General features: G+C 28.9%; 2 protein-coding genes and 1 long non-coding RNA gene across 3 annotated transcripts; 1 reads left to right on the top strand and 2 right to left on the bottom strand.

Annotated features, from left to right (window-relative positions):
* Nucleotides 1–615: 615 nt before the first annotated feature.
* Nucleotides 616–67553, bottom strand: LOC107437203 (nose resistant to fluoxetine protein 6). Its single transcript, XM_043048748.3, has 15 exons — nucleotides 67085–67553; nucleotides 61262–61521; nucleotides 41493–41607; nucleotides 21868–21955; nucleotides 21205–21314; nucleotides 20036–20218; nucleotides 16125–16218; nucleotides 14754–14846; nucleotides 12068–12233; nucleotides 10051–10130; nucleotides 8335–8457; nucleotides 5975–6095; nucleotides 4324–4510; nucleotides 2618–2760; nucleotides 616–970 (listed from the first exon to the last, which is right to left on the bottom strand). Exons 1-15 carry the CDS (start codon nucleotides 67383–67385, stop codon nucleotides 701–703), a joined length of 2334 nt encoding a protein of 777 aa, XP_042904682.1. The 5' UTR covers nucleotides 67386–67553; the 3' UTR covers nucleotides 616–700.
* Nucleotides 67554–83001: 15448 nt separating this feature from the next.
* Nucleotides 83002–133561, bottom strand: LOC107437201 (nose resistant to fluoxetine protein 6). Its single transcript, XM_016049122.3, has 15 exons — nucleotides 133267–133561; nucleotides 121895–122127; nucleotides 116365–116479; nucleotides 114844–114943; nucleotides 110431–110540; nucleotides 106256–106471; nucleotides 104396–104489; nucleotides 104186–104278; nucleotides 102573–102738; nucleotides 99305–99384; nucleotides 97980–98102; nucleotides 91490–91610; nucleotides 89059–89245; nucleotides 85652–85794; nucleotides 83002–83525 (listed from the first exon to the last, which is right to left on the bottom strand). The coding sequence occupies exons 1-15, from the start codon at nucleotides 133559–133561 to the stop codon at nucleotides 83289–83291; spliced, it is 2313 nt and encodes a 770-aa protein (XP_015904608.1). The 3' UTR covers nucleotides 83002–83288.
* On the top strand, nucleotides 87096–135792 carry LOC139425410 (uncharacterized). Its single transcript, XR_011636665.2, has 2 exons — nucleotides 87096–87222; nucleotides 133274–135792. It is a non-coding gene; the product is annotated as an uncharacterized LOC139425410 (long non-coding RNA).
* The last annotated feature ends 1094 nt before the right edge of the window (nucleotides 135793–136886 follow it).

Below are 136886 nucleotides of genomic sequence, written 5' to 3' on the forward strand. Positions count from 1 at the left end.
TTTTAATAAGATGTCTTATTGCAACTGTAGGTGAAAATCTAACTGATATGGTTCAAAATTTTCTTAAGGTTGTAGGAATTGTTTTTTTCTTCTTTCTTAAAATCTTTTTTTTTTAATATATATATAAGTTTGAAAGCGCCATTTATAATACAATGAACATTTTCATAAAGTTTCTTATTGGGATTGTTGGAGGAAATATAACTGCAATAGCTCAAAAATTGCTTAGGATGAAAGAAAAAGCTTCCCTCCTCTCTTAGATTTTAATAAACGTATCATGGATATCATTCATACTTATTAGAGGATGAGTATTAGGCGTTGCTCTTAACATTAATTACGATTTTGTAATGGCAGATATCCAAAACATGCTCTTGTTTAATGGAGATTCGTTTAAAAAAAAATCCAAGACACACCTTAATGGGAAGTTACTGTATGAAACTTTGACGTTAATTTTTAAAAATCTATTTTTTCATTGTTTCTTTTAGTTAAGATGTCCTAAAGAGAAATTTTTTTTCATCTTCTGAAATTAAACTGAATTGCTTTTGAAACCAAACATCATATATTAAGTACACAAGTTAGGAAATTTATGAACATGCATTGAAATATGTAACAAATCAGTTAATGATGTAAATTGTTTTTAATCGAAGGATGATACATGAATATGTACACTATATACAAAGAAATTGTTTGTTTCAATTTACTTTTAAGTCTTAAATATTTTTTCTTGTCTTCCATGAACTCTGATGGAGTTCCTAAAATATTCAAATTTTTCTTGACAGATATCAATATTATTGGATGGCAAACCTTCTTTGATTTTTGTGATAGGCTTTCCATTAGATTCAATGCTGCATTTTGGTTTCGAAGTGTAGTACCACATGTATTTTTCAAAGTAAAGAAATGGAGCAACGCATGTAACATAGCAAATACATGCTATGGCTACTGTGAAGACGATACAAGCTGTAGCATACATCGCCTGAAAGAGAATGGGGAAAGCAATATCAAGTTTCTTACATTATATTTGTGAAAAACAAGATGAATTATAACAGTCTTTAATAATTATTGTTGAAATATGTTGCTTTTCAATAAGGTGGATTGGAATGTGAGGATTTCTGAAAAGAATATACTTCCGTGGTTAATTGCATTGCTATCTTTATATCTCAATGCTATCCTAATTTTTATTTAGGTAGGAGTAATAAAGGAAAAGAGCTCTGCAATCAGAATTATACCCAAGAATGTGGTATTTAATTAGCTCTGTTTATTTATTCCAATCTATTTGGTTTCAAATTAATGTTTGAGCCAGAACATTTTTATAAAATGTTTTGGATTTACAATACCAAAAATATGTTATACCATATTGTGTTGATTATTTTTATTCTAATCATAGAATTTTGAAGAAGCCATAAGTTCCTTACTCTATTTTAGCCTACTTTTTAGTGTTAAATTTTTCCAATTTGAAAAAAAAAAAGTGTGAATAAAGTGGATGTCTTTAGCAGACGCTCTGTTGCTACCATGAGTTTTTTAACATGTGCTTTTGGAACCATGTCTTCCCTTTTTAAAGGATTCAGTTGCTTTGATTTCTTGAACGACTTAGCCAGCCATATCTCTAGACTTAAATCCGGTATTAAAATAATTCGTATTACTTTTGCAAATAATTAGCTGCTTTGAGTTTTCCTCTCCGCTTGTTATATGTGATAAGCTAGAAAAAGGGCAATTTAATGTCTAGTCTTTGCTTCCCATTTCAGTGTGTGACAACATCATTGGCAGCATGAAAAGTCGATACCCCCTATATCTTGATATATTCCAATTTTTGTAATGTTTCTTCGACATTTTTCTAATGAAATAGTGATGTGCCATTTTCTCTGAAAAAGAGCTTTCGTGTCAAGTGTGCGTGTGTATTTTGTTGTAAATCATGTTTCTATTTGAATGCATGCGAATCTCTGTGTCGCATTCAATTAAAACTTTTGTGCACAGTTCTTCTAAATTTCCATTTTATTTTTTAACTAACTCTTAAAACCAATAATTTAGCAATGCAATATAAATAATTTTAAAGTTTTAACATATAATTGAATCCTGATGTGGGTAATGACATTAATTAGAATCGAGAAAATTATACATTTTCCTTATAACAACATAATAGTATAATATTAAATTTAGCTATTTTATTTTTGCATTTATTACTTACGTACTTATTTATAAAAGCATTTAGTAATCGTTGCCGAATTATCCCACTGAATACGATCAATGTATTGTTCTTATAATTGAAAATTTTTCAAATTCTTATAATTGAATACTTAGATTCCGGCTTATCCCCACTATTGAAGTTCCTGTGGAAAATTTGCTTGTATTGATTTTTTAGTTTACATCATCTTTTGACTTATTTTTTAACGTAATTACTTGTTTTTGATTTCGAGAAATTTGTTTTAAAGAGGCGGCAGTTGTTCTGCTATTGGGTGCTCTAATGCGTCTTGGAAACAATTAACACAATTGAACTTTAAGTTCTGTTGCCACTCTCATGATTTTATTGCCAGGTGAAATTCTACTTTTAGTTTTGAGGACATTATTTTTCAATAAAACTTTAAACTTAAATATATGTTTGTTTTTATGAAAATGTACTACTTGCCTGATCTAAATGAGCCATGTACATTCTTTCTCTGAGTTGTCCTTCATGCAGAAATAAGATCAGAGGGTGCAGGAGGTATATCAGATTAGCTAATCTTTCAAAGGGAATGAACAATTTCCATGATAAAATACTGTTTACAAAACCTGTAAACAATATCAATTTTATGTAAAGCATAATTATACAAAAAACATGCACAGTATAGAAGAAAGAAAAAAAAAAAAAAACGGACCACCTTGAATAACTTTTGATCTAATTACACAAGCCTTTTTGAAAAATACAAGAGAAGTTATTGTTGATTTATATGTTATTTGATGTGCTGATTTTGAAAATGACCTTCATTTTCCCCAATCACATCAGGATTTTTTATAAAATCGATATTAATGTTTTTACTAAAATCCTATTTGGAAAGGAATTCTCTCAAATAATTTTGCATGTACTATCCGGTAACTGTTCTCTTCATTCATTTTGATCAATGTAAAATTTAATCTTGTGAAAGAAAATTGATTTTTGAGCTATCAACTGATTTTTTATAGGTTAAAATGAATGAAAAATACTGTTAATAGACAGCAGAAGTCACTTCTGGTCAAGAAAAAAATAATAAGTTCCTTGTGTTCAAACTTTTTACATCAGTTTTTAGAAGAAAATCACCAACATACCATTTCAATTTGTTTTTATTGAGATAACTTACGTAAAATTGACGATTAACCAAGAATAACAAATATTGTGTACGTGCATGTGAGAAATATGGTCCCAATGTGAGAAATATGGTCCCAATAGTTTAGTTTGGACCTTTTTATGTTACTTTTACATTATGCGTATTTCGCCATAATTTGAGAAATTTTTCAGAGATTTAAAAAATGTTTGCACACAATTATAAAATTTGTTTATCCAATAGTAATTCCATGCAAAAAATAATTCTTAGTAACTATTTTTATTTTCGTATTTTGTATCATTTTATTTATTAATAGTCATAAAATATTGAACTGTAAGATATACAAATTTTTACATCATTTTAAAGGATGCAGTTTTATGGATTATTTAAGGGATGTTAAGGATTATTTTAAAAGATGTAACTTTACAAATTTTCTACGAAGTCGGTGGAATAATTCTTTAGAAATCAAATTTTAACTATACGACTTCTTTAAAATTATTACGAATTATTCAATCGGCAATGTTTAAATTTTGTATTCTGATTTATAAAATTGTACCCTTTTAAATAATGTGGAAACTTGTATACCTTATGATTCAAAATACTTTCGACTGATATTAAATAAAATGACAAAATTACTAAATAATTATTGAAAATTATTTTCTATCTTTAGATAAACGAATTTTATAATGTGTGCCAAAAGTTTCCGATTCACTTAATTCTCAAGATATTGCGAAAGAAGCAAAAAGTAAAATAATATTAAGAGAACCAAACTTTGAATCTTTCTCTTGACCAAACTATTGGGACCATATTCCCCTGATTGCGGCATTGCCCCTTATTTAGGGGTTAGAAATTTGAATGCATAAAAAAAGTATGTTTATTCAGCGAAAGTACGCTTTTGTGTCTGATTTCGTAACTTAAAATATCGTCTGCTAGCATATTTGAGGTTATAACCTCCTCGAATCGTTTAAAACGGCTGTTCTCGTAGATTGTAAACGACTTTCGTATTCGATATTTTTTTAAACATGTATGCAAGTGAAAATATTAATAACTTTACCTCCATAACCATAAGCGCAAGCAAAAACGATCCAAGCAATTCCAACAGACCATACAACTCTATGTACAGCTGCATAGATGGCTGATAGAGTGATTTCCATAGGTTCTCCATGTCTGTATCCATAGAGACCGCACATGACAGCCAAATTGCAAATGATGGCACTGCACCAGCCGAAAACAACTAGTTTCTGTAATGTAGCGGAGAAAAAAATATTAGGCCGACTCAAGACTGTGTTCCGGTGTTTTAAACTTCATATAAAAAAATAATTATATCTTCAAACAAGTGCTTTTATAATTTAATTTTTAATACATGCTAATTATATAAAGTATTTTTAATAATCAATACGTTTAATATACTATTAGAATATTTATTTATTTTGAATTGGGTGCAACTATGAAAATTTTCGCGTTTGTATTTCTAAATAAAATTTTTATTTGACTATCTAAATCAAACCAATAGGACACGCCTCTAGCACATTTTGATGGCATGAAATTGGACATAGTCACAAAGTTCATGTGTTTTGTAGAATTTCAACTTTCTTGTTTTTCTGTGAAACTAGTGAACTGATTTTTAATTTAATCCTTTATTTTTCTAGCATACTTAATAAAAAAATTTTTTTCGCGAATTTTAAAAATTTGACTTGTAAGATTTAAAATTATGTATTATTTTTTTTTTAAATTGACTTTTAGTGCAATTTTGACTTTAAACATACATAAGAAACTCATTGATTAGAAATTTCAGAAAACCCGCGAGAAAAATTGTGCACCATAACACCACGGAAAAAAAGAAGAAAATTGATTAAATTGTTTTTAGATTGTCACTCAGTTGTTATTTTAACTTTTCAGTAATTATTTTTTCTTCATAAATAAGCGCAAACACTGAAATTGTATAATTTTATTTTAAAAAAAAGAAAGAAAAAGCGTAATATCTTTTTAATTGTAACGTATGAAAATTCGGCTTTCTACAAAATACATTGCATTGTATAAATACTTCTGTACTTGCCAAACGTTTTTAGAATGAAATGTATAAGAATTATTATATACTTTAGCATTATATGTAGTACGTAAGTATTTTATATAATGATTAATGTTTTTTAGTCAAAGTATGAAAAAATATCATGATAAGGCTGTTATTTAAAGGAAGTTCATTCCAGAAACATACAAATGCTTTTATTCAAAAAACTATCATAAGGAGACCTATTTGTTACCGGTTTTCTACAGAATGTAAAAAAGTGTAGAATCCCTAAGCCATATGGAAAATGTTTTATTAATTGCAACGCATTTTTTTCTTCACTTTTAGACGGTATTCGGCATTAAAGAGCAAATTCTATGCATAATTCATGTTTTTTTTGGAAATAACTAGACATTTTTCATTTCAATTCTCCACTTTTTTTCTGCATTCATGTCGTATTTTATTTATTATTCATCTTGTAATTTATTATCTTGGATTTTATTTTATTTTCGAATTCAGTTTTACTTTTTTCTGAAACTGCAAGAACTTCTTTATGAAGAATTGGTTAAATGAGAAATTTTTGCTATTAAATATGCTATATGTGAAATAAACTATTATATTTTTAGAAATTATAATGTGTTATATTATTTTAATAATTTATTTACATAACATTGCATTTAAAATGAAATGAAGCATTTACCTTTTTAAGCTGAACCTTTTCATATTTGTTGAAGAAAAATCCTAAAAGAATTCCTATGCAAAAGGAACCTACATGGTCATATGCTTGGATGAATAATTTTTCCCACACTGTTTTGATGTTACTGTAAAAATATTTATATTAAATACACATGTTTTATTTTTATTAAGAAAAAGAAATTGCTGGAAAATTTTTGTATGAATTGTATTGTTCAAGCTCACCCTTAAAAGTTTAATGTTCCCCTCCTCCGCAAGAGAGCGTTGTTATGTGATTGTTTCGATCGCGGGAATTTTTTATTTGCTGATTGTAAGTTGCGTTATCCACAAATTACGTTCGATATGTTTCGCAAGAAGGACCAAAATATGAGGTAGCAGCTTGTATAAAACAAATAATTTATAACGAAAAACATAATAAACACCGTAGTAGTTGGACGGACACGTATCTGTTACATATGGTGGGAGCAAGTCTGACTCATTTCTGCTAAAAAAAAAATAAGCTTAACAACGTCTCCTTACGAAGAAGGGAAACATTAAACTTTAAAGGGTGAGCTTGAACATATATAAAAAAGGTACAAAAAATAAATTGAAAATAAGTGTATTTAAGATGATTAGAAGATACAGGCTATTTATTATTGAATTTTAAAATCATCGATCTCTTTGAAGTAAGTTTCACAGCGTAAAAATTTCTGAATCAAATTACGATTAAAAGTACCGGTACTCAAGGTGCCTGTACTTTTTACAGTAGTATTTACAATAAAATTACTGAAATTAAATAAATACTAGGAGGCTCCGCCCCCTGCTCGCTAACGCTCGCCAACCCCCGAGAATTGCTACGCAATCCTATGTAGTTCACGCCGTGAACCATGGCTTGCTGCGCTCGCTCGCCAATGAACACAATGTTCTAGCACAAAGACATAATATATTATCATCAAAGACATAGTATTTTATCATCAAAGACATAGTATTTTATCATCAAAGACATAGTATTTTATCATCAAAGACATAGTATTGTACTTATGTATAAGAATTCTATCAATGTTCTTATTGGCTTTTAAAAAAAGTATATTAGCTATTTAGATTGTACATGGTGAAAAAATCAAAACATTAGCTAAATAAGAAACATATTAGCAAAATAAATTATCAAATATTGCTTCACTAATATTCTGCATTTTAAAGCGTGAAAATTCAATGCGTAAATAAACGCGAAATATAAAAAAAATTCAATGCATCCAATACAAACACTTAAACGTTTTTTAGACGTTTAGGTAGCTCCCAGTAGAAAAATATCAATTCAACAGCGGCCTGTTAAAGCATTCTCACTTCAATTAATTAATTAATTCCTAATTGAGTTTAAATTAAATATTGTCATGTTTTTAGTGCATGAATCTGAATTGAACAACGTGATAATGCTCACTCTGGTTATTGTTATCTGGTTGCTCACTACGTGCTCTTGCGCGCCGAATCCAATCAATTAAAATTGAAAACTGTTGCCAGCGCGAGAAAAGAAATATCATCGGTTTTATTGATACATACATACGTACGTATTAGCGTTTTATATAATAGAGATAATTGTAAAAATTAAGGTGTAAAATTTTACAGTAAATATGGATTTTATGGTAAAAGGGATTTTATGAATGCTGCATTCAAGGTGCCAGTACTTTTTTACCGTAATTTGATCCGGAATTTTTTATAGTCTTCTTGTGAATATTCAAAAATTGTGTTTGAAGCAGAATTGTATTTGTTCCTAAAATCGCAGATTCAATTAGGACGCCTCGAAAGTTTTATAGATTCATTCCGGCTTTAGAATTTGTTTTTAGCGCTGTAAGTAAGAAACATTTATAGAGACACTTTATAAGACAATCTAGTCTTTCAAAGCTACGAATTACCTTTCGCCGAGAAAATGACTTACATACATTCCTTTGCAGCTCGGAAGTTCTGACTTACGTTGCCACAACAATACAATCTTCTTCATTATTGACCACGTATACAACCAGCATCCCTTCTCTAGAGTTGAAAAACTCATATCACTTCAATAACGGAATTTTATTTCACTAAAAGGTAGCTGACTTATAAGATGACAACACATTTTGAATACACTGTAAAAAGTTCCGCATCAAATTACGGTTGAAAGGACTACCGTAAAATATTACACCGTAATTTTTACAATAATATTTAATTAATTACAGTAATTCAGTGATTTTACAGTAAATATTACTGCTACTCAGTATTACAGTAAATATTTCTGTAAAAATTACGCTATATCAGATATTTTGTTCCGTAAGATTTTACCGTAATTTGAACCGGACTTTTTTACGGTGTAGAGCATCTTATACTAATAGTATGTTATTAAAAATGAAATTTTACATGAAACTCAGGAAGTAGAAGGCTGGTGCTGGAGGAAATTCATTCATGAGTGTGACTATGGCAATGGCAGCACCGCTTCCCAAAATTAGCATCACATTTACGAAGATTCCAATAGGAGTCGATCTAATTAAAAATAAATTAAAATGTAGTAATTGTTTAAATTTATAAACAAATATAAACGTCAAATTTTAGAAACAAAATTTTAATTGTTTTAATTTTTAGTCTTTCAGGAAAAAACTTTAGAAAGGCGACTTATGATAAAGGCAAAGAACGAAGATTTCCTGTTGTTATAAAATTAGTCTAAACAGAAGAAGAATATAACGACATAAAAATTGAAATGATCATAATGTACAACTACTTTCATTTTAAAATATAGTCTGATAATAATTTATAGTTCATAAATATTGTTTTTATATGGTTAATTCACGTATCATATGATAAATATTTCGTTAACATATCATCAGATACTATCAATGAAATAATATTATTCGCATTCTTTTTAGTTCATTTTATGATAAAATCAATATAAATATTAAAAGTTGTGTGACTTAAGTCACAATATTTTAAATTATGCATCAAACTTTAATCATTAAAAAATATTAAGAACATTCTAAACAAAGCTAGTCACATTTTACGACATGAATTTATGGCACAAATGGGTGCAGTAAATTGAATAAAAGATAAAAGATTTTATTTCCGCTTATAGAAAGGAACTTTTAAAAACTTACAGAAATTTTAATAACTTAAAAATTATATGTTTTGTTTTTTGTACATCTTATGGTAAAATCAATATAAATATTAAAAGTTGCGGAACTTGAGTCACAATATTTTAAATTCTATATCAAACTTTAATCATTAAAAATTAGAAAGAATTAACCTTCTAAACAAAGGTAGCTATATCAAAAACTATTTTATGGCTCTAATAGGTGCAATAAATTAAATAAAAGTTCTTATTTTTGCTCTTTATTTTTCATCGAAGCAATTTTTGTAAAATTAACACTTAAATATGGTTTTATAATAAGTGATAAAATGTATTAAATATGGTTAAATTTAGTAATTTTATCTTGAAGAATTAGAGTATGGCAGAGGCATATTAGAGTTTAGCATTCAAATTTATTTGGCTAAATTTACTTTTAAGTTTATATTTTTTACTAAATGTGTGGTAATAAAAACCGTAATTTTCAAGACAAGAATTTCCGGTAAATCATTACCGTATGAACAGAATAATTACCATATGAATGGTTTAAATATCATATATTTTGATCTTATTAACAGACATTATAATTTTTTTATTTCCCATAAAGGTCATAACTATAGTGATTTACCTAAAAATTTAAGTGATAAACAAAAATGTTATAAAAACCTGACAAATCATTTACGATGTTAATCAGAACAGAAATGGTATTAAAATAATCAGAGCCTAGTTCCCCCCCTCTATTTTGCCCGATTGATGAAAGGTAACGTCTTTGAGTTTTATCCAAGAGAAATTGATTTTTTGTGATTTTAATCTCATCTCAATCTAATCTCATTTTAATCATATCATGTGTTTACTAAAATCAGAGATATTTACTACAAACATTTCTTTTCCTATATTGCTTTGTAATTTCAATTTAAAAATTATTTATGATAGGCATAATATTTTAAGCTTCTTTCTGCATTTCGCATTATTTTTTAACATAAATTACAGCAAATTTATTTTTTGAAAGTAATACTTACTTGTTAAGAATTAAAAATATTACAGGAGCTACAATGAATAAGTGCATCATGCAACATATTAACCAGGTGTGCGGTAGACACTAAAATTAAAAGAAACTTCTTAACACATTCAAAATCAGCCTTATCAGTAATAATTATCTGGCAGAAGCATTTTTTCAAGACAATAAATTAATAATTCAAAACACATATTTGCTTTAATTAAATACACGCGTGTTACAAAATGAGTATGTAAAATTATTTAGATATGTTTAACATTTACCTTTCGCTGCATGTTTCAGCGCTTAAATTTTCTTTATGTCAATTTTTCTTAAAAATTTCATTTCATATTCTCTTTAAAATGTGCTTGACACACAATCTAAAAATTGATCTGGTGATTGGGTTTCATTCTTGAGAATTAAAAACTTTATGAGATATGAATCGAGGTAATATTTTAATTATAAATTATTTTCATTAAAAGATTAATTTAGAAATGGATCATCATTCTGTATTAGTTTTTTAATTGCAAACACAGAAAGATCAATTTAAAAATGAATCTAATTCATTGATTCTTAAATTTGAGAATTGTAGAATCAATAAAAAACAATATATAAATTACTAAAAACAAGGATTCTTTTCTTTCAAAAAGGAAAGTGTTTATCAAAATCAAATTAAAAATTGATTCCTTCAGAATTGAGGGATCAATGAAAATCCATTTAGAAATAAATTAAAATGGTTTTTCTTAAAAAAAAATTGAGAAGTAATAAATCAATAGCTTGGTTTCTTATCAAATATAATAAAAAAAGCTTAGAATACGCGAGTTTTGCTCGTGATATTTCCACAAGAGCAAGCTTATATGTTGAAAAACATAGATAAATTACAAGATATTGACCCTCTAAAATTCATCCAATTAAGTCTTTTTCTCTGTCTCGGTATTTCGCACTGTCTTATTCATGAAAATTTTCATGAATTACAATTTAATGGTTGAAAAAAAAACCTCATAATTATACACTAAGAAAGAAAGTATTACGTTTAGATACTCGATATTAGATATCGGATTAAACATTAGATATATATAAAAAATTCAGATTAAGACGTGTTAATAATCTTAAATAATATATGGTGAAGTAAGCTTCATTACTTTTCCAAAGTTGAGTAAGTAAGCTAAAACTCATTTGAATGCTCGTTAATCTACTTGTAAAAATGGAACAGTTTTTCCTCTATTGTACAATGGGAAAACGTTGAGACATGGACAAATTCCCATCTATAGTCCGGGCTTCTCAATCTATTGATCACTTGTTAATGAACTGTTCTCAATTCCAGACAATCCGGGGCAATAACTTTAATAATATTGGCCAACATCAATGCTATGCTAACCTGACTTGTAGAAATATCATAAAAAAGATTATTAAACAAACTTTAGAGGATGTATTGGGGGACGGTCTTCAATGTTTCGGAACTTGTTCCTTCCAGCTTGGGTGTCTCATTTTTTTTTTACTACGTCTTTTATAAACTCTTCTTCTTTTACTTGCTCCAATTTTATTGATATTTACTTTTGTACTATTTAATTGGTTTTAAAGTACTGTTTTTAAATGTTTTACAATATTGTTCTTTTGTAAATTTTGCACGTTTATCTTTTAAATTGTTCTTTTAAATTATTCTTTTAATTGACACTTTTAATATTTTGCTGTTTTAAATGTTTATCACCTTACATGATTTTAGCTGCTCTACGCCCGTCATGTTCATGGGCTGTTGCCATGTCTGATGTGTATTTTATGTTTGAACTGTTTTCTGGATTTTTTTTTATTTTAATAAACATTTACCCGTATGCCCTAATTAAGGGCGGGTCGGGGTAAATTCTTCCATATAGTCCGGGCTTAATATCCACGTCTTTTTACTTATTTATTATTCTTTTTTAAGTTTGGAGGTAAATTTAACTGTTGCTTAAAGACAAATAGGGTTTAATTTTTTTTCTTCATGAAAATTAAAAATTCGTAATTATTGTTATTCCAATTTACAGTGAATAAGTAAACATGCGTACTGTTATATCTGATGAAAAGAAGTTGTTGATTGCTAGAATATTCATCCACCATCTTTGCTTGCAGTTTTCTATTACGGGAGCCACAACATCTCCCCATATGGGTCCATATCCCAACAAAGGTAAACACATAAGTAATCCGATCACTATCACCTGTGACAATGTAAATCTACAGGAGAAAAAAATTTCCATCAACATAATTTTTTTATAACTAATTTAATGTGTTTTCATTAAAATTTTATCTGATTAATATTAATTAGTTTTAATTTATAGTATTTTAATATTTTCTCGGACTAGTTTTACTGACATTGTACAGTTATTATTATTTTTCTTTTTATCTTGAAGACTAATATACCTTCGACTTATTGACTGATATACTGACTTTCATCATAAAAATTTGTTCAAATATTTTGAAAGGCCAAGATAAAAAGTTTCGGAAATTTTTTTATTTGCGATCTTATATTCTGTTGGACGTGGAAACATTTTTAAATTCGGTTCCATTTTGAAAAACATGTGTTTTGAAAAATGTATGCTTACATATATTACAACAACATGGATTTTGATTTATTGCTTCTTCCTAAGAATAATTGCACTAAAAGAGAAAGATCTATTATGACATATTTAATCTATCGACTTATCTGTTTAAACTGATCTACATTTTATTTCAGAATAAGTCACCAAAAATTTTACTATTTCGTTTTCCATAAACATTGCATTACAGTTGCATAAAACTTGCATTAAACACTTTTACTGATAACTTATACATTATGAATTTTATTTGTATGAAATAAAAATGTAATTTTCAGCACATGTTGGTAGCTTTTATTGCATTTATTGTTTTCTATTGAATAGTTGATGATGTAAGTTTAGTTTCAAAACATTCTTCTTTGATTCGTTGGCTTAGAATTATGCATTCTCATAAAAATCAGTCGTCACTGGCTAATTTGCTGTCTTTAATAAGATGTTAAATTAAGCCATGTTTCGGTTCATATTGAATTGCAGTATTATGTGATTAAGTTAAAAAAGGTTTAATTTACGATTACGGACTAAAGATTTTACAACACAGTCTAACTGTGGTCCACGATAAAACTGTTGGCACGGTATTAAGGCAACAGCATAACGTGCGATACTTTGGTTAAACGTGAAAAAGGGAAAAAAAGTTTGTTAAAAAATTCAGGCATATGATTAAATTTACAGTGTTTCTGATTGCATGGGAACTCTAAAAGCTTTTTAATTTTTGCTGAAGCACTTCAGTAATGGTAAAATTAATTATAAAATCTGGTTTTATTAAATGTGATAAAATTTGGTTATTTTATCATGATACCTTAATGCGTGGCATAAAAGCCATTTATTCGGTCAAGTTTACTTTTCAGTTTTTCATTTTTTACTAAATGTGTGATTTAAATTTCGGAAGGAACTATAATTTTAAAAGAAACTATAATTTTGAAAACCAGAATTTCAATCAATGAACAATTATCATATCAATGGAAAAATTATTGAATGAATGGTTTAAATACCGCATATTTTGGTTTTATTAACCGGAATAATGGTGTTTTTCACCAGAAATGTCATTACTATGCAGTACGGTATTTTACCAGAATTTTTTTTCTTTGTGTGCTTATCTTAGTATACAGACAAGAATGACTGAGACATTAATAAGGTACATGCTGTTGCACTTTTTTTTGTGGAGAAAGCTATGAGTTTCGCTTTAAGCATGAAAGCATTGTTAATCAAGCAAAACTTTCTTTTACACGTAAATAAACAAACTATTGTCTATTTATTATTGTTTACGCTTTGTTTTTTATTGTTCGTTAATATATATGTATATTTTAAAAAAATCAGCTATTATGATTTTTGTTATCGTATTTATATATCCTTATTATTTCTGGGAATTTCATGTCCTTCAATATTTTGTTGTTTATTTATTGTATTTCTAACCTTCAATTCATTTTAACTGAATTGGAACAGGAAATGCGGTTTCCATATTTCACTCTGAGTTACAGTCTTTATTTATTATTTTTTTAAATGACATTTTTATAGTATTTTTTTGGCTGAAATGTTCAAGTTTAATAACGTCGTATATAACAGTGGGTCACATAAACGAATTATTATATCTCATTAGGATTAAAATTGCATCGGAAGCCATGCCTGGAAAAACCATCGTCTATGGCTAGGAGAGCTTCCTAATTTTGTTATGTTCAGAAGCAAAAGAAGAAAGAGTTTATAATAAGGAAGCACCCCTAGCGGCATATGACGACATTTCCGGCATGGTTTCCTATACAGTTTTAATCCTGATTATGGCCTTAACTCCCCTAAAAGTTTGTCGCAACATTTATGCGACCTCGTGTTACATATAAAATTTCTAAACTTATACATTTCAATAAAAAAATAGACTAAATATGTCATTTAAAAAATGTGTAGTTTTAAAAGCAAACCTTACTTTAGATTTGTCAAGATAAAGTATTTGTATCGCACGCCCATCAGGCAACATCAAGTAATTGTATAATTGTAACAAATTTTTTTCCCCAGTGAAAAAAATTAGGAATTTAATGAGGAATTAAGTTTTGAAACTAAAATTACAAACTGTTTTTGAAAAGTATACAAATGTCTGCATAACGACGTATATTCCAGCTGATATTATTAATTTTATGTAAGATATATACCTTTGAGTGAAAGATACACGTTTTACCTGATATACCATTTCAAAATGAATTTCGGAATATTTATGTTGATATTACGGTTCTGGCTTTTCCACCATAATCTATAGGTAACTTGCAATCCTCTGTAAATATAAATTAGATTGATTTAGAAGATTATTTTAATTAATTGGTTTGTTAAATAAACGATGACAAGTCACATAAGCAAAACATTTAAAGGGGGAAAAACGGCTAGAAATGTACGATAATGTAATACACTGTTTAAAATTTTTAATAAAAATGACAGTATAAAGTACGTACCGGCGTTTTTTGTGCATCATCCGTAAAATCCATTGAGACCGTAAATATTATATCGTCATTTTTGCAGTAATATTTATTTAATTAGAATTATTTAGAGTGATTTAGAGGTTTTAAGATAATTATTTCTGTAAAAATGACGGCTTATTAGATTTTTTATTGTTCCGTAACATATTTCTGTAAAAATGGATTTTACGATAAAAAGTACCAGATAAAAGTACCCGTTCCCGGTACTTTTCCCTGTAATTTGATCCAAAATGTTTCAAAGTTAAGTACTTTACTTTTAAATAATTATGGCTAGAAAACTAAATTAATTAATATTAAATGAATATATTAATTATGTTTTTTATTTGAAAATTGATTAAAAACGGGAATTTTTTTTTCCACCACTTTTTTTTATTCTCCAAAATTTTAAAAATATTGAAAGTGAGACGACGTTGTTTCACTCCAGTATCAGTTTAGAGAAAGACTGTAGTTAATATATGGATATTTGATAGTTTAGCACGTCAATCTGTTTGGGTAATTAAATTTAATAATTATTCGCTGAAGTTTTTAATTTGCTCCAGGTGGCAAATATAAACTTATAGAAAAATTAGCATTAAGGAACGCTTTTATTTACTTCCCTGACTATAAATTAGGTGAAAAATATATTTCATGGACAAAAACAGAAAAAAAGTTATGTTTGTTCAAGTATTATATGTTTATATGTTTTTATTTCGTAAATTAAAATATAGTTCATTATTTACAATTCACAGTTAATTAATTAACAAGGCACGGTCTAACATGGAGATTGCATGTCAGTATATAGATCATATAGTCAAAATTTACTTAGTGTGCATTGTTAATGATTGTATCATACATTTCGTAACGCTAAAAGAAGACTTTTATTATATTGAACAAGTTAATTTGTTATTTATATATCTTTTCCCACACGTATATTTGAAAAATTTGAGTAGAATGTTGATTTTTATCAAAATTTTCTCTTACTGAAAAAACTTTTCAATTAAACTGACGAAAAATAATAATAAAAAAAAATAACACGCTTTAAATGTTGTAATGCTTATAGCATTTTAAGTATTTTTATCATATCTTTTTATAATACTTACGCAATAAAAAATAGGGAATCTACTCCAGCTGAGGCGTTTGCAAAGATTGTAAACCACCATTCTTCAAAGAACTTGAAAAATTGAAAAGCACTTCCTGGAATATGAAAATAATGTTTGATTTGTAGTATAATTTACATCAATCATGACTGCTCCAATCATTTTTTACAATATACTTTAGCATTAAAACAAACTCTAATCTAAATAGCCTTAAAGGATATAAAGGGAGATATTTTTTAAACATATTTTTTACAAAAATGTTATTTGGATTTTACCTAATATGAAATATTTTTATATTACTAACAATGAAATGTGAATCTTTTACATTTAAAGCTTTTTGGTTTACATATTCATGATTTCACGTGTTTTCAGAAAAAATTTTACTATCACACACTTATTTTGATAATTTGTGCAAAGATTTTTCAATTTGCTTTAAAAGTTCTAGAGATATGGCGAAATACGCAAAAAATAAAATTAACATTAGGGGGGACCAAACTTTGGATCGTCCTCCTGACCAAGTTATGGGGACCAAATTTCGGTTCCCAGATTGCAGCTACCCCCATTATTTTGTGGGTCGAAAATCTGAATCCGTTGAAAAAAAGGTATGTTTATTCAGAGAAAATACGTTTTTTGTGTCTGATTTCGTAGCTTAAATATTGTCTGCACTTATTAATTAATATTTATATCAAAAGCTATTAAGTGTAATTCGTTAAATTTTTTTTTTTTACTAACTGTTGTTTAATGAAGTACATCAAAATTCAGAGAAATATCATACCAATTAATATTAAACTAAATCGAACAAATGAATAATAAACTATAGTTAACTTTAAACAAAACATTTCGGTATTTTTATTTCTGGTATGTTATCAATTTTTTAAGAAAGCAAATTTTTGCTAACTGTGAAATATTTTAGAAGTGAAATTGAATTTACTGTTTTACTAAATTGCTTTAAAACATCATCTAAACGATTTTAATATAAATTTCTTTCTATTTTTGATTTTTAATTTCTCATATGAAACAGACAAAATGATTTATAACTTTTGTCAAATTATTCAGAAAAAATTTCCTCAAAAAAACTGTATTGGATGCAAATCATAAAAGAAAATTAATTCGTTTTCAATAAGTATTTCCATTAATTATTTTATAATTTTGCAAGTTTAAAAGAATTTGAAATATGATGGAACTAATTTAATAAATGCTGAAATTTTAATATAAAGTATATGAAATTTATGTAAGGAGATATTAGATTAAATTATAGATATCAACATCATTTGTCAACCCTTGAAATATATCAGACCCTTGAAAAAGTTCGAAATAAATGAGTTTGAAAAATAATGAGTGCATCATGAATCATTTGAATCTGGTTACTCTGAACTAAGTATTCGTTATTTTAAACTGATCTCTCAAAGTGACTGTACTACTCAAAACTTAATACTTATGATTTATTTGAGTTGAATTATTGGGGGATTTATTTCGTAGCTAATAATTAATACAAATGTTTTTGGTACTGCCATAGTTGGAAATTTTAAAGAAATAGTTCATTAGTTTTTGCAAGTTTAAACTTAATATTTAGAAATTTTAATTGATTTTAAATGCAATCGTTCATTTTATTATTCAAAATACTGGGTACTTTAAGTTCAAAATATCAGATTTATTGATGTTCGGAAACAATTTTATTAAAGCAAGGAAAATACGTTATAAATTTGTCAGAATTTAGGGATTGTGTAAGTAAACAACAGATGGGGCATGTAAACAACAGGATAAAAACTTAGCGCTCATCAATTACTGCATCTCAAATCGTAGATTAATATACTTTTTTATTTAACTAAAAAGTAATTCACTCTTTTATTAATATGTCGATTTGCTGATTCAATTGGGTGCTTGCACTTCAAGAAGAAGAAAAAGACCTCCTATACCCACGCTTCTGACCTATGACGTCAGCGCGCCAGCTAATCTTCATCAGCAAAATGACGTATTAAAGTTGAGCTAAGTTTCTTTACATAAGTTAGAATGTTAATTAACGATAAGTTAATTAAATACAGAGCCGTATCGCACATCGAATGAGTTGAAGTACAATTATTTCTCGTATACTTCCTTTACTTAACTTAGATTTATTATTTGATTTAGATTTTATTGTAAACATGATATATTTTTGTTTTGCGGAACTGGCAACTTCAACACATAATTAGTTTGTTTATGTTCAACATAGCTTCGTACCTGTCTTTGTGCTAAGTCTCTGTGTAAATCTTATTATATAAAACGCTAATGCGTACGTATGTATGTATGTATCAATAAAACCGATGATATTTCTTTTCTCGCGCTGGCAACAGTTTTCATTTTTAATTGATTGGATTCGGCGCGCAAGAGCACGTAGTGAGCAACCAGATAACAATAACCAGAGTGAGCATTATCAGGTTGTTCAATTCAGATTCATGCACTAAAAACATGACAATATTTAATTTAAACTCAATTAGGAATTAATTAATTAATTGAAGTGAGAATGCTTTAAAAGGCCGCTGTTGAATTGATATTTTTCTACTGGGAGCTACCTAAACGTCTAAAAAACGTTTAAGTGTTTGTATTGAATGCATTGAATTTTTTTATATTTCGCGTTTATTTATGCATTGAATTTTCACGCTTTAAAATGCAGAATATTAGTGAAGCAATATTTGATAATTTATTTTGCTAATATGTTTCTTATTTAGCTAATGTTTTGATTTTTTCACCATGTACAATCTAAATAGCTAATATACTTTTTTAAAAGCCAATAAGAACATTGGTAGAATTCATCTACATAAGTAGAATACTATGTCTTTGATGATAAAATACTATGTCTTTGATGATAATATATTATGTCTTTGTGCTAGAACATTGTGTTCATTGGCGAGCGAGCGCAGCGAGCCATGGTTCACGGCGTGAACCACATAGGATTGCGTAGCAATTCTCGGGGTTTGGCGAGCGTTAGCGAGCAGGGGGCGGAGCCTCCTAGTATCTAGTGAAAGAATTGAAATCTTTGAAAAAGAATCTTTGTGAAAGAATTTAGAATGAGTCACTTAAGAAAATTGATACTTGACGCGCTTGTCTTACTCGAAATAGAATGGAAAGAACGTTGTTAACTTAAACAAATGCCACGTTTCAACAAACAATTAGGATCGATATACCCACACTACGTCACTCGCTGGTTTCTCATTCTCTTCCATTTTTTTATTTATTTAATCGTTATTCAATCACCAATTATTTGCAGAATTGGTTGCAGTAGAGACTTTTGGCTCCATTGTCAATTAGTCTTTTTAATAAATTCGTCTATTTAATTATTTTTAGTGAATCGAAGAGTATTTTGATGTAATGTAAAAGTATCCATTGAATTTTAACCAACTGCTTGATAAAAATTCACGATAAATAAAAGTTTAACACATAGGCTAATTTTGACGGACTGATTTTACGCGTGATGTTATCTTTGTTAAATTGAGGAGAATTTAGATGCAATATAACAAATGCACGATAAAAATTGCAGGAAAAAATAAGTTTTACAAATGGGCTGATTTTACTTGTGGAGTTATTTGGTTAATGGAGGAGAATTTTGGTGCAATGAAAACAACAAATGCCTTTAAAAATAAGTTTAACGCATTGGCTAATTTTAGAGAACCGATTTTACGCTTGGAGCTATTTTTTGTTGAATAAGGAGAATTTTTCTGTAATGAAAATAACAAATACAATTTAAAAATTCCTGGAAAAAAATAAGTTTAGAGAGCAAATGTTATCGCGCGGAGTTATTTTTGGAGAATTGATAAGAATTTTGTTGTAATGCAAACGAAAAATATAAGATGAAAATTTACGGATAAAATGAGTTGGTAATATAGTTTAATTTTAGAATGCATATAAAATAAATTTGAAATGCCAAAATTGTTGCTTACGGTATTTGAAAAAATGGAAATCATTTGGAGTGGCATATGTCCACACGACAATGTAGAGGCAGGCAGACACAACTTTTATTCCTCTTATGCTGCTTATCATAGGCGTGTCACTCGGTTCTAAAGAGAATAATTTTCGAGTATTTTTTCCAACAGAAAATGCTAGGAAAAATTTTGCGAAAAAACCTAAAAAGCAAAATTTACTTGAGCAATATTTCAATGATTAATATGATCAGAAATAAATTAATAATATCATACATAAGGTAAAGCTAAGAGAGTTCAATAAGTAAAATGATACAAATTAATATCAATATTAGTTGTTTGATGAACTGCCCAACAATAATGAGCCACCTTTATTATTGACGGGCACTTATCTCATTTCGATTGTGTGAGATAATATATTTTCTTGCAACGTCAATAGCAGTTGTTGCATCATTATAAGAAAGCCACGATGACTAATTTATTACGTAATTTTCAACGTCACCTTCTTCGTCGTCATTTTAATTTATATTGTCCACGCAAATTTAATTCGGCTGTTAAAATATTATCACCACAAATGTAAAAATTTCATTCCTGGTCATCTTCTCCGTCTTTCTCAACCCAATTACAAACATTCTCTTCAAAAAATTTCCTTACAGAAAAACGCTTCAATCAGATAAAAATTTTTTATACGCTAAAAACTTCTTTCTTTAAACAAAGAACTGTCGTCTTCTGAGATTTTCTAAAATAAAGGATCAGCCGAAATCATACAACATATCGTTTCTCAAGTAGTATTAATTTGAGCGCCGTTAAACAGAGAATTCTCTGACCAATTCCCTTAAACTTTTCAGAATTATGGGTTACTCGCTGAATATTATGTAAGTTAGTTTAAAATCGAATACAGTTGCACATGAAGGTTTTGTTTCATATAAATCATTAAAATGTTATATAACTAAAATATTATATCATGCAAGCAGTAAGGAGCCACAAAGAGACTAGTTCGTGAGGATGACCAAGCTACTTGAGAAAGACGACTAGTTCAATTCACTTCCATAGCATTATTTTATTAACCAATAGCAACTGAACCAAAAAAAAAAATATATATATATACAAAAATAAAAAAAACTACTTTTTACTTATAATAAAATTTCATTTGTCTTAAATAAATAAAAAAAATGTCGCAAGATACATACTTTCATTTTGTAACATTGCATCGTTCATTGTTTCCCCTGTTCGAAAGCGGTGGAGAATTTCTAACGAAGTTCCAGCCATAACAAGAAGCACTAGGAAACCAATCGCACAACTATAAAAAAAAATTGAATATTAAGGTGGCACAAAAGCATCATTGAATATATATCTGATTTCAAAATATACTTTAGAAAAAAAAAGAGATGAAATAAAGAATTAAGAAACAAAAAATTTCATTAAAATTCTTATTGCTCAGTTCCCAAAGTAAGAAAATAACTGAACACCATAATAACTTTCAATTCAATGATCAGATTTTCATGTAGTAAGATAAAATCTCATTGGTTCGATGGCCTAACCTTAAATATACTGATTCTTAAGCTTTGTATACTGATAACCTTGAAAATGACTGCAGCATTGGGTGAAACTTTGAATCCAGCACACCCGCAATTTGCTAGATTCGCAAATCTTCAAAGAGCAACTGGATGAGACGTATTTGCAAAAGCTGGTGGATTCACTTTTATACCAAATCCAGTCGTTTATTGAGTCTAGAAGTGGAGTCAAATGGTATTAAATTATGTCATTTATAATTTTTCTCGGTAGGACTTATTTTTACTCCGGGAGCATATAAAAAATAAAATAAAATTGGCTTAATCCACATATATACTTACAGAACTGCAACTTGTTCCAGTTTTATTGGTCTTGGCTCGTCTGTTTCACATCGCAATGCAGTAGCTGAAAATCGAACCATAGCTGAAACTGAAAATTTATTATTATTATTATTATTGCTCAGTAGTGATATTAATAGAACAGATAAGGAAAATATTGTTATTAATCTAATAATTAACAGAGAAAATGTGCATGAATGGTAGGTTTCTTTAATAAATTAAACTAGTGGGCTGCGCCCTCTGATCGCTAACGCTCGCCAACCCCCCAAAATTGCTACGTAATTTTATATGGTTTGCTTCGCAAACCAAGTTCGCTTCGCTCGCTACTAACTTAGGTACATTGCAAATGCACAAAATTCTAAGAATTCAAAACAATCATTCAAATCCATATAACAACTTTTTTTTAAAAAAAAAATTACATCTTTTTAGTAAATACTAAGTCTTTAAAATAAATTTGAATTCAAATAAATGACATGTAATTCGTTAAACCTATTAGAAATGTGCTATAGCATAAAATCTTAAGATAAAATTTCTAAAACTGATATCTCTTTAAAAAGGTTAAAATTTTGGCTATAATTAAGTCTATTAAAATTGAAATAAGTGAATTGCAATGGAAAAACCTGCATAAACAAATAAATTCTAGTAAAACAAATAAATTCGTGATATAAATCAAAAATCGTCAAATAAATTCGTGAAAAAAAGCGCTTTCGACAAAATACTAAAATAGAGATCTATCGACAAAGACTACTCACTTCTGCCTAGCTTATGCTCTCTCTGGTTATTTCAGTTTCCGTTTTTAAAAGCGCTATATATCGCTATTATAGCCATCTCAGCTAGATTTGGCATGTGACATTTTTAGCTGCAATCATTAGTCGATTTTCTAGCTGTGCCATTCGGGGAGTTGTAATGAGGCTTTTTTTTGTTGCCGTGTAAGAGAAATGCATATATATATATATAGATGTGTATTATTATTTCCGAGTGTTGTATTGCAAAAAGCCCTTTGTTATGTGACATAGAAAACATTTTAAAGTAATTACTAAAATTGCAAACAATAACATTTAATTAATAATATAAAAAAGAGTACATTTCATTCTAGCATTATAAAATATAATAGAACACTTCAGGACGATATTAATTAGACAATTTATGTCTGAATAAAAACTGAAGATACTGACACCCAAGTCTCAAGGATTCTCCATTTTATAATTTGCTTGCTTATTTTGTCGCTCGTTATCTAGATATTTTTTATTTAACGATTAAGAGACTTCGACTCTCTAAATATTCAATCATAATATGTGTATTGGAGATTGAAAATGCATTTTTTTACGTTTTTATGTTTATAATAAATTGCAAAAGTTATTCAAAAGATTCAAAATTCATCTCATGGGGACTTAATAAACTAAAAAAAATGCCCTTTCCTTTTTTCCTGAATATCTCTTTACTACTACACTCTTACGAAGCATCTCTTATTTTGGACAAACACACAATCATTAAAAGTATAATGGTTTATCACTTAAACAGCAATAATATTATACAGCATTTATAATTTCAAAAATTTTCCCACATGTCCCAGAGACCTTAAAATGACTCCAAATCTTAAATTTTACTGTATTTTTTTAAAAATTTATTTATTTATATATATATATATATATATATACATATATATAACGCTACAAACTACTATGTCGTCTGATTCGCTCGAAAATAGTCATGAAAATCATTTTAAGGATTTGTAACAAGTTTCAATGGACAGCCAAATATGTGTCTTTGAAAACCATGCTAGCTCAAATGAAATGAAATACAAAAAGTACTTTTTCAGTTCAAAACAAAACTTAATTCATTCGATATTTAGAATTTCTTACACCAAAAATTATATAAAATATTTAATATTTAGTAATATTTCCGTGGTAGAACAAATTTAAGCGACATATTAGACTCAAAATAGTTACCAATTTTCATTTTAATAGATTTATTAGAAGTCGAGTAATCTTCCAAGACAAGGGAAAAGAATATGAATAGAGAAAAACTGGATTAAATCTTGAACTTTAAACTAAATACTTGAGTCTGCAGACAATTGTTGTCTACAACAATGAAGGTGAAATTTTTTTAGGGGGATTCAATAATTTTGCAGTAAATTTAAAAGTGTTTTGAGTATTGTCTCATATCTGGTATCAGAACGATTCAAATAGAAGTCATAACATGTATTTTTTTTTAATTAAAAGAAAATCTTTCTGTTTCTATTTACAATAAATTTTCAATAAATTCCATTTTCAATATACTTCATGATTAATTTTAATATTTTAAGATACGAATTTCAATTTGCAGGACTCATCTGTCTTACAGATAACATCTTAATATTTCTTACGCATGCGAAGGAAAAGATGAATGGATGGTATTTTTTTAAAATTTAAATGCTTAAGCGTACCCTTTTTCTACATTAGAATGCATCGCTGATATAATATGTTTACTACAGAGTTTTTATCTTGATTTCTAATTGAAAGGTCAAAACGCTAAGTCTTCTAAAATTTCAAGGATAATGTATTTATTTGCTGCTTTTAAATACGTTTTTGTTGTTATTCCGTTTCCATTTAGATATGAGATGGTTGCAAATGAATACAAAGCAAGTAAATGTTTAATTTGACATTGCATGGTAATAAATGATCTTCTTCATTTCCTCATAAAAGAGAACTTTGGTTTTATTTTTTGATTTTGGCCGTCTTTTATATTTTAGGAATTATGTGAGTTTTTAATAGTTGAGGTAAGTTTTTATTAAAAAAACAGTAAATGTAAACAAGCATAAACTTGAAAAAATTAAAATTTTTGGAAGAAGTTTAAAAACTTCATTATTAGTGTTTTTTTAAATTTTTTTTGTCGCAGATAGTAATATCATCTTTGGAGTGAGCCGAAAATGTCACAATCTCTGCAATGAGATTGTATGTTCCATTGTCAGTAATGAGATCGTTTGTCATAATCTTTTTAATGAGACTGTTTGTCACTATCTCTGTAATGAGATTGTTTGTCACAAACTCTGTATTGAGATTGTTGGTCACAATCTCTGTTATGAGATTGTTTGTCACAATCTCTGTTATGAGATTGTTTGTCACAATCTCTGTTAGGAGATTGTTTGTCACAATCTCTGAAATGAGATTGTTTGTCACAATCTCTGTTATGAGATTGTTTGTCACAAACTCTGTAACGTGAAAAAGTTGTATAGGATAAAAAAAATAATATTAAAGTTTTCAAAATCTTCCTTCATACCTTTTAATTTCAGAAAAAAATTATTTTATTTTTGTAAACGTCTTGTAATTGTTTTCCTTAAACAATATTATATCATATATCTACTAAACATACTTTCGTCGATTTCTTTTTTTTGTTGTAAAAAGATGTAGCAAGTGTAGAATTTATATAATGTGTAAAAAATGAGCAATAAAATTTTAAACTGCAATTAGGATCAATTAAAAGTTATATAAATAAAAAAAAAACAGTGCGTGCAGTCCCTCCGCACGGAAGAAGTTAAACTTCGTAACCTGCGACGTTAATTGTAGAAGAATCAGCAGTCGTAGAAGGATCACTAGTTCTATTCAACGACTCTTTTTCCTGCTTCGCTCTCTTCCGTGCTCTGTAATAACGGTAATATTGTGCATTTTTCCCTCGTGGACCTCTTGAACCAGTGGAAGTGCTTGTTGTTGCCTCATCGTTTCGCCATGGAAAATGTATTTGTATTAATAATGTATGCGAATGCGTCATAATGTAATTTCAAAAGAGAAAACCTAACAATCAATTGATATTCACAAGAGACGTACCTTGACGTAACCTTAAATCCGTCGCATTGTCCGTGGGATTGTTTTCACTCATTTTTTACAATTGGGTATAATATAGCCTGCGTCACCGGTTGTGTTGTTCCTACTAAATTTAACCCATGAACGGCATTTTCTGCGAGCCTAACTTCAAGCCACAAATAAACAAACGAAGTGTTCGATCGTTTAAACAGCTGCTCGCCAGATTTTATTGCATTATAAAGAAAAGTTATTGAAACTAAATACAACTAAATAAACAACAACAACTAAAACAAATAACAACAACTACTAATAACAATAACTAAATAAACAACAACTAAATTCCATTCGTTTAGCATTGCGTCATATGTTGTTCCTACTAAATCGAAGTAGTTGTGTTTTTTTCATATTATACCCAATTGTTATCCACTAAATTTGAAAATAAAAAAATACTACCCTATTAAATTATATGTGTATCAAATCAAACTAAAAAAATATTTATAGAAAAACAATACTTTTATGACTTTTATTATTTTTATGCTAGTGAGAACCAAAACAATATGGAAATGAATGAGGGAAAACTGGATCCTACCACGTGATTTCCCGGCCAATAAAAATGTAGCGTTAAACGTTTAACGCAACCTTGTTGGAAGTCGCATAAGAAGTATAACTTCAATAAACATTATATTTACTTATTTGATTAAAAAACTTTTCTAGCTTTAATACTATGCAAATAGGCAATAACAGTCGATATGTTTCAATTGTGTAAAAATAGGCGCCCATTTTCTACAAAGTCTTGAAAATAAGCGTTTTTTTATATTCACGTGGCTAATAATGATAATTTTATAAGTTTTTAATTATAAGGTGGCTCGTGACCCGTAAGATTGACACGTCATCGTTGGGGACATTTTCTAATACTTCGGAATGCTAAATTCGTGATATGGTAATACAAATCATTTATTTGTGTCAGACAAGGTTTTAACATCCGGAAAATGAATTTCAGCAACTTTAAATAGAATTCATCAATTTAAAAGCAATTTTGATTAATTTCCATGTTAACCCATGGATCACTTTCGAATGAATGAAAGCTTTGTCAAAAATGTAACCTTCTGACATTTCTTCTGTACAGTTGCCGCCAAATTCGCATGCTCATCGTTTTTGATATCGTAGTTGGTTATATCATACCAGGCAATAGGGGTACGGGTTTTAACGGATCGTTTTAGAGATATGCTTGTTGAAATTTAATAGTTGACAAAGGGGTTCAAGGTTAGGCTTTATAAGCATCAAGTTATTAAAATACTCACGTTTTTCTTACTGTTGCAAATGGTCAATAAAACGCAAGTTGTAGAATACTTTGCTATTGAAACGTCACGTACTTATTTGAAAAGTATAAAATGATATTGTCACTTAGCAATATCAAGGCCTGACGCATTCAAAGAGAAAGTTGTTAATATTTTTTGTAGACAGTTATTATTTTTTTTATCGTGCGGAATTTTAAGATCCAAACTATAGCATCTTGTTCTTTAAATTATTTTATTGAAGGTACTTAAAATTTTATAGTCATGAAATAATATATAAATACCGTTTCAAGCAATTAAAGTCTGTGAAGGGTTTCAAATCTCTTAAAAACTTAACAACTTGTTAGGTCATAATGTGTTTTTTAAAAAAAATATCATATATAGACACATAGTACGCTCTTTTTTCGTGTTGGGGTCATATGAGGTACAGACTTTTAAGCATTATACTAACAAAAGAAAAAGCTAAAATATTGTATGCGCAGTAACTGATAGTATATATTGCTATATTATAGCATATGTTGCAGTATATATTATTGATAGTATGTAGTATTTTGGAGGCATTATTGTAGTATATATTTTTCATCATTTGCAGGGGAGAGTATTAGACCTTGGGATAATTCTAATTATTTTTCTATATTTTTTTTAATGTATAAGTAATAAATCAAAGTAATAACTCAATTGCGGGAAAGACATTTTACTGGTGTCTATTAATATATTTTTTTCATGAACAAATTTTGTCCTACACTGTAAAAAACTACAGATTTTACAGTAAAAAAATACTGGGATTCAGAGTGCCGGTACATTTTACCGTAAAATTTGTTTTTATCTGAATATGCTACGGAATGAAAAATCTGATATACCGTAATTTTTACAATAATTACCGTAAAATCACTGAATTACTCTTATTAAATAATTATTTCTGAAAAAAATACGGTAGAGTATTTTACGGCAGAAATGAATTTACGGTAAAAATGGATGATTCACTTAAAGAACTTTAGACACTTTATCGTAATCTGGAATTTTTTACAGTGCACAATTCAGAATTTTGTTTCCGATTTTTTTTAAGCGAAGAAAATCAGATCAAGATACAACATGATGTTGCACCTTGGTTCCTTGAATATTATTCTTTGGATTACATGCTTATTACTATATATCAGAAAGGTATTTCAATAATTTAAAGTTTTATTAACATTATAAATTTTTTTATATGTACCATTATGAGTGCTATGACTCATAGCGAAATATATTTATGCTTATTGGACCTGTTGCACATACTTGGTTTAAGGTAAAATAAAAATACACCTTCATTTATTTTATTACTAGCCGCCTAAGGCGGCCAGCTGTCCGTCACGCTGAAGGTTTTCACAAATAAAGTTTTTTAAAACATAGCAGGAAATCTGAAGATTAGTGGACAATTAAAGTGTTCCTGTCCAGCAATTTTGTCTTCATATCCAGTTCTGCTGCAAATGTATTATAGCTCTTGAGGATGTTTGAAATTATATAGCTACAACGCTTAAGAAAAAAAAACTAAAATGCTAAATACATGAAAAGAACACGAAAACGAATAAATTTTTTATGGTATCAATTTCTATTTCTATATAATTTTTTATGGTATCAAATTCTATTTCTATATCTGTTACGTCAAGCACTCAGGTATTATAATTTGATCTAGTTGTGCTTGTATAATTTTGATCTAGTTGCGCTTTCTACGTCATTTTGTTAACATAGTTTGGTTTGTTATTTAACATCGTTTGGTTTGTTATTTCTAAGTTAACTTTCAAAAAATTGGCTGGCATCAGCATTTTTATTCTTTAAGTTGTTTATTTTTTCTTTTGGAATTCGTTCCTTTTTAGCGAAATGTTTTTCAACCTAATCGAATTCTTTGCCGACTGTTCTCTGTATATATAAAGAAAATAAAGTAAATATTTTTAAAGTGTTGTGAAAAGAATTTTTAGTTGTACAAAGTACTACAATATCGCTATAAAAATTATCGTCTTCGCTTCAGAAAAAAAATAGAGCGTGGAAAGAAGAAGAAAAACTTATTATAACAATTATGAACAGCGACAAATATATCAAAGCGAAGCGTTCTATTTACGTATCGAATATGTTGCCACATTTTTAATACGAAAGTTAAACTTTTCTCCACTTTAATAAATGTAAACTAATGCGAACTTTACAATTAAATTATTAATTCCTTCGTATATTATTGGTTTAAGTTGTCGAAAATTAATATTTCAATTGTGAGGTTCGCATTAGCATACATTTATAAGAGTGGGGAAAAGTATATGCATTTTTTAATAATTTATTGAATATGGCTCTTTGAAGACGAAACAGCAGACGAAAAGCATAGACTTACAAAATGACTGATAACTAAATAACTAATCAAAATTTTTGAAAAAGAAAAAAAATACTTCTTCATTATGTGAAAACACAATTATGGGCCGAGTTTCGTGCCCGGGCGAGGCTTCTGGGGCGATATATTGTGATTACAGACACACACACACACACAGCCGCGTTTATTATTATGTATAGATGTATAGATTTCCAATAAAAGTAACAGAAAATAATTGGTATTTAGCTTAAAGAGTAATGATAATAGTATTTTATTTTTTTGATGCAGATCTACTTCAGTTCTATTTTAAAATCTAAAAATTTTAGGGCTTAATTTTCAAAAAAAAAATTAATTAAAGAATTACTAATCAACTGAAAAATAAAAATAAAAAGCTCCGAAGCACATTCTTGGAACTCCTTATACACCAATACAGCTTATAGTACTAGTTGTGACAGGTACTAACTACTCAATGCTAAATTTCTCCACTATCTGCAGCAAATAGCAACACTGGTCCAAGGTACATGCGGTCTAAGGTTCATCACTTCATTCTTCTTTTTTTTTTTTTAGATCTCGCAAAGGTTTTTATAGTTTTACTTGCTAAAAAGTAGATGAATTGGGGTCAGCTTCACCCTTGTCGAAAATAAACAGCCAACTAAATCGAAGTGAGAATTGCAAAGGGGCATATTCTTCCCCTCCTGTTAATCATATTGCAAGGTAATGAGTTAGTGGAATCTCTTATTAGTGAGTCAATCATAGTTTAAAAACCACACAACCAAATCGACATCTAAAAAGATAGAAAAACTGGAAAAATGGACATCAAAGAAAGACAAAGAGAACAGAGCCTACCCTACTAATGTTTACTGTTTAAAGACGATAGATATATATCTTGCAATAAGAAAAAGGCAGCTAATTTTTCAAAAATATATGCCAGGAGCTAAGAGTTTCTACTAGTCCTAAACCTTGGAATACGTGGAGGAAAAAATTATGTAAACATGAAATGTACTTCTGAAACTAGCCGTTTAAAAAAGAACTTTTCACCATCTCTCAGGTGCAACTAACCAACTGCCTCAGGGAAAATTTAAGTTAATATGTATGTGCTGCTGTCGTAGAACATTGAATAGAAGGTTATAAAAGAAACGTTGTCGGAAAAATTTGTTGCGATGAATAGCAATGCATTTCACATAAAATTAAATATTCCTTTTATATTTCACAAATGATTTTAATTTCCTCTATAAGTATTATATTTTTCATATGTTTTAGAAAATGCTTTCAAAGATGCTATTTTGGACATAAAACAGTTTGATACTGCATAAAATTTTCATGAGATGTTTTTTTTTTTAATATTTCAATTCCGATTCGAACGCGATATTATGAGATTTGCCAAAAAAAGATGGCAAATATGAGGAAAAGAGATTTTTAAATAATTTTTTTATGGAATGAGTGCTTCAATAAACTCTCAGAAATTTAAAAACTTTTAAACAATAATATAGAGCAAATTGACTGCAATCTTCTTTCGGAGTAACAGAATTACTCCGAAAGAATCGTATTATCGTGGATATGAAACCATGTTAAACTTGACTGCACATATGGTTCAACTTCTATTTAAACATGGTTCAATTTAGCACACTATTGAGTTTACAGTAATCTTGCTGATTTATGGTTCAATGTTGAAAATACTCTTCCTAAAGTGTACTCTACCTCATCTGGTATAAGGGTTAAAGTTTCGCCTTAAACTCTTGGGGAGAAATAAATGCAAACTAAGAATATATTAAAAAATTTAAATTGAAAATTCTCTTCTCCCTTTCTCACGCAAACATAAAATGTAAAAATTTTCAAATCAAATTACTGCTTAAAGTAGAGGCTTAATGTAGATCGAAACAGTCTGAATTCAACCATACTGTAAAATATTCCAGATCAAATTTTGCAATTAAGTACCAACACTTTGGGTTCATCTTCCGAAAAATCCATTTTACCGTAAAATCCATTTTACCGTAAAATCCAAATAACTAAAATATATTATCCTGCAATTTTTTAAAATATATTATCCTGCAATTTTTTAAGTAATTTTTATTTTAAAAGAGTGATTCAGTGATTTTGAGATAACTATTATATATCATAAACATTTGAAAAAAAAAACAGATTCATGTAATGTTAAATTTAAAACAATGCCTAATGTTCCACTTATGAGAGAAAAAAATCATTATTCAAAGTTCCCCCTAAATGAACTAATTGAAATTTTTTTAAACGAATTTTAATTATTTTTAAACAATTCCTCGCTTTTATTTTTTAATGTTACAATTTAAAATCTCATGTAACTAACTATGGTCAAAAAATGCAATGTGAAATAAAAAAGTTTAATTGTTAAAGGTCACTTTCAAGTAGTGTATAAAAGAAAGGTCAGTTGACTGTGCAGTAAAGGGAGTTTTAAAAATACGAAGTGGACTGACCTTAAATCTGTAAAAAATAGTTGACTGTGATGTCCTTGATCTACTACTTGCTATCGCATTTGAGAAAACAATAAGTTTAACTAAACTTGATTTCATAAAGGAAATAGCGTGATTTATTGGGTAACGAGTTAATTTTTATCCTTTTGAATCTATTCCGAAATTTTTCACAATAATTACCGTTTTGTTAATTAAAAAAAATAAATCTTTATTTTTAATAAAAGGAATTATTGTAGAAAAAAGAGTCGTAACGAATTAATTAGTATTTTTTACATCGAGTTCTGTAAAAATATGGTTTTCTGGGTTCGTGGTAGCCCAGAGGTTAGCAGCAGTCAGGGTTCGATCATCGACTTTGCTAAGATCACCGAGTACATGCGATATACGTGTTTGTAAAATCTGTAGAATCGGAAGTCCAGTGGCCGGTCACTGCTGTACCATGAATTAAGGGATTTAAAGAAAATCTCCTTCCTCCTCAGATCTATGTAAAAATTGTGAAAGTGGTCTCACGAATAAGTGGTGCTGCCATCTATCCGTGAGGTTTTGAGCTAAAACGTTCTTTCATCCTTGGGGTTCTCTCTTGTCAAATGAAAGTTGCACTTTCCTGACTTAATACGCAAAGGTCGATAGCTGGCGAACTTGAATTGTTAAAGTGTCATGAAAAACATTCATATGGCTTACAAGTTCAATTATTCTACAGTAGAACTTCAGGATTCATCTTTGAATCATCTCGAAAATCAGGGGAATATCGGACGTTCAAATAAGTGTTTAATGAATCAAATATTCTATTATTGGTTGCTGTCACAAGAAACAGAATCATATAAGTGTTGTGTTTAATCTTATTTAATAAACCTTTAGCTGGTAAAATTATCATGCGATGATTTAGTAAAACGTTCAGGAGTTATGTGAAAACATTCAATTGTTTATTTCTTGCATGGTACCCTATTCCCCGCTACAATGAAGCCATTCTCGAAGAGTTTTTGCGATCGCCAGTAACTGCAAGTACCCAACCCGAGCAAAGTCAGGGTGGCTAGGGCGATAGAGCACTCGCCTCCCAATGAGGTGACCCAAGTTCAACCCCAGAGATGGGTGGTCGATATAAATTCCACACCCATCTCTCACAGACCTCAGTGCTGACGTAAAATATTCTCAGTAGTAGTAAGATCATGAGTTAGAGCCCCCTGTGGGAGGTTTTCACGGTTTTCCTCTCAATGTAACTCGAATGCGGGTTAGTTTTATCAAAAAAGTCCTCCACGATGGTAAAACTTATACCAATACTTGATCCAGAATTTCTCTTATCTTCTGGATTGGATTCAAAGCTACGGAGTTGTCTTACATTGACGGAACATTGGCAGTCGTAAACTCAAAACTGGGTCGGCTGTTCAATGACAGTTATTTTATTTTATAACCGTCGTTGAACAGCCGACCCAATTTCATGGGTTTACGACTACTTACGTTCAACTCCGTAGCCTTGTAATTTTGAACCAATCCAGAAGACAAGGAAACTCCTGGATCAGTACCCCCAGAGGTATTGATTTGTTGTGGGAACATGGAGGACTTTGAGACTCGACAGATTTAACGTGCATCAGTCACCATTTACTACGCGGGGTGTCTTCGGCCGGCGAGGATCGAACCCACGATCTCTTGGATATGGGCCCAGCGCCCTACCGACCAGAGGAAGGTGTCATGTTAGACAAGCGCTGAACAATTCATTGTTTTTCAGCCGACATACTAAAAGCAAAGTAGGGCTGAGTAAGGCAAAATGCGATTGAATTTAGTAGTAAATTACTCTGACTATAATCAAGATTACATGTAATCATAACTATTTGGGACAACTCTGATGATCGATAGTGACCCGATTCGCCTTAATGCATGATGACGCTCGACCACACAGAACTGCGTTTGTAGATGTTAATAGTCAGCAAAATCACGGAATTTAAGTTCTATCAAAGACACGCATAATGTATTTTTATTTTGCTAATGATCATATTCGGTAGAATGTCGTTCTTTACACTTTTCTTAAAAAACACATAACGCATGGAAATATGCTAACTTTGAAATGAAGAAGGCAACCTGAAGTGCGGCTTTATACAAGTGCAATAACCAGAAAGCTAAAAGAAGGGATAGTATGCTGCCTTCCATTTTCCATCTTTTTAGATACTCTAGCTTTTTAGGTAAAAAAAAGTGTTCAAATATTGATCGAAACAGTAATATATAATGGTAATCAATAATAGTAATCAAATGTGTATAACTAGACTGCATCATGCCTTGGCAGAGAAAAAAAAAACGCTCTCTGTCAAGAAGTTAAAAAAATATTCTTAAACACTTATTATTACTTTTTTTTAAAAATTAAAGCAGATATGCCTATATTCTCTAGTATATTATAAATAAAATGTTCTATTATATTATAAATATTTGAAAAACAAATTTGATATATGGTTCTTCATTACACGTTTCTAAGGGGATAACTTGAAGTTATATAATGCAAATAAAAAATGTGTATGACATGATGAATCAAGTTTAAAAATTTGATCACGTGATGTTTTTCAAATAGAGTAGCTATTTCTCGAGATTAATAATGAGAGAGATAAAAAACAGAAACTTATGATTCAGTTGAAAATTTATTCAATTTTGTGAAAGAAAACACGAACCAAAAGTTAAAGCGGAATTAAAATTTTAAATGATGAAGAAGCCAAAACACTCTTATACGATGGAATTGCTAATTCTAGATTGTTTCAAAGATATGCTCTAGCTGATTTTCTCTTAAAACAATTTCATACTTTATATGCATAGTTTTAGCTGTACTTAAAGTATTTTATGACTTGCATATTATCCTCGTTCATTTTGAATCCTAAATTTGAACAAAATGATAAATTTATGCGAAAAATTCAAAAGGAATAATCAGTAACTACTTTGCTAAGTCACTGACCTTGTAGAACTAGTTTCTTAGTTAGCATTATTTTAAATTAGCTCTCTTTTCAAACTACCTTTTATATTTTAAAAATCTTATAAAATTTCTTAAACAATAATAAGCAAACAAACAATAAATGAAATGAATAAATAAATGAAATGAATAAATAAATGAAACGAATAAATAAATGAAATGAATAAATAAATGAAATTAATAATTAATATAAATAAAAAAATAAATTATGCAACGAAATTAAATAAAAATTATTCTGTGTAGAATGAATGCCTTAAAAAACTCTTTAGAATAAACTGGCTCGTACTAATTTCTTAGCAAACGGCTCTGTAATATTAACGTCTCCTGTGAAGCATGATATATAATGCTTAACAACAGAGTAAATATATAACAATAGAGAAATATTACAACTCCGAATTTTGGTCCACGAATGTGGGTGTGGGTTCGAAACTCCCTTCTAACAAGCACTATTTTAGAGTCTTGCTGGCTCAGGGGATAGAGCATTCGACTCCCAATAAGGTGCACCGCTTTAGAATCCCAACGATGATTGATCGTTTTAAATTCCGCACCCGGCTCGCATCGATTACGACTTAAAATAGCCTCAGTGGTAGACTGCCATCAGGCTAACCGTAGGTGCTTTTTGTGTTTTCCATCTCCATGTAACGCAAATACTGGTTAGTTCTATAAAGAATTTTTTCGAGAGGACAAATATTTCCCAATACCTGATCCAGGAGTTCCCTTGTCTTCTGAATAGGGCCCGAAATTACAAATGTACGGAGTTGAACATTAGTAGTCATAAACTCAAAAAATGTGTCGACTGCTCAACGACGGTATAAAAATGAAAAAAAAAACGAAGAATTTTCTATGCGTCTTGGCCTCTAGTCAAAATTTATAAATGAGAACTTCTGAACTATTTTGTGGAGTCAGACAGGTAGCATGAATTGTATGATAGTAGCACTGTAAACAATGCTATATAGTATAATTATATACAGTGTTATTATTATATATTATAATTATACATTGTAATTATATTATTATTATAACATATTATAATAATGTTATAAATTTAAAAAAAGCTTTGATCATGATGATTAAAGTCAAGAATACGCACTCTAATATCTACAGAGTCTATGCCAAAGCGTATTGAAGAGTTCATTTCTATGAGATGAAGATATACTGCATTTATGATTGTATATTTAGGCCTAGAACGAATGAAAGCACAGTTGTTATGAAAAAAATTATATTTTCATTTCGCTCCATTTGATAAGCACTGTAGTGAATGTCAAACTACCTGATAAAATATTCAGTTATCGAAATTAACGTCTTATGAGGATGTAATAATTTTTAAACCAAATGAATACGGAATACTTTGCAAACTATGCAATTGTAGTTTGAACCAGCATTAAGAAAACTATCTCTAAAGCTAAAATATGCATTCATGCTTTCCAGGAAACTTTTAAATAAACCTATGCATAATGCCATCTTAAACATGAAGGCATAATCTCAAATTCTTTGCCATTTTTGCTTTTCCTCTTTGTCAAATTCCTAATACTAATTAATATTAATAAAACCCAATTTATAAAATACGTAATTCTAAATACATGGTATGTAAATATATTTCTCTTATGTGGTTCTTTAAATTGAGCAGTATTTTGTAGGGTCCGTTGGCAACACTAGAAGTATTTTGCAAAGCGGAACCTCATCTTCAATGGTGGCTATTTCGCAATTTAAAGGAACTTATACGTTTGTGATATTATTGCATTACGGATATTCATAATATATTTTGTGTAAATTATACGCTAATGAAAAAAATGACCCTCGTTATCTATACTGATAAAAATAAGTGAAAAGTACATCTGTGCCTTCAGGATTTCTTTTAAAAATTACGACAACATTAAGCAAACATAGTTATTTTTCTTAGACTTTTATATAATCTAAAAAAATTTTATTCATCAAATTTTAAGAACTATGGAAATAACGTAAACTCATTCAAAAATAGGTACTAAAGAAAAAACAAACGAGATTTACTAAAAATTGGAAAATTTCATCGATAGAAAACAACACACGAATTCTTATTTATTTACTGAAAAAAAGCTGATTTTAAATCAGAGAAGTTAATTTCGATTAGAAATATGACTTACTAATGTAAATAATTAATTCACGCATTGCAACTGACGGAGGTTAGGTAACTGGATGGAAATTTATCACTAATTTACATTATGTCTGTGGGCGATTTAATAGTGTTTCCAACTTTCACTGCAGAAGATGTTTGTTGATTGAAAATGCTTGGAAAAAGCCTAACGCCGAAAAGTCGATTTAAACTTTTTCAGTTTAGTATACATTATTCAAAGCTTCATGCTTTTTCACTGACGCTGTATACAATCGAAACTGAGCACCGATGCAGAGAAATTTTATTGTTACTATATGAATTTTACATTCGGAAAGAATTCGCCAGTTACTTTATATTCCGTATAACATGTATTTTTTTCCCCATCGTACCTAAGAATTTGCGTCAATTGTAAGCAGAGAATCATGCCTTGAATTATAACTATGCCTTAGTATTGTTACGTAATCTTCACCATGTGAATAAACACGTGATCATTGGTAAAAAGGGTAAGATTTTTTGATATTCCTAAATCTATTACTTCCTTAAAAGGTTTGAGTGCTATGAATATAAATTAAAAGCATGACGGCATAAAATTTTTTATATTGTTTAGAGCGAAATAAATCAATAAGCTTTGGTATTCAAAATTAAAATAATTTTTTGGCTTAGTCAATTATCCCCGGTTTATCATAAAATTTAGTTTGACTTAAGTTCATATAATAAAAATAAATAATTTTATAACAATTGTTTTGCACCCGCATAATGGAGTAGAACAGTCATCAGAGTTAGAAAGTGTGAAGAAATGATCAAAGAAAAAAAAAAGGCTGGTAAGGAGTTTGACTCAATACCTCCGAGAATAGAGAAGGCCTTCACACAGACCACTTTAGTAGTCCAACGTAAGAAACAAAAAATGCGCAGTAGGGAAGAAATCATGGCGATTGAGAAGCTCTCTCTCTCTCTCTCTCTCTCTCTGTCTCTCTCTAGGGCTTCTAAACTTTTTTCGTGTGCCTCACAACCCTTAGTTTAAAATATGAGGAGTCCTTTACTTGTCCTTATCGTGCTTTCGGACACATAAGGCCTCCAGCATATCTCTTTATCTAATCCTATTTCTGGTAACAGACCTGATCAGTTCCTATACAGAAATCCTTAAGAAATTTAATTTCTTTAATATGCTTTGTAAAGCAAATTTAAGTACGGAAATTTTTTGTATGAAAACTAATGAGAAATAAAAATTCATAAGCGTTTTCACAAGCATATAATCTCAATACATAATACTTTATCTTTATATATATTTATAACCCAACTACGGGATCCAATCCTTGCTTGTTTTGCTTTTCAATCGTCATGATTTCTTGAATTTATTTAATGCATTACCGATGTTTAAGCAAAATTTTATCTCAAGTTTATTTGCTTGAGATAAAATTTGTTTGAAAGATTCCAAAATTTTTTATTGTATTAACATAAATTTGTTTCCAAACTTTTATTTTTTGATAATATTGGGAAAAAATTTAAACATAGAGATTTCGCTTGGTTTCCCTTGTAAATTCATCCCCGTACATGTATCTTAAATTCCAAATTCATTTTTAGTTTACTACTATCAAAATTAAGCGTTTTTTGCAAAAGAGATTATTTAGCAGTTGTGCAGAATGTTATTTCTAAATATTGCTTTATAATTTTAAATAGTTATTTTGTATTCATTATTTTTATTGCAAACCTTGACCGAATGCTGTTTCATATAAACTTTATCATATAAAATGTAACTTATTAACAAGGTAAATATAACTTATTTAGTGTTTGAAAACTGTGTAACGGTAACTATATGTGCTTATCCTAAAGTGTCATACAGCAATACAGTAAGATGACTTTATAACAAACTAGAAGATTACTACTTTTAGTTAAAAACCTGTAGTTTTGAAACATACTAAAAATAAAAATAATAAGAGAGAATAGCATTGAGAAGGGTGAATAAATAAATATTATTTTGTATTCATTATTTTTATTGCAAACCTTGACCGAATGCTGTTTCATATAAACTTTATCATATAAAATGTAACTTATTAACAAGGTAAATATAACTTATTTAGTGTTTGAAAACTGTGTAACGGTAACTATATGTGCTTATCCTAAAGTGTCATACAGCAATACAGTAAGATGACTTTATAACAAACTAGAAGATTACTACTTTTAGTTAAAAACCTGTAGTTTTGAAACATACTAAAAATAAAAATAATAAGAGAGAATAGCATTGAGAAGGGTGAATCTATTATATATAATTCTCTTACGTGGCTCCCAAATTTTGGCTGTATTTCTTTTCCGCCGGTGGCAACGTTTGCTTTGTTTGAAAACACCAAAGCATTCTGCCTTTTAATGATGTGTTTCTGATCCAATATATATAATTCTCTTACGTGGCTCCCAAATTTTGGCTGAAGTACTTTGTACAACTAAATAAGATTCTTCTCACAACAGTTAAATATTTACTTTATTTTCTTCATTCATAGAGAAAACAGTCGGCAAAGAATTCTGTTAGGTTAAAAAACATTTCGCTAAAAAAATAACGAATTCTAAAAGAAATAAAAATAAACAACTTAAAAAATAAAAATGCTGTTGCCAGCCATAGAATTTTTTGAAAGTTAACTTAGCAACATAAATCAAAATGACAAAGAAGCGCAACTAGATCAAAATTATGATACCTGAGCGCTTGACGTAACAAATCCTTCAATTCTAAAAGTGTTGTATCGCCAAATGCCCAAATTAACAATTGTGTTCTTAAAGAAATTCTATAAAAAGTTTTAAATAAACAACCTACTTCTACAACTACTTCTACAACTGCTTCTTGAAGAACTTGGCTCATTGATTAAAAATATTGTTTTAATTTTACAGTACTAACTTTACTTCTACTTACATTATTGCTATGACCCTCTTTCATTACATTTTACAACTTCATGCTAAATTTGAGGACTTTAAGTTGTTTTGTGGTTGAATACTGACATTTAGAAATGTGTACATAAAAAAAATAATATTTAGAGGTTGAGAGTTGCCTCAGAAAAATTTGAATTGTTAGCAATGACTTAAACAAAATTTTTTATTTTAACTGACAAATACTATATTATAATTTTAACTTTTTCTATGACTATACTCATTTTCTTACTCTTTTCTTTGTTTTTTATACATTTTATATTTTTGTGATAAAATAAAAAACATATAGTTGTTCTGCTTCTGAACACTGATGAAAACACAAAATGATGGGCTTCATCAACCATCAAAAATATATCCATTTATTTTACAAATTCCATATTATTAAGGTGGCGCCCTTCAGAGAATTAAAAATACAAAATTATCATCATCAAAGCCGATGCTTTACATCCGGCGGCAGACTACTATTTCATATTGTTTTACAACACATGGCTTTAACACTCTGGTGGGAAAGACTTTAAAACAAAACTTACAACTGTTACTTTTCTCAACAACTGAAATTTAGAATAGTGTGATTAAGAAATATATGTGAACTGTTTGCAATTTCAAATTAATATTGAAATGTACAGGTTTAGAATTTTCTACAGTGAAAAGTTTTCGGAACTTCAGTATTCAAAAAAGCATACAAAAACTAGACGTTAAGAACGTATCCAATGAGCGAGCAAAGCGAGCATTGGATTGCGAAGCAATCCGAAATGAACTGCGAAAGCAGTTCCGGGGGTTGGTGAGCGCCAGCGAGCAGGGGGCGAAGCCTCCTAGTAAATAAATATTACTGGTAAATACTGCTAAACGAATGATGAATAAATATTTTATAGGTAAATGCTTGCTACAGATTCTTTTAATTTTATGCTGATGTCACCCAAAGTCTTTTTTCGTTTATTAATGATAATATCATTTGATTTTTCCGTCATTTGAGAATGAATAAAACCATAATTATTTTCTTACGATTAATAGAGCTGTAATTATAACTTACATACAAAGGTCACATATAATTTATATAAAAAAGTGATCTAAATACAAAGGTCACGTTCAAACTTTTCATATGAGAAGAAGTTTCAAGGAAAAAAAAAACTAAGAAACTCTTCTTTTCAGAAATGTTTGAATATAAATGCTCGAGTATTTTGCATCGGGCACTTTTAACCAAAAATGTATTCATACATATTTCTTAATATCTAAATGCAAAATTTCTGATTAGTATTGAATAACTTATACAGAATATTGTTCCCACTAATTTCTTTCATCGAATAAGTCTGAATATTAAGGGTATCTTATTATTCCCCCCTTGGTATTTATTTTTAAAATAAAATATAAAAAATATCGAAGTATTGTATAAAATATATACATGTATAAAATATGTACGAAATATGTACATGCTGAGGGGCATAAATTAATAACTTAGCAATGCAGAAAAAATATTACCAGTACTTGAAGAATTTTAAACTAGGAATGCGAAATTAATAACATCAGACTCTATTTGATTGTCCTAAAAAAATTTGAAAGATGGTATTAAGGAGGATTTTCAAAATTCAACCGACAGCAATTACTATTTGTTATTTTTACTTTCGCCTTCTTCAAAAAATATTCGTAATATTTTAATAACGGTTTGAATTTCTCCACTGATACATTATTTTGTATGCCCCTAATGTATGTATTTGTTTACTTTATTTTTGACTAATGTAAAATATATATTAAAAGTGGTGAATGTGAAACAAATTGTATAGTATGAATATTTTAGTTACTTCTTTTACTTTTAATTATGGATCAAATCTATGAAGTCTTACTTTCATTTACAATGGTTTGCAGATCTTTCGTATCACAGACAGATGGAATGCAGACACCAAGTCGAAGCTCAGCTACATCTGCTCTTGGAGCTATTTTCACCAGATTTCGTAAAAACTAAAACAATAAAAACAGTAATATGAAAAATTATATATTATCAAAAAAAGTTTCTTATCAAAAAAAGTTTCTAGTCAACAGTATGTTAACTATCATATGTATAATCAATATTTTTAACTTTGTACTTCTGATCGAATGAATGGATTTTCATACGCTAGGACTCAATCTTAATGATTTGAAGAGGAGAACTTAAAAAGGCTAATTAGTTCACGCAGACCTTTTCGCGCATTTCACCGTAACCAGAGAATTTTTCAAGCTAAACGTTTTGCCCTCGATCATAAAATTCGCCTATCCTAAGAATTTCTCACAAAAAAAAAAAAAAAAATCGGTTATTCAAAAATCCTGCGTCATCCCCGCAAAAAAGAAAAAATATTTATCATACAAAATTATCTTTTTTTGAAATGAAGCAAAAATTTGTGTACCTTACAATCGAAAATTATTTCTGCTAATATTAAATAAATTTATAAAAAATAATAAATGAGGATTATTTATAAATTTTTTTTGCATGGAATTATCTTTGGATAAACGAATTTTATAATTGTGCGCTCAAAAGGTTCTCGAGATATAGCGAAATAAACAAAAAGTAAAAATGTTAAGATATCTAAACTGTGTACTGCTCTCTTGATCAAACTATCAGGATCATATTTTCCAAAATTGTGGTTACCTCTTTACATTTAGAGGGTAAGAAATTCAAATCCACCGGGAAAAAAGTATGGATATTCAGAGAAAGTAAGTTTTTGTGTCTGATTTCAAAACTTAAAATAAAGTGTGCACAAATTTTATTAGCTTATTTGAGGTCACACCCTAGAGCCATTAAGATTGAGTCTTAGAATGTGACAATCTGATCATTAAATCAAAAGTTATTCTTTCTTTGTCAGCTTCGCTTTGGATCATTGTACGTAAGAGTTTTCAATTTTTATGAGCTTTTCACGATTTTTAGTACTAGTACGTATTATTAGATTAAAAGTTATTCATGGCGATTCATTTTTCCCTGTGCATTGTATATCATACCTTTCTATTTAGTTGAATTACCTATGATTGCTGACTGATAAGTGCTGACTGACAAAAATTTTCAACCGAAGTTTCCTGTGCAGGAAAACAGAAATACAAATTTATTCCATTTTATCGGTGTATTCTTTCTAGTTGCAGCAAAATACATAAATTAATATATGATTCTTCATATAATAAATTTCATTCAATGCCATCTAACCTCTGACCACATATAAATTATCCAAAATTTCATGTTAATTGGGTACTTATCCCATGGTATGTCTCTAAAGTGATAGAAAAATTAACCATAATTCTACAAGTTTTAGTTTTTATGTCACTTTCACTCACTGAAAAAAAAAAACATGGATCACAAAGCTCGGTAGTTCTTACCCAAGCAATTCGGTAAATATTTTAGTAAAATTATCAATGAAATATGATTTTATAATCTGTGATAAGACTTGGTAATTTCATCATGATAACTTAGACTATGGTATAAAAACCATTAGTTCGGCTAAATTTATCTTTGAGTTTTGAATTTTTTACAAAGTGAGTGGTAGAAAGAACTATAATTTCAAATACCAGAATTTCCGGTAAACAGTTGCCATATGAACGGAAAATTACCAAATGAATGGTTTAAGATTTAAATGAAGTATGTTTTGTTTTTTATTACTAGAATTATATATATTTTTTTCCAGAATTTTTCCAAATTTTATTTTTCCGTATGGAATGTTTTGCAGAAATTGGAGCTGATCTAAAATCAGGCAAAATGAAATGGTAGTGAAATGATCAGTCAAATTTTTAGAATAATATATAAATTGAAGGCAGCGCTATGCATATATTGGAGCAAAATGCATATGGTAACAAAAATAAAAATGTTAAGAAATTCGATCGAAGGAGAAGAAAGTGTTAGAATTCATGAAGGTAATTTTGTGCGGTCTTCACCGAAAATACATGACAAAAAATAAGAATAAATCAACTTCCGGAAAACTCGTTTTGAGCAGTGAAAGTCGATGGATTCAAGTCAATCCTTGAGAAGGATTCGCCATTTGAAAACACGTCAGCTCATACTAATTGACTAGATTTCCTCAGGTGTGTTGTAGATGAAGGACTCGGCTGTTACCCTTTCTTTATGAATTCACACGAATCTTTGAAAACTGATCTCGGAGAGTCAAGGAATTTTTCAAGGTGCCTTCGTCTTTTTGATAGAAATGGGCGTTTACCGACATATGACTTTGACCGAGCAGATATTATTAATTTATATTATCGATGAAAAGTTTTTTATGTTAGGGAACAATTAGGATTATTAGCGAACGAATCTTAATTAAAAGAGTTTGGTTACTCATATTTTCGAATCATGTTATGGGCATGAATGATTAATTCATCTAACAAATGTAAGTGAATAAATAGGGAATAATAAAATAAAATAATAAACTTATGTTTTCATTGAATTTCAGGTTTTCAATGTGCATCAATGGCACTTGTTTTTGCAATTGATCAGAAATACTTCATCAAAAATATTCCATTTAAGATTTTGACAAAATAGGATTTTCTTTCGTAAGCAGTTTATTATTCGGAATTAAGGTCTGAAATATCACCGTTATTTAATGGACTCAAATATTACCACTTTTTCACATTTCACTCTGTTTTAATGTCAATATCATGTGTATTTAATACATTTCTATAGTTTGAACTATTTTGAATTATTCGTTCGTTAATGTAATTCTATAATCTGAACTAGTGTAATTTTTTGATTCATTACATTTGATAAATTAGATTTGTCATACTTAAATTTATTTTGTACGAAAAATCGGAACTTTCATAACCTTTTATGCGTCTTTGATATTAACTGAACTTTTGTAATTAAAGTTTATTTTGACCATTTGAGCAGGAAAGACGTACCATGCATGACATCCCAGATAGCTGTGTAAGTTTGATTTTATTTCAGAAACAACCTTTATCTCAAAGACTAACAAAGTTTATAAATGATTGGTAAATAAATCCTTCGAGCTTGAAATTATGTTACATTTAACTATGCTAGTTTAAGTGCTATGAGGTAATCATTAAATTTGTATAAACAACTTTTTTATATCAGATTGAATCTGCCTTTACAAAACAAGATTAGAAAAATTTTCTGAAATAGAGAATGAATCCTCGTTTGCAAAGCAAGAGCAGAAAACGTTCTTAATCCGAGGATAACTTCACCTTCTCAGGGTTCAGTTTATATTTTATGACCGTCACCGCAAAAAGGTTTATATGTGCTGGCTTTTATATATAGATTGTTAGCACTTCAAAAGTAAAGGTTGGCCTGATCATTATGATTCAAACTCCAACAAAATGTTGCACTTTAGAGCTTGGACGAAGGTAGAATGAGAAAAAGGTTTACAGTAAAAGCTTAAAAATGAGACTTTTTTGAGAAGTGTTTTGCATACCTTTATTTAGTTTTTTAAAGAGACAAACTCGTTATAATCCATAAAATTTAAAAAGTGATTATTAATTTTTAAAATTATTAGTACATATTTCTGTGCCAACCAAATTGAAATAAAAATGCAACATTTGTCTTAAGTTTGCCTGCTATCTGAAAGAAACAACAAAACCTTTTGCCACGAAACCGCCAATGACGTGTGGAACACGTTGGCAAGAAATTATCACAGAAATAGAGATCGTGGGTGAGGTTCGTATCCCAGTTCTGATTTCATTAAGAAGGGAATGGACATTTAAAGTCTCACACTGATTTGCGGTAATTTTTTCAATAAGAGCATCTATGAGTTTCGTATCAGTGCATGCGGTTGGCTAGAGACTTGAAATTTTTGCGGTAAATGTGCGTTACTCATTTTATCTAATTAAATTTTAAGTGTATAATCATTAAAGAATGAAGTGGGATATTTTAATTCTAAATTCGTTATTTTATGAGCACGTACTAAGCAGCAGGTAGCTCTGATTTATTTTGTTACTAAGAGAAATAGGCTAGTTACATATGGTTGATTAGAATATCTTATCCTTAATGATACGTTTATTTTTAACATAAAAAAAACTATTTATAATTTTCAAAAAAGATATAGATTTTAGATGTTAGAGTTAGATATGGAGTTTTTGTTTTTTTATTTTTAATTTTACAGTGAAGAAATTAGTGGAAGAAGATTTAAATGGCATTTTTGAAACTGGTGAGATTTCCCGGGGAAAGATCTTTTTATAAGTTTATTTATGAATACAACATTTATTTTATTAGCCATGTCATTAAATTTGGGAGATCTCAGTTGATAATGGCATTATCTGGTCATTTTTGAATTTTTCGAAAGGGAAAGAAAGTTCCAAGGTGTAGAAGTTAACGATAACTTTTGGTTCCATTCTTAATACCGATTGTGAACTAAAATGAATTCTGTTTCAAATTCGGTATCAACTTCAAAAGTTTTTTGATTATTTGTTAAAATACATAAAAAGTCAATATCGGATAGTATTTATAAAAATAAGTTTTTAGAATTAATTATAGTAATAACCTTTATTACGATGGTTAGGTAGGTAGGTACTTTAATTGCGTTGCACTAGAGCTGTATAATGGACTAGCAGCAACTGTCTGGGAAACATCCCTGAGGATGGTCCGAAGACATGCCATCACAATTTTGAAATCCTTTGTTGATGGGATGGCTCCTTCACTTTGGTAACCCGACAAATTACGCAGATTAAACCCGACAAATTACTATGTCAAGCACTTTACGGTAGAACAGTTTAACGTGGACAGTACCCTAGGACCATACACAGGTTGTTTTAAATGGTCACCCATCCCCTGAATGATCGCAGCCAGTGATGCATGACTTTAGTGTTCAACTGAAAACCGTTTGTTTACGATCAGCCCACTGTGGAACACTACGCTTACGATTTGAAATAATTGCAAATTAAATAAAAGAACCCTTGATTTATTTAAATTGACAAAAGTTCATAGTTTATGAAAGTTCTTTCAGTCACATTTATGTTTTAAAGAAATCAGAAATTTAGGTATGCAGGTCAAAACTTGCTAAATCGCTGCTATCTTAACATTGTAGGAATGATGCATAAAATTACTTTCAAATCGTATAAATACTGATAAGAATGAAACAAAATTACTCTCAAATCGTATAAATACTCCCAAATCGTATAACATTTTATTTCATAACAGTCGTTAACTGCCGACCCAATATTTGGGCTTACGACTATTAATGTTCAACTCCGTAACCTTGCAATTCTGAACAAAATCCAGAAGACATGGAACTCCTGGATCAAGTATTGGAAGAAATTTCACTTCGTGGAATACTTATTGATAAAACTCACCAGCATTTGCGTTACACGTAGTGGAAAACCACGAAAACCAACGGTTATCCGGACGGGAAGGGACTCTAACCCTTGATCCATCTACCACTAAGGATATTTGTGGTCGATGCAAGCCGAATGCGGAATTCGTAACGACCAGACATCGCTGGGATTCGAACCTGGTTCATCGCATTGGAGAGCGAACGCTCTATCCCCTGAGCCATCGCAGCTCAAACACGGTTGATTGTAAAATACTTTTCTATCATGAAATAATCGCTGTTTTTCGGACTACTCAAAATTATTCATTTAATTATTTGTAACTCAATTTTTGATCTTTATTTCGAAAAAGCTGATTGTCATCGCAATATAGGGCCAAGTCCATTAATGCCTGCTTTCTCAATTTTGGCACAAAGTTTACAACTAAAAATACAAAGTAGAGATTAAAGTAGTCTCCAAATTTAATTTACTCAAAGATAAATTGCTCGTTGTTACAGGTCCACGTAATAATTAATGGAGGAATATTTATAAATGTCACAAGGAATTACCATTTGATAAATCTTAAAGTTATCCTGTGTGTGTAATCAGATAATGACTTTTTTTTTTAACCAGAACCAGACATGATTTATTTTGCTACTTCTAAACTTTGTATCTCGGTGCGCATGAGCAATTTTAATCGCAAATATTTTTCTTCCACACGTGTAAAGGTCTGGTTTCTTAGGACAAGCGCCTTATCTGGGCGTCAGCGGGACGTCAACGTCACGCTGACGCCAACAAAATACTGGTTTGTTAGCTCAAGGCCTGGTTTCTTAGAACTAACGCCTTATCTGGGCGTCAGCGGAAAGTTGACGTAGATCTGACGCCAAAAAAATACTTTTTTGTTAGCTCAGCGTGAGCAGTCGGTCCAACGCAGACATTATCTCTCATTGCGCATGCGTTAATAACGTAAACAAATATTTATTTTGAATTTGTATTGATTTTGTTATTGTCGACCAGTGTTTTAGAGAGTAAATAATGACTTTGTCCAAGAAAAAACACATTATAGCTGAGCTAAATGAAGAGTGCTATGTTTAATGAAGAAGCTATGTTTAATGTCAAAATCAAAATCTTGGCTGATTTCAATGTGCTGTTGGATGTTGTCCGCCATTGCTTCTGTGGTTAACGTCACGCTGTAATCCAACTGCAGTTGAGTTGGACGGCAATTGAAGTTCAAGATAAGCGTTCGATGACGTATACTATCAAACTCACAAATAAACCAATCAGAGGTTAGCGCTGATTTCCAGCTGACGCCGACGTTTAGGACGACAGGCTAAGAAACCAGGCCTTAAGTGAAATTATTCCATGACGACTGATTGAGTTATGTTATGCCGCTAAGAATAAAATAGAATACTAGACTTTCAAGGACGGGTGAAAGACCCCAGGTTTCCCATACCCTCTTCTAACTAACTAAACTTTTTTTTACTTTCAAATTTATTAAAATTTTCTTGTCTTCAGGGTGGAGCAAGCTTTTCTTGTCTCAGAATAATCGACTCAACTTTGAACTTAAAGGGTTTCTTTGAAGCTTTAACCATATTAAAGGATAAATTTTTTCCAACCTTAGTAAGGTTTTTAACTTAAATCATATTTCCGTTCAAATTGAACCCTAATATTGCATAATGCAGCATAGAATTTACGATAATATGAATTAATTTAGCACTATGATAAGGCTGCAGTGAAACTGAATGATATTACGACTTAGCACATTTCAAAACAGTCCTGTTATTAAACTCAAACTATGTCACAATTTTTGCTTATTATTTATTATTTTAAATATCTTAGGTAGTGATTTTCAGCGTGTGCACCAGGTACTTGAAATGGGCAATTGACTGTTAAATATTTCAATTTGTTCTGTGTTCTGAGCAAGTTATCATTTAAGCTTCGTATGTCAAATCATTTAATTATTTAATTTTTACAGCTAAAGAGAAAGGGGGCATCAAAGTTTTGAAACTCTAGTCAAGGATAAGGCATCGAAAGTTTAAATTGTATCAATTTATTTTGCGCCCCGAACAGTTGTCCTTTAAGCCTTATCCGATGAGTAAGTGAAATTCCATACCTGAAATTATGTGTATAGGATGCGACAGAAATTGGAGAACAGTTTAGGCGGGTCACAGCAAGATTTGATATTAGTCTCGGATTAGGTGTTGAAAGTGTAGAATACATAAATTTGTTTTATGTACCAAACAAATTGTCCTGTTGGCAACTTCAGTAAATAATTCATTTTTTTCATGTTTACGATCACACTGTAAAGAAGGCTCTAGATCTGAAAATGTTTCAATAAAGTTCTGAAACAAATTATAGTCGAATTTGAAAATTCTATGAATTCAAAATTGAAATAGCATATACTCATTTTTGAGCAAAATACATGCAGGAGAGAAATCTTCGTTGGCTGCCGGCAGGATTCTAAGCAAAGACCTACAGAGGTTCGTAGTTGAGTGCTCTTATCACCATAGCCATCCAGTGCTCCAAAAAGAACAGAACGAACCATTTTGAGTAATTTTTGATCTAATGAATAGATCTTCACGTTCTTGGACACAATCTTAATGGTTCAAGGGGGTGACCTCAAATTAGCAAGTGCAGATGATATTTTAAGTTACGAAAAAAAATACACGAAAGCGTACTTTCTCTGAATAAACATACCCTTTTTTTTTTAACGCATTCGGACTTACGACCCCTAAGATGTAGGGGTAGCAGCAATCTGGGAAATGTGGTCCTCATAGTTTTGTCAGGAGAGTGATCAAAAGTTTAGGCCCCTTTATGTTAATTTTACTTTTTGCGTATTTTACCATATCTCGAGCACCTTTGAAGCAAAAATAAATACTTATTTATTGTTATTTTTAGTCGTATATATAAATTTATTACATATAAATAAATTTAAATATGCAATGTCTTAAAAATTTGATTTCTCAGGATCTATTCTACCGATTTCGCTAAAATTTCGTATTTTGTCAAGTAAAATTGGATATTTAAAAGTGGGGAAAAAATTTAGTACCTTACGATTTATGCTTTTTCGACAATTATTAAATGAAATAATAAAAAATGATAAATAAATACTAAAATTTATTTTTTGAATGGAATTATTTTTAGACTAACGACTTTTTCAGTTGTTTTCAAAATTTTTTCAATTTGCTTCAAAAGTTCTCGAGATATGGCGAAATACGCAAAAAGTAAAATGAGCATTAAGAGGATCAAACTTTAGATCGCTCTCATGACCAAACTATGGGGTCTATATTTTCCTGAATTTTGGCTACCCCCAATATTTTCGGGGTCAAAAATTTCGAATCAATCCGGAAAAAAGCATGTTTATTCAGAAAAAATACGTTTCTGTGTTTGATTTTGCAACTTAAAATATCGTCTGCATTAACTAATTCGGATATTTGAGGTTAACCCTTCAAACCATAAAAATTGAGTCCCAAAAAGTGATGATCCTATCATTGGATCAAAAGTTATTTAGGGTGGTTCCTTTTTTTTCTTTGGCATACTTTACACCACAATTCGGGGAGAGTTAGGTGTTTTATATAGTGGCGGCTGCAATTACACATCGTGACATGCCTTCCATACGCTTAAAAGTTTTTAAGAAATAGCAAAATGCGTAAAAAGAGAAACTGAAATTACCGATTTAATGACCAAGCTATTTGGTTTATGTTTTTCAAATTCTAGCCCTTTTCAAAATTGAAATTAGTTAGGATTGGGTTGGATTTAGGATATGAAATAATAAGTAAAAAAGGAACTTAAAATTGCTGATCTCCTGACTTATTTGTAGAGAACATATTTTCAAAATTGCAACCCTTTGTACCATTGTAATCGGAAATTAATATGTTATGATATGATTAATTAAAATTCCAGGGACAAGAAAAAACACATTCTTTATTTAGTTTTAATATTCTTCTGTCATCGTAAATATAAAGCTATTTTCAGAGTGCTAATTCAAAAAAAAAAATAAATTAATAAGCTGTTTTGTCTTAATTCAGGTTTTTAAAAAATAATGCGCAATTGTCACTTCATATTATCTTTCATAATCTGAAGAAGGAGCAGAATTGCTGGGAGGTAGATTCAACTAATAATGAGAATAACTTATGCTCTTCATCATTTCCATAAATTGCCAACTGTGTTTTTGATTTCATTTCGGAAACATTTCAAGGTTAAATATCGGAATAAGATAAATAGTTTAATGATACGATAATTCCTACTATACTGTAATTTGTACAAATAAATGTTATTAAGAAAAAATAAGATTTATGTAATAATTCCTTTAGGCTTACGGAGGTAACCAGAATACGCACAGTTAAATCACGTAATTTTTTAAACATTATCATATTATCAAACTACATAATCTTCTACACATTATCATATTATCAAATGACGTAATGTTTTACACATTATCATATCATAAATTCCATCACATTTAACATTTCATGCTGTTTTAATTCACGAAATATTTTATGAAAGATAATAGATTTATTCAAGCCATTTATTTTCGGAAGTTATATGAAAAAAGATACAAAAGTTTGAACTGCGATTTTTTTTACAAATTTTTAAGGATTATCATGAAATTACTATACGTTTTTACAAATGTTGCTGTTATTTAATAAAAATCTTTTCAATGAATCAATGTTTCGTGCATTATTTAATATTGACTCAGGTCATTTACAGTCGGTAGTTTTGCATTAAATGCCAGCTTCTATCGCGATAATCGAGACTTTGATACTGGTTTCTAGGGGGGATAACTTGTCCCTCTTTTGGATTGAAACATTTTTACTGTCGAGTGTACCAAAAGTATATTAATAAATATAGATACACTGTAAAAAATATCTGTAAATTTAGAACAAAAAAAACATATTTTATTTTAACAGAAAATTACTTTTTAAAGATACAGATTTTTTCTGTTTTAAATCGATACTCGTATGATGCAAAAATTCGTGTTTCTTAAAGACGTTATAAAGCTATTTTTCACAAAACAGTTTTTCTCTGTTTTTAACCCTAATCCCAAATGAATTAAAAATGTCGATTAAAATTCTTTTTCTTTTTGGTGCAGTTTTGTTTACCGTAAGATAATTTTATATTTTTACGAATCATATTGCGATTATTTTTTGTACTTGCTCTCACTTTTCAGAAATTATTTTATGGATTTGATATTTTTATAAGGAAGGGTCAATATAGTTTTTCCAGTTTTTACACTTAAATAAGAATTCAATAAGTAAGGCTTTTAAGAGAAAGGTAGCTAAATAAAGTTTAATAATGCTTAGCCCTAGAATTGCCGTGATACAGAAGCGGATCGCTCACCTACCGATGGATGGGATCTGGGTTTGAATCCTGGCATTGAATTGCCATGCAAATTCTGCTATTGGCTCGTACCCACAGCAGTGCTGACATAGTTATTTAATCGAGGTTTTATGTAAGAAAACAGAGCTCCTTTTTTTAAAATAATGGTACTTATCTGTATAAAAAAGAGACGCCTTTTTTTAAATAACAGTGTTTTTCTGAGAAATAAGCGGTTTTATACTGACAGTAATTTTCTATAAATTTAACAGATTTTTATAGTGTAGTTTCATTTTTAACTGGATTAAATATGGAAGGGGATTCGCTAATGTCAGAAAACTAGTGGATAGAAATTGATAAAAAATAACTAACGTAAAAAAGTAAAGAGGTATGATCATATCGTATATGAAAAAAAAAACTAAAATTTTGTTAGTGATAAAAAACAGTGAAAAAATTTTTGAAATCCCTAAATGGTATGCAATAATTAGTGCTTAGTGCAAAACCTAAAATTTAGCACGTTGAAAACTGCGGGAAAGATTAATAATGAATTCGTATATTGCCTTCGTGACTATATTTAGGCTACATTATCGTATACTGTATCGTTGACTGTATTTGCGGTATGTCAACTACGCACAATTTTATTTTTGAATCATTCCAGAAGCCAAGGGAACTAACTAATTAATCAAAATTTAAGACAAACTTTCCTTTTTTGTGAAGGACATTTTGAATGATTCTAACTATTAACTTTCTTTACAATAAAAGGTAAACTACGAAAACTTCCGATGCTTAGCCTATAGAAAAAGGGATTTTAACCCATGACCTATTAACCCCTGGGGATATTATTTTTTTTCAGCACTGTGCTAGGGGAGAATTAAAAATTATACAAATTAATCAGTTACCGTCAGAATTTGAACATAGGTCACCTCTTCGGTGAGCAAGCTGCCATCTTTATTTCATACTGTCATCTTTATTTCATTCCAGTCAATAATACACTAAAGACATCCCTCAAATTTAATTTCGTTCATTCATTTTCTAATTAAAACATACGTTATCTAATTAAAACATACGTTATCTAATTAAAACACACGTTATAGTATGCTGAAGAATAGAATAGTATGATTCAAATTTTTATTAATATAATCTAATATATATAATTCTCTTACGTGGCTCCCAAATTTTGGCTGTATTTCTTTTCCGCTGGTGGCAACAGTTTTCATTTTTAAAGAAGTACTTTGTACAACTAAATAATATTCTTTTCACAGCACTTAAATATTTACTTTATTTCCTTCATATATACAGAGAACAGTCGGCAAAGAATTCTGTTAGGTTAAAAAACATTTCGCTAAAAAAAGAACGAATTCTAAAATAAATAAAAATAAACATCTTAAAAAATATGAATGCTGTTGCCAATCATAGAATTTTTTGAAAGTTAACTTAGCAACATAAATCAAAATGACATAGAAGTGCAACTAGATCAAAATTATGATACCTGAGCGCTTGACGTAACAAATCCTTCAATTCTATAAGTGTTCTATCGCCAAATGCCCAGATTAACAATTGTGTTTTTAAAGAAATTCTATAAAAAGTTTTAAATAAAAAAACTTCTATCCAGCTACTTCTACAACTGCTTCTTGAAGAACTTGGCTCATTGATTAAAAATATTGTTTTAATTTTACAGTACTAACTTTACTTCCACTAACATTATTGCTATGACCCTATTTCATTACATTTTACAACTTCATGCTAAATTTGAGGACTACAAGTAGTTTTGTGGCTGAATACTGACATTTAGAAATGTGTTCATAAAAAAAATAATATTTAGAGGTTAAGAGTTGCCTCAGAAAAATTTGAATTGCTGACACTGAATTTAATAATGGAAACAATCGTTTTTGTGAAAAATTGAATTGTATTGCTGACATCAAAACTAAAAATATTGTGTTTCAACTTAACAATACTACCTTAATTTTACTGACATTTTGAACAAAATTAAGGTATAGAATTGCCTCTGAGAAATTTGAATTATTAACAATGACTTAAACAAAAAGTTTTATTTTAACTGACAAATACTATATTATAATTTTAACTTTTTCTATGACTATACTCATTTTCTTACTCTTTTCTTTGTTTTTTATACATTTTATATTTCTATGATAAAATAAAAAACCTATAATTGTTCTGCTTCTGAACACTGATGAAAACACAAAATGATGGGCTTCATCAACAATCAAAAACATGTACATTTATTTTACAAATTCCATATTATTAGGGTGGCGCCCTTCAGAGAATTAAAAATACAAAATTATCTTCATCGAAGCCGATGATTTACATCCGGTGTTCAGTGGCAGACTACTATTTCATATTGTTTTACAACGCATGGCTTTAGCCCTCTGGTGGGAAAGACTTTAAAACAAATCTTACAACAGTTACTTTTCTCAACAACTGAAATTTAGAATAGTGTGATTAAACAAAATATGCGAACTGTTTGAAATTTCAAATTAATATTGAAATGTACAGGTTTAGAAATTTCTACAGTGAAAAGTTTTCGGAACTTCAGTATTCAAAAAAATATACAAAAGCTAGACGTTAAGAACATATCAAATGGGCGAGCAAAGCGAGCATTGGATTGCGAAGCAATCCGAAATGAACTGCGAAAGCAGTTCCGGGGGTTGGCGAATGCCAGCGAGCAGGGGGCGAATCCTCCAAGTTTTTAATATTATTATAACTTTTTAATTTAGCTTCATGCAAATATGTGATTACACTATGTATCGAATGTGATAGGCAAACGTCCAGTTCCATCACAATGACGTCTGTTAGGAAGCAATAAGTGGCACTTAAACAAGTTAAAAATAAGTGTTTAATTTAGTAAGAAATAAGTAGTATTTAGAAATTATAAGTAACAAACTAAATACTTTTTTAAAATATACAATTAAATATTTGGTGTAAATACAAGTTTATTAAGACTAAATAATAGTTTCCGGATGGATTTATTAGGGGGATAAAGATCTTTAAGCCATGGGACTCAGTTGAAGGTGAAACCTAGTGTCTGATGGAAAGTACTTGTTGAGACTTCCCTGGCCTATAATTGGCTGTCATACAGATGGTAAAAGAAGAAGATATGAAAGCTTATTTCTTAGAAAATTCGTTACCATGTTTAAAAAAAACAAAATAGTATTACTAAGGAAATAAAATTGAAGGAATATAGTTTTTAGCTATATACTCCTTTTTCCGAAAAGCTATAGTGACTTTGATAATAGTTTATCTCCTCACCGTTTTACTTTTGAAATTTGCCAGATTCAAGACCAGTAGTAAAATGCGTAAAAGCCTAAGAGAAAAATACTTATTTAATTCAATATCAATTCTTTCCATTTGATTTTAATGTAATCAAACCTTGAAATATATCACATTCAACTCGATTAGCCTCAGGTATGTATCAAAGAGAAGTAGATGGGTCAAGGGCAATTACTCGCTTCAAAAAAGAAAGTGAAGTTTATGACTAACAATGATGAGTTGGGAAACGGAAGATAATCTATGATTAAAAACTTCCTTATGATAGACATAACCTTTGTCACTAAAATTTCTTTAACTATAAGTAACAAACTGAATAAGCTTTCTAAAAATAAAAGAAAATATGCAAATAAATAAAGAAAAAAAATTTACAGATGCTAAAAAAAATTATTATGATTTACTTTATTATTTAGTTTTAATATATTAGTACTGTCAAATATTCTGTATAAAAATGATTCGATTTGAAAAAATCTGTGAAATGATTTAATTGCACCACTAAGACGACTCTTAGAGAATCGAAAAAATGAACATGCACAAAAACTGAAAATTTTATTATGTCGAAACATATTTTATATAAAGTATGACGCAAGTAGTTATGAGTTTAGTTGGTATAAAATAAGACAAATTGAAACAATGCACAATTTGAAACAAAACTGAAGGAAAATATTAGTTTGCTGACGACCCCTTAGGAAAATTTGCCATAGAGAAGCCTATGGTAATCTATGGCAACCTATGGCTACCATAGAAATTTGTATGGCAAGATGCCATACGCCTATGGTTACCATAGAGATTTGTATGGCACAACCCCATAAGCCTATGGCTACCATAAAGATTTGTATGGCAGTATACCATAGACCAATGGTAGCCATAAGGAGTTGTATGGCACGTCACCATTGGCCTATGGCAACCATAGAAATTCGTATGGCAGTATACCATAGGCCAATGGTAACCTTAAAGATTTGTATGGCAGTATACCATAGAGAAAAGCTGATTTAGATCTCCACCAACGAAACAACAACTTCTATGGAGTCCTCAAAAACATGTTCTAAAAGAAATAAATATCCATTATTTCACCCCGAAGTTAATTAAATTCAACATGTAGTCCCACAAAGGATTCCTGGTGAGTCTTTTCCGGCCACTGGGTGGCCAATTTTCCAATTTTTGAGTGTTTGAAATCCGATGTTCTATTCTTTTAGGCTTAGCGTATCAGTCCGCCATATTAACGTGTCATCCACTACAAGTGGAATCTTTCGCTAACTTTGGCGACTTATTTTAATATTTTTTCGATCTCATTCTTGGTCAAAAACACTTTATTGCAAACGCCTATGCGATTATCTATCTGAATTTATTAAGTTTTTAATTTCCGGCTGTCTGGTACTTTTACTATCTGTATCTTTTTAAAATGTGTCGCGATTGGGTATAGGTTTTCACTGTGTTAAATTTTGCTATTTGTTAATGCTGACATAGTACACTTTAATTAATATCTTGCTGTTTATATTTTTATCTAAAATTTTTATATTTCTTTCTCCCAACTGTTTCTGAGTAAACGACATCTTCCTTTTTATTTTATCCCCTTCCTCTGATTTTATATAAATTTTTAAAGTCACAACACTTTTCCATTATTAATGGTGTTCTATTCCCCATAGCAATTTGTAAACAATCTTCATGATGAAAAACGCAGTTAAGTGCTTATGATCAAGCCAGATCATCATTTCTTTAATAATTAAATTTTTTTAATTCTTTTAACTTGTTCGGTGATAATTAAATTTTATTGCTGTCATATATCAATATCAAAGTCAGTGTTTACATTCTCATTAGTTTTTGATTTTAATTCCACTCAGGTTCTTGCAATGCTTTTTTACATTATCTTACATACGTTAGGGCTTTCTATTTTTATTTTGTGTTTAATTTTTGCTTGCCATTAAATTTTTTTTATCATGTCTCTGTGTTTTACTATCTTACAACTAATATTTCTTAACTATCCACATAATAGTTGTACAATGTTCTGTTTCATATTTATACAAAGCTTAGGGTCATCACTTAACTAGATTTGCTGGATACTGGTTGACAATTATTTTGCTTCAATATTATCAACGGAACAGTCCCTGGCCAAATCATCTGCTGCTTTTACCAAAAATGCTTTTAACAATTTAATCTCTTCTTAAGTTTACAACTTTTTCGTCATAGCGATGCCCTATACCCAATTAATTTTTATTTACTATCCCTGACCAAGTGTAAATAGCAATTATTTATTTTACCAATTTTAATCATGTCTTAAACATGTTTTGTACTTACCAATGTTTCGATATTGCGTTCTCTTTTCTAACTGTGCTTAACACAACTCAACATAAATTTTCTGAGTTTTATATCCCTCACTAGTAGGGGATCAACTAATTTAGCCTGTTTTATATTCTTAGCTTTTCATAGTCCAATACCATCTTTTTTATCGATAAAATTTTGTTCACATGCCACCAGTGGCAGCACCGTTACATATTCGGCTTTTGTCCAGTTTGGTCTATTTTAAACTAATTTCGCTTCGACCACCGGCCCCACTCTTTATCTTTTGAGTTTTCATAGTATTTTATTGTTTTAGTAGTCTGCTTAATTTTTAGCTTAGTATCACATATCAAAATTTAAAAAAAATTTCATACTCGCTCCGACCATCGGACCATTATTTAAATTTGCTTTCTTTTAGGTTCCTCTAATATCTGACGCTCATCTAACTAATTATGATACCAATCAATCAAATTAACGTTTTTTATACTCGCTCCGACCTCCAGACTCACTTTCTATTTTCTTGTTTTTTACAGTTTTAACAAATATTGGCTGCCTGTACTCAATATATTTTGTTCCTAATCAACAAAACCAATACTTTCCCCACTCGCTCCGGCGGCCGGACCCATTTTCTAATGGTTAGTACTAACCATATAAAATTTATTTGAATGAGAACAGCATTCAGAAAGGATTCTGCAAGTGAAACAGGAGAAGTTTATCAAAGAATTTTTTTTAAAAAAAAGCTTTCTGGATATATATTTATTCTACAATTATTAAGTTTTGCATTTTTAATATCCATTGCGAAAGATTCTTGTAAGTAACTATTTTTTGATGTATGATAAAATATCAACGAGAAATGTTGCTATAGCTGTATAGCAAAAGTGTACCATAGCCTATGGAAAAATATTTCTTCATAAGCTGTAGCACATCTTAGTTTAATGGCAAAAATTTACCATATAAAAAATGCCATAGGATATTCCTATGGGGTTTTGCCTATGGTAAAATTTTGCCATACACTTTTGCCATATACGTATGGCAAAATTTTGCCATATAAAAAAATGCCATAGGATATTCCTATGGGGTTTTGCCTATGGCAAAATTTGCCATAGGATATTTCTATGGGGTTTTGCCTATGGTAAAATTTTGCCATACACTTTTGCCATATACGTATGGCAAAATTTTGCCATACATGTATGGCAAAAGTGTATGGCAAAATTTTGCCATAGGCAAAACCCCATAGGAATATCCTATGGCATTTTTTATGGCAAACCTATGGCAAATTTTCCTAAGGGACATTAGTTCAAATGCAGAATTTTTTAAAACTTCGCTCAACTTTAAACAAAAAAAACCAACTACGTTTGGCTAAAATTATTTAATACGTATTTCAATCGTTAAAAAAATGTATTTAATTTAGTTTCAATACCAGTTTTAGGAGATAAGTTGAGAAAATTAATTTAATTTTCGAAAATAAAATTGCAATTAAATTATATTTTTAACTTGATACGTATAAAATTTAAACTAAATAAATGAAGAAATAGTTATTTCGCGTACTTCACTAATGTGCTAAAATATTATCTTCTTTTTTTCTGTAACCGGTGTCGAAAAGCTGACCCAATTCTATCTCTTAAAGACTATCAATGTTCAACTCTGTAGCTCTGTGATTTTGAGCCTAATCCAGGAGACAAGGGAACTCCAGCACAAAGAAGAAGGTGAAATTTGCCTTCATGGAGGACTTTTTGATGGAGCTACACGCTTTTACGTTGCATGCAGAGGAGAACCATGCAAACCTCCTATGGTTAGTCTGACGACAAAAGTTTTCTAACACATGGATCCGTTTTCTACTGAGGATATTTTACGTTAGCATTGTGGTCAGCGTGAGCTAGGTGTGGAATTCGCATCGACCAGCCATCGCTAGGATTCGAACCGGAGTTACCTTATTGGGAGGTGAGCGCTCTATCCCCTGAACCACTATGGTTCACTTAAAAATTTTGAAGAAAATTTATTAATTCATTAATTTAGGAAATTGAATTTGAATATAATTTCAAGGAGTCATGGCGACTCTGGGGAAAGAGTGCTCGCCTTCCAATGAGGTGAATCGGGTTTGAATCCCAGCTATAGCTGGTCGATTTGAATTCCATATACGAATCACACCAACCTCAGTGCTGACGTAAAATATCTTCAGGGGTAGACGGATCATGGGTTAGAATCCTCTTGCTGTCAGGATAACAGTAGGTTTTCGTGGCTTTCCACTACTTGTAAAGCAAATGCTGGTTAGTTTCATCAAAAAATCTTCCGCGAAGGCCAATTTTTCCCAATACTTGATCCAGGAGTTCTTTTGTCTTCTGGATTGGGTTCAGAATTACAAGGCTATGGATTTGAACAGTGGTAGTCGAAAATCCAAAAGTGGGTCTTCTATTCAACGCCGGTCATAAAAGAAAATATGATTTCAAAGTAATATTGTTTTTATGTATTACGAAGGGGTTGTTTAATGTCTCTTAATGTCATGTCTCTGTCATGTTTAATTTCTCTTAAATACCCCAGGAAGAGCTTATGCAGTTCCTTACAGAAGGTCATAAAAATTTACCCTCTATTACTCATTATTATGGTTTAAACTTTATATTTTAAACAGTTGAACTGCATCTTCTAATCAAAGGAAGAAATTTGCATTTTAGCTAACGAAGAATATTATTGCCTAATCTACGGGGAAAAAAAGAATATGGGAATTATAAAAATTTATTTTTATTTTTTCCCTAAATTTTAACATCGAGCCCATTATTAAAAAGAAAATATATATTTTTTTCAACTAATTTATGGTTTGGTTTCCTTTATCTTCAAAGTAAATCAGCAAAATAGGAGATGGTTTTAACTTTTGAAATGAATTAAAATAACTTTATACTAAGGACAAACTTTGAATTTTAATAATTTTAAAATTAATTTGAAATTAAAAAATGTTTATGACTTTTCTATCTTCAGGCCTAAAAAATATCGATGCAAAAAAATTATAAGCATAGTATTTTACTGCATTTAAATTTCCTTCAAATCGAAACCCTTGAATTGTTATTTAAATATTCCTAAACAAATTTGAAATTTAAGCAAAGTGAGACGTGTTCCTCCTCTTCAGACATTACAGTAAGTGGTTGATAAAGCATAAAAATTTTCCTAATAATAATTTTTGCTAAATTAAAAAACGCAACGCACAAAAATAATTCAACACTATAAAAAAATTAAAAAAACAAATACTCGTATTAGTAACATTTTCGTATCAGAAAGTTTTTTAAACATTTCTTTAAAATGTGCAAGTTTTATACATTTTTTATTAGGAGGTTGGGAAACACGTGAGGTGAATATTTTCTAAAACGGAGGCGCAAACGGTAGGATTTATTTTTGATTTTGAGATATAAAGTAAGTTATGGAGTCTTTAAATAATTTCAGTTGAGATTTAGTTATCAAGCATTGACCTATGGCTGAAGTTTTTGTTTCACTATCATTTTATGTTATATCCTTTTTTATGTAATGAAGAAAATGTAATTACCGTCTTTGAATTTGCCAATTCAGAATGTGATCTGTTTCCTGCTTGGTAAGCCATGGCTGCTTTTCGTATTGCATCTGGCAAATGGATTTGAACGACGCAGTATTTTCCATGAAAAGCGATTTGATGCGGTTTGTATGGAGGAACTGGAATTGGACGCATCCTTCTCGGTACTGTTATACTAAGGCATTCATCATAATCTCCCAACGCAGTGGCTGTTCCTTCTAGAATCCCAGCAGAAGGTTTTCCAATGGCATCCACCACTAAAAAGGAAATAAAAAAAGCACTATAACTTTTGTTTGTAATAGTTCCATATTCAATGATTCAAAGAATTTTACTTTTAATCAAATCAAATACATGCATATATATATAATAATAAATAAATACAAGAAAACACGAAGAAAGTTAAGAAAACAATAAGTTTCATTTATTGCGCTTAAGCAGCAAGTAAACAGAACTCATTAGATAAGTTCAAAATGAAGAATAATACAGAGAAAAATTATAGACATATAAGAAAAAGGGGGGGGGGGGCAAATAATAAGTAAAAAAATAACAAACAACAGTTTAAAAAAAAAGGATGAAATTTTATTTAAAAAACTGGAAAAAAAACCGGATAAAAAGATTATATCCTTTTTTTCCGGTTTTTTTCCTTCCAGTTTTTTAAATAAAATTTCCTCCCTTTTTTTTTTTTAACTGTTGTTTATTTTTTTACTTATTATTCCCCCCCCCTTTTTCTTCTTCATATGTCTATAATTTTTCTTCGTTTTATTCTTCTTTTTCTGTTCTTTACATTGAATTATTTTTGGATAAGCGAATTTTATAATTGTTTTTAAAAGTATTTACTTCGTAAAATGAAGGTTAGCAACAATTCGATCACGTGATTCTGGCATAGCCTCCATATTTTGACAGGCAAAAAATCAATGTCCCTCGTGAAAAAAGTATGTTTAATAAATTAAGGAAATTTGTGTTTTTGCGTCTGATTTCATACGTTAATTTATGGTAAATGTTAATTATTTAGCATATTTTAAGCCAACCCTGTGAGGCATTCAGATTTGGTTTTCAATGCGTGATAATTTGATAGTAAGAGCAAAAGTTATTTTGAATTATATCTATTTTTTGCTTACTATACGAGTATACTGAACTAAATCTATAAATAAAATATGTTTTACGTACTGAAAAGTTGCCATATTTTAAAATTATGTCAGTAAAGATTTTGAGAGTGCAAAATTTCTCGCTTTTGTTTTGACGCACGATCAAAAAAAAAAAAAAAAAAAAAAAGAAAAACTTTTCTCTAACTACATTTATTTATGTATCTCTCTCTTTCTTTCTCTGTGTATATATATACGTATTTATACTGATTCTTATCTTCCGGGTACTAATTGTTTTTTAGATCACTCTCTGTGTTTTAATGCTATAAAAAAGTTTCAAAGAATAAACATGCTATGTTTATATGTTTGTCCGAAAAGGCAAGCGGAAAGGCATAATATAATATATAATATCACATATAAAGAATAAAACATAGTAAAATTGAGGGAAACGATGATAATGATCTGCGGTTTGTTGATACTGTCATTATGCTCCCGATTTTGCGGAACAATTCAGGTTTTGTGTTTCGTTTTCTCTTATTCTTTCTTTTTTCTTATTTCATTCTTGAAATTGCTTTTTTTTTTTTTTTTGTATTTACTACTTAGAAGGAACTTCTGGAACAGCAGTTGTGCTAACTTGTCGTTGGGAAAACTATATTTAATTGATTGTCAAAATAATGCTGTATCTAAGTGCAGATCACGTATGAAGAAGGTTATAGACGTTCTGTTGTAAGTTTCCTTTTCAACCTTTTCGATTTTTTTTACGTTATTAACCGACACCGACAATAATGGTGATTCTCTTACCTTGCACAAAATGAAAGATTCAATTTCTTCATGTTCGTTAAAATATAAAAATAAATATTTTAGAACCTTGACCGTTTTTTTTAGAAAAAGTAAATTAAAAATGTTGATTCTATTCGATTTCAAAGACAAGTTCAAAATGAATAATGTGTACATTTATAAATATCACTCCATAATTGGCATTGCAAGATATAGAATTATTAATGATTAAGAAATTTACAAATTCTTTTAATTTATTGAAAATGAAAACGTAGCATGATATATTTTTCTTTGCTCTAAGAATGAAAGTTTTCTCTGTTAAATTTTAAACAGGTTGTTTTTGGTAATTAATTCTTTTTCTTTTTATCATTCCATTTGAATAATACCTCTAGTTTTGTTAATCAGTTTTATTTAACTTTATTATTAGCCTAGAGGAATTAGTCTTTGCTTGAGACATGAGAATTGAAACTTAACTGAGCTAATTATTAAATGTGAGTACTCTAAACATACGATTTAATTACGTTAGTATATCTAGTTTATACTATTTTCATTTACGGGATAGTAACATAAATTTAAGTTTTAAAAATTAGTTTTCAATTTTTTTTTTACTATAATTAACATTTGGTAACAAAAAGTTTTAGTACAAGAGTTTAATAAATTTAAATGTCCTGAAATCATATATATTTTTTCTCAGCATATAATTCATCTAATTTATACTGTGGATTATACCTCATTTTCAATATAAGCAACACGAGGAAAACAATTTTGGTAACACTGCCAAATTGTATGATAAGGACATTTCTAATAAAAATACCTCGATTCTGATTAATAAATCAAAATATGCAATATTTGAATGATTAATTCGGTAATTTTTCCATTCGTATGGTAACGGTTTTAAGATAACTCTGGTTTTCAAAGTTTACGAAATTTATCTCGCATTATAAAATTATATTTTATTATTAATTTTCCTGAAATCATTACCAAATCGCTTCGATAAAAATTCCTACGATTTGTGGTGCTCTCATAGAGTCGGAACATAATGAATTTTGCCATATTCTAGTAGTTTTGTCCAAACATTTTTGCTCAGTGCATATTTTCTTAATTATATCTACAGATCTGTCCAATTTTTTTACGATATGTTTAGAATAAGCTCATATATAGTAAAAATGTGTACAAGATAACGGTAAAGTAGGAAATCTATCATCATATACAATGTATAAGCATTACTTACTATTTTTAAAATTGATTGGTAATACATGTTGAAAAAAGATTTCAGAAGTAATACAAGTAGTATGTAATACAAGTGGTAATTTAATGTAGCAAGCAGTAATTTATTTTCTTTGATTAGAAAAACATAAATTTCAAGCAGCTGCTATCCATTATTAACATTATATTCATTTCATTAATCTCATATTTTATATATTTCATTCAGATCATTTGTCACTGAAATTATTTTATGTTATGAGTAAATATTTTATGTAAAGCATTGTTTTGGATTTCCAGCTGAATTGCCCCTTTTGCCAAATATCTACAAAACTGTGTAAATTTCAATAATAATTTTAATTATTTTAACCGAAACTATGTAGTGACAGTTTAAAAATAACTTCGCAAATAGTGTTTCACTCATTTTTAAGGACTTTATAGGTTTAATATGATTTTACAATATTTACAAGCATAAAATGTTAATAATTTATGCGAAATATTTTAGAATTAATAAAAAAGCATAGTTTTTTCCTCATGTGATTCCAATAAACCAGTAACATATTAAAAATTGCTCATATTTCAAATATATTATTAATATGTATTACACATTTCATATCTTGAACATATTTTGTTAGAATATCAAAAACTAGCGAATAAAGCACTAATAAAAAAAATTTGATAGACAAAATATAATTCAATTCTTACAATTTAATATTTTTTCCTTATCTCAATGCTATAATTACACTTTAAAATTTAATACGAAAATTATTACTTTAAAATGCGCACTTTTCTTCCGATTTTATAAAATATTTTGTTTCAGAAATTTTAATTTCAAAAGCTATATTATTTTGAAAAATTAGCTGCGATTTCTTCCGCATAAAAGTTTAAAATAATTTTTATTGCACTGTATTCATAACTTAGATCTGGAAATTTGTTTAATGCCGAATATGTGTTGTAAATTTATTGCCATTAAACTATAGTATATCCAATCCTGTACTTTAATTTGTGCTTTACGTTGTTTTTTTTCGTCCTTTTCTTTTATCGTTTTTGTTCTAGTTTACAATTTACTAAGTATACTACTTTTTTATACTTCCTAATTTTAGAAATATTTTTCTGTTCATCCTACAAGTAAACTTATTTTTAAAGATTTTTACTTTCTCAGACTCTTTGACATTTGTAATTATTCTTTAAGTGTAAATTTTTCTCATTAAAAAAATAATTTGTGACCATAAATTTGTGAAAGTGTTTGATTTTATTTCTTGCAAGTTGTTGAAAAGATGTTTTACGGGTTTTTATTATTTACGGGTTTGATGAAAAACTGATTTCTGTAACCAATGAAGCTTTAAAAATACGTCAAACGTTCCAAACAAATGAAAAAAGGTTAATGTATACATGTTGCCCTTTGTTGGTTTTCAAAATTGGTATTTTTCTTTTATCTTCTTTGTTTTGCTTGTTCACCTCGAAAGCTGCTGAAAAAGCGATGACACATACCTTTGACTTGATTGCTATAAATCAGACCTTGAAAAACTGAATTTAATTCCTTAAGTTTATTCATAGGATTCTATATATCAAAAACTCTGAAGGTAAGTAAACATAAAATACATCTATGTGGGTCTGTAATTTTAATACAATATTATTTTAATACTATGAGTAGCCCATTGTATTCTATTTTGGTTATAGTAGTTTATAGTACATTGTATTTGGTAAAGATTAGTCTTGATATAGATTATAATTAAAAATTAATTTTTATAAATATATTGATAATAAATAGAATAAAAAGAATTCCTGAATTAGTATTTTCCTAATGAAAAATAATTGAACATTAAATCTTGAACAAATATGTTAGTAAGAAAAAGCAGTTACATATTAAATCTTGAATAAATACACTCTCGATATTAAATGGTTATAGTATTATAATAGGTTTTGATAATTAATATTTTAAAATTATTTTTTGAACAAAAATATATTAAATATTTTCTGAATTATAAATCCTCAAATTTACATCAATCACGCTAAGTTTTAAATTACGCATCTAAGATTAAAAACATAAGATTAAGAAAAAAAATTAAACAAAAACAATTTTGAAGAAAAAAGAATGAAGAATTTTAATCTCCTGATAATTTCTTTAATTATTTTATGAGAAATGATAATTTTTGTATTTTTTATTTTTATTTTAATTTCTAGCTTGAATGTTTTCGCGTATTTTATAATAAAATATTGTCTTATGTTTTAAAATCTACAAAGGAAACGTTTAATTGCAAACACTACAAATCATGAAACTTGGCGTGATCAGAGATGAGTATTTTTTCATGTTAAATAAATAACAAAATGATGCACAAAAATTTCCTTTTGTAATACTACATTTATGGAAATTAGAGCTGTAACTATTTCTGGGCGTTAAAAAATTTCATGTCTCATACAAATTTTTTAATTAAAAGCATGGCACTTTGGCATGTAATCATAACCACACACGCATAACATATCATTAAATGCTAAAATATTTAATTTTAATTTTAAAAACAGTGATTTAAAAGCAGTATTCAGTTATCTAATTTAAAATTTAAATTTAAAAACAGTATTCAGTCATCTAATTCAAATTTATTTGTATTTTAGGGAACATATTTGTAAAAATGTATCATGTATGTAACATTATATCTAAAAGTCTTATTTGACTGAAAAAATGTACTTCAGGGTTAGATATTTTGGGTAAAAATTTCAATAATTTCCATATAAGAGCATGTAAGTAAATGTTTCTTACTTTTAACTGCCCAATCTTTAATGTCCATCACACCTTTCATCAGCATCAACAGTCCTTGCATGCATTTACTGTTTATTCTTATTTCAGTTGCTGTATCAATCAAATAAGGTAACGCCATTTTAACACCTGTATTTACAAGTTTCTTAAACCTCTTTTCTGTTTGAGCAAAAGTTTCTACAGAATTTTCCTTAACCCAATCATTCTTTCTGTTTTCAACTCCAGCTCCATACGAGAATCCAAATCCCCATACAGAGAAACACAAAAAAGCCAGCGATATCGTGAAGATCTTTTTCATCTTCATCCTCCGAAAGTGAGTTGGTCAATAAACTTAACAATTTAATCTGGAGAACTAAAAGAAGAGCAATCGCTGTTATGGTAGGGACCTTGAAAACTGGACTCTAGTTTTGCTTGCGTCAGGACTAAGGACTCCGTTTTGGATAAGCCTTCTCAATGTCTCATGTTAACCTGTACACCTTGAACATTGCTTCGATTTCTTACTTACTTTCATGGAGGAAAATAATGACCAACATGCTCATCTACATAAGAAATTGAATTAAAATCTTACACGTTTATAATACTTAAGGTCAGTTATTTCTTTCATAATTATGCAGTTTCATTTACTTTATAGCGTCGTTCTGGGTGAAAATTTATATGACACTTTTGAATGACATTTTCCGAAACTTCTTCCTTGTGAAACCTCTGGTCTTGAATTTTTCATTCAAACATATTTTATACAAGTGTTTAAGTAGTGCAATGTAAAGATTTAGTACCAAGATATTTGCACAAATTTAGGTAACTAATTTTCAGAAAAAAATTTGAAATATCAATCTGAAACTTTATTTTGAACATGTGCTGATCTAAGGTTTTTAGAAGTAAATAAAAATCTTCCTAAAAATAACCAAGAATTTTTTGCACTAAGTAGCAGGTAAATAAGAAGGTTACTTTAAATCCTCTGAGAAAATAAAAAAAAAACTAAATAACGTTTACAGAGCTTCGACTTATGAAAAAATTGCTTTGCAATCATAATATTTGTATATATTTTTAAATTAGCGTTTAAATTGTTAATGGTTGTAATCTACGCACAATTTACAGATATAAAAAGAAAAAAACCTTAATATGGGATAAAACTAAACATAAAAAAGTGGGCTGCAAAAGGTCATTAAAAATTCAATGTAGTTTAAAATGATGCACAAAATGTTTTTATTTTGTGGGTTAACAAATTGATTTGATTATCAAACAGAATTTAATGCAAGGAAAATAAGTTATCAAAAATATTTTTATAATATACACAGTTCAAATTTAGACAAAATAGTCTACGAGGAATATTTGATTTTTTACATAAAATGTAATGTAGAAAAAAATAATGCATAACATGGGCAACAAAAGCTATGTAGATTATTGAAATTTCAGTATTAAATAAAATGATACACGAAATATATTTAATTTCTGTGGTACACAAATTTCTTCTCTCATCAAACAAAACTTAATGCAAAAAATATTTCTGTTTTACACACAATTCAAATTTGATCAAAATAGTGTACAAAGAATATTTAATTTCGATAAAACGTAATGTGTGAAACAATAATCCACAATATGATCAACAAAAAATATGTAGGTCATTGAAAACTCAAGGTAGAATAAAAAGATGAGCAAAATATATTTATTTTGTGGAGTACGCAAATTTCTTTGCTCATCGAACATAATTTAATGCAAAAAAATAATTCATGCGAAATATTTTGATAACAAGCACAATTCAAATTTGGACAGAATAGTGTTATTTGAACATTTACTTAGACGAAACTTAATGTAGGAAAAGAGAAAGCACAACATTTAATGACAACAACAATGCAAATGGTAATACACATCATTCAACGTATAACAACAACAAAAAAAAATGTGTGATACATAAAAATAATTTCAGCTAAAAGCATTAAAGAGTTTCTGTTATTTTATATAAAATATTAAAACATAATGAACCTCACTTACATATCCTTGCAAAAGGGTCGGCCGGTCAACATCATTCATTCTAGTAAATAATCAAACTTTTCTATATAAAAGAAACAAACCAGTTTTAGAAAGTTTATGCGTAACGAGATATACTTTTAGATAAAACATGCATACTTTTTAATAGACAAGGTATGCAAAAGATTTTCTGTAATCACTACTCTGAATATATATTTTCACACAGAAAAAAATATTCTGTTAAAATTACCGTACTTGAATGATTATGACGTTACTGGTTAAAAATAAATTAGTGGATCCATTCTCACATCTCCATTCATTCATCAACAGATCGTAATTTTGACCTGAACCAGAGAACGATCAATCTTCAATTCAGTACCCGCAGTCGTATGATTTACTATAGGAACATAGAGGACTTTGTAACCCAACTGATTTACCATGCACCAGTTACCATTTGATGCATGGAGTGTCTTCGGCTGTTAGGGGTCGAAATCACGATCACTTGGAAATGGGCCCAATGCCTTACCAACCAGGCTATCACTGTTCTTAGCGAAACTTTTCTATTGTGAAGTGCTGGACTTCGTGTGCAGGCTGCTGAGCTACCACATAGAGGAACCCATCCTCTCTGCATATTAGGAAAATTGTGATGGCAAGTCTTCGGATCATCCAGACGGTTGGAAAATGCCCATTAGTCAGCTCTAGTGATGACATAAATAAAATATCGACCCACTTAATATATTTACAAAACAGAAAAAAAATTATCTACTCATATAGATCAAGTTGTGGTATTTGTTGTATGCATCTTTTACGAAGGTAGTGTGATTTTCCTTTAATTTTTAGATGTGGGTTTCTCTTTAAATACTAATAATAGCTTAACAATTCTTTTCTATTTTAAAAACAGATAGCACAAGTTTGAGAAAGGCAAGCAAGAATACACATCCAATGTCCAAGGGGGATTTGATACCATTACAGCCACGTTTCAGAGCGGTTCGCAATACATAAAAGTCTCAAGCATTTATTGCAAGTAAACAACCATATACATTACTTGGCAAAAATATCTAGATAACCCGGTTGTAATGGTGGGGGAAGCATAATAGCTGGGATGTTTCTCGAGGTTTGTTCTGCGTCCATTAGTTCCTGTGGTTAGAAACATGAAATCTGAGATGTATGTGGACAATGCTGCACTCTAAGGCAATATTTCGGGAAAGGCCCATTCCTCATCCAGCATGCTCTGTTCACACATCCAGGCTTGCACAGACGTGGTGGATTTAACAAAATGGGTGTTCAAAAACTGTACTGGCCTTCTGAGAGCCCCGATTTAAATCCCATAGAACACTTTTGGAATGAATTAGAGCCAGCCAAATCGACCGTCTTCACTCATTTCAGCTGTTATGGAAGCCTGGAAGTCAATTCCTATGCCCATTTATCAAAACCTGGTCGAAAGTGATTCAAGAAGTGTGCAGACTGTCATCGAGATACAAAAGGGGGACCAACATCATATTAATATGTGCCACGGGATGCACTAAGTCCATACCACTGGATGTCCGGTTACTTTTGGCTAGATAGTGAACAACTGAAGTCTCTGATACTGTAGGATATTTTCCACTAAACTTTCTGACACGTCGAGGTTGCGGGTTCAATATCGTTGCACAGTCTTTCTCTACAGAAAGCACAAGTTAGAGAAAAAGATTACAAAGATATATCTGTTTTAATAACTTTCAACTACTATTAGTTTTCTCCTCTGATCAATTTTATTTTTTAACCCGTCTCTCGCAAATGCGATTCGTCAAATTTCGATAATGTTTTCGTTCTTCTCTTGCTTAAATATTAAGCCAGGGCCCTTGTATAATATTTCTAACAAAAAGATGAAATATATATTAAGAACGATAATTACAAACCACCTGTGTATTCACATTTAGAATAAGATATTATTTGATTTTTTATTTTATTTTCATGCTATCTAATTCGTGTACAGTCAAAGATATATACTTTCAGAAAGTAGCTATAAAACTGCATGTTACGCTTAAATTTAATTTATTCTTTAACATTTAATTTAGATGTAAAAAAATATCAATTTAAATTATTTTTTACACGAAATAAAAAAATATTTTACTACCGTCTCATATATATATATATATATATATATATATATATATATATATATATATATATATATATATATATATATATATATATATATATATATATATATGTATATATATATATATATATATATATATATATATATATATATATATATATATATATATATATATATTATATATATATATATATATATATATATATATATATATATTTATATATATATATATATATATATATATATATATATATATATATATATATATATATATATATATATATATATATATAATATATATATATATATATATATATATATATATATATATATATATATATATATATATATATATATATATATATATATATATATATATATATATATATATATATATATATATATATATATACAGTGGAGCATCGTTTATACGACGATCACTTATACGACGTTTACATTTATACGACGTTTTAGTGTGGTCCCAAATCATTCCTATTCATTTTAATGTAAAAATGTATCGTTTATACGACGCACAGAATCGGTTATACGTCGATTTTTAGATTTTGTTCTTTATTTAATTTTTTTATTTTTTCTTGTGTATTTTAAAAAAGGGCGGAATTTGCCAACATAAATGATACAGAAAAGGGTGTCAACAAGAATGCTTGGATGACGACCGTAATTTTTACTAGATGACTGAAAAAACTAGACAATGTTATGAAGAGGAAAAAACGAAAAATTTTGCTATTCATCGACCAATGTCCAGCGCACCCATCGATACTAATTATTTTGGAAAATTTAAAAGCTCTCTTTTTTCCTGCAAATTGCACAAGTGCGCTTCAGCCATTAGATTTGGCCGTGATTAGAATTTAAAATTGCATCATAGAAAGCAGTAACTTCAACTCGCTATTCAAAGCATTGTAGAGAATAATAGCAAGAAAATATAATTAAAGGTAACATACATTCAAATGGCTCACTGCAATTTTTCTCTTTTGGTTATTTGTTTGTTTTGCTTTGTCTAATTTAGAAATTTATGTAAATCAACGAGTTAAACATTAAAATTAACTGAAAACAGAGTTAGTTTCAGTTTCAGAAGTAAAAATCGATTATACGACGTTATCGTTTATACGACGTTTTTCGGTGGTCCCTTCGGCGTCGTATAAACGATGCTCCACTGTATATATATATATATATATATATATATAATTTTTTCTAAAATGGCTGCAGAAATTTTAAACATAAACAATGTTGTGTTGCCGCGTACTGTCATACCAATTGAAGCGCTCAATGTTAAAAAAGGGTACGTAACATACAAAATAAACTTTTTGTTGGTTATGGAATATCATTCACCGATAATCAAATATCGAGTATTTTTCTAGAATTCCTAGCGAAGAGAATCCAATAATTTAGAAGTAGTTAAAACAACCTTTCCACACTTGACACAGTTTTTTGGTATTTCACGAAAGGGCAGATTTATAACATACAACCTTTTAACATTGACCGCTTCAATTATTCGTGACGGAGCTTGCTTTTTCCGAGCAAGTAGTGAAATCCTGTAATGGAATACAGAGATGAGTTTTCTATTTTATCTCACAACAGAGAGTAGAATAATTTTAAAACTTCTGGCTTCCTACTGTGCTAAAATCGTTTGTGTGATTTAATGGCTTCCTGACAGATTTTAAATTATTACTAAAATTCAATATATTAAGACTATAACGAGGATATCTCCTGAAAATAGTTAAAATTAAGATCAAAGTACTTCCTCACGGGCAACAGTTAGACGGAGAAAAATTTCGGTTAATATATAACTTAAAACTGATTTAGGAATTAAAATATTTAACTACAGTTGTGCTGTACATTCGGCTTTGTATATTTGTTGGTGAATTTTGAAAGGTGATTAGGCGAGTTGCTAAAGGTGGCTAATATTTTGATATTTTATTGAAAAAAAAATTACTCCAATTATTTTGCAGTATTGAATTGGTTACGCAAATCATGATTATTGTTTTTTACTGACATATTTATAATTTCCATTTATATATTAAATAAATATTTATTCAAAATATTAAACATTTATTTAAGTTCATATTTTTTTCCATTTAACAACAACCCTAATAAGACTTAGTAAACTCAAATTATCATGACAGTAATGTCGAAATTTCATTTATTTTAAGTTCTTTATCTGAACATTTGAATCAATTAGCAAATAACGATGTTTAAGTATTACTTAAAAATCAGATGACGATTAAAATAATCAAAACAACATCCTGCTTGTCTACATTTTCATCAACTACTGTGAACAAAACAACTAAGATTAAATAAACAACTGATTCATGTTCAATTTTTCAATAAAAAAAAGATTCATTTACTTACTTTAATTAAAAATTCTAGTCTCGGAAAGGTTTCTATGTGAGAATTGTAATGTATCTATTTAAAAATCTGTTGTGAAACAAAATGAATGATTTGAAAAGATGATCTATCTTGTAGTGAGGTTGTTTTTTATGTAACAATAATTGAAAATATGATTAATCATCGGATCAACGATTGAGATTTGGATCGGTTAAAGTGAAAAATAAACGTATGAATTTGATATTCGAAATACATAAACTCTTTTTTTTCATTTGATTTTTTTGTTTATAAATTAACCACTTTTTTCTAAATGAAAAGTTGAGAGGGGTGACGTAAACTATGTAACCAACTGCGTAATTTATCTCGCTGCCACGATTCGAGGAAATTCTAAAAAAATGTTGTTGTTGTTTGTTTAACGAATTTTATCAAAAGCGATTCCTTGTCCTCTTAGGGTGATTGTGGCAAAAGATCTTGACGTAATACAATTTTCAGTTGCAATCAACAAAAATATTACGTTCGCACTCTTTTATAATCGTCGTTGAACAGCCGACCGAATTTCGGGTTTACGACTATTAATTTTCAACTCCGTAGCTTTGTAATTTAAAACCCAATCCAGAAGACGAGAGAACTTTGGGATCAAGTATTGGGCAAAATTTGCCATCATTTAGGACTTTTGGTGGAACTACGCCGTATTTGCGCTACATGGATGAAAACCTCCAACGGTTAGCCTGACGATTCTACCCCAGAATCCGTCTACCATTGAGGATATTTAACATCAGCCCTGTGGCTGGTACAAGCCAGATGCGGAATTCGTATCGACCACCCCCCGCTGGATTCACCCCGGAAAGCAAAAAACTCTATCCTCTTGATAGGGTAAACACTAGTTTCCCCCCTTTTTTGAAGCAGCCTTAGTTTGTAACGCCATATAGGAGTGAGTGTTAAGGAAGTAAGGACATCGGAAGGGAAAGGATTTGGGATGTCAGATTTGCACTTTTTAGAAAAAGAATCACATTAAAAACATTCTTCTCATAATTTTTTCTTTAATTATTAAATAAATGGCCAAGATTTATATTTCATGCAAAAAAGAAAACAATGTCACTGAAAGTAGAGTAGGGAATCGTCACAATTTTATTACTGCAGGAAAGTCAATGAATTTTACATTTGTAAAAAAATCTTAAAAGACATTCTTCTCGGGACATTTTTTCAATCATTTTTACATGAGCTGCGGTGGCTCAGGCCATAGTAGACGCACTAGTAGCTTATTTATGTCGCACTAGAGCTGCACAATGGGTTAATGGCAACTGTCTGGGAAACATCTCTGAGCTTGATCCGAAGACATGCTGTTAGAGTTTTGATCCTTTGCTCCCCCACTTTGTTAACCCAACAACCTGCACGCTAAGTCAAGCACTTTACAATGGAACAGTTTATCGAAGACCGATATTGCACACCCTCGATACCTTCCGAGGCCAATCAAATTAGGCACCTACCCACACACGCTAGCTAGTAATGCTTGATTTCGGTGATCTATTGGAAACTATGTCTTAACGATCAGGTCACTACGGGACCTCAGCTCAGGGAATAGAGCGTTCGCTTCCCCATGAGTTGAATCAGGCTCTAATCCCAGCAATGGTTTGTTGATACGAATATTTGTACCGGCTTGCACCAATCAGAGTCTCAATGTAAAATATTCTCAATGGTAAGTGGATTATAGGTTAGAATTGCCTTGCTATCGGGCTAACCATGAGAGGGTTTTGGGATTTTCCTCTCCGTGTAAAATGTTGGTTAGTTCCGTCAAAAAGTCCTTCGCATGGGTTAGTTCGTGATTATTAATTGGAGCTGCTCAAAAACTGTTATAAAATAAAGTAAAATTACTGTTATGTAATAGTTCCAGAGAAATTGAATTTTGAGAGTCTGACTGTTTTGGAATTCAATTCCTCAAGAACTGATTTGGCTCAAATCATATAATTTGCCTCATAAAACTGTATTTTTTATAATGATGCAAAATATTGCGTACCTTGCAATTCAAATTTTTTTCACCATTCCTAAATTAAATATTAAAAAATAATAAATATTTAATTAAAGTTACTTCGTGCGAGGAATTATCTTTAGATAAACAAATTTTACAATTTTGAGTAAAAATGTTTCAACTCACTTAAAAAGTTGTCGAGATACAGCGAAATACGCAATAAGTAAAAATAACATTAAAGGGTCCAAACTTTAGAGCCCTCTTTCGACCAAACAATTGGGACCATATTTCTCAAATAGCGGCTAACCCCTACAATTTTGGGGTCAGAAATCTGAATCCGTCTAATATAAATACTTCGAATGTTTATTCAAAGAATGTGCGTTTCTGTGTCTGATTTCGCAACTTAAAATATCGTCTGCACTCATTAGTTTGCATATTTGAGGTCTCCCCCTCAAGCCATTAAGTCATAGAACGTGAAAATCCGACCAATAGACTAAAAGTTATTCAGAGTGGTCTGTTTTTTTGGCGCACTGTACATCTAATAGTATGAAGCTACAAATAATAAAAAATAAAGGTTGTATATTAGGTGCCATGATTGTGCAGGATGTGGATATTAGGGTACTTATCTGTTTTGGAGGACGGTGAAAACTCCATAACCACAATGTGATAATGAAAAACTATTATGTAAAGGAGGTATTCCTTTGCATAATAGTTTTTCATTATCACAGTTACAGCGACATTACCAGAATTGTTTAGTACATTATTAGAAGTATTTTTTGTTTTATTTTATAACCGTTCTTGAACAGCCGACCCAATTTTCGGGTTTACAGCTACCAATGCTCAACTCCATAGCCTTGTAATTTCGTACCCAATTCAGAATACATGTGAACTCCTAGATCGAGTATTGGAAAAAATTTGCCTTCGTGGAGAACTTTTTTATGGAACTAACCAGCACTTGCGTTTCATGGAGATGCAGACCACGAGAACCCCCCCCCCCACGGTTATCTCGACGGCAAGGGACTCTAACCCATGATCCGTCTACCACTGAGGATATTTTACATCAGAAATGTGGCCGGTGCAAGCCGGATGCGGATTTCGTATTGACCAGCCATCGCTGGGATTAGAACTAGGTCCACCTTATTGGAAGGCGAAAGCTCTATTCCCTGAATCATCGCGGTTCTATCAGAAGAATTAATATATATTTAACTAAGCATAACAGTTATGAATAATAATTGATTCTTTCGATGCTTTGAAATAAGTACCGATATTAGTTTACTCGCCAAAAATCATTACAAGATATAGTGCCCTAACTATTTTCCAGAGTTACAATTGATTAATTTTGCTAATAGGTACAAATTAAAATGAAATAAACGTTTTGTATTAAAATGATGAATTATTGGAGAAGAGATACTTATTCATATATATAAAAAGTAAAATTATATAAACAGTAACATATAAATATATATAAGCCGGAATTAACGCCAATGATATTTGATTAATTTTGGTAATAGATGCAAATTGAAATGAAAAAATAAGTTTTCCACTAAAAAACGAAATTAGTAGAGAAAAAGTACTTTTTCATCTAGGAAAACGATAAAAAAATCATTCTATTGTTGGCACCAATGCTTCTTAATTAATTTTAATAATAGGTGCTAATGATTATATGTTAATTGCGAATGCGTGGCTGGGTGGCGCAGTTAGTTTGTTGTCGGCCTTCTGAGCCCAAGTCGCGGGTACGATCCCCGGGCCAGACACCGGATTGCGGGATGCAGAAAATCCTCAGCGGCCATGTCGTATGATTATGCGGCATGCAAAAGAGCTCTGGAGTGCCTTATTGGCTCTTGGCATTTCCGGAAAATTAAATTCCTAGTGCACTTTAGCATCCAAATACGAGGGTTGCTATTTATATTTCTGGCCTAATGATGAAAAAACAAATATATAGGATCAAAACTTGTTTATTGTTTTTCAAAATATTCTCCATGATGATCAATACACTTTTGCATGCGTTTGAACCAATATTCAAAGCACTTTTTCCAGTCCGATTGAGGTAACTCCAAAACATGCGTTTTGAATGCATCAACCGCTTCTTCGGGGGTCGAAAATCGTTGTCCACGTAATTTATTTTTGATGTGTGAGAATAAGAAGAAGTCATTGGGTGCCAAATCAGGGCTGTACGGCGGATGACTCATCAGTTCGATCTTTCGCTCCGTCAGAAATGCCTTTGTTTGAGTCGATGCGTGAGAGCTCGTATTGTCATGATGAAGAATGATTCGCCTGCTCTTCTGCTTTTTTCGAATTTCTCCGATGACTTCTGGCAAACAAATGGTCGTGTACCATTCAGAATTGACCGTCCTGCGTTGCTCTAACGCCACTGTTTCCACATGACCGTTAATGCCGAAGAAACGGGCAATCATTTGTTTCGATGTGCTTCTTCCTCGAACAACTTTTGTTGGTTTTGCCTCGTCTTGGAAGACCCATACAGTTGATTGCTGTTTTGTTTCCGGCTCATATGCATAGATCCATTATTCGTCACCTGTGTAGATGCTTTACACAGCCTTTGATGTACCTTAAACGTATTTTTCCAACATTTCCTTGCACCAATCGACACGAGCCTTTTTTTTGAGCGTTTGTCAGATTATGCGGGATCCAACGCAAACAAATTTTTTTTACGCTCAAATGTTCATGCAATATTTTATTGATGCTAGTCATACTAATATCCAAAGACGCCTCTATCTCACGGTATGTCACATGACGATCTTACTTTATCAGTTCACGCACAGCATCGATCTTTTCTGTCACAACAACGGATTTTGGACGACCTGCACGGGATTCGTCCTGGATCGAACATCGACCACGATTAAATTCGTTATACCAATTTTTTACAGTGCTGTAGGATGGCGCTTTATCGCTGAATAAAGAATTAAGTTCATCGAAGCACTCTTGTCTTGAAAATTCACGTCGAAAGTTATGAAAAAAAATGGCACGAAAATGTTCACGATTCAATTCTATTTTTTGAAAGAGAAGAACTTTTCAATTTACTGTCAACAACACAAATGAAGCTATAATGGTAAATCGTCTGCTGAATTTATGTTTAAAAATATCAAACTTTCGATTAAAATCATCTGCGGTCGCCTAGCAACAATTACTGTTGCCAAGACCAGAAATATAAATAGCAGCCCTCGTAGAGTCTCGGTGCTGCCATCTAATGTGGCAGAAACTAGACGTCCAAATTAACATGATTAACGGTATGTCACCCACTGCGGTGGTCCTGAAAGAGTGGATACCACTTCTGGAGAACGCAGTAGGTTTGCTCATCGGCAAGACCGAATGTGCTGCTCATTGAAAATAATTGCAAGTGCAATTTGATGTACGATTAGAAATGTCTCAATAAAAATGATTAAACCGCAATTTATTTAATTGTTACCTTGCCATATTCAACAAAAACAGGCAAATGACCATAAAAAATTTAATATTCAAAAGTTAATATTAAGTGTGTGAAAAACAGTTTATTGATTTTTTTTTCCTAATACGGTTTAATAACCAAAATTTTAACCGCGCAAATTAAGCCCACCTTATGAAACCATTTTGTTCCATGCAGCTGGGTACGTACTGTAGTTAAGAGAGCTAAGCGGACAATCTCATGGCTGCCTGAACATGAGTTCGAATCCTAGCACTATTACCGCGATATTTCTTCCATTTCCAGAAAATGCAGAATGTCCTGCACTCTTCAATCGGTAACCTCTAGACTATTAGAATACAAAACTATCAGACACGTGTATATGGCGCAGTGCCCATAAAGCTCCATTGTCTGTTTAAATTTTAGTTTTAGGATTCAAAAACTATGTTTGCTGTAAATGGTTATAAAACTGTATAGATTTGCATTCAAGGTTTTTCAACCATACCCATTGTAAGCGGTTTCAGAACTGTAAAGTTAAAGGAATGTTCCAAACCATAAACTTAATGGTTAATTGGATGGACAGGCTGCTGCCGGTAATTTTAGAATCTGAACTTTGTGGTTTTTAAATGATAGGGATAAATTATGACTTTTTTTTAAAAATTATAAAGGCTTATTCTTGATAGCAAATTTATTGAACCTGCATTAAAATATATTTTACAAAAAAATTTTAAAACTCAATAATATTTACAAATAATTTTAGATTACTCTCAATGTTCATAGCGTATAGTGAAATAAGTTAAAAATAAATGTTAAAAACTGGAAGCGAAAAGAATTTTGTAAAATATTTCGGTAAAAATACGTAAGATTATAAGAATCGAATTTTAAATATCCGACTTTTTAAAAATTCGATTTCTCTGATTCCATGCCACCGATTTCAATCAAATTTTGCATTTAGCCATGTAAATTAATATCTATAAAATGATGTAAAAAATGGCATATCATACAATTTAAAATGTTTTCGATTATTATTAAATAAAATAATAAAAATAACAAAAAATAATAACTATTTAATTAAATTTATTTCTTACAAGGAATTATCTTTGGATAAACAAACGAATTTTATAATTGTATGCATTAATTTTCGATTCACTTAAAAAGTTCTCAAGATATGGAAAAATATGCAAAAGTAAAATTAACATTCAGGGGTTCAAACTTTGGATCGCTTTCCTGACCAAACTATGAAGACCATATTTTTCAGATTGTGGCTACCCCCAATTTTAGGGTGATCAGAAAGTCGAATCCATTTAAAAGAAAGGTATATTTTATTCAGAGAAAGTACGCTTTTGTGTATTTTTTGTAACTTGAAATATCGTCTGCACTTATAAATTAGCATATTTAAGGTCACCCCCTTGAACCATACAGATTTAGTCCTAGAACGTGAAAATCATATACTACTTGGAATTGTAGGGACGAGAAGGAATTTAGATCCAGATATATTTTTTAAAAAAAATAAATACTTCCTAGAAATTATTTTCTTATTTATTTGAATATGAAATAACTTAGTAATTACTTCTTATCCCTTTAGCATTTTTAGAGCTATTATTTGACCATGCTTATAAAAAATAATCAAATGAGTTTTTATCCTTTCGTTGTATTCAGTTGATGTAATAAGATTTATTGAATTTGAATATATTTAATGTTTAAAATCACATGGATATACTGTCTTGAATTTATAGTGCTCTAATATTATATCGTGCTTACTAAACACGTTTGAACGGGTTTTTAAATATAAAATTTTTTGGGGTAGATTAAGAGAAATTTGTATGCTTAATATTCCGTTTCGTATTTATCCGTTTACATTTTATTTATTTTTTATTCTTCTCTAGACGGAGTTTTTCTCAAGGCTATATTTCAAAATTATTCATCGTATTGTTATTTAATTTTTGAAACAAAATAAGTTAATTTAAATTAAATTATGCATACGTTTAAAGAAAGTTATGGCCTTCATTAAAATTCTTTCAGGGCAAGTATTTAGTTTATGATAGAAGTGTATTAAGTTTTATTCAACGAGCGATGGAATCTCATATGATCTTATAACTTTTTTTAAAAACATGGAGCAGAATTCAATAACATATCATATTTACATCTTTAAAAAAATATTACAAAATTTTGAAGTTTTTCTTAATTTATTTAAGTGTTTAAATTATGTTTTTGACAACCTAATGATGCCTTTTGTCAACTTTAATAAACCCTAACCCATGTTCTATTTAATGCTGCTTTTTAACAAACTTAAATGAGTATAGAATATCTCTTATAAAATCAAATAAAACAAAAGTAAACTAGAATAATTTTATTCGTTGAACAACTCTTATGTGCATGCACCACACGGAGAAAATAATTCTGGTAAAATTACCGCACTGTGTGGTAATATTTCTGGTAAAGAGAATCATAATCTGGTTAATAAATCCAAAATGTAAGGAATTTAAACCAATTAATTTGGTAATTTATCCGTTTACATGGTGATGGAAATTCCAGTTTTTAAAATTACAGTCTAAAAAAGTTACATGATAAATATATATTGCTAGTATAATATGTAAGAACATTTCGACTCACAATTTTACTCAAAATTTCACACGGTGACAAAAATCCTGGTAAAAATTATCATAACCGGTAAGAAAAGAAAGAAAAATCTGGTTAATAAATCAAAATATATGGTATTTAAACCATTTGTTTGGTAATTTTTCCCTTCATATAGTTACGGCTTACTAGAAACTCTGGTTTTAAAAATTAAAGAGCCAACATTTAATAAAAAATACTGAACTGAAAAAAAATTATAATTATTATACATAATAAAAATCTTAATAAATGGTGTTTATACCATGCTTATTATACACTTAATCACTTATTACTAAGCCTTGTATTATTCTTAATTTCATTATAATCATTAACAAAGCACTTTTAATGCACCCATAGAACCAGGAACTCGGTAAAATTGAACATATTCTGGTAGATTTGACCATGTTTTTTATCAATGCAGAATTGCAATTGCTCAGTGGATAACCGACACTGAGTGTCAGTTATCCACTTCACACTCAGTCCTTCACTATTCTAGGGAAGTACTGGAGTTTGATCCTCAGTGGCGGATTCAAGCTTCCCTAGCCTCAGATCACTGTGCACCAACGTGCCTAGGAACTAACGTCGTCCCAAGACTGACCACTTTTCCCCAATGACGACGTTTGCTTCAAAAGTTTTGAACCTTTACCTCCAAGATTCCCTTGCCCAAAAAGGGCTATCGTAGAAGTGCAAAATGCTTTAAATCTAAATGTTTTGTGGACAATGACTTTTTATTTGTTTAGCTCGTTGAAGTAGGTAGGTACTTTATTTACGTCTCACTGAAGTTGCACAGTTGGCTGAAAGTCTGGGAAACATACCTGAAATAAATCAGCAGACACTGCATCTTCTGCAGAAGGGATGGCTCCCCACTCTGGTAGCATGACGACCAGTGAGCTAATTCAAGCACCTTACGGTAGAGCAGTTTAGCAAGGACCGATACCGCTTCCCCTCGGTCCGCTCACCCTACTCAGGCTAATCAGAGTGGTCACATCACTTACTGACATCAGCCAGTAATGTTTGACTTCGGTGTTCTACTGGGACACGGTTGTCTTTATAATCAGTACACTGCGTGCTGTGATGGCTCTGGGGATAGAGCGTTCGCCTTCCAATCAAGTGAACCGAGTTCGAATCTCAGCGATGGCTGGTCGATACGATTACCGCATCCGTCTTGCACCGAACGCAGTGCTGACGTAAAATATCCTCAGTGATAGACGGATCATGATTTAGGGTCCCCTTGCCGTTAGACTGATCGTGGGAGGTTTTGTGGTTTTCCTCTCATTGTAACTCAAGTGCGGGTTAGTTCCATGGAAAATTCCTCCACGGAAGCCAAATTTCTCCCAATACTTGATCCAAGAGTTCCCTTGTGTTCTGGATTGGGTTCAAAATTACAAGGCTACGGAATTGAACATTAGTAGTTTCAAACCCAAAATATTTGGTCGGCAGTTCAAAGACGAATAAAAATCAAATCTAATCATTCCACTGCGGGACTAAGCTCGTTCGAAAAGTAACTAAATTTCGTATTGTAAATATTTCACTTTTAATTGCATAATACAATATTTTATTCATCTATACATACATTTTAAATTGTTTCGATTTGTACATAAAATTTTATATTTACATAATAAACAACAGTACATATTACAACAGTAAAAGTGTGGAATATGATTAACAATGGTCAATGAGTATCAGACTAGTCCATCATGAAGAATAACAATTGTTACAAATACATAAGAAATGTAAGGATTACAATTCGCAAAGTTTAATTACAATCGAAATATATATTTCTAGAAAGCAGATTAGTTAATTAAGTGCTTAGTTTTACTTAATACCTGCTATTGAAAACTTTTAACTTATTTTCTTCTTCGTCTACTGTAACTTCACTGCTTGTTTTCTGTAATTTTATTTCTGAAACGCTTGTAGAATTTCTTTCCCCCATATTTTCTTCGGCAGATTTGTTAAAAATGCATCCTTCTATAATTTCATATGGTGCTTGAAAAATAATGTAACAAACAAATGCTAAAGCATAACTCAATACAGCATAGGCTAGAAAGCACATAAGCTGGAAATAGAGGTAAAGTAAATTATGTTAATTTAAATAGATAAACAAAAAATATGCAACCGAATAAATAATTTTGCTAACTGAAAAATACCTCTTAATCCTTCTCTCTATTCATTTTTAATCAATTTTATCTCTATCAATTTTATATCGGAGAATCGTGTACTATTAAATCCTATTTATATTTCCACTTGAACAGTTTGAGTCTAAATCATTCAAATGAATTCAACGACTAAATAATATGGGAATTGAATGGACTTTTTTAATTTTATTATTTAATTTTAATAGTCGAAAGCTTTTTGAATGATAAGTTATACACATTTTTATAACATCATAAATTATGTAATTTTAAATAACAAAATACAAAATTTGTATTAAATCAGGCGAACAGTTTCTAACTAAAATTGTAATAGATTTTGTCTTTCAATCAACGCGATTTTAATCAATCAATTTTTAGTTCGAAAAATGTAAGGATTACAGTTCATTGTGGATATTCATGCAATGACCAAAATTCTTTTTGGCTTTTCCTGAGTAAAAATTTAAAACAAATTTCCTGCTTCACACAGAGTGAAAATTTGTTAAGGAACAACGAACGAACAGGCAAATGAATCATTAAAATTTAGTCTTACAACGTGTAAATCTGATCATATGATCAAAGGTATTAGCGTCCTTTTCCCCCCCAATTTCATGCACTATATAGTACATTCTACATTATATGCATTCTACTGTAAGTAAGACTATAAACGTGGGTTTTGTGTTCACACAGGATTTTATCTAATACTGAATTATATGATGATTCTACTATAACTCACTTATTTTTTAAATAGCCCTTTTATTTGTAATAATTTAACTATAGTCAGTTTTCGATGAATTATGCGTAAAACAAATTCATAAAAAACTGGAACTCTGTTTTCAAACGTATTTTTAGCTGGGTTTTTTTTTCAAAAAGAAAGAAAGTGGTTATAAAAGTGTTTGGCTGTTAGGACTTGTTTTGTAAATATATAAGATAGTCCTGTCTAATGAAATATATCAACAATATAAATATTTATAATTTGATCTGAAATTAATGAAACGGTGTTACGCACTTGGTGCAGACAAAAATGTACTGTCCCTTTTTATACGGATGTTTTTCATATATTGACTACTTTTTATGGCTGAGCATCAATGCTTTAAAAATATGACAAATGATGATGATATATCAGAAATTACATGGATTTATGAAAACTACCTTCAGTTGTATAGGTTATTAAACCATTGAGTCATTGCCAGTTTTAAGAGTTATATTCAGATATTTTATATATTTTAAAATTAAAAGTTCTACCTTTTTGAGTAAGTATGCTCATTAAAGTTTAGGTACAAAACATCAAAAGCATCCATTTTATAAATTCAATGAATGTATTAAATTTATTATTATTTGATTATTTTATTTTTATTTTTTTCATTTCTTTTTTAGAATTTTTAAAAAATATATGATTAAGATTAATTATACAATGATTATTTACCAGTTAAATGCGTCTTCTCAGTTTCAAAACAGTAATTAATCATGTTATGTTTTTCAAAAATAACACGTACAAAAATTCAAAAACATATGGTATAGTTGCTAAATATTTATCATCAACGTAAAAATAAAAAAAAGCTTTACATTTGTAACTTAAAAGTACTCAGATACAATCTCGAAACTAGGGGAATCATAAGTTGCTTTTCGAATTGAATAATGAAAGGGATAAAAAAAAAAAAAAAAAAAAAACTAGTGACGTAATATCAATGTAATCTTCTCCTTCTAGAACATTCCTATTATTAACTATCCCAACATTTTTTAAAAATATGTGTTAATATACTTATCCAGATGAAAACAAGGCGTGCAAAAAAGCCTAATAATAGATAAATCTCGGATTCCTTGCCTGAAGACACTAACAAAAGCGAAGATGATAGCAAAATATGACTGGACATTATCTACCAATTTGCGTCATAATGTGGCCTTGTTACACAAGGCCACACTGAATCCTCCGCTCATTCAACTTTAATAGACAGCGAGTCACGCAAGTTGCAATAAATACTTCACTAATCTAGAATTGACTTCGACAAAGACATTAGAAAAAAGTTCATAGGGTATTTATTGAATATCTTACCTGATTGTAATGTCCCATGTACATCCTTTCTCTTTGAACTCCACCATGGTAATACATTATGGGAATATGCAAAAGGTATGCCAAGTAACTCAGTCTTTCCAACGGCATGAAAGCTTTCCATGTTAGAAATGAGTTCACGACGCCTGGAAAGTGAAATAAAGGATATTAGAAATAAATTGTTATGTCGACGTGCTAAACATTTTTATAAACCATGTATATTTACATGCTCGACATCCCATATTATCAGTCTACTTTCTGTAATACGAACTCTCTAACAACGAGCATTTTATTATAACAATGGATACTTAAAGCCCATAGATTAAGTATTCTTTTAACACACGTTAGAATTTAAGCCCTGAGCTTTTCAATATAGTGACTAAGAACCTTCCAATATAGCGACTGATATTTGATCATAATTTATTTAGAATATATTGCAAACATTTAAGCTATTATTTTTATTTGATGTTACCGCATATTTAATGTAAAAAATCTTAAATCTCTTTCGAATAAAGGAAGTGTAACACAATCCCTTACATCGTAAAAAAATTTGTGTAAATGCCATTTATAAAAACCATTTATTTGGTAAAATTCACTTCTACGTTTTGTATTTTTTTACTAAATGTATGCTAGTAAGAACTATAATTGTGAAAGCTAGAATTTCTGCTTGACCATTGCCATATGAACGGAAAAATTAACATATGAATGTTTTAAATACTGTATAGTTTTATTTTTTTTAACCACAATTAAGTTTTCTTCACCAGAAATGTCATTACCATACCTTACAGTAATTTTACTCGAATTTTTTCTCCTTTTAGATATAATTCGCTCTTGGTTGATGAGAAAAATTTTGCGCTTACTCCTATTACTTCAAATTGTTTTCTTTTATAATTGTTTTTCAATTTTACTTTTGTTAATAAATTTTTAACTAAGTTAATAACGTATTAGAGAATTTACTGAAACGTAAATTAAAGGATAAGATAAATTCCTAGGTCGCTGAAAAAGAAAGGAATCGCGAAAAAAACATGCTTGTGAAGAAATATTTCGCAATGATTATTTTTAAATGAACTATATGAAACAAATTATAATATATGCTGACTCGTGACAACTTTTCCTCAAAAATCATTTGAATAATTAATGATTTAAATACCACCAGCTGCACGTTAATTGACAATAAAACAAGAATCCAATAACTTTTACATATGAATGTAAAGTGAAGTGAAAACATTTATCCGTAGTGAAACTAAAATTATGACTTTTACCTTTTAACGGGTGACATTTATGAGGAAATAAAACTAATGTGAAGACGAATTATTCGTGCAAAAATACTAAAAATTTTACAACTTTCCCGGAGAATATTTTGATATTCATGAAATGTCTTATGATCCATTCGTGATTATAATACGCAAAATCAGCAATTTTAGATTATCGATGTATTTTGAAAATATATTTTCCTTCTTCGCCCCTCATTAAAAAAGAATATTTTAAAAATAGACTGAAGAAATCATGAACTGTTTGGAGGAAAAGTGAAGAGATTTGAGACACTTCCATGTGAATCTTAAGCGAAGAAATAAGTAAGCATATTTTTCACTTTTTGATTTTAAAAATGATATTTGTGACTGTATAACGTCATCATTTTTAAAAATAGTCATATTTATGTCCAAATCATTTCTAAATTCTGCATAACCAGATCTTAAACAAAAATTGTATGATGAGATCTAAAGTCTGATCTGAAGATCCTTCACAATTTTTTTTTATGAATAAAGGGTGTGAATATTATGATTATCATCTGACTAGCCGATGGGAACTTTAAGTGATAATCAACGTTAAATAAAATCAAATTCTTAAAATATTTCTTTAGGAATTTAATTTTACTACCTGGTCCAAAAAAGTCAGTTTATCTGATGCATCTAAACTTAAGATTTTAAATCATTTTAAAATAATCATAATAAGGCATAAATTACAATCTAAACTTTTCTACAGTATTATCAATGAATCTATTAAAGAGGACACTATACCACAGGCGAAACTTTTGATCGCAAATTTTCTTTCACCTCTATAATTACTTTAAAATTTTTTAAAGTATTGAAAAAGTGAGTAAGCCATGAAGCTTCAAGTTCCGAAAATAAATTTTTAAAATATCTAAATGATACCAAATTATGAGAAGATAATTGAACAACGGAGAAGTTCTCTTCTAATAATTTGGTATCATTTTGATGCTTCAGAATTTTGTTTTTCAGCAAATAAAACTTAATGTTAAATTTAGGTTTGATAGAACTCAATTTTTTTTTTCTACTTTAAATTAATTATGGAGAGGAAGCAAATTTTGCGATGAAAAATTTCTTCTTAGGACCATTTGGTTTACGAAGACTGTTGAATAAAATTTACATCTCCTAGTGTAATTGTATTTTCTGAGAACCTTTGATGAAGTTAAACTACAAAAGTTGTCGGTATATCTTCACATTTTCAGAAGCAAGCATGTAACGTATATTGTTTGAAGAAGATTTGAAATGCTAATTTAAATTTCAACTTTTATTCAAGCAATATGGCGTCTTAAGCACTGTGAGTAAACATTATCAGTAATACCTTCTTTGTACAAAAAAAAAAAAAAAAAAAAAAAAAAAAAAAAAAAAAAAAAACGATTTTTTTTTTAATAACTTTTGATCTAATGATTGGAACTTACGACTCATTCTTAATGGCTCGAGGTGGCCTTCTAAAATATGTCAATGAATAAGTGTTTCAATTTACGAAATCAGACACAAAAACGTACTTTCAGTGAATAAACATGCCTTTATTTCGACAGATTAAGATTTCTGATCTCCAAAGGGGTAGAGGGGGTGGCCTCAAATCTGGGAATATGGTCTCCATAGTTCAGTCAGGAGAGGGCTATAAAGTTTGAACCCCTTAATGCTAATATTACTTTTTGCGTATTTCGCTGTATCTCGAGAATTTTGTATGCGAATTAAAGAATTTTTACTATCAATTATAAAAATTCATTTTTCCGTTCCGTGGAAAAAATAACTTTTAGTAAATATTTATAGTTTTTATTATTTTAATTAAGAATGGTAAAAAAAAATTTGATCAATTGTAAGGTATGCACTTTTTTGCACCATTTTAAACAACGTAATTTTTCATGGTGAAATTCCGAATTTGAACGAAATCTATTTCTCAGGAACTATTAATTAGTATATTTGAGGTCCCTCCTCGAACCATTACGATTTGATTCCTAGAACGCGTAGATCCGATTATTAGATCAAAAGTTATTCAGGGTGGTCCGTTTTTTTGGCGTACTGATATCGAAATTATTTGAACAACTTTTTTTGTAGCAGTTAAAAATTTTTCATTTTAATCGCTACTTTTCTTCTTTTTTTAAAATTTTATTAAAGGATTAGGAAAAAGTCAGAACTTACCCCCGTAACCGGTTGCGCAAGCGTAAATTATCCAGCCAATTACAAGAGCCCATGCAGGTCTATGAAAAGCCGCATAGAAAACAGCTAGACTTCTTGACATTTCTGCCCCATCACGATAATCATACAAGCCTAAGACTATGGAACTCATTGTCAACAATGAAGCCAACCAAGCCAATAGTACGAGCCTCTAGATGTGCAAAATTAAATAAAACATATAGTATATCGAACACGAAGCCTATGATATGATTTTAGAAGATTATAAATATTGTGTCATGGTTTATTTACACTCAATCTATTTTGTTCAAAGGTCAAAGAATCTCATATAATAATAACCAACAACCGGTAGTCACGCGATAGTTCAAAGATTTAAAAATTCAACCAAAAGAACAACTAGTTGAAAATTAGTGGTTTGCTGCGTTGTACTTATTTAACTTAAACTTATTGTAAAACTATTGTTTGGTTATTGTAAAACTAATGTTTATTGTAAAACTTGGTGAGTAAAGATACCCATTTCTCAAGTAAAGTGCAGTAAATTGTTAATTTTTATAGTAAACTGAACTAAATAACTAAATTATGCCCCCTTTTCTAAAAAAAATAAGTATATTGTTATTTTTTAGAAGGAATTACATTGAATTAAAAGTAAGATTTCAAAGTGAAAAATTTTGAATCGCGTTAAAACATGCATACAAGCATAATTCTTCCACGAATTCCAGATTGCTAGTTTCCTTGATATGTGTTAAACTGATAGTTGTGACGCATCTTTATTTACTACTAGCCGCCTAAGGCGGCCAGCCGTCCGCCACGCTGAAGTTTTTCACAAATAAAGTTTTTTAAAACATAGCAGGAAATCTGAAGATTAGTGGACAATTGGGTATAATATGAAAAAAACACAACTACTTCGATTTAGTAGGAACAACATATGACGCAATGCTAAACGAATGGAATTTAGTTGTTGTTTATTTAGTTATTGTTATTAGTAGTTGTTGTTATTTGTTTTAGTTGTTGTTGTTTATTTAGTTGTATTTAGTTTCAATAACTTTTCTTTATAATGCAATAAAATCTGGCGAGCAGCTATTTAAACGATCGAACACTTCGTTTGTTTATTTGCGGCTTGAAGTTAGGCTCGCAGAAAATGCCGTTCATGAGTTAAATTTGGTAGGAACAACACAACCTGTGACGTAGGCTATATTATACCCAATTAAAGTGTTCCTGTCCAGCAATTTTGTTTTCATATCCAGTTCTGCTGCAGATGTGTTATAGCTCTTGAGGATGTTTGAAATTATATAGCTACAACGCTTAAGAAAAAAAAAACTAAAATGCTAAATACATGAAAAGAACACGAAAACGAATAAATTTTTTATGGTATCAATTTCTATTTCTATATAATTTTTTATGGTATCAAATTCTATTTCTATATCTGTTACGTCAAGCACTCAGGTATTATAATTTGATCTAGTTGTGCTTGTATAATTTTGATCTAGTTGCGCTTTCTACGTCATTTTGTTAACATCGTTTGGTTTGTTATTTAACATCGTTTGGTTTGTTATTTCTAAGTTAACTTTCAAAAAATTGGCTGGCATCAGCATTTTTATTCTTTAAGTTGTTTATTTTTTCTTTTGGAATTCGTTCCTTTTTAGCGAAATGTTTTTCAACCTAATCGAATTCTTTGCCGACTGTTCTCTGCATATATAAAGAAAATAAAGTAAATATTTTTAAAGTGTTGTGAAAAGAATTTTTAGTTGTACAAAGTACTACAATATCGCTATAAAAATTATCGTCTTCGCTTAAGAAAAAAAAATAGAGCGTGGAAATGAACAGCGACAAATATATCAAAGCGAAGCGTTTTATTTACGTATCGAATATGTTGCCACATTTTTAATACAAAAGTTAAACTTTTCTCCACTTTAATAAATGTAAACTAATGCGAATTTTACAATTAAATTATTAATTCCTTCGTATATTATTGGTTTAAGTTATCGAAAATTAATATTTCAATTGTGAGGTTCGCATTAGCATACATTTATAAGAGTGGGGAAAAGTATATGCATTTTTTAAAAGTTTTTTGAATATGGCTCTTTGAAGACGAAAAAGCAGACGAAAAGCATAGACTTACAAAATGACTGATAACTAAATAACTAATCAAAGTTTTTGAAAAAAAAAAAAATACTTCTTCATTATGTCAAAACACAATTATGGGCCGAGTTTCGTGCCTGGGCGAGGCTTCTGGGGCGATATATTGTGATTACAGACACACACACACACACACAGCCGCGTTTATTATTATGTATAGATTCAGCCTTATTCTCAAGTACCAAAAAAAAAAAAAAGAAATAACCTCATAAAACAATAAATTAGAATTGAATTGTTGATTTTTCTGTAATGAATAGCAAACTTAAAATTCGTTCATTAAAAATCAAAGCACAAAACTTACTTTATCCAGCTTTTTTATTGGGTACTCAGCTATGAAATATGCCGTCAACATTCCGATACATTGGGATCCAATATGTGTATAAAACTGCGTGTACACATATTTCCAGAAATAGATAGATGTCCTACGCGAAAAACAATATATTGACTATCAAATACATAAAACAAAGCTATGATTTATAAATTGTTTTTATTATTGATTTCACTTTTTATTTAAATTTAAAAATAATAAAAAAAGTATTGTAAATAATATTATACAGGGTGTTTATAAAGTCCCGGACCCATTTTGATGTTTAATAACTCATAAAATAATAAAGATAGATTAAAATTAATAACATAAATGGTTAGATAGACTCAAAAAGTTTCATGACCCTTGTCAATGAACCTCCACGTGTGACCCCTTCTTTTTTAGAGGTTTACAACAGATATGGTAGGAAGGATAGAAGATGCTGCTGATTTTCTGAAGTGCATAATGTTCTCCGACGAAGCATCCTTTCATGTTTCTGGCATTGTTAATCGCCATAATGTGAGCATATGGGGATCTGAAAATCCCCATGAATACCCTGAGACACAAAGGGATTCCCCAAAGGTTAATGTGTGGTGTGGACTGATGCACGACCGAGTCATTGGGCCTTTCTTTTTTCCAGAAAAAACGGTCTCATCAGTCGTATACTTAGACGTATTGGAAAACTTCGTATTTCCACAACTAGAAGAGCTTCAGCCACACGTCTTTTTGCAACAAGATGGTGCACCACCTTATTGTGGTATTATCGTTCGTAGTTCTTTGAATGACCATTTCTTGAATGGCCATTTTCCAGGAAGATGGATTGGGCGAGGAGGTTCAATTCCTTGGCCACCCAGATCACCTGATATAACACCGCTGGACTTTTTTCTTTGGGGAAATAAAGGACAATGCTTACAGGAGGATCGTGTTGAACATTGATGACCTAAAAGCCAGAATTACAACCGCAATAGCCTATGCAGCTACCTGGCGGGAAATTGACTATCGACTTGATATTCTCCGTGCGACGAAGGGGGCACACGTGGAAGTTCATTGACAAGGATCATGAAACTTTTTGAGTCCATCTAACCATTTATGTTATTAATTTTAATCTATCTTTATTATTTAATGAGTTATTGAACTATAAAATGGGTCCGGGACTCTATAAACACCCTGTATAACGATTTCAATGTAGCGATCAGTCATCCCGTTTCAGGTGCTTTGCTCTCGTAAAAATTTGTATTTTTAGTTAGTTGGGAAAAAACATGCTTTAAATAACATTAAATGAAATTGGTATCATTTGCACCAAAAACATATTCTTATTTGGAACGGCATCAGTGTTCGCGATACATCATCAGTAAATATCGATATATAATCAGATTTTTCAAATTAATTAATTTAATCTTTTTTTTTTTTTACCTTTGTCAATATTTTTGAAATCGAAAAAGAATTTATCAACACTTACGATAATGTTGTATTTGTTCTTTTCATTATTGATAACACTTTCAAAATTGTCTTATTAGATGTAATATTGTAGTTGATAATTGTCTTACAATCTATATTTTTACTATTAATTTTATGATACATCAATATTTCGTCCAGATTTAGTTAGGGTTTATTTAGGGAGTACAAATTTAGTTTTAATTGTAAAATGATAGAAATATTGAAAGTTGAGTTTTTTTAAAAAACAAAAACAAAAACGATGTCTTTGTTTAAAATTACAAAATATTGCGCTTATCAAGAAATGAGATTTTTCTTTTAATTTCGTCCATCATTTCCTCTTTCGTCACATTTCCGTGACATTCAAGAATATCAATCAAAAATTAATAATTAATTAAATTTAAATTAATTGAAAATTTAATCAATTTAATATAGTTTAAAAAATAATTTCTTAACATACATTGTGAAGAAAAAACAATTTAAACATAACTCAATAAGCATTCACATCTGAAAATACGACATAAAAGTTATCATTTCTGCATTATTTTAGTATTATTTTGCTGCTTAAAAATCGGGATGCATGTAATTTTTTAACAATAAAAAGATGTATTGTTATTATTTTTCGCAAAAAGGGGATCTAAGCGATGTTATGAAATTTAAATCTCTACTTTCGCATGTTGTAAGTAATTTTACAACTAAGCCGTAAGCAGAAATAAGGTAAAGGGATATTTTTATTCATATAAATTTTCGGTTAGTTACAAATACAATACCTTCCATTCAATATTTCTTAAAAAAAATTAGAACAATTTCTGTAATTTGAAAAAAAAAAAAAAAAAAAAAAAAAACAAGCTTATACTCATTGTGGTGTAAAACTATAAACATAATAAAAAAAAATAAAAAAATAAAAAAAAAATAAAAAAACAGCTTGTCTGCAAAAAAAAATGTTGATTGAAAAAAACTTTTGGGCTTGTATTTTTTTAAAAAATTCTTTGGAAAATTTGAAAATTGTCTGCTAGTTAAAGGTGATGGATTGTTTCCTTTGCTTTATATTTGTAAGGTATATTTAATTTTCCATTAGTGTAAGATAGATGGCAGCACCATAATCAGCAGCAAATTCCAAGTTTTGTAGATGAAAGTGCTGTCCACACAGAAAATAATATATGAATTTCAAATATAAACAACTCAAGTAATAGGCAATCGATTTTTTTATTTGATTCAACTGCAGAAAATCTTTTAATATGCTCTTTTGTTTATAATTAAAAGCAAGCTTTTAATATGTAGCAACAAAATGAAACAATAAAAAAGATGGATAATAAAATAAATTGTGAAATGAAAAGATAATGCATATGGGAAAAAAAAAAAAAGATTTCTAATTGGTTTGTTAAAGCATTTTCTTTTAATGTTAATGTCTTTAAAGTACAGAGGAACCACCATAATGCATGTAACCATGATTGGTTCATTTAAAAATTAAATTAAAAATAATTTCAATAAATACAATACTTTTTCGGAACATTAGTTGTCCTCATATAAATTGTTCAACCTCAGGTAATTTTCATTGTAATTATATCTTTGCATTGTGCAGATAACAGGGGGCAGATAATGTGGACAGTTTTCACAAATTTGCTGTAAAGTTTGCTAATCATTCTTTTGAACTTATCTAGCATTTATTTTTCTATCGATAAATAAATAGATCTAGCTTATTCAAACTATTTATCTAGCATTCAGTTTGAATGGTACATAAGCTAATTTTGATGATTTTTTTTCTATGCTGGATAGTAATGTACAACTTGATAGTAAGGAATATATACCACTGGATAGTATGGTAGCGTATTTTTTAAATACTTCCACTAATAAAAAAAGCATGTGTAAAATCAGTAGCTAATGAAGTTGAACTTTTATTTAATGAACTAAAAACTCAAACATGATGAATAAAATTATTATTATTATATTTTAAAAAAAATTACAAATCAAAGACCAATATTAACTGTAAAAAGGTGTTGTAATTTAATTATTTACTCAAGAGATTCAAGAAATTTGCTAAATTACATTCACTGTAAAGAATTCCGGATCAAATTACGGTATAAAGTATACCGGTACTTTGGGTGCATCATCCTTAAAATCCAGTTTCACCGTTAAATATTATACCGTAATTTTTACAGTAATATTTATTTATAGTGATTCGGTGCTGGCAACCTGAGTGCCGGTAAGTTGTTTATTACCGAAAGTTGATTCGGAATTTTTTTATAGTGTTCATTTTTACAAAGTTTTGCAACTCACTATCTACTCTAATAACCCCTCCCCCCTAAAAAATAAATAAAATAAACTAATATAAAGAAATAAATTGCTTTGAAAACGCATTTAACTTTATATTTTTATCATTATTTTACTTAAAGGAAACTGAGTTTTAAAATGAAAGGACGATAATTTACGATCAATTTAAGACTCATTTTTGGAATCATTTTTTGAGTTCATATTTTACAAACAAAATTTATATGCTATTAAAAAAGTTTGTGTTTCTATTACTACGTAGAATGTATAATTCATGCGCAATTAAAGTGTTCAGTTAAAATAGATGCATACAAGTATCCATTTGAATTGAAAGTAATTTAAAAATGCTTGTTGTTCCCTTAAAGTAGATCATTTTTATGCATTTTTAAGTGGTTTTTAAAATTATTTTACCTAATGAGTTTACGACTGTCTAAGAAAAATATTTTTTTAAAAAAGACTTAAATATGCAAACATAGTTTTTTTATATTATATGAATAAAAAAATGTTTTTAATTCTTAATTTTAATTTTTTAATTTTTCTAATCCTAAAATATAAAAATTTAGAATAATTAGCGATTGCCACTTGAAGTAATTATCTTTTAAAACTATCATTGAAATAATACTTCTGAAAGCTTGTTAAGTTTTATTAATAAAAGCTTCTCTTAATATATTATTACAAATTACATTTTTGCGGCTCATTCAGTATATTATTATTTTTAACCAAATTCAAAATAAAGGTATTAAAAATAAACGAACTATCAATATTTATGTAAGTATACAATCCTAAAGATTATCTAATTTGCTTATGACCTCGGTTATTTTAAATTTATTTAATTAAATTCATTCATTTCCATACACCTTACGCAATGTTTTATAAACGCCATTTCTGTCACTTCAAGCGTAATAGGAAATATGTTTTCTTAAAATATTAGTCTCAAATTTTTTTTATAACTTTATCTATTTGTGTAAATGTTTTTTGAAAACATGACAATAAATCTATCAAACATGACGTGAAAGAAGTTTTATTTATGAGAATGGAATATTCTTTGGTTTCTTCGAACTCAGCGTGTTTTAGCACTTAAATCAAAGTTATAATATTGCTGCAGACATTGAACGTTTCATTATGAATTAATATGCTATTTATTTTGGCGCATTTAACTCAAAGCCGGCACAAAAATGCATTATATTACGCATTTCCGAGTATTAGCCACTAGGAGGTCTTTTACAAAAATGTACCTAAATTTTATTCTTTACATAAAACTGGTTAACTAATGTAATGGTAATGTGCTATGTACGACAACAGAATAAAAAGAATTTTAAACGAATGAAAAACGTTTCGAATGACTAACGTTTTGCCTGTAAGAGACTGGGAAAATCTTGCTGCGGCAATATAAGGCAATTGGTAAATGCGCAGATTCGAAAACAACTTGAGGAATTTTTTCTTATAAATTTAACTCAGTGGTGCTTTGTAAATTCCCAGAGGGGAATTTCTTGCTGTACTTTTATCATTCATTAACATTTTAGAGCCGCATTTTTGTTTTATTTGTTTTTCTAGAAATATGGTAAATAAGTTCGTATTTTTTCGTAGCTTTTGAGAAAGTAAAGAATATTTATAATAATAAAATGAAATTAGTCATCGAAGCATGATATACACTTCTCTCGAATGTTTTGAAATTGAAGTAATAAACAAAAGGAAAATCTATTTACTAAACTTAAATAAATATTTGCAAGTATTCTTTTTTCTTCTTTTTCTTGATTATCATCGTCTCACGAAAAAAGCCTTTACGATATAATGCATGATTAGTATGTTAAATATTAAGATGTAATTAGCAAATTTTTTTAACCCAAGTTGTTTCAACAATTATTAATTCAGAGCTTTTAATTAATTAGTCGACCATAGCTATAAAGAACTATGATGATTGTTCCTTTTGGTTAAAACTATCAGAATATGATAAAATGTGCCGCGTTTCTTGCTGCAAAAAAGCTCAGTGATTTTTACCGAAGTGCTTTCCCAGTGACTTTTGATAAAATTAACTATAAAATGTGTTCCTTGTTAATAAAAGTTTTAAAATTTGGTAAGTTTATCAAAATACTTCACAGCATGGTATACGAACCAGTTATTTGGTTAAATTTACTTTTCAGTTTAGTATTTTTACTATACTTCCGGTAATAAGAAACATAATTTTAAAAATCATAATTTCCGATTTACAAAATTGCTAAATAAATACTTTAAATATACTTTTACTAGAAATGTTATCACCATACAAATCACCATCATATTACATGTATACCTTGATGCTATATGAAATATTGTTAGTGATATTTGAATAACAAATAAATTCAATAAAAAAATAAAACTCTATAACAAAATAATTAAAATAAATAAAGCATTTCTTACATTTTAATTTTTTTTTCGTTTCACTACTCAACATTTATTATGTGTTTTAGATGTTTAAACTAAATTTATAATATAATAGTTGGTTACCTGAATTGCTTAATTAAAATTTATAAAGAAATTTGTGAAAAAAAAGAACGTTTTGTGCAAGGAAAGGTAATTTCTTAAAACAAACTGTAATAATTCTTTTATTTTATTCCCTAATCAATCCGTCTTGTTTTAAATAGAATTTCTGTCTTATCAAAAATAATATGACTTTGATTGGTTTGCTTTATACTAAAATATTGTTAAAAAATTATAAAAATAATTAAATATTAAAAAAATGTAAAACATTAAAAAATTAAACAAAAATTGAATCAAGAGCTTGAAAATATTATAAGGAACAAAATACCTGTAATCATAGAAATAAACAGCTAAGGTAGCTGGATATCCTGTTATTGCTGTTACCAGTGCCATAACCAAAACACTTATCACGATAACAGTTACTGTGCTTACAACTCCTCCAAAAGGCCACCTAATTTAATAAACTATTATTAAAATGACTGTATTGTTGGTATGATAATTTCACCATTTAACCTTAAGAGTAATATCATAACATTATTTATTAAAGATGAAATTAACTATTACAGTAATACAGTAAATATGTGTTCATTTTTCGCAATGAAAGAATTTATAACCATTAATGCATACAAAAATATTTTGTTATTACAAATGATGAATTGTTTCATTGATAAAAAGTGCCATAGATAAAAAAAAATTTACGACTTTGTTTTTCATATTTCTCAGTTTAGGAAATTAAAGACCATCAAATAATATCAACTAGTCTTAAAATCTTTGAAATGATCATATTGCACTGTGAAAGAAATCCCGAATCAAATTGGGGTAAAAACCACCGTAAAATCCATATTTACCGAAGCATGTTACAGAATGAAAAATCTGATGTACCTTAATTTCTACCGAATAGTTACCGTAAAACCACTGAATGATTTAATTACAGAAATATAACAGTAAAATGTACGGAATAATATTTTGCAGGTAACATTTACGGTAAAATGGATTTTACGGAAAAATTAGGTACTTTAGGAAATACATTTTTTTTTAGAAAATGTTTGTTTACATAAATGCTTAACTGTCAATATTTGTCTTTTTTGGAATAAAATATACTAAAGAAGAAAAAAATTTAATTTTCCTGAAATAATCTTCGAAACGAAAAGCATTTAATGTACTTGTTTATTACGCAACTAGTTTACGTAAAAGGATAAAAAATGAATCATTTATTAAATTTGGAAAAAAAATGGTTTGTAATAAAATATCCAGCTAATTAACAAATTCGAAATTTTTTTAGTACCATTAGATAGGTATTTTTAGTTTTACAAAAGAAACTTTTTGTATTACAGAAAATATCGAACTGATTCTTCAATGTTTCATATTAAAGAATTAATGTATTTTTATGCTTTTAATTTTTATTGAAAATAATAACTTGTAAAGCGATTACTTTAATAAGACATTTATATTCTTAATTATGTTAAAAACTAGACAGTGTTTTGTCCTTCTTCTCAAATATAACACGAAAAATCAAACACGGAAAGTTAAAGGATCAATACTTTTCAAGAAACTAATTTTTTAAAGTTTTTGTAGATATAATTTAAAAACAGTAAGAATTTGCAATAACAACCAAAAAATATTTAAAAAAAACGATAGATGTGATATATTTACCTGTGAAGTGCATATACTAGTACCGCAGTTATAATGAAAACATGAACCATAGTTGGAAAAAACCAGCTTTGATAAAGGCACTAAAAGAAAAGAGTTATTCTATTTAAAATAGCATTAACAACTTAATGTGAATGTTTTAGTACCACGAAATTAAAAATAAAACCATTAAAAGTAAAACTAATAAGTAAGGCCCGGATTTTGATGACATTTGCATTTTTATGCATTTTTTGCATTTTTGGACATTTTTTGTCTTTTAGAGCATTTTTTTAGATTTATAGGGCATTTTTCTTTAAAATTTGGGGCGTATTTTGCATTTTAATGCATTTTTTAAAGTTTTTTGTTAATTTTTTCCAATTTTTACTATTTTTTATCAATTTTCATTATTACACTGGCTTCCAAACAATGAAGAAAATCTATAGAATATTAACAGGTGAAGCAAAATCTTTTCAAATTGAAGAAGAATTGTCAGTAAGTGAGACCGTCTTTTTCGAGTACGCACCTATAACATCAGTAGACGTTGAAAGAAAAGCTTCTGCAGGAATGAAAATTTACTTTCAGACAAGAGACGCTCGCTTACATTTCAAATTATCAAGAAACATTTAATAATCCAATGTAATTCTGATATTTAGTAATATTATGAGATGGAAGTTGCTATGTCCATTAAAGTTTCTTTGCAAAATAAAAATATTTTGGTGTCAATATATTTTCCTTTTTTTGTTATTTTAGGATAAAAAACATATTTTTTAAACTTTAATAAACGTAGAACAAGTATTGCATTGCTTTATATTTTTTAAATGACTCATAATAATTTTAAAGACCGAAATATTTTTTAAATTCAATATTTTTACTTTATTTAAGGCATTTTTTGCGCAATTTTTGCATTTTTAAGAGCATTTTTGGCCCTTTTTAAGGGCATTTTTTGCACTTTTTAAGGGCATTAGTTGAGATTTTTTAGGTCATCAAAATCCGGGCTCTACTAATAAGCATAATATAAATAGTAGTCGTATGTAGATTTTTATATCATAACCTTTTCCTATTGCTTTACAAATAAATATATTTTTTTTGAGAAAGGACAAATCAACAAAACATTTGATATTAATTTACAACATTACACAAATTTTTTAACTCACTTTTTTTAACAAGGAAGAAAACGATAAAAAAAAACAATTTAATCTTGGTGCGAATGATTTTTTTTGTTTTGTTTTGAATGAAGTATTCTACAATTAGAGAATACGGTTGTACGAATAGCGTTTATATTATAACAATCTCTATTATATAAAACGCTAATACGTACGTATCAATAAAACCGATGATATTTCTCTTCTCGCGCTGGCAACAGTTTTCATTTTTAATTGATTGGATTCGGCGCGCAAGAGCACGTAGTGAGCAACCAGATAACAATAACCAGAGTGAGTATTATCAGGTTGTTCAATTCAGATTCATGCACTAAAAACATGACAATATTTAGTTTAAACTCAATTAGGAATTAATTAATTAATTGAAGTGAGAATGCTTTAAAAGGCCGCTGTTGAATTGATATTTTTCTACTGGGAGCTACCTAAACGTCTGAAAAACATTTAAGTGTTTGTATTGAATGCATTGAATTTTTTTTATATTTCGCGTTTATTTATGCATTGAATTTTCACGCTTTAAAATGCAGAATATTAGTGAAGCAATATTTGATAATTTATTTTGCTAATATGTTTCTTATTTAGCTAATGTTGTGATTTTTTCACCATGTACAATCTAAATAGCTAATATACTTTTTTAAAAGCCAATAAGAACATTGGTAGAATTCTTCTACATAAGTACAATACTATGTCTTTGATGATAAAATACTATGTCTTTGATGATAATATATTATGTCTTTGTGCTAGAACATTGTGTTCATTGGCGAGCGAGGGCAGCAAGCCATGGTTCACGGCGTGAACCACATAGGATTGCGTAGCAATTCTCGGGGGTTGGCGAGCGTTAGCGAGCAGGGGGCGGAGCCTCCTAGTAATACTATAAATTTCAAACAGTTTCTGGATAGAGTTCTAATTCAGATATGAAATTGCTTACCTTAAAAAAATTAAAACTGTTACCGTAAAAAATTGTGTTTTACTTAAGAGGTAAAGTTTTGATTCAAATTTTTAAATTTAAATTTTCGGGATTAACTTTTTAAAACTCAAATATTAAAATTTCCGATTGCAGAGAAAATAATTTTAAATTAAAGTAAGCCATGGCACTGTTCTTTATCAGCAGGATGAGTAAAAATTTGCGGTAAAGATTTAAGTTTTTAGATAATTTATAACTTAATAATTGTTTCGAAATTGACAAAATTAGTTTCATATAGTATCTCCTAACTATCTAAGAAACTATCTATAAAAACAATTTATCCTATTGGCGAGTGACATATTGGGTATCTTTGATATTAGTTAATTTCAAAATACTGAACCTTAAAGAACACTGTGAAAATTACAGTAAAAAATATCAATCTCTCTCTTTTTTTTACTATAGCATCTCCTTTTACCATGAAATTCCTTTTTTTTCGGACATTGTTATGGAATGAGAAATCTGATACGCCTTAATTTTTACAGAAATAATTATAGTAAAATCACAAAAATAATCACTGAATCACTTATTATAAAATCACTTATTGTAAAATTGTTGAATAATTATTGCAAAATCACTAATTAAATGAATATTACTGTAAAAATTACGGTATAATTTTTAACGGTAAATACTGTTTTAACTGATGATGGACCCTAAGAGACGGTACTGTATACCATAATTTGATTCATAATCATTTAGAGTGAATACATTGTTTTTCCTATCTTGCCTGATATGTAGTCTCCTCTGTATATAAGTAGAAATAAGCTGGAGAGTAAGTCGAAAAAAAAAACATGATTGAATTGTAAAAACATGAAACTGAACTTAACTCCGTTGTTTTAATAAATGTTATTGGCCCTACATACAAATAAAGGAAAAGCTAAGTGGACAAAAGCTCAGTAACTATTTTGGTGAGATTTGTTGCTATCTTATTTGTCCTCTTTCTTATATTTACAACATTGACCTATTTTGCTAAGTCGAACTTTCAATAATTCGAGACTTTTTGCGATCTTATTTTATCCTTATTTAACTAGATGATATTGACAACAGATCAGACCAATTTAAAGGTATATAAGAGAATAGAAGATAAGACAAATTTCTATAAATTTACTTGTTATATTAACAAAATTTTAACACTTATAAATGTCACTTTTGAAGGGAAATAAGTTGTTCTTACTATATCATAGGGTCCCAAGAAGTTTTGAATAAAGAGCAAATTCATCCACCAACTTTTTTTGCAATTGTTTACAGGCGATTCTACAAAGTCTTTCCAAAGCGGTCCAGATCCAAGAGAAGGGAGTAAAAATAACAAACATCCAACTAGAACTTGCGCAAATATCATTCTACAAAAAAAAAAAAAATTTCTTTTTAACAAAATAAATAAAGGTTGTATTTGTATTTTTATTAAATGAGCTTTTTTAAACTTCACAACTAAATATTTATGTAAGTATATTATATAATCATGTAGAAACCAGTGTATTACATTAAAATATTTCTTCTAGAAATGTTTAACAAGGTGCGCAAGTTTGCACCGTAATTGCATTACTTACGTAAATTACATGAAGCGTAAATTAAGTTGTATTAAAATTAATATTCATATCTTATAATGTGAGAAAGATGTTTCACTTTCGAAATAATATATTTGTTTTCATTTTAATAACCACAAGCATATATAATTGGGAAAGGATCCACAACACAAAAATATTACAAAATTGCATCATCATTAAATAAGTGTATTTATTGGAAGTAATCCTTAAGTAATGTATTCATTAATTATTTAATATTTTTTTAAAAATAAAATAAATTTGAACACTTTTCTAGTTTAATTGTTTTCTTAAAAATTTCAGTTTCAATTAATTGAAAAATTTAAGTTTTTTAAATCTTAATTCATTAGTAAAATTTTAAAAAATTTTTATTAATTTGGAAAATTTCAATAAAAGTTTAATTAATTTCTAAAATTTTAACTAATAGAAAAGTTTTAATCAAATTTAAATAATTTAATTATTTTTTAAGTTTTAATTCATTTTAATTAATTAGTTGAAGGTGAAAATAAAGTAAAATTTGTTCTTATTTATGATGTGCAATTTAGTCTCCATAGTTTAGTTAGTTTTAAGAAGCATCGAAAGGCACTTTTGGCTCTACTGAAAAAAATAAACAGTATAATTGGGTATTTTCAACTTGAGAAAAAAATTATCATATTTGAAGTCACCCCCTCGAAGCATTCAGCATGAGTCCTAGAACGTGAAGATCCGATCATTAAATCAAAAGTTATTCAGGGTTGACTGTTTTTTTTTGGAGAACTGTGCATAAATTTCAATTCATATAAATGACTAGTTTATCTTTCATAAAAAGAAAAAAAATTGAAGCTGCTAATGTAAGCATAATCACAACAATTAATAGAAACATAAGCTGAGTAAATACAAAAACAAATTTAAAAAAAAAGGTACTGTGGATCTTTGGAAAGTTTATTGACGGTGAGTGTTTAACGTATAGAAAAATTTCATCATTTATTGCTAAAATATTAATTTGAACAAAAAGGAATCAAATTATTTTGATAACATAAAATTTATATTGCACAAACTAGTAGTCCAGAAGATTATGAATTTTGTATTAAAATAATGATCTGCAATTAAATTGATAAAATCCCCATACAGTTTTTGTCTAATTAACTTGTAATTTTATCTTTTTTTGCATCGAGAATAATTATTAGAAAATATCAAGTAGCAAAAAAAATTAATTAATTAAATTTGAGTTATTTATTTAATGTATTGAAAGCGCTTTATGCAATACCTTATAACGACCATGAATATAAACTTCAAAATATAAGGCAATATGTTTGGCCTCTTTATATTTTTCCATCTCGAATTCACAAAATAAAATCCTCTAGAATAATAAAACAATTTATTAGTTTAGTTATTCAAAACTACAGTGCATTTTAAACAAAGAACCATTTTATTTTTTAAAGAGAGATAAACAGGAAATAAATTTTCATTAGCTTACCCCAAAAAGAAGAAAGTGTCGATGCCAACGGAAGAGTTGGCAACAGCCCCAAATAAAATCTCATCGATAAACTTAGTAAAATTTAATGTATCTCCTGAAATAAGAATATGCAATACGGTAGTGTGTTAATTTTCTTTTGATTCCAATATAAAGAATGATCGCTGGTTTGCGCAATCAGTATTTAGAAGGGAAAATAACACTAATAACATGTTTAACTCTGCAAATCATTCATTTTAGCGTGCTCATTTCTGTATACTCAGATAATTAAAACGATTCATTCTGTTCTACTGAACGTAAATATAGATAATAATTAAACGTTTTTATTGAAAATCATTTGAACAGCTCAGAAACCAATACGATTAAATCGATTTATTTTCACTTTTTGCTTCGAAAAAAATTATGCACGAGATTCTGTTTTTTTTAAATGCTGCTTTGAAGCAATTTAGATTAGGTCAATAGATACTTAGCCTCATTAGTGTCTGCAAAATTCATTTAATATTGAAAATTTAGCAATTATACAGGTCAGTCGATATCTTTTAAACAGGTAATGTAAATGGAATAAAGATGAGAAATGCATGCGATTCAATAAATAATAAGGAATTAGTGAAAAAGAATACTGAGAAAATAATGAATGCATGAAATTGAACTATTTTAATGTTTTTTAAATTGTATATTCTAAAGTATTTAGAAATACATTAGGAATTATGGTTAAAAATTAGAATTTAAAAACACTAATCGTAAATTTGTTTAAATATTTATAATTTTTAATATTTTTCTATCGGGAAAAAATAGTTTCTTGCAATGCAAATGAAATTTGTCTTATTTTTAACTTAGCAATTTTCTTCTAACCAGTTAATAGAAATAGAATAAATATGAGAAATGCATGCGATTAAAGAAATAATAAGGGATCAGTAAAAGTAAAGAAAAAAAGAGCATTGAGAAAATGCTGCATGAAGCTGAACTAATGCAATTTTTTAAAATTGTATATTGTAAAGTATTTAGGAGTACATTAAAACTAAGAAATTAGAAGAATTTTAAGACACTAATCGTAAATTTGCTTAAAGATTTATAATTTTTAATATTTTTCCATCGGGAAAATTAGTTCATTACAATTTAAATCAAATATGCCCTATTTTAAACTTTCTTTTTTTAATATATTCCTTAATATATTCTTTTGTAATATCTTTTGAAAAAAATTATATATTTTTTAACTTCAATAAATTCAATAATGTTCTCGTTCTCTTTTGTGAGAATAATTCTTTTAATTTAATATAATCTAATCTTTCTAGAAATTTATTGTTCTGTTTTACAAAAGTTATTGTTTTAAAATTTGATATAAATAAATAATTGTAAAACTTATCAGTTTCTTACGCGAACTTCTTTTAGTTTCTTGAAGCAGTATAATATAAACAAAACAATATTATAAAACTAGGTGTTTGACAATTAATATGACTTAATATTAAACATGTTTGATGAAGTTTGAAACAAGATATACTTTAAATACATGCAATAAAATAATTTTGCGAAACAACTGTTAGGTTTCAAATGCATGAAACAAAATAATGTTTCTAAGGTTATTATGGCAAAACAATTGTGAAATTCTTCAAAGAGTTTAAAAAATAAAATAAAATTATGAAATATTAAAAAAATATTTTTTTTACAGAAATATTTTTTCAACCTATAAAGTAGTTACATTGTTAAAAATATTTCGACCTAAACAAATTTGACATAATCGAAAGTGAAAGCGAGATCGATGTTTTCAGCTTAGAACATAATACGGAACTAACAATACAATTTCGATGCAGTTGAAAAATTATGAGAAATACATATTAATAATTAAAGAAAAATTTCTATACTTACGAAATCTGTACAAATGTAATGGGTGTGGTAAAGCATATGTATGCAAAAATATTGAAAATAAAATATTGAAAAACGTCATTCCCTTGCAAACATCAGAGGCGTCATTATTATTGTCGCAGCATAATAGTTTTGATATACTGTGGCCCACTGAAAATTTTGAACATAAATTCACAGCTCTTTCCTTAATAGATAGGTTTTCTTTTCCATAAAATTTCCCTATGAAATAGAAATAAAATTCAGACATAAATAAAAGATGGATTACACTATGGAACAATTTTTCATTGCATTTATAGAAAAACTTGATCTTGCCTAATTCGATTTCATATTTGAAATTAGTTTTCTTCCCAATGTTACAGATTTTCTTTTAAATGATATTTTCAGTTTACTTTTGGTCGAAATGTACAAGTTTAACAACGTTATATGCAGGAAGTCTCTTAAATGGTGCAACAAACTTCCAGACGACTTCGGGAAAAACATCTGGGATTAAAGTTTCATAGGGACCCATGCCTGGAAATATCGACATACGCGGCGTTTCCATAAGTTCGCTTCCCTACTATGAACTGTTTAAGAAACAGTTTATAGGAAGTGGTGCATGATGGAATTTCTGAGCATACACTGTTAGAAATTTCTCGGAAAAATGGTTAAATAACAATTTATTGAATGGTTATTTTACCATATTTAATCAAAACAGTCAAATAACTATAAATAAAATGGTAATCCAACTGTTAAATGTGAGAAAAACAGTTTATTGATTGTTTTCATCGGCGGCTTAACACGGTTCAACTACCAAAATGTACTGAAAAAAAAACTGTTTTTTAACTGTTGCTATTGAGAAAAGCTTTTTATTAACTGCTCTCACCTAATACGGTTAAACAACCAGAATTTTATCGCTCCAACTAGAATGACCTAATGAAGCTACTTAGTTCTACACTCTCCTATGTCCATCACCTTACGAAACGACGAGCTTCTATGTTTAGTTAAATAACTACTTTTTTTTAACGTTTTTGAAAAGTGCTATCTGTAAATGGTTAAAAAAAACGTATAGTTTTGTATTCATGGTTTTATAGCCATACTTTTCGTAAATGGTTTCAAAACCATGAAGAAAAAAAATGTTCTTTACCGTAAACTTTACAGTTAATTGGATAGACGGATAGCTGCCAGTTATTTTACTATAATTTCAGAATGAAAATTTTAACAGTATATGACGGCATTTCAGGACATGTGTCCCGATGCAATTTCAATCCTGATATTATGTGTCCTAACTTTCCTAGACGTTCATCACAACATTTATGTGATCCTCTGTTGCATGTAATGTTTATAAACGTGTGCATTACTGGGAGAAACCGATTGCAGAATTGAAATCTGTGATAAGAAAATATCTAAGATCTGTTAAAAAAATCTCATACAATAGAAAACAAAAACAAAAGTGTTCCCCAGTGTCATAAAATATATTATGAGAAGATATTATGAGCAATATAAGAAATATGGATAAATGCAAGATGACTATTTTATAGTTTATTGTAATTTTCAGAAAAAAAACTGGGGCCAAAATTATTTAAAATTTAATCTGGAAATATTAGTCTCAAACGTATTATCTTTAAAAATACAAATTTGAGAAAGTGTTCAGACAAAAATAAATGAATAAATAAATAAATAAAAATTAGAAACGCTTAAAGACACTAGAAACTAACTTCACCAACTCGGTTTTATTTTAATCAGCTATCATTGCTGCAAAAAGTACCTTACTCCGTTTGTTTTTGTGTTTGTGTGTTTGTTTTGTAAAAGTTCATTTGTGTGAATTCATAGCAAAAAATTGTTTTTCTTTATGAAAAAGAGATAGTTAATCTTCTACTCATTTAAATATTTTGATTAACAGTAGGTAAAACTTAATCCAGCTGATACAACACACAAAAGACAATTCGATTTATTTGTTGACAATTTGAGAGAGTAGTCGATATTTTGATTAAATGAGCTTAATTATGATAATTTAAATGCCGAAAAATATCAGAAATTATAATTTTAATCATTTCTATCGTTCAGCGAATAATTTAATACAAACTTTGCATGATTAAGAAAAGAATTTAAATATTTACTGTATGTTTTTATTTTCTTTTTATTTAAGGTTATAATTTGCAATGTTTAATTAAAGTTATTCAAACAGTGAGCAGGTAGTACAAAACTTACAAGGTAAACAATCCTTGTGATTTATTTATACTAATATAACTTGTTTTATTTTCATATTTAGAGCACATAATAAGCTAATATTTACTGTCTGTCTTATTTGTTCGATAAAATATAATTTTAATGGTTTAAAAATGTCAACATAAATATTTAATACCTTTTAAAAAGAGATGAGATAAATGGGTACAAAACACGTAAGGTAAACAATTCTCGTAACTAAATTATGCCTTTTTGTTCCAATAAAATCAATAAAGATGGTTAAAAGGTTTTTTTGTCACAATTTCTAAAATTTCAGTCACTAAACAATTCCACCTATCTACATTACCAAAAACAATAATGCGTGTAATGCTAAAAAAATAACGAAATTTCATTTTTGTATCGTCAACAGAGAACTGATATATCAATCGTGAAAGCTATCCTAAGTATGAGAACTTAAACGTGCATGATTATAAATTTCTGAATGAAAATTCTTTTCTTGCTTGGACAACAGAAAGCTATAAGTTTAGTAGAAATAAATTGTTAAAGGGAAAGAATTTCATGAAAACAAATAATTCTATTTTTGTTTTAATTGAGCTATTAATTTACAAAGATAAAATATTAATTTAGAATTGAGCTTTAATTTTAATGATGTTTCATTATTAACAAAGAAGAGATATGAATTTTATTAGCAAAGATGTACCAGCTACGTTTTTTCTTCTTCCTTTTCTTTGTTTCTCATACATTTTAAGAGTTAATGCTGGAATAACATATTTGAAACGGTTGTAATTTGAAATACTTAAAATTTATAGTTTCCCATATAAGCAAGTTGGAGGAATTATTTGGTTTAGTAATTAAGTAATTTTTATGTAGCAGTAAAATACATTAAATCAATAAAGCAGTTGAACTTCAATGAAATGTACATAACTCAAAATTTTCATAGATTGTATAAGTTGTGTATGTTCAGGACTTCATTTAAAAAAGAAGACCAGTAGAGATACAAAGCTAAACTAAAATAATAAAAAAGTATTCAATGAGTGATCAAAACGAGCTCAAATTGCGAAGCAGTATAAAAGAGACTGCAAAAGCTGTTATCAAGTTTAGCGAACTCTGTGAGCAGGGGTGGTACGTATATAAACTATAAAATTAAAATACCTTGAAAGATAAGTTAAGAAGGAGATAAGCGCAGGTTTGAGACAGAATAGTAAATGGGCGGGAAAAAAAGAATTCTTTATTTTTAACTTGCTTATAAGCAATTGAATTTAGTAGCACTGCGTTAAATTCATAAATTACTTAATATATTCTTTTTTTCATACTTTTAAAGTTATTTTAACTGCTTAAAATAATAAATCTAATAATTATTATTTTTAAATATTCAATGTTTGCAAAAATTATCATTAAAAAACCATATGTATTGTGAAATAATATGATAGCTAACTTAGCATTTTTGTCAAGTTATTTATGTTATTATGTGAAAAAATTATTTCCGATAAAACTTTGCTAAGAAGTTATTTTCATAAGAAAATGATAAAAATTAGGTTATATTTTCCTAATTTACAGTTAGCTGATCGACATTAAAAGTTTTAACCTTTAAAGATGATGATTTTTTATTACTTACAATGTTTTAAAATTTCTCTATTCCGTTGACAACTTCAATTATTAATAATAATTATAATATTATTTTTATTGATAATATAATTGCTGTTATTAAAAATGACGGAATAAAATAACAATTTTAATTAAAGTTATCCCAATATTTCTAGTGTTTTTCTGAAATTCTAACTTTTCAAAAGCTAAAATCAAACTTTTTGGAACTTTAATTAATATCAATCTTTAACTCTCTCAAAGAATAATAATGTTATTTAATTGATTTAAGTATGAAAATATTGGAAATTATCCTTGAATATTATCCCGCTTTATAATATAATGAATTGTAAGTTTCGAAAGGAAATCTTACTACCTTAAATGTTCTGACCCTTGTATCTTATCTATGGTTTTGGTAAGATGGAAATCATTACCTTTCGTTTCGACGTTTGAATTTGAGTCCTTGTCTGAGTACCAGATATTTTTTAAGAATGCAACAATAGTTCCAATCACTGCTATGATGAGGAACACACCTATTAGACAACTGGAATTAAAAGAGTTCCAAATATTAGTCCACTATCTAGGAGCGAAATTAATTGACACTTGTCATTTAAAATTATATGGATGCCATTGTTTCCCCTAAGCCTAAGCAATTCCATACTGTTGAAGTTAAAAAATGTGGGTGTGTGAAGAAAAACTTATTGATTCTAATTTAATATTATAGGTTATGATATAAGGATTGTTTAACTTTGCCTTCTAAAAAACTATTTGATTGCATTGAAAAATATATCAATTTAAGGAAAAGGTATTCATAAAAAATTACACTATCGAACTTGTTATTAAACTCTATTTTAATGAGGTATAGAGTTATTGAATGTTTGATTTAACTGTGAACAGCCTTTTTTTTCTATTGCATCAGATTTTGAGATATTTAATATAATTTCGTATCATTGATTTCAAATCTTCAATCGGTTTCTCACTCCCAGTTAACATATTTTTATAAATGTCCTTTTTAGTCTATTTTTTTGTCGAAATGCATAAGTTTAGAAACTTTATATTTAACAGGTAACAACGTAAATGTTGCGATAAATATCTAAGAAAGTTAGGGCAAATCCTCAGGAGCAAAAATTGCAATGGAACCTATGCTCGGAAATGTTAACTCACACTGCCAGGGGTGCTGTTAAGCTTTTAAACTTGGGCATTTCGACAAAAAATAAACTTAAATGTCATTTAAAAAAGCTTTAGGAGCTAAACTATTTTCAGTATTGAAATTAGACAAAATCAAGTATTTCTATAAATGCATCTAAAAATTTGGTCCACAATTTTATTAATGAAATAGTGTTGCTTGAAAATAAGAAACTTAATGGAACTTTTCAATTCACTAGTATGAAAAATATGACAAACAATTGGAAATTGCATTATTAAAATTATTAAAGAATGAGAAAGTCTTATAAGAAAGAACTGAAGAGTCAATGCAAAGATTAGATTGTTAGATGAGGAAAAGTTCGCAAAACACCCTAACAGAATTTTTATTATAATAATCAGACTTTCACGTACTAATGCTCAATATTTAAAGCACAGTGGGAAAATCAGAAATATGGGATTTAATTAGTACAAAAGGGATTTTAAATTAAGAAAAAAAATATGTATATCAATTACAAAAATGTACTTTCTTTGAATAATCAAACTTAAATATTTTTTTATTAATTAATTATCCTATTTTCGGTCAACTCTTTTAATCTTTAGAACAACGTGTGGTGGTACAGGAAAATCTGATAAAATATCAAATGTTACTAAGGATGTTCAAGTTTTCTATTTTTTCTCATTTTCAGTGTTAAAGACATTTGATTATTAGTTCATGAGGTTATGAAAATATTTCCTATTTTCAAGATTTTGTTGTTGTTGTTAATTTACGTCGCACTAGAGCTGCACAATGGGCTATTGGCGACGGTCTGGGAAACATCCCGGAGGATGATCCGAAGACATGCCATCACAATTTTGATCCTCTGCGGAGGGGATGGCACCCCCGCTTCGGTAGCCCGACGACCTGCGCGCGAAGTCGAGCACTTTACGGTAGCACAGTTTAACGAGGACCAATTCCGCACACCCTCAGTCCCTACGCAGACTGATTCAAGTGGTCACCCACCCGCATACTGACCGTAGCCAGTGATGCTTGACTTCGGTGATCTGCTGGGAACCGTGTCTTATCGATCAGTCCATTGCGGGACCTATTTTCAAGAAAGAGCATATTAAAAGATTGATTCTAGTTGTGAGTCAATAAATTACCATTTATGATAGAAAACTATATTTTCAGTTCTGTTATGTCGACTGATCGATATAGCAATGCATTCATAGAGTAAAACGTCACAAACACAAATAGCCAAACGATCATTACTTTCATTATTATTAATCATTCATTATTATAATCCTTTTTGATAACTATTTTTTGCTGTAGAACAGACTTCATTTTTTCTGCTATAAATTCTTTAATTTTCATTTGTAAATTTTATAATATCCATTTTTTATTAAAAGTTTTTACGTTTATTATTTATAAAACTTCCATTAAGATAAAAGAACAAAAATTGCCTACACTCATTTGAGATTACTTGTTCCTCTTTTCATTCTAAAATATTTGCTAATTAAAGAACATTTACTTTAGAGACTACTGTAAATCCGAAAGTTTGGATTTACAGTTAAGCTCAATTTTTACCTATCTAAAAGTTTTCTGAAATATACATGCTAAAAAAAATAAATGTTAGTCTAAGTTATATCGCAGTATGGGGTAACTTAAACCACCAGTAAAAAATCAGTAATTGGTTTATGTATGTTGTTGATTGACTTTCAAAAGTTTGAAATATGGGGGCATATACTACTCAAAACGTTTATTAACACAAATACAACTGTAAGTAGTTTTTTTACAGTTTTAGTTTTTAGTTATCCTATTTATATTACAAAGTTCAAGATGCTAAATTTCATGATTAAATTTAGCAAGCAAATTCAAATTTAAAGGAATAGTGTCCGTTATTGATTTTTATAGCTTACAGTGTTGCTAAAACCAGCATTCAAAATATATTCAGCATAAGCAATCAAAGCCATCCCGGTGGCTTAAATTACCCTGGAGGATGTTATAGAATTCAAATGAATCGATGACCTGCATAAGAAATATAACGACTAAAGATAGATCGACAGGCAAGTTTAAAGAATAGCTTGAACTCAAAGTTGTTGTTGTTTATTAAAAGTTGAGTTAACTTGAATTGGAATAATCGGTGTAAAAACTATCGAGATACCCATCATAGACAACCGTGTAAAAAATTCCGGTAAAAATTACCAGTACTCAGGGTGTGTAAAATCACTGAATGGATCTAATTAAATAAATATTACTGTGCAAATAACGGTGAAAATGAAGTAAATATAGACTAACATATGAAATTTGAGCAAAACTTTCCATATTTTTATTTCAAGGTTCTATTTGGAATAGATTATATATCTCAAACAATATGTGAAAAGAAATTCGTGAAAATATTAGGAAGTAGTTTAACTGAAAAAAATAAAAGTTTCAAAAGACAAGATAAATTAATACATAGCCCATAATAATGAAAAACATTTAGGAAATTTTAATTTAATTTTCAGATTTCTCTCATAGATGAAAACCAATATACTTTTTCTTATAACAGCTGTTTTCTAAAATAAATTAAATTACACAATAATAGTAAAACAACTTGTTTTATTATAGCAAAAATGTTGTGATAAACAATTAATTATTATCGAAGGGATTTTTTTAATGTAAATTTCTTAGGATAGAATATTCGTCTATGAAAAAGGCTAATAAATGAAGTATAGATTTTAATATTCGATTATTTAATGTTCAATATCACATTTTAAAACTAAAAATAAAATTATAAATCTCACACAATGTGGTATTTTCATTGCATTTTCGTCAATAAGTTTGCACTTAATTAAGAGCACCTAACCGAAATATGCTTAAAAAAAGAATTTCCACTACAGCCCGTTGGTATTATTGGGCCATGGAGGTTAAGGCTCAGCAGTTCAATGGAGTGATTGTGGTAATATGGCCAGCACTGCACACTCTTTGCTTCCCAGATACGCAGGAATCCTTCAACCTGAAGCTGGGTGGCTTTAAGCCGCAGCAGGGTTTTTTTTTCATAATTACAGCTCAGTGCCTTTACTACTGAGCCATCATGGCTCAATCCAAATATATCATATACTGTGATTAATCCTCAGAAAAAAATTGTCTTAAGATTACAATCCCCCCCCCCCCCGAAAAAAGATTAAAGGTAATTAAAGGTGGATAAATTTGATTTGACCTAACTTAATTAAAATAAGGCATAAAATATAGTAATATATTATTTTAATTACTTTAAATTCTAATTGATGTAAAAATCAATGCATCTACATTTAAATAAAGCTATTTTTTAAATTCGGCAAACTTGAACAAGCACAATAGCCTTTTAGTGTAAATCTGTAGAAACTCAATCATTTAGATCATTATATAGTAAAATATATCATTATTATAAAAGCAAAATTGCTGTTATGTCAGTGTTAATAAAATTTATAGGTCAGATATTAGAGAAAATTTTTATATATTCAGTATCTATTTTGTACTAATATTAGATGCTTTAACGTGTAACTCTTTAAAAGTTAAAAAAAAATACATAACAATTTTAATTAATACAATCATCATATAAAAACATTTTTTTAAAAATCTTTTAGCTTTGATGTTATAGAAAAAATATCCTTTTAATGAAAAACCATCATAAGTTCAATGGAAGTATTACAAAACTTGTCGAATCACACTATAAACGATTAATGTAATAGAGTATACTTACAAAATTAAAATCTCATGAGGTTGATAATAATATCCCACTTTTGCATCACAATGGCTGACATGCACTGGTAAACGACCTTTCATTTCAGCTATGTCAATACCTTGAAAAAATTATAATCATCTTGTAAATTGAAATATATGTTGTCAGTATAATATACAAGAGAATTTATACTTATAATTTCACTCAAAATGTTACAAGGAGAAAAAAAATCTGAAAAATTAACGTACTTCATGGTAATGAAATAATTAACTTAGATAAAAATTAATTAACGAACGTAAAATTGAAAAGCGATTGGAAAAGAAAACAACTTGAAGTAATAGAGTAAGCGTAAAATTTGCCTCCACAACCAAAAGTGAATTATATCCACCAGGAGAACAAATTCGGTTCAAGTTACCATACTGTATGGTAATGAGATTTCTAGTAAAAAAACCTTAATTTTGGTTCATAAAACCAAAATATACTGTAATTAAATCAATCATTTGGTAATTTAAACGTTCATAGGGTAGTGATTTACAAAAAATTCTGGTTTTCAAAATTTTTGCTCTTATTACTTCACATTTAGTAAAAAATACGAAACTGAGAAGTAAATGTAACTTTATAAATAGTATTTATTCTATTATTACCAAATTTTATAAAACATTATAATTGTATATAAAACCATATTTGATTTTTAATTTTACCAAAATCATTACCAAAGTGCTTTCGTAAAAATTATCGAGCTTTTCGTAGTTATAATACAGCCAGAAACACGGTAAATCTTGCCATACTCTGGTAGTTTTGAGCATATTTTTTACATAGTTTTTGTACTGACTTTCTTAAATTCTACGAAACTTTAAAATATCCCATAAAACAGTTAAATGCACGTCTGAACTAATAAGAAATTTTGAAGCATCAATCCATAATATCATTCAGGTTTGCTTCAATATTGATTCTGAGTAGAATTATGTTATTTCACTTCTTATAATTCCTTGAATGCTTCTCTGATTCAATTTGAACGGGGAGATGAATCATCTCAATAACTCATTAAGCGAGCAGTACTTTTGCAACGTATAAATAGTAGGTATATATAGTATTATGGTCGTAACCATAGGAACTTTTAAGGAGTTTTTTTGTACACAGCATCAAACTTAAATAAAAATTGTAATCAATTATTAGAATTAAAATATATAAGATCATTTTAAATTTATAAAATGTCTTTGATAAACTCATACCTCTAGTATGTATAGTAAAATAAAGAAATTACATAGAAAGTTTGAAATATGCTATGCATCTTGTTTAGACATAAAAAAACGTATTATATAACATATGTTATACTTATAAAAATACTATGCCTTGTTGCTTAGTTTTTAATAAAAATTATTCCTATTGCTAAAAATGTTGCATACTTCATTTTAAAACTTCTAGGCAATTTAAAAATATACAAATTTCAAATTTAATATTGAGTTATAAATCAAGCTTGCTGATCATGAGAAATCTGATTTTACGGAACTGATTTTGCGGAAAATCAATATTTATACTTACCTGTGTCAATAAGGTTTTGAACATCGTTAACACTGCAAGAAGATGGCATACAAATGCCCAATCGGAACATTATATGATCAGGATTTGTTCGAACCCTTCGTAGACTTTGAAATATCTGCAACAGAGAATATCTGCTTTGAAGTATCTGCTTTTCAATTGGATAGTTTATATTTTTAATAAAAGGTTTGTCTTTGTAGACAAATATTTTTTACTTACATAGTATTTCACTAATATAAAGAAGCGTAAAAACTTTGTAATATAGAAAGAAATGTCTCAACATTAAAAATTATAACTCTTATATTTTTCAACAGTTAAATTTGTGTAGTATTTTTAATGCTTCATTGCAACATCACCTTTAAAGTATCTCTTAAGAAATATAACTTTATACCTTTCAATACATATAAATGTATATCTTTAAATGTATGCTTTTAAATACCTTTTAATGTATAATTTTAAATACGGAAATATGACAATGAAAAACATTACAAAAGCACTTTGTGGAGTAAAAAATTTACTATTTTTCAATATACTGCTCATATGTAATGTTTTTCATCACCAGTTTTCTGTATTTTTCACTGAGGATGTAATATCTCAAATGTAATATTGAAGTTTGCATGTAAATAAATTGATTTATGAATTTTTAACGCAAAATTTATCATTAGTATAACACATAATACTAGTTATACAACTTGATCTCACTGTTATTATGATATACATCTCACAATTGTTTTTAAATAAATTACACTCAATACTTAATCTTATAAATTTTTTAAATGAAGAAATAATTCTATTATTTGTTTTATATAACTTATTTTTTCTATAGCATATTATATTAGTTCGTAATGTTTGCAGTGATTAAGAATAAACTGATATGTTTCAAATTATTTAATGCTTTATAATTCGCACCAATTTGTTTGAATATATCAGAGCGTTAATTAAGCAAATTGTTTGCACATTTCGCATTCATTTCTCTGGTGGTCGTCTTTTACTGTTTGTTAGAGCAGTTCGAAACGTATTGACGCTTTCGTGTTTATTTTAACACCGACTTTTAAAGTTACTGCTTTAGATTCGAAACAGAAATTTATAAAAACTAAACTGAAAATTGTATGTAACTTTTAACACTCAATTTTTTAATACTAAGATTATATACTTAATTGTTTTGTAAGTGATTTAAAAAAAATAAATATTTGCATTCCTAAATTTGTTTTTAAGTAATAGGGTCTGTTATTATTACATCTTGAAATGTTATAAAGGTGCGAAAAAATAGTAAAAGCTATGCTATTATAATTTCTGTAATTATCAACAATGAATCAAAGAGTTTAAAGCATTTGTGTAATGCTATCATACAAATACAAAGAATTCTTATAAGACATTAATGGAAAATTTAAATTATTTAATATGGTAATTAAAATATTTTATTATGTATACTTAGTCAGCATTTATTGTACAAAAAATTTAATTACTGTCTATATTTTCTTTGTATTGCATTTCGTGCGGCTCAAATAAGTTTATCCTTAATAAAAGAAATTGATTAATAACTAACGAAAGCAACAATTATAATCTTTGCCTATATTATGCAAATAGCATATAACATCCTATTTTAACATATGAATTTTATTGAATAGTGTTTCGATAAATATTTAATGCGGAAATTCAGAAAACACCGGAAGAGTTATAAACAGTGCATGCTAAAAGTGTATAGGAAAGTTTATGAATAACGCATTTCCTCATCAAAGAAAATCATTTTAAATATAAGGCTTTCGCTATAACATGAAATCGTTTAAATCTCGAAATTTATTTTCCACAATATTTTTCCAGACAGTCGTTTTTTTCGTTTTTTTTAAAAACTTTTTATTAAAATCATGATATTTAATATATATATATATATATATATATATATATATATATATATATATATGTGTGTGTGTGTGTGTAACATAAAAAGCTTCTATTAATCTTTTTATGTTAGTTTCTTTGCTATAAAACAACTCCTACTTTATTACTAATTAATTATTCTATTCGAAATTCTTTATCACACTTTTAAGAGCCACATCCTGTTCTTAAATCTATTTTTGGCTCAACTATGCATTTAATTAAGAGCAGGACATATTTCCCTTTGCTCTGTGTGGGAAACGCTCGATCTCTTTCATAAACCAATAGTAATCCTTGGGATTTCCCTTTTCCCCTCAAATATAATAAAATAGAGGGAAATTCCTTTGCTACTTTCCCTAAGATTAAAACTTAAGCACACAGTTTTTGAGTGCGAATTTGAGCTCCGCCTTTGCTAGAAAATGTCTTAAATATACTATGTGAAGCTAATAAAATATTTTTTTCCTTCCAACTGCTATCTGCGTGGCCTAAAAACACTCACCATGACTGCTATCCTTTCAATGAGAAAAATTATGCTATCACAGAACTGGAATGTCTTGCTATTGTTGATGCATTAAACAAATTTTATCACTATTTATTTGGAAATAAATTTACCATACATACAGATGATGCGGCTTTAGTTTGGTTAAAAAATGTTAAAAATCTGAAAGGCAGATTGTTCCGCTGGTCTTTACTATTAAGTATGTATGATTATGATATAAAATACACAAAAGGCACCTTGAACTTTGAAGCTGACATGCTATCCCGAGATATTCCTGACAATATTGAAAACAACACCATGACTGCTACCCTTTCATATATATATCCTGAGGAATCAGTACTCAAAGCAGCCTCCCCTGGCAACATTGGGTAGCATGGATGGGTCAGCATTCTATGCAGCTTCAACATTATGCCACAATTCAGTGACTGACGTGTAGTGGCTTGCCAGTCATTCGGTGAGAGATCAGAAGAATTCATGAATTTTCAATTCACCAGTCAGTGGAGATGTACCGAAATCACGAAAATTTAAAGTCCGAAAATAAATGCGAGTTTCTTAGGAACAAATGGAATCGTCGCTAAGGTACGAGCTCGAAGAAAACCACCGAAGAAGTTAATACAAGTGCTCATACGAAATGTAAAAGAACTTGCAATCATCACCAAAATGTTATGCTTGGGGAAAGGATATACATTTGTACATATAGTGTTATAAAAAGTAATTCTGAGGGAGATCAAGGTACCAAAAAGAAGACAAATATGCCTAGAGTTTCAGTGGTAAATGAGATAAAGCAGGTATTTGATGCATTAGTACCAGAGGTTCTTAAAGTAAATACTAGATTTCGGACTCAACTTCTGAAAATATTAAAAAAAGAATTGGGCAACCAGGAGAAAATACAACTTTGAATGAATCAGAAAATAGTGAAATCGTTGGTTGACTCAAGAATAAAGACAATGGCGGATACAACGGAACTGCTAAGAGAGACTACAAAACAGAATAGCTGCTATTAAAAAATATGACTTGTATCTAGAAACACTCTATGATATCGCATATTTGTGGACTAACAACGATAAAATCCTAGAATAGCTCACCTCTAGGCGACTTCTTGAAATCTCGCCAAGTTGGCGATTGTTACTGGGATCAATGTTGCTTTTTAATTATTAACAAAAAACACTTTTAATTATTACGTATTTATCAAAATATTTTTAATGGAATAAAAAATAACCTACCTTCACTCAGATGACTCATCTTTGACATTCATACGTTTTCGAAGTTAAATTTGGATTCACACACCATTCAATTATTGCTTTCTTTACTTTTGCATTCAATAAAGTTAAAAATCCACTCGTCCACTCGCACGCCATTTTCAACCAACATTTCGCCGTTTTCGCCAAGTTGACGATTATTACTGGGATCAACGTCGCTTTTTGATTATTTAAAAACAATTTAAATTATTTTCAAATGGTACAGCACAAAAAAAATTAAAAATGAAACAATAACGGTAATAAATGAAGTAAAGGTTAAAAACTGAAATAATAACGATGATTCTAACCGCAAGAGATCAGAAGCATAAATGTCGAAAAAATAAACCCTTTCACCATTTTTCTTACGGAATCCAACTTTCGCGTAGGTATAGACATCAAATAACCAATAAGGTTTAAGAATTTTGGTGGTGTGATCAGATGCTCAAAATAATCTCCCCGAATTATCTTTTCTTAGATTTCAAGGTGAGCTGTTCTAGGATCCTCCGCCCGCTAACAACATGTTGTTTACAACAGGAAATAATAATACGATAAATGACTATATGGTTGAAAAAGGTGACAGAAAAATTTTTGAAAGATGCATAGGTAGAAAACAACAAAAGCGGAAAGCGGTGATGGAAAGATTAGTGATGTGGCACTATAGAAAAGTGTAGGCAAATCAGCGTTATCGTAAAGAAGAAGTAGGGAATCATCAGTACAGAAAAAAAGAAGTAGGGAATTTAGTACGAGATAGTACTGTAATACAGATGAAAATAAAGTATATATTGGAAACAAAATTTCAAATCTGAGACATCATGCTGGCACTAAGACAAAAGATCATCAAAAGTTCTCAGCAAGTCTCTCAGAAATAAAAAGTTAAAACCAAATATAGGGGTTACTACAAAAAAAAGGCAACAAACGTTAAGGACAAGTCACATAAATTGAAAAAAACAAAATCTGTAGCGAGAGTACCAGTTAAGAAGCAGTGCGTTGAACCGTTGTCGAAAAAAATGGTACCTAGATAAAAGAAAAAGCTAGCTTTGTGATGCTTCAGACAGACAAATGGAATTCTAAGGAGAATATAAATTGAGCAATTGGATTGAAAATCGGAGTATGGTAAAAGTTGCATGAAGCGCAAATCAATTAGGAACATTAAGCAAAGTACTTGAAAAGAAGCTAACACATTGGTAAACTGATTAGAATGCTATTGCAGATAAATGACTATTTTGAAACTATTGAGGGAAAATAGCAAATGCGAAAGCGAATTTTAAAGATCTGACTTTTTGAAAACTCAATTTCTCAAAAGCTGTTTAACAGATTTTGCACAAATTTTGTATTTTGCCGTGTAAAATTATATTCTTTAAAATAACGCAAAAAATTGTAATTAAAAATTTTACGACCCTCATTAAATAAAATAAAAAAATAATAAATCTTTACTAAAAGTTATTTTTTTGCATCAAATTATCTTTGAATAAACACATTTTATATTTGGGTGCTGAAATTTTTATTTTATTTCGCTATAAAAGTTTTCGAGATATAGCGAAATAAGCAAAAAGTAAAATTCACATTAAGTAGTCTAAACTTTTTGAGCACTCTCCTGACTAAACTATTTTGACCATATTTCCCAGATTGCCTCCTATATTTTACCTTTTATATTTTGGGGATCAGTAATCCGATTCTGCCTAAAAAAATATATGTTTATACAGAGAAAGTACATTTTTGCGTCTGGTTTCGTATTTTAAAGCATCGTCTGCTTTTATTAATTAACACATTTTAGGTCACACTCTCGAGCCTTTAAGATTGAGTCCTAGAAATCAAAAGTTATGCAGAGTGGTCCGTTTATTTGTGCACTGTACAATGTATTTTAAAATAATAGAAGTTATGCTGTACAGAAAGAATGGGTTGAAAAAATATTAACTCTTACCGGGTCCTTTAGATGTGTAGACATTAAACTGTTATTCTTATTGATCTGGACCTCTTTGATGGCTGTAAGTATGGAGTCAGGTGGCTTGATTTCCAACATACAGTATGTTCCAGTACGAAATTTCCTTTTCTTTTTACCACCGATTATCACATCCAGGCACTCATCGTAGTCACCAAGTGCAGATGTTATTCCCTCTAGCATTCCTCCTGATAATTTGCCAAACGAATCTATCACTAAAAATAAGAGTTTCACATTATAATTTCGAAGAATTTTTTTATTAATTAATTCACTTCTTTAATAATCGTTTCTATGTTTAAAAAGCGTTATATATGAATTGAAAATATTTTTGGTAATGAATTTATCGTCTATATATCTGTATTATCTAATTATTTATATATCAGGAACGATTTACATTGTAAAAAATTATGGATCAATTTACAATATAAAGTACAGGAACTTTGGGAGCATCATCCGTAAGATCCATTTTTACCATAAATCCATTTTTACCGAAAAATATTACATTGTAATTTTTATAGTAACATTAAGCAAGAGGATTCAATGATTTTACAAAAACTATGTAAAAATTACGGTACATCGTATTTTTATGTTCAAATCATGTTATGGTAAAAATGGATTTTACCGTGAAATGTGCAGGCATCTTAAGTCCTTTTTACCATAATTTGATCCAGAGTATTTGCAGTGTACCCTCAATGAGTACCCTGAATTATTTTTTATTTTACTGGATAATTTTACAGGAAAAATTGCAGTATATGTCTGGAACCTCTATTTTTTTTCTTTTCTATGACAGGTACGTTTTAGGGCATTTATGAAGATTTTAGTGTTGGAGTATTTAATTCAACTATATAGTATTCTCTTAATTATCTTTCCTTTATTTGAAGATCAATATATACGAATTAACACTCAATAAAATACTAATGATATACTTAATTTAATTTACACTAAATTAAAAAAAAAACGAATGAGTTCAGCAATTTATAAAATTATAACGAAGTACTTCAATACATTAAGTATAATTGCATTTCAGTGTTAGCTATACATTTAACAATATTATAATTACTATATAAATATTACTTGATTTTAGAAGAATAAATCATTTTCGAAGGTTTGGAATGCTCTTTCACACTGTAAAAATTCCTTATCAAATACGGTGTAAAGTACGAGCACTTTGAGTTCATTCCTAAAATCCATTTTACCGTAAAATATTATACCGAAATATTTACGGTAGTATTTATTTAATTGGATTTACTTTACTGCAATTACTGTAAAAATTATAGTTTACTCAGATTTTTTGTTCCATAACATGTTCCAGTAAAAATGGATTTTACGTAAAAAGTAGTGACACGCTGAGTGCTGGTACTTTTTACCGTAATTTGATCTGAAAAAAATTTACAGCATTGGGCTACTAAAGAAAATATTGTCGCAATATATTTTATTATTAAGAAAATTTATTTTTGTTGTTATTGTATTTTTTAACCACATTTTAATAAATGGCGTATCTCTACTTTGTTGACCTATAATTAAAACAAATTAAAAATATGTTTGACTCAGCATGTTACATGCTTTTATTAATATGAAAATTATATCTAGCACTAGTAAGTTTTGTCATAATGATATATTATGATTTCAAATTAAACATTCATTATTAGTCTTCAATAAACTTAATGGCCTTAGGAACATATGAAAGTTAAATGAAAAATTAATAATTAATAAACTATTGTTTAAGCTTGTGTATCAATTAAGCTTTGAATCGATTTTAATCTCACTCATATGTAAATTTTGTTCTAATGTTTAATATCTGAAGGGTAATATTGAAAATATTTTTTACCCCACAAATAATTTATTATTAGTGAAACTTGTTTAAACTATTCAATAACTTTAATAAAGAATGAAATTTGATAGCTAATAAATCTACATCAAGAAGACTATTTTGTTTTGATATAAAAGATTTTAATTAGAATTTTGTTTAAAATTGGAATTCAACAAAAAACAATATTTCGATTAAAAAAAATATGCTGTTTTACTGTAAATGCATTAAAATGAAAGTACAATATGTATATGACTATAAATAACTCATAGATATATAAGTAACTTACGTATATAAATATCTAATGCATGTATCTAATGTATCGAAAAATGATCCTTAAAAAAGACGGTTATTACATCATAAAACTATCTATTCTAAGTTCGAATCTTCTTTCGAAAGTGATTAAAAGCAGTAAGAATAAAATTGGTTTCAAAAGTTAGGACAGACTAAGCTAATAAAATGCCTTAAGTTTTCAGTAGTAATCACTTTAAAATGTGGTTACTTTGCTTTAAAGAAGATTAAAAACAAAGTAGTTTTATACATGATAAAAAAGTTTTTTTTTTCATTCAATTTATTACATAATATTTTTACTTGAAAACATAAAAAGCAATTGGTGCCCTTAACTATTTCAGCAGTTGCGTATGCCGAACCCAATATTACTTAAAATTTGGTTATCATATTCTATACCATATATTTAATACATGTATTCATACTAGTGATTAGAATTGTTTTATTTGTATTCAGAATTTTTGAAAGAAAAAAACGCATATCGTGTATTGAAAGTAAAAAAAGAGAGAACCAGGAACTAAATTATTTTTACAATATTGAATTTTTATCAAAAAAAAAAAATAATGAACACTTGAAGGATTTTTTGAATGTATCAGGAAATTATGAACAGCTTTTCAAATAACGATCTTCACTTTCCTCGATATGGTTTTTAACAGATACCTTAAATATTTAAATGAAGCTGCATCAATTGTTTTGTATTATTTTATTTATATTATTGTACATTATTATTTTCAAATATTAGCAATAAATGGGGTATTCTTGTACATTGTAAATTGTAAGGAAAAACAGGCTAATATTGTTCTATTTTTTTCCAGCTGTAGCGTGCATAGAATTACAATTTATTCTAACGTTATTGTTAACATCCATATTATAGTAATTTTAAATTTATTAAAATTTCAATCAATTCAAGCTCCAAATCAATCTTCTTCTTTCCTCAAATTTATCATTATTTTTAAACTTACGTAAATTGTATACGGTACAATTATTTTGTACATTTAACACATTTTTAAATTGTGGTGATTCAAAGCATATTGAGTCTATCAAATAAAATGAAAGAACATTTATTTTATATATATCGATGACAAATTTATATCTGATTTGAAGTTAGTATACTAAATGCATTTGAATCACTTTAAAATTTACACATGTACTTATGTTGGTTCTAAAATTTGCATTTTTTCCTACTTCGTGGCACAGCAAAGATTTAATATCGAAACTGATGGAGAAAAACTGATTGCATTTTTGACAATAACACAAAAATATTAAATCAAGTACAAAAATTGAATAAATTGCGGGTTATTGTGATTTTAACGTTAACCTTTAAATAGTTGATTGAAATACCAACACTTAAAACTGATACTAAAATTTATATTTATTTAGAAATGCTACATTATACAAAAGTATTAAATGATTTTTAAATTTTATTTCCTCCATGATCTATTTTGAAGGTAGGAAATAATTTTTAGATGATTAACCAAATTTTACAAAAAGACTATATTTATTTACAGATAGCCTAAATTACAGATAGCCTTACAGATAGCCTAAGAATTTTGTAGTTGGCCAGTATGGATTCTGGAAGCAACCATCACTTGGCACTTAACTTTAGAAGCAACATATCTTCGTTGATCAGCAGTCAGAGTTTATTTTAGAAACTTATTTTTTCCCAAACATGATGCCTTGTTTCTTTTGCCTGATAACTTATCTTGGATATTTTGCCAACTTGTATTAAATAAATCCCTGGCGTGCTGTTGAGCATTCTTACTATATTGTTTAAAATAATTACAACCATTGATGAAAACTAATAAAATATTTCAGTAGAGTGCATGCTGTAAAGATATGCATCATAATAATTTAATATGTTTTTCTTTATTAGATGAAAAGAGATTTAAAAAGACTACGTGGAAACATATTTATCAGAGAAAAAAAATCAATAAAATTTTAGTAAATATATATTGCATGATTATGATATTCTCGCTCATAAATCCATAATTCTGGTAATAAAAATCCAAACATTCGGTAATTAGTTGCGGCTTCTAGCAGTGACTAGTCATTCAGTAATTTTTCCGTTCATATGGTAACGGTTTTCCAAATTATGCATCTCATTACCACGCATTTAGTGAAAAATGCAAAACTTAAAAGTAAATTTAAACTTATAAATGGTTTTCATGCCATGCTCTTAGATATCATGATAAAATAGCCAAATTTTACCATATATTATAAAGTCATATTTTATTGTTATTTTACCGAAATCCTAAAGTGCTTCGGTAAAAATCACCAAAAACTTTCTTGTTCTCATAGTGTCAAAAACACGGTAAATTTTACAATGTTTTGGTATTTTTGACCTACATGTTTCCTTAGTGCAGATTCTCATAATTCATGAAGAGTACTTAAATGGTGTAAAGCAAAGACAGTGTGATAATCTAAACTTCAAAAATTCTGGATCAAATTACAGTTAAAAATTTCGGCACTCAGGGTGTCCGTATATTTTTTAAACGGAAAATCGATTTTTACCGGAACATGTTACGAAACAAGAAATCTGATAGACTATAATTTTTACAGAAGTAATTACAGTTTAATCACTCTAATTAAATAAATATTACTGTAAAAATACGGTGTGATATTTAAAAATAGATTTTATGGATGATGCACTCAATGATCCAGTACTTTGTTCTTTAATTTGATCCTGAATTTTTCTTTGCGTATCAATGACATTGAACATGTTTACGAACGATAATTCGTTAAAAATGAGAATTTAATAGTAAATTACAATTAGATTAGTATACAAACAACAATAGCCATATCTTTAAAATATTATAGTTCAGCAAAATAAATAATAAGCCGATTATAAATTTTATTAATCTCACATATTTTTCATCGCCAATAATTCATTTTGAGTTGTAGTTGCAGTTTTTGTAGTATTAACTTTTGATCTCCTCTATTGATAGATATGTTATACGGCCGTCATGACTTATCTTTAATAGGGTCATTGTTTATCTGACCAAAGGTTTAATAACTTCCGATATATTTATAATATATCAGACACGATGGTCTTTTTTATACAACTTGAAAAAGTTTCAAAAAGTTTGGATATGGTCTGCATGATTTATTCTGGGACAGATTGTTCATTGCAGACTGGCTTATTGGGGGCAGTTTTTGTATGAAAAAGGCTCAAGACTTCAATTTTCAAAGTATGCAGCTATTGTCAACTTGATAAAATGACGCTGATATTACCGCTAACAAATGAAACACTTTTAGCATCTCGCTGCTGTCTATATTTACTTTTGCATTCAAATTTTACAAAAATCATACTTTCTTAGGTGAGTACATTGCTTGAACGTAGATGATATTCAATAAAGCGATTTTTCACTTTCGTATAATACACTAAACAGAAGTTTGCGCTTACTGTCAATAACTATTAGCTAATGGAAATGGCTTAATAAAGGAACTGAATCAAAGACAACAGCTCCCCTTTATGAAGTAAAATTTTGCAAACTTTATTTTCAAAAAATCAAAGAATAATTAAATGCAACATGGAGATAAATATTAAGCAAAGACTTAAATCTTAACTTACAAACGCATTTAGCTTCACACATTGTAAATTATTAACTAATTAAAATTAGTTTAAAACGCACAAAGATATACATTAATAGTAATGTTTTTATTTAGTACGTAGTAGATTAAAATACACTTTTTAAATTTTTTTTTTAGCAAAATTAGAGTAACTTTCTCCTGTTCTTTCAAGAGCAGCGATAACATCACTCACAATATATTTTAAGGAATGCATTTTTTGTTTAACTCATTTTATTATTCGTGAGCATGGTTTGACATGCATCACCTCAAGCTAGTTTCGCAATTGTTTCTTGAGCTTTTAGCTCTCTGTGTTTTTCCAAATCAAACAATGTCTACAAAACCATTATGAATTGCAAATTTGTGAAACCTTTGAGTTACAGAAGGACTTTCATATTTATGTAACCTTCAAGTGACAAAAGATCAACATTCTCCACATAATGGATTGAATAAACTTTCACAGATCGACAAAGAAGCACCAAAAAAAGTAGCAACTTTGAATGATGCTTAATTTAATAATCTTTCTGAAAGCAATTTATGAACTTTAATTTTCTCTAATTATAACTCACCATATCAAAAGAATTTTTTCATTCAATGATATAATTTTGAATTATAGCTGTAAATCTCTGCAATAAAAGCAATTATTTTTACGCAAATGGGTTTAAACGATTATAAGGGAAATAGCTATAAAAAGACGCGGGAAACAGAATTAATAATGGTAATTTTGTTTTTCTTCTTAAAAATAACTTTCCGTTGCAGCAAATCAATTCTTGTTACAAACATTTTAAACTTATTTCTAACTGCAGATTTTCATTAAAATAATGTCCATTTGTTACATATTTGTTTTTTGAGCCCAGCATTTGTTTATGAACTTTGTATTTTATACGTTTATTTAAAATTTCAACAATTAATGAAGCAATTAAATGAAATTGGAACAAATTTAAAAATTTTTAAACAAAATTAGAAATTATAATTTTCAGAAAAAATGCTGAAAAATTTTAATAATAAATCTATTAGTAAATATAATCTAATATAATCTAGCAAATTCTGATTATTTATTTAAAACTTTATATCATTTGAAATTAAAAAAAAAAGAGAATTGAGGAATAATAGTTAATTGCCAGTTTGAAGCGAGAGAAATAAAACTGAAATTTGAAGTGAATTAACAGATTTTGAAATTTTTGAGGGAATAAAAATACAAGCAAAATATATAATATGTGCACCACAAACATTAAAATCGATAAATCGTGTTACACATTTTTCAATATTTCTCATACCTTCCTTCTTCTTTGTTAGAAAGTGTTAAATTTTACCTTACACCCTTCTCCTTTCATATGTCTCGCTATATTACATAAATGCTTGTAATGAAGTAGTTTTATATTTTAAATTTAACCATGTATTTTTTACGGTATTTGCAAGCTTAGTAATAATATTGATTGTATTATATGAAAATGATGTAGGTTTACTATAATTACCGTGCAACTGTAATAAAATATCAATATGTATTAAGAACAACTAAACGCAGAAGCTTTTTGAATCTTACTCTATCAACAAAATAATTTTAAATACATAATTTTAGAAAAAGTCTTCAATATCAGGTTATAGCTTAATACAATTGCTAGTTTATTTCCTCCATCACAAGTATTTAAGCAAGTATTTAAAAAAAATTATAATCAAATCATAGAATCAAACTAACATACTAGCTACATGTTAACAAAATAATAAAAGAAAATCATCGAAAGAAAACAGCAATCTTTTTAATGGTGAGAAATAATATATAGTAAGATGATAAAAGACATAAAAATTAACAACATAGAAATACTACACATAATATTTGAACCAAAGTGTGTGATGTCCCACTTCTTGTAATCTCCCTCCCTTCTTCTTGTCACCAAATGTCATAAATCACGTAACCCCACCCCTCTCTCCGATATGACATCACTTGAAGACGACCCCAAAAATAAAAGAATGCAAAAGAAAGGGAAATTATTTCGTTAACTTTTAAGTAACATTGATATTTTTAATCAAATAAATGAAATCTTCAGTGCAAAATATTTTAAATTCTTAAAATTAGTTAGCTTTACGAAAAAAAAGAAAAAGAAAGAGAGATTTTTTTCGAGCGATGGCATCACTTTTAATGATTCTTATTTAGAACAACCTCTTGACTTCGAATACTCCCGTTTTCTTCGATCACACATGCAACTTCTGGGAGATGTTTCTGGAAACATTACAGGAATATTTCTGAGAATATTCCCACCCTATATTTATCCCTTTTCAATAATTTTATGTCCATGAATTTGAATTAAAAAAAGGAAAAAGGTTAACTTTACCATTAAATTTCTTATGAGGAACTAGTGAATCAAAAAAGAATATGAATAGAAGCAAGCTTAAAAGAAAATCATTTCAAAGGGTATTTCTGTTTTTTTCTCGAAATCCTTTTATTAATTGTTTCTTATCCTTGCTTACATCTCCTCTTCCCTCCACTTTCTCATAACATAAATATTTGGTTATAAGCAGTTGAGGGTGAGATATTAAAAAAACTCTCATACAATGAATTCTCCCAATTATCTCGCGAGAACTTTTTTGATCTCCCCGAGGAAAGAATAGGAAAATTTTATGGATTAAATATCTCCTGATGTGCTAAAGAAATGGAAATTGCTATTCTAATATGTAAGGAATTATAACGATTTGAAAATATTTTATAGTTTTTGCTCTCTTAAATTGAAAGAAAAAACATTTAAGACAAATTCATTATTTTATTTTTTTCACTTATTTTCTAGGCATTTAAGCTTCTAATCCTTTCGTACCCTTTAATGCCTTTAATTTAGGTCTTTCTACACTGTAAAAAAAATTGGATCAAATTAAGATAGAGCGTACTGGCACTCAAGGAAAAGATACTTTTTACGGTAAAATCTATTTTTACCGAAACACATAAAATTTAATGTACCATGATTTTTACAGCAATAATTACCGTAAAATCGTTGAATCACCCTAAATAAATAAATATTACTGTAAAAATTACGGTATAATATTTTACTGTAAAAATGTCTTTTTCGGTAAAATGGATTTTGTGAATAGTGCACCCAAATTGACCTAGACATTTTACAGTGCAGATAACGATGGAGAAAATAAGAAAACGCGGATTACATTAGGATTTAGGAGACAACATACATAAAATATTTACATAAAATTCTACTGAAATATTACTAGTTTTTTTTTCCATACAGCGTGGTATAATTCTTGCTAACTTTCGTTCCATTATCAAATATTTGTATGACAGCATTTCTATGTGATTTCATACACATAGGATATTGAAATTTCATTGCTCAGTGAAATAGCATGCGCCACCTCTTCATTTCCAAATTTTCCGGTTAGGGATGGCTAACTGAAATTTTATTCCATTTGAGTTCTTATTACACTTTAGGAGGCATGGTGTCCTCATTAATTTATCATACAAAAGATAGGAAAACTACCATACTTGACAGGATTTGGATTATTTTTTAATTATTTTTTTGTCCTTTTGTCTGTTGAACCATCTACTAAATGTTTTACTAGTTATTATCAGTTCTTTATAATCAGTTTTGAAGTATCAGAACTGTTGTTTTGAAGTATCTAATTGTTGCTGAAATGTAAATGAAAAATTAAACAAAAATTAAATCAAAAGGATTTCTTTTTTAAAACAATTTTAACCAGTTGTTGCAATTTACAAAAATTCTCTTTTTTGGAACAAAAAAAAAAGGTTTAATAATTTGACAAGAAAATTAGCAATAAAACATTAATGATTTCAAATGCTTACTTAGTGTGATTTGCTTTAGTATTTATTCATGAAAAACATAGTAATGATTGCATCTGAAATTCTTCTTTATGAGCACCGTAGCCTTTCACAGACTTTGTCTGCCTCCATCACAAGAAATTTCCAACCTTTCCCATCTAAGGCGACTCTTCTCCATTTTTTTTTTAAATTTTGAAATCAGTGGATCTTTTTCGATGTACTCTAGCCAGAATGGATACCCTTGGGCTAGATCTTATAGAATTTTTCAAAGTGGCAAATTTAAAAATGAAGCGTCCTCTAAAATTTTGAGCATCAAAACTATCATTTGCGTACTTTAAAAGGTTATTATTCTAAAAGAGTTGAATGGTTTAAGGTAATGCGCAGTTCTCTAAATCATCCAAATTTTGTATAAAAACAATTCTTCATAATGGTTTTTCTAAGTTTTTTCACAAAAAAGTCCCATTTAATGTGCCTTACAAATAATACAAAAATAATTTTAAACTCTATATGCCACCTTGCCATGAAGAATTAGCTGGGTAATAAAACGCAATTATTAGCATAATTATAAACATTAATATTAGTTTAAATATTATAAAAATTATTAAACATTTTTAAAAATCGCCATTTTAGTAAGATTTTGTCCCCTAGCAAGAAATTATCAAAATCAATGTCTTATTCAACTTTTTCGAAATTTTTATGGACCCAGATAATGTAGAATTGGATTAGGTTTTTAAAACAAAAAAATTTAATCACAAACGCTTTTCATTTTCTCAAACCTAAAGATTTTCATTGACCAGAATAAGCATAATGGACGCTGTTTAAGATCAGAATAAACATAACAAGGACGCCGATATTTGTCGCATATGGTTTCATCTTTCACTTTTATTAAAATCAGTATGAATTCGTTATTTGTTTAATACCGCACAGAAAAGATAGGAAAATTTAACATCACAACCAGTATTTTACTAATAATACTCCTGAAATCGAGTAAATGTTCGTTAAACACGTTTAGAATGCGCATAAAATAATTAATACTAAGCAATATTAAAACTACACCGTAAGAAACTAGAACAAATTACGGAATAAAGTACCAGCTCTGGAAAATTTATTCTTCCGTAAAATCCATTTTTACCTCAATATATTATACAGTAATTCTTACAGTAAAATTTATTTAATTAGAGTAATTCAGTGATTTTACGGTAATTATAACTGTAAAAATTACGGTACATCATATTTTTGTCTTGTTATCATATTTTGGTGTTTTGTCATGTTCTGGTAGAAGTGGATTTTATGGCAAAGCGTACCGGCACCCTGAGTGCAACTGTTTTTTACCGTAATTTTGTGTGGAATTTCTTACAGTGCACTAATGGTTTAAAATAAATAGCTTGCATAATTGTTAATTAACTACCTAGACCAATTATGCAGTTACATAGCACAACATACAGAATTTTATTGCATGTAATAGAATAAAACATTCAATCGAGTAGACATTTATTATTATTTTGTGAATAATCTGAAGATCTAGACAAGAATTAATATGCAATAAAAGTTAAAAGAAAGATAATTATTGAAAGAAGATGGAACTTTTTTTTAAAACATAGAATCTATTCTAACGTATAAAATTTTTAATATTAGACATAATTTACATGCCTTAATTTCTCTTGCCTCTAATTTTATGATTTTTATTTCATGTTATCTCGTATATCTTAGATTACATTTATCGCCTCTACATTTGGCTAACTCAGTTGTATTTTTTTGTTTGTAGTTTCCAAAATGAAATTAAAGTACAATTTCATGTCAATTAATGAAATGTTTTAATTTTAAGTTATAATTAAACTTAATTTAATAAAATATGAATTTCTTTCTCTTTCAATTTAATGTAAAGCGAATCCTTAAATAGTTCTGATAAGCTCCACTTACTTTTCAGTGACCATGGGGCCATGCGCTGAGCTGCCATACCTGTAACCATTAAATCAAGTTTACAAGAAGTTGATGCTTTTGAAGTAGTACCAAGTTTAACTGCATATGGAAAAATTTGCTTGGATATTGAGTCCATCATCTCTTTCAATTTTCCTTGAAGACCAGTTTCCGTCTTTTTTACAATTTTCGGTGACTCAGTGGTAGACGCAATTCCTTCAGAGGATGTTTCAGCAGTAGTCACAAAATTTGAAAAATTAATCGAAAATAAAAGCACGACATAACACGCAATCAACATGATTAAATCAAAAAATGACTTTTGAAAAATCGATGGTACTGATTATATATTTTTCTTAATTAAAGTTCGTAACAAAATTACATTTCTAACAGATCAAACAACTTTCATAATAAAGAAAAGCATGCCAGTGAAATTAATCGCATGTGGAAACGAATCGATTTACAAAATTAAAGTAGAACAATAATAATCGATTTAAAAACCAAAGCAGACGATAAAAACCAAACACAACTCAGGATTGTAACTCTTTTAACTGAACTGAGTGATGGGGAAACAATTGCGTTCTCTGCAGCGAAAACTACTTTCGCTCTTTAGAATTTTGTATTCACTCTGCAGACGAGTATGTTTAGGTCGCGTGTTTGTTCTATTAACTCTTGTTTAATATCGTCTGCCTTGAACTTCAAAGCTAGCCTGTTATCAAGTTTTGATGTTTCATCACATTTGAGATTTTTTTTCCTATAATTTCTTTATTATACTTTTTCGCTCGTAGCTTTGTATTAAAAAACTAAATAAATCAATGAAAGATAATTTGCAATATAGAAGTATTCTTAAATTACATTTGTTAATTTTGAAACTGTCTATTTCTATATATCATATTTCAGAGAATGCTTTCTAGCTCTGAACTATATCGTCTTTATTGTCTGGAAACTATAATTTTTGATTTATATATAATCTAAGTACAAACAATAATACGGAAAAATCTTAATAATAAATTAATAAAATCGTATGAAAGATTTGTAACATTAATAAATTAACATTAAAAACCTTTAATATATAAAATATTACATGCTCTTTAAAAATTAATGTTATTATCAAAATTCAACGTTAAAATTTATAAATTAACATTAGAAAATTTAGTCTTACTAAACTCGAATTAAAAGAATAACCTCAGGTTGCAATAATGTCAAAAAGAATTTTTTAGAAATATTTTCAGCAAATTGGTAAAACACAAGAGATTGAAATTTCAATTTAACAATAATTGCAGATAGTATCATTTCAAAAAGCGAGGATTACAAGATTGATGCTTAGAACTTTCCAAGGAAAGATTTACTTGGTATCATTTGAAGACTTATGAGAAATCACCAAGGGTTCATTACAATTGTATACAAAATTTTTTAACACAGATTTAACTAAACTTTAAATGAAAGAATTTATTATATTAATCTAACAAATATTTGCAACACAAATTAGACAATTGAAAGCTTTAATTTTAAAAACAATGTTCCTGAAGTGCCTGTATTTTCAGTTTTAAGAGAAAAGAAACAGCCAAATGAAACAAATAACAATTTTATTAAACTGCACAATTTAAAAGTACATAAGAAGTGGTAGAATTAAAAAGTGTCCTTTTTTGCAAGTATTTGGATAATTTTTAATGATATACTACTGGAGGTTTTTACACCTATTCATACTCATACACTGTAAAAAGCGCATAAATATATATCCCAATTTATTTTAACTGTGTAAATATATTTGGAATTTTTATGAAATATTTGCATAGTTTTTTTCTTTTACTTCGCAAACATTTTAAGTAAGTTTAATTAGCTGTTAAAATTACTAAAGCTCAATTTAAAATAGAATTTAAAAATAGAAGACGCAGACTATTATTAATTGCAAAGAACAGAGTTTGTATAATAATTTTTTTTACAATTGTTTAAGGAGAAAATTTAACCGAATAAATAGAATTTAAGACATACTCTAAAATATCTTGATAAAATTATCAAATTTCACCAAATCTTATTTCGTAAACTTGGTAAAAACACTTATTATTAAACCTTATTTTACTGTAGTTTCACCAAAATTATTACCAAGGCGCTTCGGCAAAAATTACCTAGCTTTTTGGCGTTCACGTTGAGCCAGAAATACGATACATTTTACTATATTCTGGTAGTTTTACCCATACTTTTTTTCTCAGTGTACACATGGTATTACTTGAAATAACTGAACAAGCAAAGCACTGAAACTGTGTCTTTTAATTTATGTTGTTTAATTAGATATTTTTACTTAAAGTGATCGGCCTATTTATTACTTTAAGTATTTGTACCAGATCCTATGCATTTGATAAAAAATTTTAACTGAAAAGAAAATACAAGAGTAAATGTAACACTTAACAGTTCAAACAATCATTTGGTAAATGTTTTTTTCAACTTTAGAATTGTATCAAAATAATTAAATGTACCTAAGAGTGGTAACTTTGCCCTTTTAAATAAATTAATTTTTTTCGTGTTTGGACAATATGTGCACTGTTCAAACTGAAATTATTCATAAAAAATAATTAAATTTTTCTCACCCTATTTAATTTCAGCTAACATGGATGGCACAGGAGACATTAAATTTAAATAAATTTTCGTCTTATTTTAAAAAAGCATTTAATTACGAATGTTTGAACATTTGCTGGGGGAAATCAAAAAAAAATTTTTTTACATAAAAAGACTTTTAAGCTTGCTTCTTCAAAACAAATATTTTTGTTTAAAACATTGTGAACCAAATTTTTCATGTTATTAAAGTTAAAACATTTCTTAAAGATTTTTCAGTTTTATAACTATTCAAATTTTCTTTAAAAAATCAATTTTTTTTCCTGCAGACAATAAGATATAAAGTTTGACTCAGAAAAATAATCCATTTATACTTTTCTTTTAATTTATTAAAATATGACATTTGACAGTTTGGATACATTTCAAAAAGTTTACGTAAATAATTTAATACGTTTATCTCGAAAATATATAACTATCTTAATTGTAATTAAGTAATTATCCCATAATTACTTAACTATTATTAAGCTAATTGATTATGTAATAAATAAATTTGTAGTAATATGAATTATCTTAAGAATATTGCTTGCTTGTTCTTTTTACCCTAATAAATTAGCATAAAACACTTTAAATCGGAAATGAAGAAAATAAGAAAAAAAAAAGTCTTAGTTACATCTTTGACACCAATGACTTCTCTGTAAAAGAAGAATTGACCTACTATCTTTACTCACTCATATTAAATGTATACATGCGGTAGTCCAAGTGCAGGTTCAGGTCAAGCTTTCACTTTCTACTGAGAGTACAAGGTCGGTGAAGAAGCAGGTTACGTTACTAAACTGAGATCAAATATAGGCCATGGAACTTACAGTATTTTATGAGAATGCGTAAGATTTTAATTAAAATTCTCTTAAAGGTTTAAAATTTAGTATCAGTAGAAACTATTTTGAAGCAGTTTTAATTGAATTTATTTGTAAGATTTTGTAAAATTTTACTATTTTCTTTAAGTTGTTACGTATTGTGCTACATATTTGACTTTCTGAAACAGAGATCACATTAAGAAGTTACCTGAGAAGTTACTC

Source organism: Parasteatoda tepidariorum, chromosome 1 (assembly GCF_982258835.1).
Source record: "Parasteatoda tepidariorum strain Cologne lab strain chromosome 1, Ptep-v5.0, whole genome shotgun sequence".
NCBI lineage: Eukaryota > Metazoa > Arthropoda > Arachnida > Araneae > Theridiidae > Parasteatoda > Parasteatoda tepidariorum.

Bases quoted from the DNA above. Each gene is read 5' to 3' on its own strand.
- LOC107437203 (XM_043048748.3), bottom strand. From the start codon at position 67,385: ATGAAGATGAAAAAGATCTTCACGATATCGCTGGCTTTTTTGTGTTTC. The intron at 41,608-61,261 runs GTAATTACATTT...TTATTGTTTTAG, and splicing joins AATTGGCAAATTCAAAGACG to TTTTTACGAAATCTGGTGAA. The intron at 8,458-10,050 runs GTAAGTATTACT...ATTTTTAATTAG, and splicing joins ATATTTTTAATTCTTAACAA to ATCGACTCCTATTGGAATCT.
- LOC107437201 (XM_016049122.3), bottom strand. From the start codon at position 133,561: ATGTTGATTGCGTGTTATGTCGTGCTTTTATTTTCGATTAATTTTTCA. The intron at 114,944-116,364 runs GTAAGTATAAAT...AATTTTTTCAAG, and splicing joins TCAAAACCTTATTGACACAG to GTATTGACATAGCTGAAATG. The intron at 83,526-85,651 runs GTAAGATATTCA...CTCTATTTCCAG, and splicing joins ACATGGGACATTACAATCAG to CTTATGTGCTTTCTAGCCTA.